This window comes from Nerophis ophidion, linkage group LG03, assembly GCF_033978795.1.
Source record: "Nerophis ophidion isolate RoL-2023_Sa linkage group LG03, RoL_Noph_v1.0, whole genome shotgun sequence".
Lineage (NCBI taxonomy): Eukaryota > Metazoa > Chordata > Actinopteri > Syngnathiformes > Syngnathidae > Nerophis > Nerophis ophidion.
In genome coordinates, this window is record NC_084613.1 from 46,938,720 (window position 1) to 47,082,898 (window position 144,179).

Genomic DNA, 144,179 nt, shown 5'->3' on the forward strand with positions numbered 1-144,179 from the left:
CTAATATTCATGTTGCCAATCTGGCTATCCTATCCTATATTAAGGGAAAATATATATTTTCTTCAATAATACAAAATGGCATTGTTGAGCGCTCCTTGTATTTTTTAAGTAATAAATGCAAAACTATTACAGTTACAACTACTTAAATAGGGGGTTTATCAATTTACCCAAGGTAGCTTGCAATAATCACAATTAGAGACTGCCCTCTATCGGTCAAAAGCACATATTAAACGTTCACTCTAATAATGTAATCTTTGCAACACTTACCAGCAAATGGTCACATTTGCCAACTGTTTTCCATGCATTCATTAACACAGTGGTTCTCAACCTTTGTTCAGTGATGTACCCCCTGTGAACATTTTTTTAATTCAATTACCCCCTAATCAGACCAAAGGATTTATGGTAAAAAAAAAAAAAAAAAAAAGAGAGAGAGAGAGAGAGATAAAGAAGTAAAATACAGCACTATGTCATCAGTTTCTGATTTATTAAATTGTATAACAGTGCAAAATATTGCTCATGTGTAGTGGTCTTTCTTGAACTATTTGGAAAAAAAGATAAAAATAACTAAAAACTTGTTGAAAAATAAACAAGTGATTCAATTATAAATAAAGATTTCTACACATAGAAGTAATCATCAACTTAAAGTGCCCTCTTTGGGGATTGTAATCGAGATCCATCTGGATTCATGAACTTAATTGTAAAAAGGTCTTCACAAAAGAAGTAATCTTTAACATCAATATTTATGGAACATGTTCACAAAAAATCTAGCTGTCAACATTATACATTGCAGTTTAGTTTTTTTTCACAGTTTATGAATTTGTATTCATATTTTGTTGAAGTATTATTCAATAAATATATTTATAAAGGATTTTTGAATTTTTGCTTTTTTTAGAATATTTTTAAAAAAAATCTCACGTACCCCTTGGCATACCTTCATGTACCCCCCAGGGGTACACGTGCCCCCATTTAAGAACCACTGCATTAACACGTCACAAGTCACCTTTGTATGTTCACGACTTCACGCTCATCCAAATTATAGAAAAGTGGGAAAAAAAACACTGATCATTTTACTTGTTTTTAATGGGTGGACTGCCAAATTATTTTTGCATCAAGTTTAGAAAGGACATTTTGATATGATAATAGTTATCTGTAAAAATGTGGTGTCTTCATGTATTTCTGCCTTTTTTGTAATTTCGTCTTTTTTTTCCCCATTTATTAATATCCATCCATCCATTTCCTACCGCTTATTCCCTTTTGTGGTCGCGGGGGGTGCTGGCGCCTATCTCAGCTACAATCAGGCGGAAGGCGGCGTACACCCTGGACAAGTCGCCACCTCATCGCAGGGCCAACACAGATAGACGGACAACATTCACACTCACATTCAAACACAAGGGCCAATTTAGTGTTGCCAATCAACCTATCCCTAGGTGCATGTCTTTGTATTAATATATTTCAGGCAAAGACAAAGAAAAGTACAAGGTAGACAACATTTGATATTATTGAGTCATGTAGTGCATAAAAGGAATGTACAGTATGTAAACATATTGATTCAGTTCCGCCTGAAAGGGAGTGGGTAGAAGATCCTTTATTTAATCGCACCCCTAACTTCCCATTTAGTGATTATTACATTGAAATTCACTGTTACTTTGTTCAAGGATTATTACACAAATGTAATATCGTGGTGGCGTTACCATAGGTAACAAATCATTTTTACATCGTAACACCAATTTATACCAACAATGTAAGAATACCAAAGATGGTTGTCACAACTTGGCTTGGACATGGATTGTTTCTTCGATGCAGATGAGGATCAGCACGAGCGCGGCGTGGACGTGAGTACATGATATTTATTTAATAAACCAACAAACAAAAAGCGCTCACAATGGAGGTACAAAACTTGGCTACACAGTACAAACGTGAAACAAAAACACCTGCTCGATGGCATGAAATGATGGACATATACTAAAGGACTTTACACAAAAACAATTGGCTATGAACTATAAACAAAGACTTACTCGGACAAAATGAACAGCGTAGCAAGGCATGAAGCAGATAAACGAGGGCGTGAAGGAGGTGCAGCATGGGTAGCGTGTGTGCGAGTGTGAAGATCCCAGAAAGCAGACAAGAAAAAGAGTGACTTAAGTAGCTGTGATGATTAGTGAAAACAGGTGAGGCTGAGAACAGGGACGTGACAGGTGAAAACTAATGAGTTGGCATGGAAACAAACAAAACCAGGAAGTGCAAAACGTGACTGAATGTCCAAAATCAAAACATAACATGACAAAACAAAACATGATCCATAGGTGTGACAATGGTAATGAATAAAATAAGGAAACATGCTAACACTATGAGACAGAGGTACAACAGCAATTCAAATTAAAGACCCTAAATTCTATATTTTAGCCAGACTAGATGTTTATACAACAGTTTATCTGTGAATAGTTTGGCATTGTTTGTGCTGTAAATACTGTTTGTTCCAGAGTTTTACCCCGCATACAGACACACAAAAATGTCTCCAAGTGGTTTGAGGTGTCGCCAATGAAAAATATCCAAAACCTCTGAAGTGATGAGCTTGCACTGGCATTATTTAAAAACATGTAGTTTAGGCGGTAATAATGTGTTAAATGCTTTATAGAAGATTATTGATGTATAATTGTGACAGTTGCTTGTTGTCGTCGCTCGGGTTCAGTGGACCACCCAGAAAGGACATGCTTTTGAGCAGGTTTGACTCTTTTATTTTTTCAAATAAAGCTTGTCTTTAGTGTAGGTCGGATCGCTTTGCAGCTGCTCCTTTCCAATGATCGCTCATGGCATGGTCCACTCTTTCAGCCGCCGTCGTCGTCGTCCTCCTCTCTGGCTCGCTCTCTGTCGCTCTTTGAACGCTCTTCATCTGCTTCTGCAGGCTCTCCAACTCCTTCCCCGATTTTTCCTCCTTCTCCCCTTTTAAACAGCAAGAGGAGATGAATTAATTGTGTGCCGGTGTGTGTGCCACGCACCTGATTTAGATTGTGGAAATAATATTTCACAAGATCATCAAGTTTTAGTAACTTTGATCGCATAAAGATATTAATGGTATGTTCTTAAAATAACAACCTCATAAATGATTCGCACTGCTCTTTTCTTTGATATGATCAGAGGATTAATTGTGTTGTCGTCAGTATTCCCCCACACTTCAACACAATATATAGTGTATGGGAGTAGCAAGGTGCAGTACAAAGTAGAGAGTGCATTTTCATCAAGGTATAGTTTTACTTGGTTTATAATCGAGAGGCTTTTAGAGATTTTTGTTTTAATGTGTCTGACATGAGGTTTCCATGATAGTTTACTATCAATTATTACTCCCAAAAATGTATTCTCATTTAGGATTTCAATGTGGGTACCATCAATACTTATTTTCCGTTTCTTTCTTTTTTTTCCTTTTGTCAATGATCATTTATTTTTGTGTCAACCCACTTTTTTGTTATGTTTAGTTCCTTCCATCCATCCATCCATCCATTTTCTACCGCTGGAAAAGTCGCCACCTCATCGCAGGGCATGTTTAGTTCCTTGTTTACCATATTTACGAGCTCATTGAAAGAGTAAATGAAACCAAATTTCTTGGTATAATGATTGATGATAAATTGAACTGGATATCTTATGTAAAAAATATACAACATAAAGTAGCAAGAAACACATCAATAATGAATAAAGCAAAACATGTTCAGACCAAAAATCACTTCATATTCTCTACTGCTCGCAAGTGTTACCATATATGAGTTACTGTGTAGAAATATGGGGAAATAAATACAAAAGTACACTTGATTCGCTAACAGTGTTACAAAAAAAGATCAGTTAGAATAATACATAATGTTGGATATAGAGAACATACAAATCCTTTTTTTATTGAATCAAAAATACTGAAATTCCACGACATAGTGAATTTGTAAACAGCTAAAATTGTACACAAAGCAAACTATAACCTGCTACCCAAGAATGTACAACAATTTTTGTACAAAAAAGAGGAGAAATATAATCTTAGAGAAAAATGTAATTTAAAACATTTGTACGCACGTACAACACTTAAGACTTTCAGTATATCAGTATGTGGAATTGAATAATGGAATGGATTAAGCAAAGCAATCAAACAATGTAAAAATATTATCCACTTCAAGAAACTCTTCAAACTTAAAGTGTTTAAAAAGTACAAAGAAGAAGAACCATGATAAACATTCTGAATTCTGAATTTCACCCATTCATGTATTCTCAAAATAATCTTACTTATCTCATCATATGAAATAAAACTTACTTTACCAATTAATATTTATTAATTTATTTTTAATGTGATTACTTATGGAGTATATTGTGAATAAATTGAGAACAGGAAGTGAACAAAAAAGTTTTAGCAACTGTTATGTAAGAGAAAAGGGGTAGGATTAAATAAGCGGTGCTTCTTCCTACTCCTTTTCGAACATGTTGAAAAGAGAAACTGGAAATTGTGATGTATCATGTTGTATGCTTGCATGTTCCAAATAAACTCAAACTCAACTCATTATAGTCATCACTACTGTGGAATATATTTATGTCGTCTGCAAATTGTATGAATTTTTAGTACTTTGGATGTTTTAAAAATATATTAAGTTTTGACCCTAACACTGCCAAGCAATGCCAAGAGTATCTGATAAATATTGAATCATTTTTACAGACTGTACCCTTCCTGTTAAATAGCTTTTAACCAATCTCCAGCCAGCCCCATAAATTCATACTTCTCAATCTTTATCTAGTAGAATTGAATAATTTTTGGTATCAAAGGCTTTTTTTAGATCAATAAAGATGCCAGCTGCTTACTTTATATGCTTCAGTGCATTAGTAATTTCTTCAATAGCTTTGGTTATTGCCATTGAGGTTGTTCTTTTCAGACCTAAAACCATACTCATTGATTATATGATGTTACTCAAGAAAAATTTCAAGGCGAGGAATTAAATTGATGGGATTAATGAAATTAATGACATTTTTGAGAACTGAGGCAATAGAGAAGTTGTTCTGTAATATGTTGAAGCATGTTTGCTATCACTTTTGTAGAGTGGAATTACCTTAGCAGCCTGTCTGGAATGACAGGTTAAATATATGTTAAGAGTTTTAAGATATTCAGTATAACTTTTTTAACCAATGTCATGTTGATATTGTCAGTGGAGGACTTCGTTGTACACTTTCGCAGAATGTTTGTCACTTCCTGCTTATTTAAGAATTAATAATCAATAGTTGATTTTGACACTCTATTGTCTGGGATATCAACAGCCAACTTATGGCTAACATTTACAGAAAAGCTGTTGAACTTATTGAAAATATTACTTCTATTATAATCTTCACCATTATTTGGAAAAAAGGTATTCAGGATATGTCCAATTTGAAGTTCCTTGTTTGATTAGGCTATTTAGAACATCCCAAGTTTCTTTTATATAGTTTTTATTTGTATATATATACATATATATATATATATATATATATATATATATATATATATATATATATATATATATATACATATATGTATATATATATATATATATATATATATATATATATATATATATATATAAATGTATGTATGTATATACATATATATATATATATATATAAACCCTATTTCCATATGAGTTGGGAAATTATGTTGGATATAAATATAAATGGAATACAATGATTTGCAAATCCTTTTCAACCCATATTCAATTGAATGCACTACAAACACAAGATATTTGATGTTCAAACTCATAAACTTGATTTTTTTTTGCAAATAATAATTAACGTAGAATTTCATGGCTGCAACACATGCCAAAGTAGTTGGGAAAGGGCATGTTCACCACTGTGTTGCATCACTTTTTCTTTTAACAACACTCAATAAACGTTTGGGAACTGAGGAAATTAATTGTTGAAGCTTTGAAAGTGCAATTCTTTAAAATTTTTGCTTGATGTACAGTTTAAGTTTTTCAACAGTCCGGGGTCTCCGCTGTCGTATTTTACGCTTCATAATGCGCCACACATTTTCGATGGGAGACAAGTCTGGACTGCAGGCGGGGCAGGAAAGTACCCGCACTCTTTTTTTATGAAGCCACGCTGAATGTGGCCTGGCATTGTCTTGCTGAAATAAGCAGGGGTGTCCATGAAAAAGACGGCGCTTAGATGGCAGCATATGTTGTTCCAAAACCTTTCAGCATTAATGGTGCCTTCACAGATGTGTAAGTTACCCATGCCTTGGGCACTAATACACCCCCATACCATCACAGATGCTGGCTTTTGAACCTTGCGTTGAGAACAGTCTGGATGGTTCGCTTCCCCTTCGGTCCGGATGAGACGATGTGGAATATTTCTATAAATAATGTGAAATGTGGTATTGTCAGACCACAGAACACTTTTCCACTTTGCATCAGTCCATCTTAGATGATCTCGGGCCCAAGCCGGCGGCGTTTCTAGATGTTGTTGATAAATGGCTTTCGCTTTGCATAGTAGAGCTTTAACTTGCACTTACAGATGTAGCAACCAACTGTATTTAGTGACAGTGGTTTTCTGAAGTGTTCCTGAGCCCATGTGGTGATATCCTTTAGAGATTGATGTCGGTTTTTGATACAGTGCCGTCTGAGGGATCGAAGGTCACGGTCATTCAATGTTGGTTTCCGGCCATGCCGCTTATGTGGAGTAATATCTCCAGATTCTCTGAACCGTAGATGTTGAAATCCCTAAATTTCTTGCAATTGCACTTTGAGAAACCCATCCATCCATCCATCATCTTCCGCTTATCCGAGGTCGGGTCGCGGGGGCAGCAGCCTAAGCAGGGAAGCCCAGACTTCCCTATCTCCAGCCACTTCGTCTAGCTCTTCCCGGGGGATCCCGAGGCGTTCCCAGGCCAGCCGGGAGACATAGTCTTCCCAACGTGTCCTGGGTCTTCCCCGTGGCCTCCTACCAGCTGGACGTGCCCTAAAAACCTCCCTAGGGAGGCGTTCGGGTGGCATCCTGACCAGATGCCCGAACCACTTCATCTGGCTCCTCTCGATGTGGAGGAGCAGCGGCTTTACGTTGAGCTCCTCCCGGATGGCAGAGCTTCTCACCCTATCTCTAAGGGAGAGCCCCGCCACCCGGCGGAAGAAACTCATTTCGGCCGCTTGTACCCATGATCTTATCCTTTCGGTCATGACCCAAAGCTCATGACCATAGGTGAGGATGGGAACGTAGATCGACCGGTAAATTGAGAGCTTTGCCTTCCGGCTCAGCTCCTTCTTCACCACAACGGATCGATACAACGTCCGCATTACTGAAGACACCGCACCGATCCGCCTGTCGATCTCACGATCCACTCTTCCCCCACTCGTGAACAAGACTCCTAGGTACTTGAACTCCTCCACTTGGGGCAGGGTCTCCTCCCCAACCCGGAGATGGCACTCCACACTTTTCCGGGCGAGAACCATGGACTCGGACTTGAAGGTGCTGATTCTCATTCCGGTCGCTTCACACTCGGCTGCGAACCGATCCAGTGAGAGCTGAAGATCCCGGCCAGATGAAGCCATCAGGACTACATCATCTGCAAAAAGCAGAGACCTGATCCCGTGGCCACCAAACCGGAACCCCTCAACGCCTTGGCTGTGCCTAGAAATTCTGTCCATAAAAGTTATGAACTTTGAGAAACGTTGTTCTTAAACTGTTTGACTCTTTGCTCACGCAGTTGTGGACAAAGGGGTGTACCTCGCCCCATTTTTTTTTTGTGAAAGACTGAGCATTTTTTGGGAAGCAGTTTTCATACCCAATCATGGCACCCACCTGTTCCGAAGTAGCCTGCACACCCGTGGGATGTTCCAAATAAGTGTTTGATGAGCATCCCTCAACTTTATCAATATTTATTGCCACCTTTCCCAACTTGTTTGTCACGTGTTGCTGGCATCAAATTCTAAGGTTAATGATTATTTGCCCCAAAAAAATTGTTTATCAGTTTGAACATCAAATATGTTGTCTTTGTAGCATATTCAACTGAATATGGGTTGAAAATGATTTGCAAATCATTGTATTCCGTTCATATTTACATCTAACACAATTTCCCAACTCATATGGAAACGGGGTTTGTATATATGAAGAGTTCATATGCAAAAGCAGATAAATCCATTTTGACCGATTCTGTATATTAACGATTTTCTGCCTGCTGGTGTTGCCGGTACATATACAAGCATACAATGGTTTATTTAATATCAACATAAGCAAGTCATGAAAGCCTAAACTTTTAAGAAATGCTGATGTAATGAATGGCTTTCAAATAAGAGTGTTTGATGTGGTTTTACGTCAAAAGCAGATATATCCAAATTATGATATGTTGCAAAAACAGATATCTCCAAAATCGTTTTCTTTGCGGTCGTTATTTCGCATAATATTCAAGATAAAGATAGAGAGAAAAACAGAACGTGAAATGTATCGAAAGCCACATTTCAAGGTAACAACTGTTCACATTTATTTACTTCATTATTTAACAGTTTGGATCCCTCGGTACGTATAAATCTAGCTGTCCCCGCGAACATTGTTTTTTCGTACTTGCTAACCGGACATGCTTTTTTGGAACTGTGACCTCACATATTTACCTTGTGCTTTTCAGCACAAAATGAAAAAACAAAAAAACAGTGTTGCAATGAAGACAATGTTTTATTAATAAAAACAAGCACAAATGCTCAACCTGGTTTGCCTATCAAAAACACTCCTGTGCAGATAACAGCTCACTCATCATCGCTATCGACATTAGCTCCATGCTCGACAACATCGTTTAACGCAGCGGTGTAAAACTCACGGACACGCGTGCTAGCGCCAACATCAAATAACTTCAACACGTCAGTTTTTTTCGCTGTCTTAACAGTGTTCACAGGAGAAGCTTCCAAATTATTCATGCGCGGATAACAACACTGAGTGAGTCCGAGCGCGCTGCCATTTTGTTTGTCACGTGATCCCGTACTGCAGCGCTGGTTGGGCAAACGGATATATCGGCTTTTGTGATAAATGATCCATGGCGCTTATCGGCCTTTGCAATAAATCGCTGAACTAAATGACGTTAAAAGCGGCATTTGTCTGCATTTGCAAACAAATTGATTTTGGTATACCACAATAGAAGTGGTGGACTATATATTACCGAGGCTGGGCTAAACTTGATCAAAATGGCGTTTATCGGTTTTTGCGTATGAACTCTTCATATATAAACACACATACACATTATATATATATATATATAAATACACTCCTTGTGCACTAATTGATTGAAAGAGCGCACACTTGCGGCGTGCTCGCCTGACACTGCGACGCGAGCACAACGTTGTCACCTTATTGATGTTTAGATGCATTTTAAGACAATATGATTTGCCTGAGCGGCGAGGAGACACCGAGAGTAACAAACAGTGGAAAATGGATTAGAAAGGACAGAAAAATAACAATAATGCAGCTGAGATAGGCTACAGCACCACCCATGACCACGATTGGGACAAGCGGTAGAAAATTGACTGATGGATAATTGATAAAAAGAAAAGACAATTTTATTTTATTATTATTTTATCTTTTTAATCTTTTGGACTTCCTTCGGGCCATATGGGCTGTAGTTTGGGGACCCCTGCCCTAACTTTTATGTACACTACTGTAATTATATGAAGTGGCAGAAAAATCTCTGTTACATTGTGTTAAAAGTTTGATCCCCTTTTGTTTGGTCTGCACGTCCATTATGGAGAAGTTGTTGACCTTGGATAGTATAATCCTTTATCTTGTAAAAAAAAAATAATAATAATAACTATGTATTGTACTTGACCTAGGATGAGATAAGGTATACTTTATTCATACCACGATGGGGAAATTCTGTGGCTGCAGTGCAGATTTTACATACAGTAACAGAAGTAAAAAGTTATGAAATTGACATTTGCTGACATATTGCCACCAATTGACATATCTCTGTTGAAGGTCAGCATCAACAAGTGCCAGCTCGCTCACGTACTGAACGCCACTGCCCCCTCACGGTGAACCACAACACCGCGCCCCCTGCCATATAACATTTCCCTGCACAATATTGTCCGAATAGCACAACTATTAATGTTACATTTCCACCATAGACGTTACACGAGCTGTAGAGACTTATGATGTGCAACGCAACGATTCTGCAAACATTTTGTTATTGGCGATATCAGGGACATCCCTAGACCTAATACTGTACTGGGGCACACCTGGGGCACAAATAATTCATGTGAGCGTGCAAAGCGCGCAAGCAAAAACATTTTTAGCACTTATTTATCATAGAAAATACATAAATAGTGCTTTAAACTATGAAATCATATCAGGTTATGTTGTATGGATCTTTGATTAACCACCTGAAATTAACTAATGCATTTGACCTACTTGTGCACTTTTTTACTCCAGACTTCTAAACTGCTACTGGTAAAAGCAAAACGGAAGAGCAATGAATCTTTTTGAAATATATATTGCAGTAATCATCTGCAAATTTAACATCTACAAAAGTAAAACAAAAAATAAACCCCCCTTACATCTCTGGGTTCTTTTATATTATTTAATTTCCATTTATGGCAATGTGGCTAATCCTATTTTGGATACACAAAACTATAAAATATACACAAAACAATAAAGCCACAGTAGTAGAATAAATGAACAACTGTTGTGTGTCTGTTCAGGGAATCATTTTCTGAGAAGTAAACTGTAATGTCTCGTTTTCATTTTTGCAAAGTGGTCAATCACTCTGGACAGACATGGAAATATTACAGTAACTGTTATACAGTTGACCAGTGGTTCCCAACTGGTGGGTCGTGACATAAAAGTGGATTGTGTGTCATTTTCAGTGAGTCGCAGTCAGATGTGTGCATGAAAAAAAAAAAGTTTAGGGAGAAAAAAATCAAATTGTGGCAACAAAACCAGATATTTTTAGCCATTTTTCTAGTGACTATAAGTCAGTATTTTAGCAAAAGGCCAACCGACTAACAAGTTGGAGGAGGACTCAGGACAGACATGGAAATATATATTTTTTAAATCTAAATGGGGCAACAAAACCCGATATTTTCAGCCATCTTTCGGAAAACAAATACAGAAATGTTACTATTTTTTCTGGAAACAAAACCAGATGCTTTAGCTGTAGCCATTTTTCTGGCGACAAAACAAGATTATTTTAGTCAAAGTCACACCGATTAACAAGACGAGTCTACTGTGCTATTTTTCTGTGAAATAAACTTGAATGATTTAAAAATTTGGCTCAAGACTTGATGGTATGGAAAAATGTTTTTCTTCAACGTAAACCATTTGAGAAGCACTCAACTCACACATGCTTACTCCAAATCTTCATTGATGCAGAACCAGCAGACAATAACCAACATTATGTTTCATGTTCATTGTAAATTCTCCCGACAGCTCGTACAGCAAATGAATATGTTTGTCTGATACAATAAATAACGTTAGCTAACTTAGCATCAACTTAAGACAATGATGTTGCATAGCTAGCTAGGACTTCACTTGCATCTCTCATTCCTGTTGCTTCTTCTCTGCTGCGGGCGAATAACTTTCTTAAATTCATCTAGGAGTTACTGTTTGAGTCAAATCAAAATCAAAATAATATTAATTAACAAATTGTTGTTGGCTAACGTTACCTACCTCACGCAGTGATTCTGATCCTCTCTCTCTCTCTCTCTCAACCGAAGTCTCGATCCACACGTGAATAAATTACCATATTAGTTAGCCATGTGCTCATTGTTTCGTGAAGTGAATACAGAAGCAATCAATTACCATACTAAGTAGTATGTGCGCTGTTGTCTATGTTATGTAGACTTAAAACTCTGAAGCGTTTTTTTTTAATTGGTGAAATTTTTACTGGGGCACTGCAGATCAACAGTGGGGCACGTGCCCCACTGAAATATGTCTGGCGATGCCCCTGGGCGATATGCTGACAAACAGAACCAAGCAGTTTATTCTGTAGGATTGCGCAATCGGAGGTAGGATTGCGCAATGAGTGGTAGGATTGCGCAATCAGAGGTACGATTGCGCAATCAGAGGTAGGCTCAGGTAGCATAGCCTCAACCAGTTTTTGGCCCGGTTTTGATCAGGAAATATGCAAATTCGCCGATGTTCACCTAACTAAACTAAGCTATGTGCATCATATAAAAAGAATAAAATACACCAACAGTCATACTTGCCAACATTTCGGGAGGGGGGGCGTGGTCGGGGGTTAGGCGAGGGGCGTTGTTGGGGGCGTGGTTAAGAGGGGAGGAGTGTATTTACAGTTATCCATCCATTTCCTACCGCTTATTCCCTTTGGGATCGCGGGGGGAACTGGTGCCTATCTCAGCTACAATCGGGCGGTACACCCTGGACAAGTTGTTACCTCATCGCAGTATGTGTAGAAATCTTTATTTATAATTGAATCACTTGTTTATTTTACAACAAGTTATTAGTTATTTTTATATCTTTTTTTCCAAATAGTTCAAGAAAGACAACTACAAATGAGTAATATTTTGCACTGTTATACAATTTAATGACTCAGAAACTGATGAAATAGTGCTGTATTTTACTTCTTTATCTTTTTTTCAACCAAATATTGTTTATTGTTTTGCCGTTTACATGTTCTTTTTATGTTTGGTTCTGGACTCGACCGATTCCTTATGTTTGAGCACTTCCTCGTTTATTTTAGTCAACATGGCAACGTACTGTACTCCTCCTCACGGGCTCCTGTCACACACCTGTTTCTGATTATTATTTGTGTATTCAAGCCCACCTGATTCCTTAGTTCGTGCTCGGCTCATTGTTTGCTTTTCGCAACACGTCACGGTTTGTATCTGGTATCATAGATTATTTTGTGCTAAGTTCCGCCTTAGCTTCACGTGCGTTCGGCACGTCGTTTAGTTTTACTTCTGTTTCCTGCTAAGTTTTAGCATTAGTTTCCCGTGCGTTGGCACGCGCTTTGTTTTTCCCTTTTTGCACAAGTGTTCTTTTGTTTTATTTTATTATCCATTCTTACCTGCAATCCTGCTGACTGGTCGTGTGTGTATCCTCGAAGTGGCAACTCCGCACAGCATGTGGGCCGCAACGCGTGACAGTACTTGAGTTAAAAAAATGTTCACAGGGGGTACATCTCTGAAAAAAGGCTGAGAACCACTGCTCTAAAAGCCGTAGATGTTATTGTCACATACTGTATGCATGCACAGTAGATGGCAGTATTTTCCTGTTTAAGAGTGTCACAACATTGCTGTTTACGGCAGACAAACTGCTTTACGGTAGACGAAAACGGGACTGCTGTTGTTGTGTGTTGGGAGCACGTTAATGAGACGGCCTAACAATAAACCCACATAAGAAACCAAAAACTCTCCCTTTAACATTCTACAGTCATAACGTCATTGGTCAGGCACTCTGTTTATATTGTGGGAAAGCGGACGTGAAAACAAGCTGTCGACACGTCACTCGGGTCCGCATGGAGCTGGAGGGGGCATGGCCTCCAGCTCCGCCTGAAATTCGGGAGATTTTCGGGAGAAAAATTGTCCCTGGAGGTTTTCGGGAGAGGTGCTGAATTTCGTGAGTCTCCTGGAAATTCCGGGAGGGTTGGCAAGTATGCCAACAGTCGAACTTTGCCACACCACGCTTCTAGTATTGCGGCTTCACCACATAAATAACATATAATAATACATAAAATAATAAATAAAGAAAAAACATCAATTCGAGGAGACTAAGCCAATCACAGCGCGCCGTTCAGTATCGAAGTTACTGATTGGCTGCGCCTCAAGCAGCATTACTATATTGGATTAAAAGAGTGTAAAAGTGTTATTTCATGTCTGCAGGGCTCTCATAACACTGAAAAACCTGTTTAAAAGACCATAAATTGTTTTTAAAGCTACAGCCGTAAATATATTTGATTTATAATCAACTATTCCCACTTCGTGGAAATTCATTCACTGCGGTCATTATTGAAACCAATTGTACAACATAGTTCAATGGCCAAATATTTGTATGTATTTTATGTTGTCATTGTTGGTTTACTTTTATGACAATCCTGACCGCAGGTCACTGACACAATTGATATAATAGTTGCAGCTAATACTGTGTGCCCACTCAGTTTTAACTCAGTTTTAACTGCACTGTCAAAGATCTATTAATTTAATGCTGCATTGATGGTACTATTTAGCATATTTCTTAGTACAATTGTACTTTGCAGTGCAGGAGGCAAAATATATTTCAGAATGTTGAAGTACACTGTTCTAGAAACTCTAAATTCAGCTTTAATAAAATTGAAAAATACTATTACTAATAATCCTGATCATACTACATTTCTCAAGATTGTTATTACTGCATTCAAAACAAATGGGAAACAGCAAGTGACATGTTTTGCCACCAGAGGGCGACATTTCATTTAAAACGGTCAAGAACAGCCAGATGTTCTGCAAAAATGAATATCGTAGACTTAGATTTAGACTTCGACTTCCTTTTATTGTCATTCAAATTTGAACATTACAGTGCAAATATGAACGAAATTTCGTTGCATTATCTCGTTGTAGTGCAGAATAAAAGAGCAATTAGGGACATATATAAATAAATAGATTACTGTATAAATAAATATATTGCACTTTTGCATATGCATCCACGTTTATGTATATCTATATATTATATTGTCTTTATATTCCAGTGAGTTAATCCGTATTTGGGGTGAATTGAAGGGATTATTATGATGTGTTCAAGAGCTTTATGGCTTGAGGGAAGAAGCTGTTACAGAACCCCCCTTATTCAGTTTTAAATTAAATGCTATATTTCCGGCCGACTAAAGACTGTGGTAGGTGGAAATGAGTCATTCATATCAATGAAAATATCCAGATGAACCCTTTCTGGAAGTTATTTGGCTGATGATGACTGAGCTATGACAGCGCCTTCCTATTTTACTCACTGTGAAATATGCAAACAATGATATGACTCACTGACAATTGATGTTACATTTCCTCTATTAAACTTAGTCATGCACAGGAATGCCCTTTTAAGTAAAAAAAAAAAAAAAAAAAAAAATATGGTTACTGCTGTGTATCATATAGAGTGGAAATCGTAAAAAAAAAAACGGTGACAGGAAGTCTTGACCTAAGAAGTTGAAAACGTATTACAGTGTGTGCGTGCCTGCACGTAATTATGCTATGAAACGTGAATAAACACACATTGCCGTGTAAATATTGTTGAATTTGTTTTCTAGATGGGGTTTATTCAATATTAATGTCAAGAAAATAATAAAATGCATAGCCAAAGTGGGTAACTTTTGTGAATAAAGTTGTTTGCTGAGAAAAGTGAGCGAGAATTCTGCACAGACGTAAGACTGTATGCATGGAGAGTGACATGTTTATTCATCCATGACTTATTCATCCTTTAAATGAGCAGCCTTTGCCAAAGTAGCATAATTACTGCCATATACCTCTCATTTGTGTTTCCCCCCAAAAAAGGCCTTTCATGCCGAGCACAGCAGGCTTCTATGGCATACCTGTGTGTGTGTGTGTGTGTGTGTGTGTGTGTGTGCGTGTGTGTGTGCGTGCGTGTGTGCGTGTGTGCGTGTGTGCGTGTGTGCGTGTGTGTGTGTGTGTGCATGTGTGTGTGTATGTGTGTGTGTGCGTGCGTGCGTGCGTACGTGCGTGCGTATGCTAAAACAACCAGCTCTGTTGAAATGAGCACACTGATATGATATGTCAAATATTTAGGGGCTACAAACTTGAAACGACCCTGCAGGGATTTCTTCACAAAGCCGCAACGTTTTTTATGTGCTAATCTGATTAATGCACTTAAAAGTCTGTAAAGATCCTCACGCGAAATATAAATCATTTAACGTGTCTTTTTACAACTTCTCTGAAAAGCTGTAAAAAAAAAAAAAAAAGTTTTCTGGGAAAGAAAAAATAGATGCAGCAGACATTTGGGAGGAATGCATAAAAGGAAGCTCTGGTCTTGAGACCACTGGGAACATTGTAATAAGTATGTCAATGCCAATCATTTCAAAATTAGATGGATGACAAATGTTCAACTTTGACGCCATGTTGTAAAACTGACAGATGGGCCCGACTGATTACAAAGCCAAACATGCGTAAATGTGTTTCCTTCAGTGGATAGGATGGGAGAAAAAACTTTTAAATTGTCCTCAGCCTCAAACTACATGCAACGGTGGCTTGGATTTGCACCAGCGTGCCTCTAACATTTGTAGAAATGCCACCAAAAGCATCCTTGCTGGATTGCATGCCATGGCTAACCAACAATTATTCTGTTCTTTTAGGGTTTGTTGGTGTAGTTTTTAGCGAGGCAGTTTAAACACTACTTTATCTTCCTAATCACAGCCAAAGTGTGAATTACTTCAGTTTTTATGAGAGGCGTATTTAGGGTGCAAGAAAAGAGACGTTGAATTTGAATGTATTTTATGAATACCAGTCTGGACCAAGTCCTGCCCGGTAAAATCTAAATTTCTGACCTCAAGCGACCTATAAAGCCTTGAGGTCTTGTTCCTGGAACCTTGCATGTCTGCAGGAGATTAGTCAAATATAAATCTGCAAAGGGGCCGCACGGTGGTTGAGTGGTTAGCCTTCAAAATCAAGAAGTTGAGTGTTTACATCTATGTTTGGGCATTTCTGTGTGGAATTTGCATGTTTTCTGTGTACTCCACATTCCAAAATTATGCATGTCAGGTTAATTGGAGGCCTTAAATTGTCCATAGGTCTCCCGTCCAAAGGCAAAACCCAGTAACTCAATGTTGGTCAAAACTTAGCTGATAATAATTTTGGAGTTCCTAGGTGATATGCTTTACATTAGTGTATGCCATATTGTAATTTGTTCCATAAGTAAGCTGTTACGCGCATGGCAGGACCTAGCAACTACCACATAACCGCGTAGATACAACAGAAAAACTGAGTATCTCAAGGGACCAATCGGAGCTTCTTTGTCAGTCGCCTTATTGTCTTTAATGAGACATTTGCACGAATGGGGGCCCACGGTCAACCTGATTATGTGATATTATGGCACGAGGGGATATTTGGAAGATTGGCCCAGGACGTTGCAAGCTTCATTAAATGTATTGTTCTTGATTCTTCCTCTTGCATACTCTTTTGGGCAGATAAATGTGGAGGTCAAGATAAAAACTGGACGCTGTACACGGCTCTTGCCCAATGTGCAAACGCAGAATGGGCCCACCCGAGATTGTGGTAAAATATCTTGGGAAAGGGCACACGTTCATGAGAGCAGATTGAATCCATGGCTCAATCGGCAGGAATTAGAAAGCTCAAGAAAACATCTATACGTTTGATGACTTTGTAGATCTTTGTAAGACAGCATCAAGATAGATTGGTTTTCCTTTGTTTTCTCCAAATCAGCTAGAAGTGAGTTACTAGGTTTTGCCTTTGGACGGGAGAGGTGTAAAAGGTTTGTCTATCAGTGGCATGTGATTGGCTGAAAACCAATTAAGGGTGTAAGACCCCTTTCGTCTAAATTCAGCTGGGATAGGCTCCAGCTCACCCGTGACGCTAATTCGGACAAGCGGTATAGGAAATGCATGGATGGATGCAAACACACTAGAATATCTAAAGCCGAGCACCCCCAAGAATGTATAATGCACCTTACAGTTGCTCACCACCTGATTTTTAGTAGTTCGTCAAAGGGTCCAATAATAGTTGGTCAAACTCGTAGAGCCTGATCTACTAAGATCCAAATAACATGAGCTGACCAGCAAGTGGGCATTTTGCAGGTGATCTACAATTGAAGTGCAAAAGTGTTGCAGACGTGTCTACCAACTGCCACCATAGAGATACTCATTTCCATCCACATTTATAGCATCAAGTGTTCCAAACTGTGGCGTTGTTGACATCCATCCATCCATCCATTTTCAGCCGCTTATTCCCGTTCGGGGTCGCGGGGGGCGCTGGCGCCTATCTCAGCTACATGCCGCACACGATTATCAAATGTATAGTGGAACTTCAATTTACGAACTCCTCGACTGGTGACCTGTTTGGTTTGCAAACCTTTACATCGCGCCAAATAGACCTCTGTGTGCCAACCTGGCCTTGGTGCACGAATGCTGCATACATTCATTCATTTTGCATGCCGCTTGAAGTCATCAGGGGCTGCTATTTTGATCAAATTACTTGCTATAAATGCGGGCACGAACATTTTGAAGAGGCCCCCTACATCCTGTTAACATCTTGCACACATTTTGAAGCGCTTTGACGGCAAGGAGCACTTCTGACTTGTTTTTTCCAAAATTCTCATACCTCATGCGAGTCAGAGCTGTCAGCCTGTCTTAGAGATCACTTTGTGTGAGTAAAAATGCTTTGAATGTGATCAAACTCTCAGAGTATTGCTGTATATAATCCAGTGGCGGGCCGTGCGTTTCCCACATAGGCCTTCAGTGATCTCCGACTTCAATGATTACCTCTCAAAAAACCATCATTGATGTCACTGCATGAACATTGCTGGAGACATATTATACAGGAACACATGTATGTCCTACTGGCCATTGAATCACCTCAACAGTGTACAAAACAAGTTATTTTCTGGCGCATTTAAAGGCCTACTGAAACCCACTACTACCCACAATGCAGTCTGATAGTTTAAATATCATTGATGAAATATTAACATTGCAACACATGCCAATACGGCCTTTTTAGTTTACTAAATTGCAATTTTAAATTTTCCGGGAGTGTCTTGTTGAAAACGTCGCGGAATGATGACGTGTACGCGTGACGTCACGGACTGTTAGAAAATATGAGCGCTGTGCACACACACAGCTAAAAGTCGTCTGCTTTAACCGCATAATTACACAGTATTTTGGACATCTGTGTTGCTGAATCTTTTGCAATTTGTTCAATTAATAATGGAGAAGTAAAAGTAGAAAGATGGAGTTGGGAAGCTTTAGCCTTTAGCCACACAAACACACGGTGATTCCTTGTTTACAATTCCCGGAGGTGAAGCTTTACTATGGATCAGAGCGCAGTCAAGAGAACATGGATCCCGACCAAATGTCAAACAGCAGTTTTCGGTGAGAAAATTGTGGTACACTTACCGGAGATCAGCTGAGCTTGTGCCGTCCATGCAGCTGCCGTCCACTTCCATCAGACACTGGCCTCAAGACACCCGTGGATACACCCTTCCGACTATCAGGTACTATTAAACTCACTGAAACACTAGCAACACAATAGAAAGATAAGTGATTTCCCACAATTATCCAAGTAAATGTGTCTAAAAACATTTGAATCTGTCCAAATGCAATCGTGTCACTTTTATTTATAACTCTTTTTTTTTTTTTTTTCTTTTTCTAGTCCGACGCTATCACTATCCTCAAACACAAATCTTTCATCCTCGCTCAAATTAAGGGGGAAATTGTCGTTTTCTTGGATATGAATAGCTCTTTTTGTTGGAGGCTCCCATTAAAACAATGTGAGGATGTGAGGAGCCATCAACGGGTGATGTCATCGTCTGCGACTTCCGGTAAAGGCAGGGCTTTTCTGTTAGCGACTAAAAGTTGCAAACTTTATCGTGGATGTTCTCTACTAAATCCTTTCAGCAAAAATATGGCAATATCGCGAAATTATCAAGTATGACACATAGAAGTGACCTGCTATCCCCGTTTAAATAAGAAAATCTCATTTCAGTAGGCTTTTAAAAATCAATTAAAATGCATCAGCAATTAAAAGATATGCCGTAAATTTCTCTGCTTTGCTTATGCAACTTCCGGTCAATAAAGTTTGATTCAAAGTACACACTTCTCAATTATATATTAACTGCTCTCACCACATGATGGCAACAAATACACATGTAGCAATTTTAATTAAATGACAAGCAGGCCACACTTTAACAACAAGAGTTTACAACTTTGAGTTGTTACTGAACATCTACTGTCAACAACTTGTGATCTGATTGGATAACGCAACTGTCTCTAAAATCTATGTGTTGTCAAATTCATCTGCTAACGGTCCGATGAGTATCCAATCACAGGACTCATAAATGTCACGTTCAATGTGAGGACAGCTAGAAGGCTTTACTGACTACAACTGGTGATCTGATTGGCTATGGCAACTGTCTATCACCTGTATGTCCCCGTTCACTTACAGTGCACGGATGCCAGCGTTGATGATTCTGAGGGCGTTGGGCAGATTTGGTACAGTATGGCACCATAAGCTTGCTGAATTCTGATTGGATACAAACTACATTTAAAAACAACAGCACTGACATGAAGAGAATATGAATACTTTTTAGATATTTAGGTAAAACAAATTAAAAAAATAATTTTACCTTTAATTATGATCATGATTTCTGTTAGGCCAGCAGAGAAGGCACACCACTGATATTATCTGGTTACTAGGCAACTATATCTGACTCACTGTTTTAAAAAAGACAGACATTTGTATGGTTGCTGATTTTTGCCATAGGGGTTAAATATATTTGCAAAGACAGAGAGAAAGTGCAAGAGCAAGGCTGCGAGCTCTGAAAAAGCTACGGCGGAGGACTTTATCAAGCATTGACTTAATTGATGTTATCGGTGAAGGGGGCTTTGTTCCGCAGCACATCTTTAAATGTGATTAGGCTGAAAAATATGTCACAGCAGACCTTTATTACAGAGAAGGAGAAGGCACTATAGAGACACAAGTCAATGAAGGATTGCCTCACTCTGCTAGTTTGTGACTGTAAGGTGAGAGCATTTCTCCAAAACTCCCAGTGTTAAAGAATGCCACAAATATTCACAGACACAAGGTAAAAATATTTCCTTTTTTAAGTTTTCATTGTAGCACCATGATGATTACTTTTTTGGAGCGCACCAAGGAGACTGTTTCTGTGTGTGTGTGTGTGCATGTTGCCTTTCAAACTGGCTGTAATGTTGTTGTGAACAAGCGGCGTTGCTGTGAGCCTTTCCTCACTGTTAGACAGCTTGTACTGAAAACACATTTCGTTCTACTTTTAAGTGCAATGACAATAATGTTCCAGCCCATTCTGGTCAGAAAATAGAGGAGACCCACACCCACTCTGTGCAAAGCTGCTACTGTTTCAGTCTTGTTTGAGATGTAAATGTTTAATCACTGTCACACTTCAAATAAAACAAACCCATCGTTCATGTCAATGAACCAGTCAATAGGTTTACTTTGTTTTTTAACCTTGTAGTCTTTTGATCAAATTTGATACGCTAACTTTGAACAATGTATAACACATAACAATACAACTAAACTAAGAAACAACAGAATACAAGTATTTTGCAATTCTAATCAGAATTTGCATTTTTTAACTCACACATCTTTTCTTGAAGTTTATGGATTGCAATGCCTTGAAGTTGATAGTTCTATTTGCTAACAATATAATATAAAAAACACCTTTTTTGTAGGTGTCTATTGAAAAAAATCAACACATGACATTGTTCTGACATGATACGTAAAATGTTCTTTTCACCATGCAAAGCTTACATCTTTATCGATATGTGAACGCATATGAGTAATAAAAAAACAAAGTTGTTTTATCACATTATCACAATTTAACAAGAATAAATCACATATTAATTCATATTTGCTATGACCGCACGTAAACCCAGAAGTCGACGCCTATTGTGCAAAGATGAGTGATGATAGGTAGCCAATTTCACTTCTAAACACACTCCGATAGAACTTTAGATTAAATTTAGATTATCCGTTAGCATTGCACTCACGGACTGCAAATCCATCCATCCATCCATTTCCTACCGCTTGTCCCTCTTGGGGTCGCGGGGGGCGCTGGAGCCTATCTATCCATCCATCATTGCTCGTCCATGCCGGGGATTGGAGAAATACGGTGAAACTCCAAGATGATTGGTTGGCATACGTTTGAGAAACTCCATGATCATTGGCTGTTTTACGTTTGAAGAGTCACATTTGGCTAAGGTTTGGGCAAATCAGAGGCAAGACGGCGTGGCGCAGTGGGAGAGTGGCCGCGCGCAACCCGAGGGACGCTGGTTCAATCCCCACCTAGTACCAACCTCGTCACGTCCGTTGTGTTCTGAGCAAGACACTTCACCCTTGCTCCTGATGGGTGCTGGTTAGCGCCTTGCCTGGCAGCTCCCTCCATCAGTGTGTGAATGTGTGTGTGAATGGGTAAATGTGGAAGTAGTGTCAAAGCGCTTTGAGTACCTTGAAGGTTGAAAAGCGCTATACAAGTAAAACCCATTTATTATTTATTTTTTTAAGACAGGGCAGGCCATGACTCTTTAAAACCAGAAAGCAAAATCAAAATATCGCCTGCAGCAATGGTCGAAACCACACAAGGCGAGGGTAATTATGTTTTTTCCGGGGTGCATCAATAAGCCATTTACTTATATTTAATTTACATTATTTTTAACATTTTATAAACCTTCTGTTTTGTTCTGGCTAACTTGACAGTGTGTGAGCAAGCCACTCAGGAAGGAGGGAGACGATGGGAAAGGGCCGATAACGATTACCCAATTCAATCTATAAAAATTCAGTGTTTTAGAATTCAGTGTAAACATTTTGTGTAATAAAATTCAATAATGAAAAGTACAGTGTCAAAAAATTCACTGCTTCAAAAAGCAAAATGATCCTGTCTCAGAACCAGCCAATGAGGTGTCAAGTGTGAAGTCACATGATACGGGTCTTGCAAAACAGCATATACACGCAGTTAACTGGACTATCTTGGCATAATACAACGTAATTAACATTTCAATGTGCTGTATATTTTCAAACTATGGAAATAATTCCAATAGATAGAATCTGCACTTTTGAGTGACATACGACGCTCATAGTGGGACAGAGTGGGTGGGGCTTGTTCATGGAGCAGCGAGTGTCAGACACAGGCAGATTTCTACAGCCAAGTTCTTGCAGAACAGTGATGTTACATCGAATATGTGGATGTCTTTTTTTCCCTTTGTGTTTGTGTTTGTTGCATCTTAGGAGACGGCGTGGTGCAGTTGGTAGAGTGGCTGTGCCAGCAACCTGAGGGTTCCTGGTTCAATCCCCACTTTCTACCATATAGTCACGTCCGTTGTGTCCTTGAGAAGACACTTCACCCTTGCTCCGGATGGGACCTGGTTAGCGCCTTGCATGGCAGCTCAGTGTGTGAATGTGTGTGTGAATGTGGAAATAGTGTCGAAGCGCATTTAAAAAAAAAAAAAAGGTAGAAAAGCGCAATACAAGTACCGTATTTTTCGGATTATAAGTCGCTTCGGAGTATACGTCGAAACGGCCGAAAATGCACAATAAAGAAGGAAAAAAACATATATATGTCGCATTTTTGGGGGAAATTTATTTGATAAAATCTAACACCAAGAATAGACATTTGAAAGGCAATTTAAAATAAATGAAGAATATTGAACAACAGGCTGAATAAATGTACGTTATATGACACATAAATAACCAACTGAGAAGGTGCCTGGTATGTTAACGTAACATTTTATGGTAAGAGTCATTCAAATAACTATAACATATAGAACATGCTATACGTTTACCAAACAATCTGTCACTCCTAATCGATAAATCCGATGAAATCTTCTTCCTTGATGTCGCTTCCAAACAACTCTGCCAACTCCAAAGGAATGCACCGCTTCCTCTTGTCGTTTTCTACTGCATATTTCACTACATCCAGCTTGTAATCTGCAGTACATGATTTCCTTTTCAGTGCCATTTTTGTTCAGCTCTTCTCAGTTTTTTTAAGTTACCGCCAACGATGAAATGATCCATTTTAATAGCTACGGCAGTAGCATATAGCAGTTAGCATCCCATGACCCACAATGCACTTCTGCCATGACCCTCCCCCGCCGAATTCTTATCGGTTGACGTGTGTGACGATTGCTGACGTGTGTGTGACAATTGCTGACATTTTCTTCGTCTCTTCCGCGAATGAGATAAATAATAGTATTTAATATTTTACGGTAATGTGTTAATAATTTCACACATAAATCGCTCCGGAGTACATGTCCCACCCCAGACCAACCTATTAAAAAAACCGTGACTTATAATCCCCAAAATACGGTATAACCCATTTACCATCTTTGATGTACTTGTTCGATTATAAAAAATGTCGATCGAGGAGGTGGTCCACAGTAGAGGAGCAACGTTCATATATTCTCAATATTCAGTGTTTTATTGGTCATAGTTATTATTTTAAGTCCTGCATTCTGTATTTTGCTGTCATACAATTCAGTAGAAAGACTAAAGTTCATTCCGTTTTTGAGATGGTCTGTTTCGTTTTTTTATTGAAAAAGACACTCAGTATGTATATGAAAATACAGAATGTTGTATTTACAATGTTAACTGTGAACAATAAAAAACTGAATATATGAATGTTGCTCCTCTACTTCCAAGACCATTTCTTTGATCAACATATTTTATTGTTGAGCAAGAACAACAAAGATGCAGAAAACAGCAATAAATAAAAGCAAAAGGATAAAAAAACAAACAAAAAAACCTTATTCGATTAGGCTTGTTGCTGACCTGCCCACTTTGCCCCGTGCCTTGTCTGCATGAAGCAGCGCTTCCTATGGTTATTGTTAGTAATAACCTGATGTATGTCACTCAAAAGTGCAGATTCTAACCATTGGAATAATTTCTACAGTTTGAAAATATACAATGGGCCGCCTTGAAATGTCAATTGTGTTCTATTACGCTGAGGTAGCCTGGTAAACTACACTTTTAATGCTGTTATGCAAGACCTGTGTCACATGACTTCAAACTTGACACCTCATTGGCTGGTTCTGAGACAGGATCCATCGCTTCAGACTTAATTTACCGGAAGTGAGTCTTGTTCTTTAAAGACAATAGTTTTTTGACATTGAATTTTTCAGCACATCATATTTTTACACTGACTTTTTTTTTTAAACACTGAATTTTTATATATTGGATTTTTTTCAATAAAATTTGATGCTAAAAAAATTTATTTCACACAATTCAAATGCAAAAAATTCAGTTACATAAATTCAGTGTCAATTAAAAGCTTTCTTGTTAGACACAAATTCACCGCTAGAGTTTGTTAAAGGTACCACATGTAATAATTTAATGTCAAATCATCATAAAATGGCCCTAATATGTCAAAAGGCATTAATAAATCATGTTCTTTTTGAAGACCTTTATAAGTTATAAAGGCGCATGTTTTTGGCAGTGAGAGGAAGCCAGGAGTACCCGGAGGGAACCCATGCAGTCATGGGGAGAACATGCAAACTCCACACAGAAAGATCCCGAGCCTGAGATTGAACTCAGGACTACTCAGAACCTTTGTATTGTGAAGCACATGCACTAACCCCTTTTCCACCGTGTAGATATAATTATCTTGTTAATATTCATATTGTAATCATGTCCATGGGCTTCATTCACTGCAAAGGATTTTCATTCAGGTGTTAAAATTATGGTGTTTTGGGCACACTCAGTGCATTGCTGTACCTGCAGCTTTAATTCCTAAATGATACATGTGTGTCACAGCTCTTAAATTAAAGCAACAACTCAACATTTCAATTGCATGCTTATTTATTGATTAATTTCTTACTAATCATTTGCAGTTGTGTATGGTCTACTAGGCAAACTAAAAGACGTACAGCCTGATTTACAAAAGGTTTACAAGTATTAAAACGCATGCAAAGTTGAGAGTACGAACAAAGCTGATCAACTAAACTACTAAACAGAGAATTGCGCCTCTTAGGTGAGCAAAATAAGGAGTACAACCAATAAGATTATCAGAACACAATAAAAAAAAATTAATAAAATACTAATATATTTAGCACAAGCAGTGTGATTTATTTATTTACAAACCCCGTTTCCATATGAGTTGGCGAAATTGTGTTAGATGTAAATATAAACGGAATACAATGATTTGCAAATCATTTTCAACCCATATTCATTTGAATATGCTACAAAGACAACATATTTGATGTTCAATCTGATAAACATTTTTTTTTTGTGCAAATAATCATTAACTTTAGAATTTGATGCCAGCAACACGTGACAAACAATTTGGGAAAGGTGGCAATAAATACTGATAAAGTTGAGGAATGCTCTTCAAACACTTATTTGGAACATCCCACAGGTGTGCAGGCTAATTGGGAACAGTTGGGTGCCATGATTGGGTATAAAAGCAGCTTCCATGAAATTCTAAGTAATTCACAAACAAGGATTGGGTGAGGATCACCACTTTGTAAGCAAATTGTCGAACAGTTTGGAACATTTCTCAACGAGCTATTGCAAGGAATTTAGGGATTTTACCATCTACGGTCCGTAAAATCATCAAAAAGTTCAGAGAATCTGGAGAAATCACTGCACGTAAGCGATGATATTACGGACTTTTGATCCCTCAGGCGGTACTGCATCAAAAACCGACATCAGTGTGTTAAAAATATCACCACATGGGCTCAGGAACACTTCATAAAACCACTGTCAGTAACTACAGTTGGTCGCTACATCTGTAAGTGCAAGTTAAAACTCTACTATGCAAATCCAAACCCATTTATCAACAATGTCCTGAAACGCCACTGGCTTGGCTGGGCCCGAGCTCACCTAAGATGGACTGATGATGTGGAAAGGTGTTCTGTGGTCTGACGAGTCCACATTTCAAATTATATTTGGAAACCGAGGACGTGGTGTCCTCCAGAACAAAGAGGAAAATAACCATCCGAATTGTTATAGGCGCAAAGTTCAAAAGCCAGCGTCTGTGATGGTATGGGTGTGTATTAGTGCCTAAGGCATGGGTAACTTACACATCTGTGAAGGCACCATTAATGCTGAAAGGTCAATACAGGTTTTGGAGCAACATATGTTGTCATCCAAGCAACGTTATCATGGACGCCCCTGCTTATTTCAGCAAGACAAGTGTTACAACAGCGTGGCTTCGTAAAAACAAAAAAAAGCGAGTACTTTCCTGGCCCGCTTGCAGTCCAGACCTGTCTCCCATCGAAAATGTGTGGCGCATTATGAAGCGTAAAATACAACAACGGAGACCCCGGACTGTTGAACGACTGAAACTCTACATAAAACAAGAATGTGAAAGAATTCCACTTTCAAAGCTTCAACAATTAGTTTGCAAATCATTGTATTCCGTTTTTATTTACATTTAACACAATTTCCCAACTTATATGGAAACGGGGTTTGTATTTATAACACCTCCAGGCAGCTACAACGATAGCCTATTCCCCTCCCCCCACCATATCACACTATTCCACCTCTCCGGATTGTAAATAATCAAATGTATATACTTGTTCTTGTGCTTTCTGAGCTCACTATGTTCACCGCTCGCTGTACTTACAGTATCCTACGAAGTCAGACCTACACTGTTTCAATGTCCATTAATATTTTTGGGTGTCTGGAATAGATTCTTTGGATTTGCATAAAGTCTAATGAGAAACACGTATTCAGTTTTTGTACGATTCAGTCTTCATCGACAAAAACCTAAGTTCTACATTTTTTTCTGCCAGGGTCAAGCCAGCATGATTCTCCTGCACACGCCCTCTATGTCTCCATGATTTTTTTTTTTTTATTAACCCTCCAAATGATTTATTTCCTAGTAACTTTGCTCATGAAAGTGATGTGGCGCAAGGCCTTTGGAGCGTCTGGATTCCCTGCTGGCTGCAGTAAAATCAGGCTGAGAGGTCCTGGCGTGGGGCAGCGCTTGCGTGACTGTAGAGGGCTTTTGGAGGGAGTTGGGGGGGCGAAGCAGTAAGTTTCAGCAGTGGGGCACCTGTGAGGAGTACGTATCCTCGCACAGGACCATGTGAGCCCGGACTTAAAGTGCCAAGCGTGATGGAGTTAAAGTGCAGATTTATGATGCAGCATTTTAGGCAAGCGTTGCTGCTTTTGCAGGAGCACCAAATGGAAGTATGTGTTTAAAAAAAAGCTGCTTTCAGGTTTCTCACAGGGACTTGTGGAGCCAAACAATACAACACCTTGTTCTCATTTGAGATCCAGATGGCTGCAGATATGTGGTCCTAAACTAAAGATCGCATCGACATCTTTCATCAGGTGGGGAGATGATGAACGGGAGGGGGTCACAGAGGGGGACTGGAGCAGAGGGGAGATAGAGGTGACAGAGGTTGTGACCTTTCTAGAAGATTCACAAGGAAAAGGTGACCTTTGAAATGTCAATCTTTTCCTCCCTGCAGTTTCCTGTCTGCTTTTTGCACGTTATGTGCGCCAGCAGGAAGGATCATTCCATCTGATGTCACGTTACAGGCTCCTCTTTAGCGCCCCCTCATCACTCACTTCCCGCCGCGTGGAGCCCAGGGTACGATAAAAGCGGTTTAGGTAGGGATCCTTAAATTCTGATGCAGCCATGACTGTCACGTCCGTCGTTCTGGCATGCAAATTTTGCCAAGAAGAAAAGATACATACATTGAAAAAAGATGACACTATTTATGGTTTCCTGTCTTAAAAACTCTTGATTCAATAAAGGCATAAGAAAAACCACTGACTTGTTCTTTTTAGAAGCTGCTTGAAAGCTCAAGCTAAGAACAATAAACAGTTTGTTCATCCTTTGTTTACACTCTCCTTACTGTTTTAAATTTAAAGGAACTAATGTGATTGCAACATCTCAGCAGTGGGGACATACATTTGTTTTCTACTGTGTTTTCTACAAGGCCCTCTCTGCTGGCCTAACAGAAATCATGATCATAATTAGTCAAATCAAGTCAGCTTTATTTGTCAATTTCTTTACATGTAAAGACATACAAAGGAATCTAAATTTTGTTTCGCACTCTCCCATGCGGAAACAAAAAGAAAAGAAAACACAACAGTAAAGTGCAATGTGAATATGTCTACCTACTAAAGTGACAATATATATAGTTCCTGTTGTTTTTAAATAGCATATGGCTGTAAACAATGAAAAATAATTAAAGATCATCCATCCATCCATCATCTTCCGCTAATCCGAGGTCGGGTCGCGGGGGCAACAGCCTAAGCAGGGAAACCCAGACTTCCCTCTCCCCAGCCACTTCGTCTAGCTCTTCCCGGGGGATCCCGAGGCGTTCCCAGGGCAGCCGGGAGACATAGTTTTCCCAACGTGTCCTGGGTCTTCCCCGTGGCCTCCTACCGGTTGGACGTGCCCTAAACACCTCCCTAGGGAGGCGTTCGGGTGGCATCCTGACCAGATGCCCGAACCACCTCATCTGGCTCCTCTCGATGTGAAGGAGCAGCGGCTTTACTTTGAGTTCCTCCCGGATGACAGAGCTTCTCACCCTATCTCTAAGGGAGAGCCCCGCCACACGGCGGAGGAAACTCATTTCGGCCGCTTGTACCCGTGATCTTATCCTTTCGGTCATGACCCAAAGCTCATGACCATAGGTGAGGATGGGAACGTAGATCGACCGGTAAATTGAGAGCTTTGCCTTCCGGCTCAGCTCCTTCTTCACCACAACGGATCGGTACAACGGCCGCATTACTGAAGACGCCGCACCGATCCGCCTGTCGATCTCACGATCCACTCTTCCCTCACTCGTGAACAAGACTCCTAGGTACTTGAACTCCTCCACTTGGGGCAGGGTCTCCTCCCCAACCCGGAGATGGCACTCCACCCTTTTCCGGGCGAGAACCATGGACTCGGACTTGGAGGTGCTGATTCTCATTCCGGTCGCTTCACACTCGGCTGCGAACCGATCCAGCGAGAGCTGAAGATCCCGGTCAGATGAAGCCATCAGGACCACATCATCTGCAAAAAGCAGAGACCTAATCCTGCGGTTACCAAACCGGAACCCCTCAACGCCTTGACTGCGCCTAGAAATTCTGTCCATAAAAGTTATGAACAGAATCGGTGACAAAGGACAGCCTTGGCGGAGTCCAACCCTCACTGGAAATGTGTTCGACTTACTGCCGGCAATGCGGACCAAGCTCTGGCACTGATCGTACAGGGAACGGACCGCCACAATAAGTCAGTCCGATACCCCATACTCTCTGAGCACTCCCCACAGGACTTCCCGAGGGACACGGTCGAAGGCCTTCTCCAAGTCCACAAAGCACATGTAGACTGGTTGGGCAAACTCCCATGCCCCCTCGAGAACCCTGCCGAGAGTATAGAGCTGGTCCACAGTTCCACGACCAGGACGAAAACCACACTGTTCCTCCTGAATCCGAGGTTCGACTATCCGACGTAGCCTCCTCTCCAGTACAGCTGAATAAACCTTACCGGGAAGGCTGAGGAGTGTGATCCCACGATAGTTGGAACACACCCTCCGGTCCCCCTTCTTAAAGAGAGGAACCACCACCCCGGTCTAATTAAAGATCAAAGTAATATTTTATTTACTTTCCCTAAATATCTAAATTGTATTAATTTTCTCTTCATGTCATATTATGCACGTTTCAGTGCTGTTGTTTTTAGTTTCAGTTTGTATCCCATACTGTACAAAATCTGCCCAACGCCCTCAGAATCATCAATGCTTGCGTCCGTGCACTGTAAGTGAACGGGGACTTACAGGTGATGGACAGTTGCCATAGCCAATCAGATCACGAGTTGATTTCAGTAAGGCTTTCTAGTTGAACGTGACGTTCACGCGTCATGTGATTGGATACTCTTCGGGACCGTTAGCGGATGAATTTGAGAACACATAGATTTAAGACACAGTTGTGATAGCCAATCAGATCGCAATTTGTTGACAGTAGATGTTCTGTTACAACTAAAATGTTACAACTAAACGACGTCCCACTGGGTGTGAGTTTTTCTTGCCCTTATGTGGGCCAACCGAAGATGTCGTAGTGGTTTGTGTTGTGGTTTGTGCAGCCCTTTGAGACACTATTGATTTAGGGCTATATAAGTAAACATTGATTGATTGATTGATTGATTGATTAAAATGGGGACGGCGTGGCGCAGTTGGGAGTGGTCGTGCCAGCAATCTGAGGGTTACTGGTTCAATCCTCACCTTTTACCATCCAAGTTCCGTCCGTTGTGTCCTTGAGTAAGACACTTCACCCTTGCTCCTGATGGGTCCTAATTAGCGTCTTGCATGGCAGCTCCCGCCATCAGTGTGTGAATGTGTGTGTGAATGGGTGAATGTGGAAATTGTGTCAAAGGGCTTTGAGTTCCTTAAAAAGGTAGAAAACGCTATACCGGTACAACCCATTTACCATTTAAAAGTTGTACACTGTTGTTGTAAAAGTGTGTCATGCTTGTCAATTAATTAACATTGTTACATGTGTATTTGACGCAATCATGTGGTCAGGGCAGTTAATAGTGTGTACTTTGAAACAAACTTCATTGACCGGAAGTTCCATAAGCCAAGCAGATAAATTTACGGTCTGTGTTTAAATTGCTGATACGTTTTAATTGATTTTTAAATTTGCCAAAAAAAACAAGTTTCGTACACTGTTGATGTGATTCAATTGACAGTAGGGTGTAAATGTGTTCCTGTAACGTATTTCTCCAGCAATAATCATTCGGTGACATCAATTATGGTACTGACCCCGAAAGGGAAAAGTTGTAGATAATGGATGGATGGAAAGTTAATAATTAAAGTTGGAAATCACTGAAGGCCTAGGTGGGAAACACACGGCCCGCAACTGGATGTCTAGTACAGTGGTTATCAAATTGGGGTTCACGTACCCCTGGAGGTACTTGAAGGTATGCCAAGGGGTATGTGAGATTTTTTTTAAATATTCTAAAAATAGCAAAAATTATTTGTAAATATATCTATTGAATAATGCTTCAACAAAATATGAATATAAGTTCATAAACGGTGAAAAAAATACAACAATGCAATATTCAGTGTTGACAGACAATTTTTTTGTGGACATGTTCCATAAATATTGATGTTAAAGATTTATTTTTTTGAGAAGAAATGTTTAGAATGAAGTTCATGAATCCAGATGGATCTCTATTACAATCCCCAAAGAGGGCACTTTAAGTTAATGATTACTTCAATGTGTAGAAATCTTTATTTATGAGTGTGAATGTTGTCTGTCTATCTGTGTTGGCCCTGCGATGAGGTGGCGACTTGTCCAGGGTGTACGCCGCCTTCCGCCCGATTGTAGCTGAGATAGGCGCCAGCGCCCCCCGCGACCCCAAAAGGGAATAAGAGGTAGAAAATGGATGGATGGATAAATCACTTGTTTATTTTTCAACAAGTTTTTAGTTGTTTTTATATCTTTTTTTCCAAAAAGTTCAAGAAAGACCACTACAAATGAGCAATATTTTGTACTATTATACAATTTAATAAATCAGAAACTGATGACATAGTGCTGTATTTTATTTTTTTATCTCGTTTTTTCAACCAAAAATGCTTTGCTCTGATTAGGGGGTACTCTAATTAAAAAAATGTTCACAGGGGGTACATCACTGAAAAAAGGTTGAGAACCACTAGTCTAGTAGATGGAGGTGAACACAGTTGGATATTTCACAGGCTCTTTTCACCAATTTTGCTGCTAAATGGGTGAAAAAAATCAAATTATTGGTTCAAATTGTTTCCGAGCTCCAGAAGTTGACCATAAAAGAATAACACGTAGAAAAAGATAGCTGGATTGATGGATGACCTCCCTACAATCATAAACAAACGTGAATGAGCCACAAGGGAAATTGTTCAAAATGGCTACGGCTATGGCTAGACCCTAACATTACTGGGGTCCAAATCCAGAGGACAGAGGCAGGGAAGTCCGATGTCCAAAAGGGTTTGTGGGGCAGGAGAGAGCATACAAGGTCCAAGCAAAGTGTCAATATCAGGAGGGCAATCCGGGTCCAGGGGAAAAGTAAGTTAACACTTAAGCGCGAGACTGGGGAGCAGAAGGAAGACGAAGATGAACAAACCAGGACACAAGGAAACAAGCTACAGGAAATAATATTGGCGGGAAATCAGAGACGTGAAGCTTACTGCGAACATGGTGACGTTCCGACGTCGATTAGTCAGCGGCGAGGCTCTTTATCCTGTTGTCTGTTATCTCCATCAGTTGTGCTGATTGAAGATTGCCGCCGGCTGCAGCAGCGTGTGGGCGCGGTCCGCGCAGCGTGTGTGTGGGCGTGTCCAGAAGTGCTCACAGTGGAGCCACTGAAGGCTCCTGCAGAAGAGGGAAATGCGGACTGCGCATGTGCTGCAACAGAAATATTTATTTATAAATGAAACACTTTTCACTTTTTTAACAAGTTTTTTGTAATTTTTCTATCTTTTTTTCCAAGTAGTTCAAGAAAGACCACTACAAATGAGCAATATTTTGCACTGTTATACAATTTAATAAATCAGAAACTGATGACATAGAGCTGTATTTTACTTCTTTATCTCTTTTTTTCAACCAAAAATGATCTTCTCTGATAAGGGGGTACTTGTCAGGGTTAGTTTGTGACGAACCCCAAGATGCAGAGAAGGAGGCAGGCATTGAGTGAGAAAACATGATTTAATCTTTAACATGAAAACAAAACCAAACAAAGGGTACAAACAAAACGTGCCATGAGGCGGATAAAAAACTTGGCTATGAACAAACAAACTTGGAAGCAGGGAACAAAAGACAGTAAGCTACAAACCGCGACCAAATATAGCTTACCGCAACGCTTCATTGACACGACATAACACGACAGGTAGCAACGACAATACAATACAATAATCCAGCCCAGACTGGAGGAGAAAACAGGTCTAAATAGGAGCGGGCTGATTGACACCAGGTGTGGCCAGGTGCCAATCAGCTGCAGCTAAGGGTACACAGCACTCAGGGAGACAAACAGGAAACTGAACCAAAATAAGAGTGCTGACAGAAACTAAAGACAGGAAATACTACACACACACAGAGGAAAAACTAAAACACAAACAAACTGTCAGGGGCAAGCCTGACAGTACATGAATTAAAAAAATGAAAAAAGGTTAAGGACCACTGGTTTAGAACATAGCAACGTTGCCATTGTGTTCTGTGAAATTAGAGCGCCCCGGAAAGAAGTTATAGTAATGCTTAAAATGACCAAAATACGGTAACTATTACATGTTATGATGAATGTGCCTGTTACTGCATTACATACACACTTACAGTATGTATTTAAAACTGAATTGGAGGTTTTTTAGAGAATTCGATAAGAGGAATAGATCATATATCCCCATTACCTGCAGTGTTAGCTACCTCTTCCAAGCAGTTTTTTTTTTTTACTTTTTAAGCATACACAGAAAGGAGAAAGACAAGAGACAAGCGGTAGAAAATGGATCTATGGATGTGTGTTTCTGTTTGACATAAAGATTGCTAATAGGTAACATTCTAGGAAAAGTGCAGTTCCCTTTTGTCATAGGCCTACATCGATGACTGTAATATTACGACCTAATTCGCATAAAATTGTTTTGTTTCCTTGAAAAAAATACTGATTTATTGTAGTAATACTGTAACATTAGGACAGATTCTGCATTCTGTACTGCAATCTTCACTGGTGTCACGATCGTGCATGGTTGATCTTGTCGTGACCCCAGGATGCAGAGATAGATTTTAAATTAAAGGTAACATAGATTAATTAAACTGGGAAAAATAAAAAAGTAGCAAACAGCAGGCTAATGCAGTGAGAGCAAGGCATGCAAAACAATGGCAAACAGTGACAAAATACAGAAACCAACACGAAAACCAGGGGGATCCTAAATAAGCCTATTCCATTTTAATTTTAATCACTCACTTTACTGTCAGGTGATAATTCAGAGTACTTGTTGTTAAAGGCATCAAGGAACTACAGCAGGGGTCACCAACGCGGTGCCCGCGGGCACCAGGTTGCCCGTAAGGACCAGATGAGTAGCCCGCTGGCCTGTTCTAAAAATTGCAGCACTTACCAGTGAGCTGCTTCTATTTTTTGAATTGTATTTATTTACTAGCAAGCTGGTCTCGCTTTGCTCGACATTTTTAATTCTAAGAGAGCCAAAACTCAAATAGCATTTGAAAATCCAAGAAAATATTTTAAAGACTTGGTCTTCACTTGTTTAAATTAATTCATTTTTTTTTTTTTTACTTTGCTTCTTATAACTTTCAGAAAGACAATTTTAGAGAAAAAATACAACCTTAAAATGATTCTAGGATTTTTAAACACATATACCTTTTTACCTTTTAAATTCCTTCCTCTTCTTTCCTGACAATTTAAATTAATGTTCAAGTATTTTATTTTTTATTGTAAAGAATAATAAATACATTTTAATTTAATTCTTCATTTTAGCTTCTGTTTTTTTGACGAAGAATATTTGTGAAAAATTTCTTCAAACTTATTATGATTAAAATTAAAAAATATATATTCTGGCAAATCCAGAAAATCTGAAGAATCAAATTTGAATCTTATTTCAAAGTCTTTTGAATTCCTTTTAAAATGTTTGTTCTGGAAAATCTAGAAGAAATAATGATTTGTCTTTGTTAGAAATATAGCTTGGTCCAATTTGTTATATATTCTAACAAAGTGCAGATTGGATTTTAACATATTTAAAACATGTCATCAAAATTCGAAAATTAATCTTAATCAGGAAAAATTACTAATGATGTTCCATAAAAAAATGTTTTAAATGTTTTCAAAAAGATTAGAATTAGCTAGTTTTACAATTATTTTTTGTTCGGTTGAATTTTGAATTTAAAAGAGTCAAAATTGAAGATAAACTATGTTCCAAAATTTATTTTTCATTTTTTTCGTGTTTTCTCCTCTTTTAGACCGTTCAATTTAGTGTTATTTTCATCATTTATTCTCTACAAAAAACTTTCCGTGAAAGGAAAAAAAATGTACGACGGAATGACAGACAGAAATACCCATTTTTTATATATATATATATATATAATTATGAAAGGTAAATTTAGCAAATTGTCTTTTTCTAGCAATTTTTTTAAGTGTGTATCAAACTGGTAGCCCTTCGCATTAATCAGTACCCAAGAAGTAGCTCTTGGTTTCTAAAAGGTTGGGGACACCTGAACTAGAGAAATACTGAAGATGACATCATCTCTACACATAAAAGACAACTCATAAAGACTTGTTGGATCTGAAGCCAACAACTACAACAATCAAACATATAACAGATAACACAATATTAAGTAATGCACAACATGCAATAATTATCATCTATAAATCATCACATTTTCTTTTTTTCCCCAAAACCTTCCCTTCTTTCAAACAGGAAGTGTACTTAATGCAAACATGTAAAAGTTATGGTGTGAATGTCAGTAAAAATCTTCTTATACTCTTCCTACTTCTTTGAAATGTGCAAATGTAACCACATGGTATTTAATGTAACTTGTTAAACATGCCTGAAACAAATAAATCATAGCCATAACCATTTTAGATAACATAATGTAACAAGGTCCTACATCAGTACAATAAATTAGAAACGGATTTTAGGAGCTTTGCAACATTTGTTTCTCCTGAAAGTGGATTTTCCTGCATATGACTTACAAACGTATACTGCTGCCAAATTTGAATCAGATCTGGATTATAGCGTGTGTATACATGGCAAACTTTGTTCAAATCAGATATGATCATTTGAACATTTTACCCCTTATAAAAGACTTGCAATTCAGAAATATTCATAACTCCATGCCATCAATGTGTCTTAGAATAGAACTGAATGGGAGCAAAGAAAACAATTTTGTAATGAAAAACAGTTGACAGGACGATGCACAAAAACAAAGCGATAAAATGAAATACTAACTTTAGTAAATGTTTTCTCTTTATCTGGGTCCATCCATTTTCTATACTGCTAGTCCTTACTGGAGTCCCGGATGGGATTGAGCATATCCCAGCTGATTTTGGACGAGAGGCGAGCCACGTCCTGGATTTATCACCAGCCAATTGCAGGCTAAGTATGAATACTTTGGTTTTACGACAACAGCTGTTAACATATTTTTACACTATTGTAGGAGTAGTCAGGAATAGGTTCTAGGATTACAGTTGAACCTCGATTTACGAACACGTATTTGCGACCTTTTTGGTTTACGGAGATTTACATCCCGCCAAGTAAGCCTCTATGTGCGAAACATGTCTCGGGGTAAAAACACTAAATTAATTCATTTTGCATGCCGTTTGAAGCCATAAGAGGCTGCCATTTTGATCACATCTATTCCTGCACACCCTAGCATCGCCCTTTTGAAAAGGCGGGGCCCCCTATGCCACACCTGGTTTGCATTCTGTACACACGGACGAGGCCATTTTGAAGAGTTTCGACAGCGATGTCTGACTATTTCCACAATTTTTGTACCTTGTGTAGGTCAGAGCTGTGTCAGCCTGTTTTAGAGATCACTTTGTGTGATCAGAAACACTTCGAATCTCTCCAAACTCTTACAGTCTGGCTGTATAGCTTCGGGTTGCACGACAACCGCTTTGAGCTAGCGTTTTAGCTATTTAGCCCGCGGCTTGCGGCACCTTCAGTTCGAGGATTTCATTAGTGAAGGGGATTTTGTTACACAGCAAGTCTTTGATTGTGATGAAACGAAAAATATGCAACAGCAGATCTTTATTATAGCGAATGAGAAGGCACTAGCAAAACACAAGCCGATGAAGGATCGCCTCACACTGCTAGTGTGGGCTAACGCTAGCGGTGACTATTTGAAGCCATTGCTGTTTATTCACTCCGAAATTCCCATAGTGTTAACAATGCCACAAATATTAGCCAACACAAAGTAAAATGATTTCCCTTTTTTGTATTGTATCAACATACGTTCTGGAGTGTACCAACAAGACTTGTATGTCTGTGCGTGTTGACACTTGCTGTGTTGTTTGGATGAATACGGGATTGTTGGCCCATTATATATATATATATATATATATATATATATATATATATATATATATATATATATATATATATATATGTATATATATATATATATATATATATATATATATATATATACATATACATATATATATATATATATATATATATATATATATACATATATATATATGTATACATATATATATATATATGTATATATATATATATATATATATACATATATATATATATATATATATATGTATATATATATATATATATATATGTATATATATATATATATATATATAAAGTCAATGTGTGTATATATACGTTATAGATTCTTCAAAATGTGCATTTTTTTGACTAAAATAGAAGAACCAATTATTTATGTTGATTGATATGATTTCGGTTTACGAACCATGTTCAAGAACCAATTAAGTTTGTAAATCGAGGCTCCACTGTAGTTTTAAACTAGTATCAAATTAACTATGTTAGTCAGAAAATACCAAAATCAGTGAGGCCCAGCATTCGTCCACCGTGCTGCCTGTCCATGTTCTGTCCTGTTCCATGCAGCAAAATTGTATTCATTTGGTATGAATTAAACTAAAACATATTCTCTGCTGCTCAGCTGCATTAAGTTTCCCTTGTGTTACACATCTCTCGGGAGCCCTTCATCACCATGTTGTCTTTCCTTCGACACATCGAAGAGTGACAAACTATTATTGCGTGTAAACAAATGGACTTATAGAAGACTCCACGCTGGTGCCAGTCCTAATCAAATGGTGTTTGTATCTGTTTATTTGGGTTTGGATTAGTGGCAATGTTACGTGGGGGGACCACCAGGATGTTGGTTTCCTGGAACAGCAGGCAACGCTTGTGTTTTTTGATCGTCTCCATGGCTCAATTTTAATGTTTTGTTTGTCATTTAAGGCCGTGTCAGCACGTAAGGATGTGGCTGCGCTTATTTATGCTTCGTCCAAATACGGGGTCTCTGCAGGACATATGCAAACCGCACATTATGGGTTTGTTGAGCTCCCATTTGGGAGCTAATGAATCGTAATGATTCAATGGATGAATCTGGCTTTACAACATAGTGAGGGTTTAAACAAAGCATTTGATCCCAAAAAGACAAGTGTCCATATTTATAGTGTAAGTGGTTTCTTCCCAGCTGAGGTGTTGACCGAAGCAGGAGCACAGGTTAATCCAGAACATACTCAGACTGTGTCGGACACTCTTTTCCTGCTGTCCCAACAGCACGCTTGATTTAAGAACTGCTATTCAAGAAGTCCTGTTTTGGATTTAAAAGATTAATGGATCAGCTTGGCTTCTCCAGGAGTCGACATCAAGGTTGTGTTACTGCGTGTGTTAGTACTGCGATGATATGTAATATTATTCCCAAAAGCTTTGCTAGTAGGAGGTCTATTTTGTTGTTGTGTTGAGTCTATTGATTATACACTAAACACTGTGGCCAGTTTGATCAACACAGCCAGTTAAAGTCCCCTAGCAGTTAATGAAGAGCACATGTGCACATGCAATCACTGCACATCTTTGGCACAAAAATAATGTTTGAATGTGTTTTTTGTGAGTTTTTCATCTTTCAGTTTGTGGTTTGTTAGTAGTTATTCATGTCAGGTCTACCATAGACATATTCAACACATTACAACACAATATTACATCTGTCTGGTGCAGTGGAACATCGTATATCACTAAAGAACTATCCATCCATCCATTTTCTTCCGCTTGTCCTGTTCTGGGTCGCAGGGAGTGCTGGAGCCTATCTCAGCTGCTTTGGGCGGAAGGGGGGCTACACCCTGGACAAGTCGCCACCTCATCGCAGGGCCAACACAGATAGACAGACAAGATTCCCTCACGCATTCACACACTCAAGCCAATTTAGTTTTGCCAATCAACCTATCCCCGGGTGCATGTCTTTGGAGGTGAGAGGAAGCCGGAGTACCCACGCAGTCACGGGGTGAACATGCAAACTCCACACAGAAAGATTGAACCCAGGATTGAACCCAGGACATTTGTATTGTGAGGGGGACACACTAACCCTTGTAAGAACTATAACTGCAATAATAAACAAATACCACTGACAGTGACATCCCAAATTGAGCGTTTGTGTATTTGCAGAGAAAATTATTACACATTTATTTATGGAATGATCTAATTGGATTGTGCAAATGTACCTCATGTAGTAGTTGGTTAGTGCATGGTTTTGTTGGCCAGAGTATCCAATTGTTTAAGTTTTTTTTTTTAAACTGGTAATGATGGCTCAGAATGCTTAATCTTTGCTTGTCTTAGTTTTCCATTTTAAAATAGGAAATTAGTCAGTAAAACAAAGTTGTAAGTGAGATATTCCCCCAAACCAGCGCTATATGCATCACCAGGAAATATAAGGTTTAAATTAACTGTAAAATATTGATCTGATTGACAAGGCTGAAGTTGGTTTCCAATTCGCCAGCCTTTGATTCGAACAGTGGTTACTGATAGTTGATACCAGACAGATACATTTTACTCCAAATGTCAATTTAGTTTTTAAAGAGTCATCATAGTTTATACATGAACTTTCAGGGGTTGAAATTCTACTGATTTTGCATTGAATCAGGTTGTTTTAGCTAATAATCATGCTGCAGGATCTAGCATGTTTCATTCAATGTTTATTCCCCTTAATTTCCCATTATTTCCCGTTAATTCCCATATATTACCGTTAATTCCCATGGAAAGTTTCCAACTTTGAATATTCCAAGAATTTTGCAACCCTAGGTGTATACATGCGTGATCAAATGGTTGTGGACAGGCGTACCCCTGCAGTCCCAAACGGTTCATACCCACATAGGTTGGGGCCCGGAACGGTCGATTTAACGCGTTTATATGTGCAGTGCAAAACCTTTTCCCGAAGGAAAACTGAACAGCAGGGGATCAAAAACATTTGAAAATGGTGCATGTAACCAGGCTACTGTTGATACTGTTGATTGCAATGGGCTATTCATAGGCTGAGTTTTCATGACTCAACGACTCAATCATCATGTGACTGTGCAGCCATTCAAACACAAACCTTGGAGCACACATCAATGAAGTATCCAGTCGTTGACATGATTTCCCATGTGATGTCATGTCAGTAGTTAATCAAATGCTACTGTGGGAGTGACCTCAGTTCAGTGCTTGATATAAATGCTAGATCAATCCTAGATCGCCAACATATGCTCTGTGTTTTGACGGATTCAACATGAATACCTTCACATTCTTGAGAATGTGAAGGTATAGAATGAGAGATATAGTAGATTAGTCTTGCTTAATAAGTGGCTGGCTAGCTTCTGTAGACAATAGGGACTAACGTTTATTGATAATTGGCCCTCCTTCTGGGGCAAACCTGGCTTGCTGATGAGAGACGGCCTTCACTCTAACCGGGAAGGCGCTATCATCTTGTCTAGGAACATAGATTTCTCGTTGAGTCACATTTGACTAACTGCACTAGAGCACGCCCGGTCACAGGCAGTTACAGAGCCTGCTAGTCTGGGTGAGGAGTCAGTTAAATTAGAACTAGCCAGCGCCAGGCTGGATAATCCCTGCACACATGGCAATTTTCTTAGAATAATACACAACTCACATAATGTTTTTTCTGCTTTGACTGTGCCAGAGTTGGACATGCGCTCTATTGAGGTGGCAAATGATGATGTGTTCAGTTTATCGCAGCACCAAGCAAACAATCTGAAAATACCCGTCATATCAATTCCTAGATATGGTCGTAATTATTTTAAGTCCACTGCGCATAATAAACGCAACATTATTAATATTGATACAACGGATAATTTGATCAAAAACTCCTTGAAACAGCCCACTACCTAAAATATGGGCTTTTTAAACATAAGATCATTGTCTCCCAAAACGTTATTAGTTAATGAGGTCATTAGAGACAACAATCTTAACGTCATCAATCTCAGTGAAACCTGGCTTAAACCAGACGACTTTTTTGCCCTAAAAAAGGCTTCGCCTCCTAACTATCCGAATGCGAATATTTCCAGTCCCCTTAAAAGGGTTTGAGCGGTCGCACGAATATACAACAAAAACTTTAATCTTAGTCCTAACCTAAATAATGAATATAAATTGTTTGAGGTGCTCACTATGAGGTCTGTCACACCGCTACCTCTATACCTGGCTGTTATCTACCGCCCCCCAGGGCCCTATTCAGACTTTATCATTGAATTCTCAGAGTTCGTTGCTGATTTAGTGACGCACGCCGATAATATAATTATATTGGGGGACTTTAATATCCATATTAATACCCCATCGGACCCACCGTGCATGGCGCTCCAGACTATAATTAATAGCTGTGGTCTTATACAAATAATAAATTAACCCACGCATCACAACGGTAATACGATAGACCTAGTGCTTGTCAGAGGTATCACCTTTTCCAAAGTTATGATACTCCCGTATACTAAAGTAATGTCTGATCATTACTTTATGAAATTCGAAGTTCAGACTCATGTTCGGCAAGCTAATAATAATAATAACTGCTATAGCAGCCGCAACATTAATGCTGTCACAACGACGACTCTTGCCGGCCTATTGCCCTTGGTAATGGCACCATTCCCAAAGTATGTGGGCTCTATTGATAACCTACCTAACAATTTTAACTATGCCCAGTGAGAAACCATTGATAGTATAGCACAGCTAAAGTTAAAAAAGGCTCCAAAAAGGTGTACCCCATGGTTTACAGAAGAAACTGGAGCTCAGAAATTATTATTTACAGAGCTGGAACGCAAATGGCGCACGACTAAATTTAAGGTGCAACATCAAGCATGGAGTGATAGTTTAATAACTTATAAACGCATGTTTACCTTAGCTAAAGTTAAATATTACTCAAATCTCATCCGCCTTAATAAAAACGATCTTAAATGTTTGTTTAGTACAGTAGCATCGCTAACCCAACAAGGGACTCCTTCCAGTAGCTCCACCCACTCGGCAGATGACTATATGAATTTCTTTAATAAGAAAATTGAACTCATTAGAAAGAAGATTAAAGACAATGTGTCCCAGCTACAACTGGGTTCTATTAACACAGATACGACTGTATATACGGCGGATAGTGCCCTCCAAAATAGCTTCTCTTGTTTTGATGAAATAACATTAGAAAAATTGATACAACGTGTAAATGGAATAAAACAAACAACATGCTTACTTGACCCACTTCCTGGGAAACTTATCATGGAGCTCTTTGTATTATTGGGTCCATCAGTGCTAAATATTATGAACTTATCACTTTCCTCTGGCACTGTTCCCCTAGCATTCAAAAAAGCGGTTATTCATCCTCTCCTTAAAAGACCTAACCTCGATCCTGACCTTCCCTTTATTTCGAAACTCCTCGCAAAAATTGTTGCAGAGCAGTTAAATGAACACTTAGCGTCTAAAAATCTATGTGAAACCTTTCAATCCGGTTTCAGGGCAAATCACTCTACGGAGACAGCCCTCACAAAAATGACTAATGATCTATTGCTAACGATGGATTCTGATGCATCATCTATGTTGCTGGTCCTCGATCTTAGCGCTGCTTTTGATACCGTCGATCATAATATTTTAATAGAGCATATCAAAACACGAGTTGGTATGTCAGACTTAGTCCTGTCTTGGTTTAACTCTTATCTTACTGACAGGGTGCATTGCGTCTCCCATAACAGTGTGACCTCAGACTATGTTTAGGTAACGTGTGGAGTTCCCCAGGGTTCAGTCCTTGGCCCTGCACTCTTCAGCATCTACATGCTGCCGCTGGGTGACGTCATACGCAAATACGGTGTTAGCTTTCACTGTTATGCTGATGACACCCAACTCTACATGCCCCTAAAGCTGACCAACACACCAGATTGTAGTCAGCTGGAGGCATGTCTTAATGAAATTAAACACTGGATGTCCGCCAACTTTTTGCAACTCAACGCCAAAAAAACAGAAATGCTGATTATCGGTCCTGCTAGACACCGACCTCTATTTAATAATACAACTTTAACATTTGACAACCAAACAATTAAACAAGGCAACTCTGTAAAGAATCTGGGTAATATTTTCGACCCAGCTCTCTCGTTTGGGTCACACATTAAAAGCGTTACTAAAATGGCCTTCTTTCATCTCCGTAATATCGCTAAAATTCGCTCCATTTTGTCCACTAACGACGCTGAGATCATTATCCATGCGTTTGTAACGTCTCGTCTCGATTACTGTAACGTATTATTTTCAGGTCTCCCCATGTCTAGCATTAAAAGACTACAGTTGATACAAAATGCGGCTGCTAGACTTTTGACAAGAAAAAGAAAGTTTGATCATATTACGTCTATGCTGGCTCACCTGCACTGGCTTCCTGTGCACTTAAGATGTGACTTTAAGGTTTTACTACTTACGTATAAAATACTTCACGGTCTAGCTCCAGCCTATCTTGCCGATTGTGTTGTACCATTTGTCCCGGCAAGAAATCTGCGTTCAAAGGACTCCGGCTTATTAGTGATACCCAGAGCCCAAAAAAAGTCTGCGGGCTATAGAGCGTTTTCTGTTCGGGCTCCAGTACTCTGGAATGCCCTCCCAGTAACAGTTCGAGATGCTACCTCAGTAGAAGCATTTAAGTCTCATCTTAAAACTTAATTGTATATTCTAGCCTTTAAATAGACCCCCTTTTTAGACCAGTTGATCTGCCGCTTCTTTTCTTTCTCTCCTATGTCCCCCCCTCCCTTGTGGAGGGGGTCCGGTCCGGTAGCCATGGATAAAGTGCTGGCTGTCCAGAGTCGGGACCCAGGATGGACCGCTCGTCCACAGTCGGGACCCAAGATGAACCGCTCACCTATGCATCGGTTGGGGACATCTCTGCGCTGCTGAGCCGCCTCTGCTTGGGATGGTTCCCTGCTGGCTCCACTTTGGATGGGACTCTCACTACTATATTGGATCCACTATGGCCTTGATTCTCACGGTTATGTTGGATCCACTATGGATTGGACTTTCACAATATTATGTTAGATCCGCTTGACATCCATTGCTTTCGGTCCCCTGGGGGAGGGGTTGGGGGTGTTGGGGGTTGCCCACATATGTGGTCCTCTCCAAGGTTTCTCATAGTCATCATGGTCAACGTCCCACTGGGGTGAGTTTTTCCTTGCCCTTATGTGGGCCCTACCGAGGATGTTGTTGTGGTTTGTGCAGCCCTTTGAGGCACTGGTGATTTAGGGCTATATAAATAAACATTGATTGATTGATTGACTGATTCTACAGAAGGTTGCCAAGACCTGCTGTTGTTGCAGTAATTCCGGAAGATCCAGAGGAATCGGAAGCCTGGGGCCTATCTGACGGCGATGATGAGATCACTGACCAAGACTAGAGCGCCAGCCAGAATGAACTTTCTCTGGATGAGCTAACTAGCTCTCCAGCACCTCCTGCTAAAAGTAGGAGAGGAAAGAATACCCTCATTCCAGTTGACGAGGAGCTGGCTGGCCTAAGGTCATCTTCCACTAGCGACGCTGAGATCATTATTCATGTGTTTGTTACGTCCCGTCTCGATTACTGTAACATATTATTTTCTGGTCTCCCTATGTCTAGCATTAAACGATTACAGTTAGTACAAAATGCGCCTGCTAGACTTTTGACAAGAAAAAGAAAGTTTGATCATATTACACCTATACTGGCTCACCTGCACTGGCTTCCTGTGCACTTAAGATGTGACTTTAAGGTTTTACTACTTACGTATAAAATACTACACGGTCTAGCTCCAGCCTATCTTGCCGATTGTATTGTACCACATGTCCCAGCAAGAAATCTGCGTTCAAAGAACTCCGGCTTATTAGTGATTCCCAGAGCCCAAAAAAAGTCTGCTGGCTATAAAGCGTTTTCTATTCGGGCTCCAGTACTCTGGAATGCCCTCCCGGTAACAGTTAGAGATGCTACCTCAGTAGAAGCATTTAAGTCCCATCTTAAAACTCATTTGTATACGCTAGCCTTTAAAGGCCTATTGAAACCCACTACTACCCACCACGCAGTCTGATAGTTTATATATCAATGATGAAATATTAACATTGCAACACATGCCAATACGGCCTTTTTAATTTACTAAATTGCAATTTTAAATTTCCCGCGGAGTTTCTTGTTGAAAACGTTGCGGAATGATGATGCGTATGATGACGTGTGTTTGTGACGTCTCGGGTTGGAGGGGACATATTAGCCCAACATTACTTGCGACTAAAAGTCGTCTCTTTTCATCGCATAATTACACAGTAATTTGGACATCTGTGTTGCTGAATCTTTTGCAATTTGTTCAATTAATAATGGAGACGTCAAATTAGAATGCTGTTGGTGGAAAGCGGTGGATTGTAGCTGCCTTTAGCAACCGAGACACAGCCGGTGTTTCTTTGTTTGTTGTGAAGCTTTAACCCAGAGCGGTCAAGCGAACATGTTTGTCTACGTCAACCAGCAAGTTTTTGGATGGGAAAATTGTGATATTAAGTCGACTCTTACCGGAGACATCAATGGAGTATGCGTCCTCCTGCAGCAGCTGTAAAAAAGGCAGCTGTGAGCTTGGCTCCTCGGCTTCTCTCTGAGAGACACTGGCATTCACCGGAGCCACCCGACTTTGAGGTATGACTTTACACTCTCACTAAAACACTATTAAAACATTAAGCAGATAAGGGATCTTCCAATATTATCCTAGTAAATGTGTCTATTTACACCTGAAACGCTCACACTGCCGCCGCCCGGAGCAGTCGCTTTTTTCTTTTTTTTTTTGTGCTTCAGTCTAACGTTCCTCATCCACAAATCTTTCATCCTCGCTCAAATTAATGGGGGAATCGTCGCTTTCTCGTTCCGAATAGCTCTCGCTGCTGGAGTCTCACATTATAAACAATGGGAGGATGTGAGGAGCCCTCACACTGGTGACGTCACGCGCACATCGTCTGCTAATTCCGGTAAAGGCAAGGCTTTTTTATTAGCGACCAAAAGTTGTGAACTTTATCGTCGATGTTCTCTACTAAATCCTTTCAGCAAAAATATGGCAATATCGCGAAATGATCAAGTATGACACATAGAATGGACCTGCTATCCCAATTTAAATAAGAAAATCTCATTTCAGTAGGCCTTTAAATAGACCCCTTTTTTAGACCAGTTGATCTGCCATTTCTTTTCTTTTCTCCTCTGCCCCCCTCTCCCTTGTGGAGAAGGGGTGGGGGTAGGGGGCGCGGGGGGGGGGGGGACACACAGGTCCGTTGGCCATGGATGAAGTGCTGGCTGTCCAGAGTAGGGACCCGGGGTGAACTGCTAGCCTGCGCTGCTGACCCCTCTCCGCTTGGGATGGTCTCCTGCTGGCCCCACTATGGACTGGAGTCTCACTATTATGTTAGATCCACTATGGACTGGACTTTCACAATATCATGTTAGACCCACTCTACGTCCATTGCTTTCGGTCTCCCCTAGACGGGGGGATTTCCCACATATGCGGTCCTCTCCAAGGTTTCTCATAGTCATTCACGTCCCACTGGGGTGAGTTTTTCCATGCCCTTATGTGGGCTCTGTACCGTGGATGTCGTTGTGCCTTGTGCAGCCCTTTAAGACACTTTTGATTTAGGGCTATATAAATAAACATTGAGGTGTTGCTCAACCGCAACACCTCCTTCGAAGAGAAGGAGAGGAGCTACAGGCCAGTCTGAAATCGAGCATGATGAGATCACTGACCCAGACCGGACACTAGCCAGAATGAACTTTCTCTGGATGAGCTAGCTAGCTCTCCGGCACCTCCCACTAAAGACAGTAGGAGAGGAAAATAAATAATTTCAGTTGATGAGGAGCTGGCTGGCCCGAGCTCATCTTCCACACCTCCTGCCAGAGGAGAGGCAAAGGGAGAGGGAGAAGATGCTCAACCGCAACACCTCCTTTGAAGGGAAGGAGGGGAGCTACAGTACAAGCCAGCGTGTAATCGAGCCAAGGGTCTGGGAATAGACTGACATTGAGCCATTCGAAGTCTCAGCAGAAATATTTGACCTTCCTAAAGAAGTGAAAACACCTTTGACCTACTTCAAAGAGATTTTCACAGATGAGATGGTGAAACACATAGTCTACCACACCAATTTCTATTCTGCCCAAGCAGTGGGAGCACCAATCAAGACAAATGTCGCAGAGATGGAGCAGTCCCTGACTTTGCTGTTATATATGGGGATCTGTAAGTTTCCTTTCCTTGACGACTACTGGGCCATGGGACTACGTTTGCCATTCGTGGCAGATGTCAGGTCACAAAATCGTTTTCGGCTGCTGCAGCGTTACATCCACTTCAATGACAACCAAGAAGTGGCAGGGAACCCAGATCATTTCTACAAGATCTGCCCACTGTTTGACATCTTGCGTAAGCAGTACGTCAAAATCCCATCTTCTTTTAAGTTTTCAGTGAATGAAGTGATGGTTTCGTACAAGAGCACTTCATTCGGAACAAACCTCATCGGTTTGGCTTCAAGAGCTACAGTCAGGCCAGTAGCTGTGGGTTCATCCATGACTCTACCAAGGAGCCTCCACATTCTAAAATGTTGCTCTTAGTGAGGAAGAACAGGGCCTATTGCTGGGAGGTAAAGTGGTTGGGAGCCTCTGCAAGACCCTCCCTCAGCCAAGGCTGTCTGTTGTCTACTGTGACAACTTTTTCGCCAGTTACAGCCTGCTCCAGGATTTGGAATCAAGTCTTGGCTTGCGATGCACCGGCACAGTTCATGAAAACCGCAACGGTGGAGCACCGTTGATGGACGACAAGTTGCTGACGAAGAAAGGTTGAAGTGCATTTGACTACAGCTCTTCAGAGGAATGGAACGACAATAAGCGCGTGACCCTTCTTAGCTGCGCAGTGGGAGTTCAACCAACAACCACTGTGAAGCGATGGAAAAAGGAGGCCAAAGTGCAGCTGGACATGCCATGTCCAGCTGTGATTTCAAGTACATGGCTGGTGTTGACCATTCAGACATGTTCGTACACCTCTACAAGACCCCTGCCAAGTCAAAAAGGTGGTAATGGCCACTCTTTGGCTAAATCCTTAACCTGTCTATCTCAAACGCCTGGCTGGTGTACAAAAGAGACTGTAGCTTGCTGAAAGATAAGCCAGCTAAACTGAAGAATTTCCGTAACCAGGTTGCGCATTTTTTGCTCCTGGTTGGACGACCTTCCCTTTCCCCAGCACCACTGACAAGAAAAAGTCTTAATGCTGTTGTTCGCCCACAGATGGATGTTCATTATGACAACATAGGCCATCTCCCACACCACTCTGAGGCAAGGGGTCAGTGCGATTACTGTGAAAAAGATCAGAGCAGGTGGAAGTGTAAGAAATGCAAGGCCCCCCCTTTGCATGACGGCCAACAAGCTCTGCTTTGAAGCGTACCATGAGAGGACCTGATGTTACACACCGGGGGGATGAAGAAATTATGGACACACACTGGCGCGCCAGCCCGGATGACTTTGTCTGGACAAGGATAGCTGTCCAGCACCTTCTAGTAAAGGAGGGGAAAGAACACCCTCATTTTAGTTGAGGAGCCGGGAATCTATGACACAGTGTTTGGATATTTAATGACACATTTATTGTCCTCATTATTGTGGCTGATCATGCTTAATGTGAAACACAGTTTGCCTAAGTCTTGCCAGTGATGCCGTTTGGCACAGTGTTTTAAAATCTACATTTTAGGGTATTTTTTAAAATAAATTTATTTTTTTCTTTTTTGTGTCCCTACTAACCAAGAAAGGCTAAACAAAAAAAATATTCGATAAGAATTCTTGGTGCGGCAGTAAAAGTAGTACTAATACTAATAATCTAGTAGTAATCTGCACTATGCGCCTAAAAAGGGTTAAATGTGTCTTTATAGCGTTTCACAACACACACTTTTTTATAATGACTCTTTAAACATGGTTAGATATAAACAAATTATCCCTTAATTTAAAGAAAACAAAAGTTATGTTATTCGGCTATTCCAATCCAGGACCAGCAACAAATATAGATGGTGTGATTCTAGAAACGGTGTCAGAAATTAAATTCTTAGGAGTCACTATTGATAATGAATTAAGCTGGAAACCACACATAAGACATATACAAAGCAAAATCTCCAAAACCATCTCTATTATCAATAAATCCAAATTCTTCTTAAATTACCCAGCTCTGCATTTATTATATTGTTCATTGGTCTTGCCATATCTAAATTACTGCATAGAAATCTGGGGCAACAACTACAAAACTTCACTACATCCCCTGGTTACACTCCAAAAACGTGCAATAAGAATTCTACACAAGGTGGGATATTGTGACCACACAAATATTTTATTTTTACAATCTAAATTATTAAAACTGCCTGATCTAGTGGATTTTAATACAGCTCAATAACTATTTAAAGCAAACAAAAGGTTCTACCTGCCAATATTCAAAAACATTTCAAACACAGAGAAGGAGTTCATAATCTAAGGGGGTGTATTATATTTACTATTCCAACAGTAAGAACTACGAGGAAAAGTTTGTGTGTGTCTGTGCGTGGAGTGAAACTTTGGAACGGATTGGATGTGGGGTTCAAGCAATGTTCAAATATCCATCAGTTCAAAACAAGATACAAAAAAATGGTATGGGCAATGTATATGAATGTGAACATGGATGCCTAAGTGTTAAACTCCATCACTGGCTAATAATGATTATTATTATTATTATTATTATTATTGTTGTTATTATCATCGTCATCATCATCTTCATTATTTTATATGTATTATTGTCATCATTTATTGTCATTGCTATTGCTATTGTTCATATTGTTATCATTATTGTTATCATTATCGTTATTATTATTGTTTAGTCATTGTTGATATTATCATTATTATTATTACTACTTCTATGACATCACCCAACTAGTTAAACTATATGAATTAGTATCAATAGGAGGAATACATTGAATTGTGTGTGTGTGTGTGTGTGTGTCTGTGTGTGTGTGTTTGTGTGTGTGTGTGTGTGTGTGTGTGTGTGTGTGTGTGTGTGTGTGTGTGTGTGTGTGTGTGTGTGGTGTGTACAAATAAATGATAAATAAATAAATGGGTTGTACTTGTATAGCGCTTTTCTACCTTCAAGGTACTCAAAGCGCTTTGACACTACTTCCACATTTACCCATTCACACACACATTCACACACTGATGGAGGGAACTGCCATGCAAGGCGCCAACCAGCACCCATCAGGAGCAAGGGTGAAGTGTCTTGCTCAGGACACAACGGACGTGACGAGGTTGGTTCTAGGTGGGATTTGAACCAGTGACCCTCGGGTTGCGCACGGCCACTCTCCCACTGCGCCACGCCAAACAATCCTATATGCAGTTTGAGTAATATTAATATTCTGCAAATGTATAAACAAATATGAATTCTGACTAAAGAATTGGTGCCGATGGAAACTAAGAAAAGGGATTTGGGTACACTATCTGGAGTACAAGGCAGGCGAGTGGGGGATCTTATGTTCGAGGATAACTCCTCTGGCAGGGGGCTCCCCTCGTCTCTTTTAATGCACAGCATAGGACACATAGCAAGAGTGGTCCTCAGGTCCTGTTGATCAGGGGCAGTAGCTCCACAGTCCTAGATCCACTTTCAACCACTAATATCACAGTCAAAATGAAAGCTTGTTCCCATAGGCACCATAAACTGTTAATAATGTTTAGACAAAAGTGTATATTATACTGTATATACTAATATATATATAGTATTTATATAGGTGTGTGTGTGTGTGTGTGTGTGTGTGTGTGTGTGTGTGTGTGTGTGTGTGTGTGTGTGTGTGTGTGTGTGTGTGTGTGTGTGTGTGTGTGTGTGTGTGTGATGGACATATGTGTATTTTGGGTATATGCATTTGTGTATGTATGTGATTATGTGTGTATGTATGTATGTGTGTATATATGTATATATATATATATATATATATATATATATATATATATGTATATGTATGTATATATATGTGTGTATATATATATATGTATAAATTGTATGTATATGTGTGTATATATGTGTGTGTACATATGTATATATGTAAGTGTGTGAATTTAAATGTATTATATATAAATAATATATAGCATCTACGCAGCAACCACTGAACTGAATTATATTATATATATTATTGTATTATATATTGTAAATATATATTGTATATGTATAGGGGGGGGGACCTACTAAGTTTACTTCTTCCCACTCCCTTTTGAGCCAATCTTGACATCTACAAAAGGTTAGTCACGTGTAATGTTTTCAATGTAGGTGTAAAAATAATGTATTTATATATTTATTTTGTATTTTATGTCATTCTCTTGTTTTGTTTGCATGGCTCAAAATAAACCATTCATTCATTCATTCAAACAACGTTTATTTACACACATTTATTTGGTTGTTTGTTTTGTCATTATCTTGCAGTCGTGACAAAAATATTCAACGGTGGTGACATTTGAAGTAAAAAGTATCAGTCTGGTATCGGCTATCAGAATTGCCCATTTCAATCAGGGATTGAAATCGCAAGCCAACTTCAGCTTCCTATCTGATTGCATTTTCTTTTTAAACTATGAATGCATAGAATGTTCTTCCACCAAAAATACTTTTATCACTGAAATAAAACTGCCAAAAAAGCATTTATTCTATGGAGTGAAGGAAACATGCCTGCGGTGTGGATGAATTTAGGGCTGTCACGCCAAATTTCTTCCCCCCTACAAAAAGCTCCCCCCCCCCCGATTTAGTTCCGGGGTCATGATTAATACAGACGTTTTGTTAACGCTATATTAAAAAAATATAACGCTATATTATAAAAATACAGACGTTTTGTTAACGCTATATTATTAAAAAAAAATTAAAAACAATTTACAAACACAAGCTATGGGATGACGCATTTACTTCCGGGGTCACGTTTCCTCTTATGTCATCCCATAGCTCAGGGGTCGGGAACCTTTTTGGCTGAGAGAGCCATACAAGCCAAATATTTTAAAAAGTATTTCCGTGAGAGCCATATAATATTTTTTTAAAGACTGAATACAACTAAATGCGTGCATTTTTAAGTAAGACCAACATTTTTAGAGTGTAGTAAGTCTCTTATTCTTTTTAATAACATTGTTATTCTGAAGCTAACCAACAATAAATAAAATACTTCTTACCATTAATGCGACTTCTTGAACAGGTGCGGTAGAAACCGGATAGATGGATTAAAATGCATGAGAATGTTTTATATTTTGAACATTATTTTTGACACTATTCATTACTTATTGTGTTAAGCAATGTCAGCTAAGATTTATCTGAGAACCAGGTGCAGTCATCAAAAGAGCCACATCTGGCTCTAGAGCCATAGGTTCCCTACCCATGCCATAGCTTGTGTTTGTAAATTGTTTTTTACATTTTTTTATAATATAGCGTTAACAAAATGTCTGTATTTTTATAATATAGCGTTAACAAAACGTCTGTATTAATCATGACCCCGGAAGTAAATTGGGGGGGAGGGGTTTGTAAGGAGAAGAAATTTGGCCCTATGATTTCCACGTTAGTAGAAACGTGGACATAATCCCGGAATTGGCCAATAATAATGGAGTCCACTTTTATTATCTGCTATTGTGCCGAAATTGACGTACTTTAATGTGCATTAAGTTTTTGTTTACAAAGACCCGTGCACTTCCTTCACAAACTGCTGCCTCCATATGTGAACTTTTGACTTCTCTCCATGGGACGCACCAGCACTTTAGCCAGCCACCCTGCACCCTTCTTAGATGAACTCTCTGCATGACTATGGGACACACTCAGATTCTGAAGTGGCACATTGGCTCAAACACAGCTTTACAAAAAAATTACAAAACTAATTTCTTATTCCAAAGAGCCCGAACAGTTGCCAAAGACTTGTATGTGTCATGTGATGACAAAAAAGGCAAAATCATCACCAGCAGACAAAGAAAGAACTACAGTAATAATGAACACAAATGCATGTGGAAAAAAAATGTAAGCAATGCTAAAAAAATAACAATATTGAAAAAGACCCCACAGAAGAAAATTAAAAAAAATGCCCAAAAATCGGTTATAATCTGTTTCATCGGGTCATTCTTTACTTATGAGCGATTTTTTGGTGTGTTTGTCTTCACTTCATGCTTTGCGCTCTTATTTTGGTTCCACTTTCCGTTTTGTCCGTATTCTATTTGCTGTAGCTTTACTCTTTGTCTGAGCGCTTCCCTCCTCACCTGTGGCTTGTTTGTTTGGATAATCTCCCCTGGTGTTAGAGGGCTATTTAAATCAGTCTTCTTTCATTGTAAGTTGTGGGATCATTGTAAAAGTTTGGTGCTAGTTTGGCGGAGGAACTGTCACAGTTAGTAACATTTTTGACTTCATGTTTCTGCATTTCTCTGTGGTTGGCTCTCTTTACCTATTTTTCATGCACCATTCCCCTGTGCTTGTTCTGTGCATATCCCTTGTACACTTTACCTTGAAGTTTGGTTCTTTCGGACATTAAACACTCCTAAACCTGCAAGCTCCCTGCTGTCTTCTGACTTTTTGAGGTCAAGACCTCTACTAAGGAGAGTGCTACTGACAAACGTTCCTAAACCATTCACCGAAAACAACAAAATAACACGAGATCATTATGATTTTTTAATACCCACAGCAAATATCACTCCAAGAATGTACGGCACCTCCAAAATTCACAAAGAAGACACCCCACTACACCAAATAGAAATTATACATTCAGTTACAAATGATTTATCAAAAGGTCTCGTTGAAATAATTAAATACCTCCTTGGCCTAACTGCAAAAATTCAAAACAACTCGCCAGGGATCTTAACACAATAAAATTGGAACCAGATGATATTTTATTTCACGTGTCATTTCAATGTTTACCAAAACCACAATAGATGTCACCCTGCACATAAACAATGAACGCATCACAAAAGACAAAACTGTAAAAGGAAGAACAAACCTCACACCAGAAGACATACATGGATTATTCAATTTTATTGCGAATTCCACATACTTCTAATAAACAGAACAAAATATAAACATGAATTTAAACATCTAAAACTTTAACTATATACACAAAAGACCTACTCCTCTCAAATATTGTTTACAAATCTGTCTAAATCTGCGTTAGTGAGCATTTATTCTTTGCCAAGATAATCCATCCCACCTCACAGGTGTGACATATCAAAATCCTGATTAAACAGCAAGATTATTGCACAGGGGTGCCTTAGGGTGCCCACAATAAAAGGCCACTCTGAAATGTGCAGTTTTGCTTTATTGAGGTCTGCGGGGGTCAGATATCTGGTACAACCACTATTTGCCTAACGCAATGCAACACATCTCCTTCGCATAAAGTTGATTAGGTTGTTGATCGTGGCTTCTGGAATGTTGGTCCACTCCTCATGCTTAATGGGTGATATGTCCAGTGAGTATGCTGACCAAGCAAGAACTGGGATGTTTTCAGCTTCCAGAAATTGTGCAAAGATCCTTGCAACATTGTGATGCATGGCCCCATGAGGTGGTGGTCTCTGGTGAATGGCACAACAATGGACCTCAGGATCTTGTCACGGTATCTCTTTGCATTCAAAATGCCATCAATAAAACGCACATGCGTTCATTGTCCGTGACATACGCCTGCCTATACCATAACCCCACTTCCACCATGAGCCACTCGGTTCACTTTGACATCTGCGAACCACTCTATCACACAACGCCACACATGCTGTCTGCCATCTGTCCTGAACAGTGAAAACCGGGATTCATACTTGAAGAGAAGACATTTCCAACGTGCCATACGCCATCAAAAGTGAGAATTTGTCCACTCAAGTCAGTTTAGACGATGAATTGCAGTCAGGTCGAGACCCCGATTAGGACGACGAGCATAGATGAGTTTCCCTGGGACAATTTCTCCCAGTTTGTACAAAAATGATTTGGTTATTTAAACGAATTATTGCAGCGTCTGTCTGTGTGGCTGGTCTCAGACGATCATGAAGGTGGACCTGCTGGATGTGGCGGTCCGCTGTCACTTCTATCATTTGCGTTTTTTGTGGCTTAAAGTTGTGTTGCAGCTTTGTATTGTTGTGTTATGGCGTTTGTATTTGTTGTAAATTCTCTCTTTTATCGTAGCTGTTTGTCAAAATGTGAGTAGTAGCAGGTCAAATCACTCCTCATTTAACATGAAAATATTTGGTTGTACCAAATGGTATTATTTCTACTGTATCTCAAACAACAACAACAGTAAAAGTAGCAGGTAAATCTAATGTTAATTCAACCTGAAGAGATGTTGGTTGCACTTTATTTGGGAAGTTATTGTTGTATTATATTGTTGTAATTATGTTAAAAAACAAAAGCAGAAGTAGCAGGTAAATATACAGTTAAAATGTTGGCTACTGTAATTTTTTATTGAACATTTCTTGAAAATTATAAATGAGGGCAGACATTTTTTTCTCTTGTTAATTCAACCTATAGTGACTTTAGTCAAATAAAACATGAATGCATTAGCCAGTAACTGTTGTTTACTTGCTTGTTTGTATCCATAATTCATTAATGCCTAATTCACCTACAAGAAATAACATGAATATATGAAACTCCACCTGCAGTCCCCAGTATCCACTAATTATTTCAAAGTCACACTGGTTGATTTATTTGAATGTTTTTGTCTGCTAAAAAGTTACTGAATCAATTTCAACTCACTGAAACGTTTTGGATCGTATCGTTTTAAAAAAATAACATAATTCCTTAATTGTATCGGCAATCACAAAAGAATCAAACCGAATTGTTGTTAAAACGAATCATCACACCCCTACATATAACTGCTTGTATTTAATCTGAAATTAATTCAGTTGTTATCAAAGTGTCACATCTGTATTACGGCTGCTGGACAGACGGCACATCACTGTTCTGAACCAAATTTTCAGATTTGTCTTTCTTCAGAACATAATAGAGGACATTTGGCAGGAGACATGGATGTTAGCGTGAGCGTTTTGTGGATTACATCAGTGGGAACAAGCGAAAGTTCCTCGCAATGACCATCATGTTCCCTTTTTTTTCCGGAACAAGCTGGACAGTAAACTCTGAGTGACCTGCCTGTGCATGTCGCTCGTCAAAAGTAGCTGGAGCGAGCCGTGTTTCCTTTTGACCAGACACGGAGGTCACACGCTCAAATACGCTGCCACGCACTTAAGCATTTTCAGACGCACACACACGGCTACCTCCGATCACGCCTCCGCCATGGCTCCACTTTATGATGACCCCTCTGTGAGCATTGTCACAGAATCTGCCTTTCACACGGGCAGGCGGCCAAAGCAAATAAACCAGCGACGTGCCAGCTAACGAGGGCACCAACAGGGTCGGAGGGGGGTCCTGCCAGGAGGTGCCAGGAGTGACAGAGCTGAGGGACATGGTCACGCAAAGAAAACAAGCCCAGCAAGAGTGAGTCGGCCTTCTCACGCAGGGGCCCAGACATGTGTTTTGTCATGCAGCGGCGGCCCAATCTCGACAAATTAGGGCGGACGGAGGTGTATAAAGCACGGGAGAAGACGGGAAGACGAGCAGTGGCCTCAAAGTGAGCAGCAATGCTCAGCTTTTAACAAAAAACAACTGTGCTCAACTCCAGTGGCAGAATGAAGAGCAAAACCATTTTATTCACGTAAATCTTCAACTAACTTTAAAATTTATAACACAGTGAGAGCGAGCAACACGCATATTTAACTGTACAGAAGTCAATTATTAAGCATATAATAACATACTCCCATAAAAAACTTTCCAACGTCAGCATGTAAATATCAAAAGATATCAATAAGTCAAAAGATAACTATGAGTCCATTATCTATGTATGACTCCATTTTTACTGATAATAGTCTCCCAGCCAAAAAAAAGGCAGCTATCATAGGTGGTCCGGACCACATGTTAAGTATAGAGTTCCCCTGAGAGAAAGCATATGGGATACATTGTGCATGAACAACTCCTCTTCTGTTTTTTAGCTTTAAAGACACTTTACTCCAATCATATTATTTAGAAAATGTATCACCTTGAGAGGAGGGTGTGACAAGAGGGGTTAGTAGACCAGTGTGTCGAGGGGTCAAACAGTGGGGGTGTCCCGATTCAATATTAATATTGGATATCGGTCCGATATCAACCAAAAAGCAAGTATCGGTTTGCATCTTACATTTCAGGACAAGCAGTCCTGTAGCGTGTTTAAGTATGCAAAGTTGGACAGCCAGTTAACATCTATGTCCTCCAATTAACGCATAAGGTTGGTCTGTCCTTGTATTTTAGTCAAGTGATGTAAACACTGTAGGTTCCTAAGAGCTAGCAACTACACAACAGCTAAGCACACAATAGCACCCAAGCTACACATGTGCAATGAGTGTCCCCTAATTCAGTGGTTCTCAAATGGGGGTACGCGTAGCCCTGGGGGTACTTGAAGGTATGCCAAGGGGTACGTGAGATTTTTTAAAATATTCTAAAAATAGCAACAATTCAAAAATAATTTATGAATATATTTATTAAATAATACTTCAACAAAATATGAATGTAAGTTCATAAACTGTGAAAAGAAATGCAGCAATGCAATAATCAGTGTTAATGTTGTAAGCACAATACCAATGGCCGCAATCTGCAAAATGCGCAACCGCATTTTGCAAATTTAATGTCAAATCAAAGTCAAATCTAATGAAATCAAATGTTTATTGGATTCATCACTATACAGTGTACATCCACGACTAAACTACTGACTAAACTCCTACCACAACTTGGTTTACTATTTATAAAATATAATAATGTAGGGTTACCTGGAACTTGAAATAGGCCACCCGGCCTGAATCCACACTTCCCTCGCCAGACACCTTCGTTTCCCAACCCTCACGCTTGGATAAATAGGCCTTGATTCCATCAACGCAGTGTTGGGAGACTGTTTTGCTGTTAGATTGTGTCCAAATTTGCAAAAAGCACGAGATTGGTGAAATGCTTAAAACATTGACAGCCAGATTTTTTTGTGGACATGTTCCATAAATAATGATGTTAAATATTTCTTTTTTTTGTGAAGAAATGTTTAGAATTAAGTTAATGAATCCAGATTTTTACGGCCTCTAGGTATTGCCAAAAAACAAATTAACACTCCACTTCAATCTAAAGACAGCATAAATCCAATCCAGATGTGTCATGATCCCACATGACAAGTTGGATTTTGTTCTTTATTTTCCTGTGTGTGGTAAAAATCCCTGTCCTGGTGCTCTTATTTTAATAGTACTTTGTGTCGGACTCTTTGTTTTCTTTTTTGCTTAGTTTCCTGCCAGTTTTTTGTTTTCTATTGGTTAATAAAGTCTATTTAGTTTCACCTGTTGCGCCTTGCCGGCGCTGCTGCTAATGTTGCTGCTGCTACGTGTCCCACACTAGCCCTGTGTTATTGCCGTTTTTACCCTCTAAGTCAGGGTTCGGGAACCTTTTTGGCAGAGAGAGCCATTGGAGCCAAATATTTTAAAACGTATTTCTGTGAAAACCATACCATGTTTTTTAACACTGCCCAATAAATGCATTTTTTAAGTAAAACCAAAATTTTTAGAGTATAATATGTCTCTAAATATTTTTTAATAACATTGTTATTTCTTGAACAGGTGCGGTAGAAAACAGTTGGATGGATTACCTCCCGGTAACAGTTCGAGATGCCACCTCAGTGGAAGCATTTAAGTCTCACCTTAAAACTCATTTATATACTCTAGCCTTTAAATAAACTCCCTTTCTAGACCAGTTGATCTGCCGTTTCTTTTCTTTTTCTCCTATGTCCCACTATCCCTTGTGGAGGGGGTCCGGTCCGATCCGGTGGCCATGTACTGCTTGCCTGTGTATCGGCTGGGGACATCTCTGCGCTGCTGATCCGCCTCCGCTTGGGATGTTTTCCTGCTGGCTCCGCTGTGAACGGGACTCTCGCTGCTGTGTTGGATCCGCTTTGGACTGGACTCTTGCGACTGTGTTGGATCCATTATGGATTGAACTTTCACAGTATCATGTTAGACCCGCTCGACATCCATTGCGTTTGTCCTCTCCAAAGTTCTTAGTCATCATTGTCACCGACGTCCCACTGGGTCATCATTGTCACCTACGTCCCACTGGGTGTGAGTTTTCCTTGCCCTTATGTGGGCCTACCGAGGATGTCGTAGTGGTTTGTGTTGTGGTTTGTGCAGCCCTTTGAGACACTAGTGATTTAGGGCTATATAAGTAAACATTGATTGATTGATTGATTGATTAAAATACATGAGAATGTTTTATATTTTGAACGCTATTTTCAACATCGTGATTACCAGCAGAATTATTCATTACTTATCGTGTTAAGCAATGTCAGCTAAGATTTATCTGAGAGCCAGATGCAGTCATCAAAAGAGCCACATCTGGCTCTAGAGCCATAGGTTCCCTACCCCTGCTCTAAGTAAAGAAATACATTCTTTGACCTGCACGCTGCCTCCTGCCTCTGTATTTTGGGGTCACCACAAGCTCAACCATGCGCAGTTAATAACAGTAAATCATCATCATCGGCGGTCTCTCGAAACGCTTCTAACATCCTCCTGGTAGGGGTGTATCCCTTTATGGAGGATGCCTGTGCGTGACTTTGTTTAACATGAGGAGACTGGTGCACAGACCGTCACCACACGATCCTTGACAGAAACGAGTCAGGGTCTAGTGGCATGGAGTCCAAGACGACTGGGGACCCTTTTCTGCTGCAGCCTTCCTCCGCCATCGCAGCCGTTGTGGTCTTAACCGTATCCCTGGCTAGGGGGGAGTCAGGTCCAAGGCCTTTGCCAAGGGCCACCTGGGGTAACAGTAGTAAATGGGTTAACCTCCTAGTGCCCCAAGACCCCGTAGAGGAGCCTCCACTGCCAGATGCACTTTAGCGTCATGCCCAGGACACAGTAAACAGTAAATTACAAAAACACAGTGTGTAGACAGAAAATGGGGAAAGGACGCATTTTGGCTTCAAAAATGACAATAAAGGTGAAGTTATAACACTGAAACTAACATCCACTGTAATGATAGTAACGAGAGGAGCGTATCTTTTCGATACTACTATGATTACGTCAATATTTTTTGCCATCACATCTTTTTTCATTTTTTTTTTTTTTTTTTTTTTTAGTATGTTTATAAACTCAGGAAATATGTCCCTGAACACATGAGGACTTTAAAAATGACCAATGTATGATCCTGTAATGACTGGGTATCGGATTGATACCCAAATTTGTGGTGTTATCCAAAACCAATTTAAAGCATCCAAACAACAGAAGAATAAATGGTTATTACATTTTAACAGAAGTGTAGATACAACATGTTTAAATAGAAATCAAGCAGACATTAACAGTAAATGAACAAGTAAAATAATAATTCATTTTCTACAACTTGTCTTTTATAATTTCGACAAAAACATAGAATGGAGAATGACACAATAAGTTACTACAAATGTCAACAGACTATTTGGGAGCCTTTGTTTGCTTACTTACTACTAAAAGACAAGTTGTCTTGTGTGTTCACTATTTTATTTAAAGGGGAACATTATCACCAAACCTATGCAAGCGTCAATATATATCTTGATGTTGCAGAAAAAAGACCATGTATTTTTTCAACTGATTTCCAAAATCTAAATGGGTAAATTTGGGCAAATTAAACGCCTTTCTGTTTATCGGTCTTTTAGCGATGACGTCAGAACGTGACGTCACCGAGGTAACACACCCGCCATATTCATTTTCACATTACAAACACTGGGTCTCAGCTCTGTTATTTTCCGTTTTTTTGACTATTTTTTGGAACCTTGGAGACATCATGCCTCGTCGGTGTGTTGTCGGAGGGTGTAACAAGACTAACAAGGGGGATTCAAGTTGCACCACTGGCAAAAAATCTGCCGCCAGATCCCCATTGAATGTACCAAAGTGTCTTCACATTTGACCGGCGATACTAAGACAGACATGTCACAGAGATGTATGGATAATCTGCAGATGCATTTGCAACGATTAAGTCAACGAAATCACAAAGGTGAGTTTTGTTGATGTTGTTGACTTATTTGCTAATCAGACATATTTGGTCACGGCATGACTGCCAGCTAATCGATGCTAACATGCTACGCTAATTGATGCTAACATGCTATTTACGCTAGCTGTATGTACATTTGAAACTAGATACCCACATTTAATACGAAACAAACACTTACCAATTGACGGATTTAAGTTGCTCCAGTGTCACAAGATGCGAAAGTCCTGATCGTTTGGTCTGCACATTTTACCGGCGATGCTAATAAGGCAGCCATGCTATGGGCCACTTCATTAGGTACACCCACACGATGGCCGAATAGCGTCAATAGCTATTCGCTCAATAGCTTCAATTTCTTCTTCAATTTTGTTTTCGCTATCCGCCTTCATACTCCGACCCTCTGTTTCAATACATGCGTAATCTGTTGAATCGCTTAAGCTGCTGAAATCCGAGTCTGAATCCGAGCTAATGTCGCTATATCTTGCTGTGGTAACCGCCATGTTGTTTGTATTGGCAGCACTGTATGACGTCACAGGGAAATGGATAGTGGTTTCGAATATAGCGAAAATAAGGCACTTTAAAGCTTTATTTACGGATATTCCGGGACTTGTAAAATTTTGAAAAAAACTTCAAAAAATACAATAAGCCACTGGGAACTGATTTTTATTGTTTTTAACCCTTTTGAAATTGTGATAATGTTCCCCTTTAAGGACAAACTTGCAATAATAAACATATGGTTCATGTACTGTAATATGTTTTGTTAAAATAAAGCCAATAATGTCATTTTTTTTGGTGCGCTTTATTTAGAAAAGTATCAAAAAGTACCGAAAAGTATCTAAATAATTTTGGTACCGGTACCAAAATTTGGTTATCGGGACAACACTAATTCCTACTGATATCTTATCAGATCAATATCGGTATCGGCAAATAAGGCTCCAACATTGGTGTCGTATTGATGTGAAAAAGTTGTATTGGGACATCCCAATCAAACAGTTTTGTGTTGGGATCTGCCACAATGGGCTGGGTAACATAACTATGTAGGGCAATGGCACTGGCGCCAACAAAATGGTAGTAACTGGACTAAAAAAAAAGAGGATAAGTGGATATTGGTGCCTATAAATTCAGTTGGACTGAAATTCTGCAAAAATTACGTATAGTGACCAACTGCTTGATGAAAAATTTTCAACTGCACAGACAACCGTGAGCATCTAGCTAAAACGCTTGAAAGTTTAATTGAACTTTACGCTAACAAAAATGCAGACTTAGCAATTTGCAAAAAGTGCTTGAAGGTGATATTGTGAATGTGAGTGTGAATGTTGTCTGTCTATCTGTGTTGGCCCTGCGATGAGGTGGCGTCTTGTCCAGGGTGTACACCGCCTTCCGCCCGATTGTAGCTAAGATAGGTGCCAGCCCCCCCTGCAACCCCAAAAGGGAATAAGCGGTTGGAAATGGATGGATGGATGGGTGATATTGTGCAAGTAACATTGTAGCTGCTGAGTCCTGACAGAAGCAACATGTATATTTGTTATATAATTTCATAGAATAAATAAATACAATTCGAAATATACGTTCATATTGTACACATATTGTGATTTAAAAGTTATTTCCTTGGGTTAATTCATGCAAGTTTATGTTAACTTTATTTTTGTTACAAACCCACGTAAATTGGAGCGGAATATATGTTTTGTTCCGGTTTGGTTACATTGTTAGGGAGACAATTAATATGTGACGGAATTAAGAAAACAGAATGAGACAACAAGAATTTGATGGAGAAGACGTTAATGGAGTCTCGGATTGAAAATAAACGTTATTCCCTTGGAGTTTATGAGGCCAAAGAGGTATAATTCTTTCTGATATGTTTGTGGAATCAATGTGTTTTCTTTTATTGGATGTCAGACTAATTATAAGTTCTGTTCGCTTATTTTATTAGTTCTGACGGCTTTATATTTGGCATCTTTGGTAACTTGAAGACGTGGCTGAAATGAATGTCAGTGAGCAAAACGAACGACTTGAGCCTTGATTAAGACCTCGGAGGAAGTAAAAAACATATTGTACTGGAAGTAACAATGTTGCTAGATGGGAAATGACAAATCATACTAGAAGCTTAAATGTTCAGAATTTGAGAATAAGTTTTATAAATGGCCTAAATCGACTTTGCTCAAGACCATCTTCTACAACAAAACATGACAGACCTTCACAGATTGTATAACTTGTACTGCAGGTTTACCTTTAATTGAGCTGAGATAGGCTACTGCACCCCCGCGACCCCGACAGGGACAAGCGGAAGATAATGGATGGCTGGATGAACTAATCACTGTTGAAAGAACGCTGCAACTGGCAGAATAGCGCCCTCACCTGGGTGCACCGACGCACTTGCAACAATGCAGGACATCAGGAGCAGTGCACATGTATCTTGTTTGTTTGCTTGAAATGTTTGGGTGCAGCAGAGACATGATTGTATGGCTTTTTGAAAGGAGCTGGATCTCCAGGAGCCGTCTTCTCAAAGTGCCATTCAAAAACTAGGTTGTTATATTTCTTCATTTTTTGAGATTAACCTGTTTTTATCCAATAAACAATCACTGGTATGATTGGCAACACTAAATTGGCCCTTGTGTGTGAATGTTGGCTGTCTGTCTGTGTTGGCCCTACGATGAGGAGGCGACTTGTCCTTGGTGTACCCCGCCTTGCAGCTGAGATAGGCTCCAGCACCCCCACAAACCCATACGGGACAAGCGTTAGAAATAAGATGGATGGATGGTAGCATTCATAAAATAAGATTTGGATCAGAATAATTCCAATTAATACATTCTTTTGATATACGTTCTATTTGGTGGGAATGATTCACAAATATTGATTCTAATTTTATTTGGATTGTGTTTTCAGAATCAGAAATACTGTATTAATCCCCAAGGGGAAATTAAGATGTTCAGCACAATCCCATTCAGGATTAGACAAACAAAAAAAGTGAGAAACAGGTAAACGCTGAAGAGGCGGGGGGAGGTGAGAAAAAAAATCGGTTTAAGCCTGGGCCAAAGAAGAAGAAAAAAACTCATAGCCATAGCACACATAAACATGTTCGCAAGAGGGAACCAACAAAGGACATTAAAGACAATAAAAGAGCAGAGCTGATGCAACCAGCTGCCACTCCAGCAGTGCCACTTCTACACACAGCCACAAAAGAAAATCAACAACAAAAACACAAAAATAATCAACCAATAATATACATTGCACGCACACGATGGCACCATGCATAGACAAGCAACCAAACAAAAACATAATTTCAACACCCACACACATGCTGGTGTTTTCATAATAAACATTCCATAAGGAGGTATTACATCCCCATGCTTTTAGACAAGGATATCACTATTTAGAAATTTTCCTCAACAAAAAAACGGCCAAATAAAAATGACAAAGGCTACAAATAACCTACATAAAAAAAAAACTTTCTTGTAAAATTACCACTAAAGAGCATTTTAATGATGCAAAAAAAATTGCAGCCAACAAAAAACAAAATAAGAATGTAATGTATAAATTTAAATAACTTAAAAAAAATTCTATGATATAAACGCAACTTAAGAATTGTACTCCCCCAACTGATGTGCGTACACCTGAACTACTTTACAAATCCACATCAGAACAAAAAAGATTTGGATGAAGAAAACACAGCAGCTTCAGGCTCATTTTGCTGAAGTTTTTTTTTCAATCATGTCTCCAGTCCGGTGGGCTGGCGGCAGTGTGGGCAATTTGCACATGAAAACATCCCGCAAACGACGGGCTCCCTAGTGATTGTTTACTTAAAGGGGTCATGTTATGGTTGTATTTTCTACATTTACATTACATTGATGGGCAAGAACCAAATGAGTAGCACGGTGGTAAGGGGGTTTGTGTATGTGCCTCACAATACGAAGGTCCTGAGTAGTCCTGGGTTCAATCCTTGGCTCGGGATCTTTCTGTGTGGAGTTTGCATGTTCTCACCATGACTGTGTGGATTCCCTCCGGGTACTCCGGCTTCCTCCCAACTCTGAAAAACATGCACCTGGGAATAGGTTGATTGGCAAAACTAAAAAAAAAAATTGGCCCTAGTCTGTGAATGTGAGTGTGAATGTTGTCTGTCTATCTGTTGGCCCTGTGATGAGGTGGCGACTTGTCCAGGGCGTACCCCGCCTTCCGCCCGAATGCAGCTGAGATAGCCTCCAGCAACCCCCGCAACCCTGAACGGGACAAGCGGTAGAAAATGGATGGATGAATGGACATTACATTGACAATGGTGATTCTTTGGTCACAATGTTGCATACATGTAAATTTTGTTTTACAGAACGTCTTCAAGCCACTTTCTGACCGTCTCTTTAGGATGCGCTCTTTTGTGGGTCTTATTTACGTGCATCCACTTATACTAAGTATTCTCTCTGTCAGCCATGTTCTAGTTTTTAGTGCTTCCATATGGAGTCTACTGACAGATACAAGTTCAAACTACACGCTACTTTGTACTAGAAATGGCAACAGCGGATCCCAGCAGGCACGCAATATTGATGCAACGTTGATTATACACACATGCCCTTTTAAACAATGTTGCAAAATAGTTGTATTTGTAAATTGAGACAACATTGATGTCCAATGTTGGATCTAGGGCTGGGCAATATTGCCTTTTTTTAATATCTCAATGCTTTTAGGCCATATCGCGATATACGATATATACAGGGATGGGAATGAAGATTTACAAAATCAGCAGAATTTTTTTTAATCCTAAAACACCACTTTGTGGAAGGCCGCACAGCAGTCGCACCCGAGTGCACATATTGCACTCGCCTGCTAGGGGGGTCTGGGGGCATGCCCCCCCATAAAAATTTGGAAATCTAGGTTAGCTTAGGATGCATTTCCTGCTATTTTGAGTCAAAATCCAACAATATTCTTCTGACCCAAATTTCACATTTATTAGCAAATATTTTCATAAAAATGTATCATGTGATGAAATGTATGTATACAAGTTTACACATATATCAAATTCTTGCACACTTTTGGATTATAGACAAAAATAGGCCTACAATTTGATTAACCAGAATTCAAAATATAAAAATGTTGAAATACATAAGATATTGTATTGTACCTCTGAATGGACTCGTCTGTCGCAGATTGGTGTGAGAAGAGCCGAGTCGGAGGTGGGGGGCTTCAATAGTTGATTTGAGGCTGCATTTGTGATGATGTTTGACTTCAGCTTGAAGGCAGATCCCAGTGAAAAATTACTTTTCCGTAAACTCACTTTACTTAGATGCCTTGCCCATTTTGCGTGGTCAAAGAGTGCCACATTTCCCCGAGATCCATAGTTCACAATGTCCTTGCAATATAAGCACTGAGCACGTCTCGTTTCATCGCACTTTGCAATGAAATCGCTGATCAGTTCGTCTACTTCTACGATATTGTTGTTAATCTTCACCTTCAGTTTGATAGATATATCGAGCCATGCCCAGTTCCACTTGTTTCTCACACCCTTATCGATATCTTTCGCTAATGAAGCATTCCTATTTTGAATAAGCTTAACCAGGTCTGAAACTGTTTTGTCAGTAAAGAAACGTGTTAATTTAGAGCTACCGTGTTTTCTTTCCAGATTAGTCGCCGATAAACACAACCAATACAAACAGAATACGTGTTCAGAAACGCTCACAATAATTGAGGATCAGGGACTAGATATTGTCGGCAAACGACGCGCGCAGACGTCTATAACGGGCTATGTCATTGGTGCAGACGCCTATAAGAGGCAATGTCATTGGTTGTTGTCGTCAGCTGATAGTAGAGCTAGCCAATCTGGTGCCTTCACACATTGGCAATATATTATATAAATGACCCTGGCGGCGCCAAAATCGGCGGAATTCCGCGTATCCGCGGAAAATTCCCATCCCTGTATATATCTCAATATTTTGCCTTGGCCTTGAATGAACACTTGATACATATAATCACACCAGTATGATGATTCTATGTGTCTACATTAAAACATTCTTGTTCATACTGCGATTCTGATGAGTATATCCTACTTTTAAACTTTCATGCAGAGAAGGAAATCACAATTAAGTCAATTGACCAAAAGTGTATTTATTAAACAGTTATTAAGCAGTGGCCCAAACGTTTGTCATTTCCAAAACAGAAAGTGCAAGATTTTCAGAGACATTTTAAGTCTCAAATAAAAATGAGCTCCATGATAGGAAATCAAATAGTATTAGTCCTTCGCTATGTGGTGGGTTACTATGGACGTTAGGAAATTCTCTTCATTCTCTAGCAGGTGACTTTTCAAATGATGCTACATATTAGCCGTGATGCTACTTTTTATAGCAACGCTTGTGCCGCATGCTTGATTTATTACGGTTGTCTGTTCCACATATTCCCACTTGAAGCCAAACCACCGCCAGACGATGGACCCCCTGCTGTTTTTCTTGGGAATTAATTCTTCCTTCATTTGCACTTTATTTCTCTCGTATTACCACTCGCACGGCTCTGCTAGCATCACAGCTAACGTTACCCACGCTGCTACCTCTCTGCTTCGTGAGGGCGTATACGTATGTGACGTATGACGTGACAGTATGTGACGTGTGTAAGAAGGTGCGCCTGCTTGTCTGTGAGAAGGAGAGACAGGAAAGAGTGGGAAGAGCCTGTAGTGTAATGCCCGCAGCTAAAAGCAACTGCGAGAGAACGTATACTCGAATATCAAGATACAGTCATTTTCTATATCGCACAGAGACAAACCCGGGATATATCGTGTATATCGATATCTCACCGAGCCCCAGTTGGATCCATGTTGTTGGTTGGGAAATGACCATATTTCAATGGTCAAATCAACGTCACAACCTGACATTGAATGAACATCGTCAAAGAGCATGTTGTTTCAACAGTGTATTTATGTTGTAGAATATTGGTTGGGAATCGACATCAGGACATGACATTGATTAAACTTTGTCAAAAAGCATATTGTTTCAACCTTATGTTTGAGTTGCTCATTGTCAGGGCCTAATTCAACAAGTTCTCAACGATGTTTTAATGTCTTGTGCCTGCTGGGATGCATGTCTATGTACGAGACAGTCTGCCCCACAACAATAGGATAGAGAAAAAGAAGGAACTTATTGACTGCAGTATCAGACTACAATGGCGGACTGACGCAAAGCTCTTAAGGTAATTATCTACCGCAGTGGTTCTCAACCTTTTTTCATTCGAACATTATTTTAATTCAAGTACCCCCTAACCAGAGTAAAGCATTTTTGGTTGAAAAAAATAGAGAAAGATGTAAAATACAGCACTATGTCATCAGTTTCTGATTTATTAAATTTTATAACAGTGCAAAATATTGCTCATTTGTAGTGGTCTTTCTTTATCTATTTGGAAAAAAAGATATAAAAATAACTAAAAACTTGTTGAAAAATAAACAAGTGATTGTCATGATCAACGACTTGGATCATGTCATGTTCTGTTTTTGTTCTGTTTGTATATCACATCCTGTTATTTGACGTCCTTAGTTCCTGGTGGCACTTCCTGTTTTGTTCCGTTGTCAAAGTTACCCATTCAGTGTCACCTGCCATTTGTCACACGCACCTGATTTGTGATTATTCCCTTATTTAAGACTACCTTTGTTTGCCATTCGCTCTCGGACTCTTATTTGCTTCCATTTAACAGGTGTCATCGCTCTTCCCGCATTGTGGTAATTACTTTTGTGTACTTTATCTTCCACGCTATTCTGTTGTTTGTCCGTAGCTCATGCTAGCACTTTCTGTTGGTTTTGTTTGTAGTGCCTTCGTGCAAGTGTTTTTGTTCCTAGTCTGGTTTTGTAGTTATAGATAAATCATTGTTCCCACCTTTACACTGTGTTCCATCTCCGCTGCACCCACGAGAGAACGCAACCACACCACGATGCCAGCAAACCGTCACAGTGATTCAATTATAATTAAAGATTTCTACACCTATAAGTAATCATCAACTTAAAGTGCCCTCTTTGGGGATTGTAATAGAGATCCATCTGGATTCATGAATTTAATTGTAAACATTTCTTCACAAAAAAAGAAATCTTTAACATCAATATTTATGGAACATGTCCACAAGAAATCTATCTGTCAACACTGAATATTGCATTGTTGTATTTTTTTTCACAGTTTATGAACTTACATTCATATTTTGTTGAAGTATTATTTAATAAATATATTTATAAAGGATTTTTGAATTGTTGTTATTCTTAGAATATTTTTAAAAAAATCTCACGTACCCCTTGGCATACCTTCAAGTACCCCAGGGGTACGCGTACCCCCATTTGAGAACCACTGCTCTATCGTATATGGAGATATCTGCTGACGTCACAACTGGGATAAACGACACAAATTGGGCAAATTCCAAATGGCTCATTTGGAGGAAGGCAATCTTGTTTTATAAACATCTTTGCAAGGCTTCCATACTTTGATTTAAAATGGTTGGTACTTATGCAGATCTCAAAAAAACAGTCCCCTTTAAAAGAGATGTTTAAAATACCATTCTCATTTGAGAACTTCACATTGCTATCATACAGCAATGAGCCATCCATTCATTTATAACGAGAGTCGCGAGTAAACTGGAGCCTATCCTAGTTAACTTGGGGCAAGAGGTGGGATGCACCCAAGAATGGTCGCCATATGGACAAACAACCATTCACTCACATTCATACCTTTCAATCAATTTAGAGGCTTCATATAACTTAACATGCATATTTTTGCAATCTAGGAGGAAGATGCAGTATTGACAGAAAATCCACACACGCATGTGGAGAACATGCAAACTCCACAGAGAGATGTCCACACGCAGATTTGAACCCAGATTTCCCCAACCTCCTGATTTTGTAGACAACATGCTAACCACTAGTCCACTTTGCTGACGCCTGGCAACGCAGGTAAGTACCTGAATTTTGTTCAATTAATACATGATTCTTACATGTGGAGTTAACCAACAAACACGGTTATAACATTGTTACACTTTTGTGTAAGCGATCAGTTTCTGCTCAAATTGTACCTTTTGTAAAACAGCAGAACGTATGCAATAGAGTACTGTAAAGTCGTGGACCTTTTTATGCACAGAGCTTGCTTGTTGTTTTGCCCTGATAATTACAACTAGTTTAGAATTTTGATGTCATACTGGTAAATGTATTGCTTAGTCATAATTGTAATTATAGTATTGAAGTATTCAATATATCTTTCTGTTCACTGTATATCACAAAATTCTGTAAAAAAAAAAAAAAAGTTTTTGGACAAAATATGTTTGTTTTTCCTTTTATTAATGACAGATTTGTGCACCGATTAGGGATCGGCACCGTTTTATTTCGCACCGGTATTGGATCAAATGTAAACGATACCCAATCCTTGGTGGGACTCATGGTTCAGATAATTTCTTTGATGACCTTGTATTGATGTACCGTACTGACGTATGCTCTCCCAATGCTAAAAACATATGGAAGGATGGAAAAGGGGAAATTTGTCTTTTGGTCTTGACAGTAGAATGATCCGTATGAGTACCACATGGAGACCATTTGGAGCTCTGGTAAAATAAACTTTTTACTAATACTTAAGGATAAGAAAATAATTGGCACATAGGGATGGGTAGAAAATGCAGTACTTTTATAGGAACTGACCGAATTCGGTCTGTACTACCAGGTACCATATTTCGATACCTTTATTACACATGGATCAAACACTTGGCAGGGAAACAAGCACTTAAGTAGCACTCAGCTGGACTGCCTCCAGGTAATGTTGCAATTTTCCATGCCAACAAAGCAAGTACCGTATTCCCTTGAATTGCCGCTAGGGCGCTAATTAATTTAAAACCTCTTCTCACTCCTGCGCTTACCAAAGGCATGCAGTAAAAGTAAGCATGCACTAATTATTTTAAAACTTCTTCTCACTCCGGCACTTACCAAAGGCATGCAGTAAAAATCTGAGTGCGATGTAAGCTTGTACCTTAAATCCTACTGAATAGCTCTTAATCTTGTTCCCTTTATGCGATTTCAAATTACCTGTATTGAAATCAACCTCCTCCATTTTGAATATGATGACAGGGGAAGTGTCACTCGTGACGTCACGAGTTTGACCAGGCGGTAATACTAAGCATGCACTAATTATTTTGCGAAGCGAGTTTGACCCGGCAGTAATTCAAGGCAGGCGCATATCATATGCCCTGCGGCAATTCAAGGAAATACGGTATGCCTGATAGAAGACACTCAAACATAAAGTAAGGCTCCACTTTTCAAAATGCGCTAGCTCAATGGTAATTTACATTGGCTGTGTCATTAACATACTATTGATTAGTATTAGCGATTTCACATGGCGATTTCAACACGTTCAAATTTGGTATCGAAAACTACAACTAAGATAAACGTTTCAATTAAACAGCTGGTGTGTAATAAGTACAATACTTACTGTGTAAACACGTTTTAGGATGCAGCAAAATACTAAATTCAGCTTCATGGTGAAGACTACTTCCTGCCTAAGCAATACATTGTGTTCTATACACTAATGCTATCTCATGTCCGCTATATAATACTTTCAAATGAGACTCAGAAGTGTAAAAATTAAGATATAACAACTGGACAGCACAGTTATCCTAATCAGCTCACTCTTAAGTGTTACTTTGAAAATCATATTTTATTAGTAAGCAAATCAATGTTTATTGACAAATGAACACACACGCATCAAACATTTTGTCAGGCTTGTCCCTGACAGTTTGGTTAAGTTTTAGTTTTTCCTCTGTGTTTATTTTATTTCCTGTCAGCACTCTTTTTTTGGTTCAGTTTCCTGTTTGTTTCTCTGAGTGCTGTGTCCCCTCTGCTGTGGCTGATTGGCACCTGGCCACACCTCCTGTCAATCAGCCAGCTGCTATTTGAACCTGCCTTCCTATCCAGTATGTGCTGGAGTATTGTCGCTAAGACTTGTCGATGTCAGTTTAGCTGTATGCGGTAGCGGTAAGCTGTATTCTGTAGCTTGCTGTCTTTTTGTTCCTCGTCTTCTAGTTCCTGTTTTCCAGGCATCCTGTTCCTGTCTCAGAGTTCCTGGTTTGTTTTTTTGCCTTAATTTTTGAACATTAAATTATGTTTTCCTGCTTAATGCCTGCCGTCATCTCTGCATCTTGGGTTCATCACCTACACAATGTGACACATTTTACAGTTGAGTATCTGCATCGATTCCCAGTCAGCAGGAATAAATACAATTGGTTCAAATATGAAAGGTATCCATCCCAATTGGCACACCTAGACACCTAAGAAGGACTTAAAAGTCTCCTGCTATCCAAAATAAGTGTTTAATGTTGATGGTTTTATAATAATGTGAAACTATCGGTTGGGTCTTCAAACTTTTTTTTTTAAATATTTTTTTAAATCTGTCCTTTCTAATCCATTCCCTACCGCGTGTTACTCTTGGTGTCTCTTAGTCGCTCAGGCAAATCCTATGGGCTGAAAATGCATTTTTAACTGATAACATGACATCAAGGGTGCACTCTTTCAGTCAATAAATGCGTGAGGAATATATATATATATATATATATATATATATATATATATATATATATATATATATATATATTTATTTATTTATATACAATATATATATGTATGTATATATATATGTATATATATATATATAAATATATATGTGTGTGTATGTATGTGTATATGTATAAATACATATATATATGCATGTATGTTTGTATATATATATATATATATATATATATATATATATATATATATATATATATATTAGTCGAGGTTTGTAGGGATGATATAGCCTATGTATTTTCTGACATAATGTGTGTATATATAAATATATATTGTATATATATATATAATGTGTGTGTGTGTGTATATATATATATATATATATATATATATATATATATATAGACACAGTCCGACCCCCGGCCAAATTGTTTTAACCCAATGCGGCCCCCGAGTCAAAAAGTTTAGGGGACCCCTGTACTAAAGCTTTTCCCTCACTGGTTTGCTCCCCTTTTGAGAGAAGAGGCGCTCAAATGCTAATTTTGTTGTTGTGAACTAAATGGACATAATACCGCCTCTGAGCTGCCCCTCACTGTGTTTTTATATTTGCAGGTTTCACTACACATTTTAAAATAAGTCTTGGAACTCTGGCAACTATGCTTCAGTGGGAGTGGGGGCTCATTTTTTTTTACTTTTTTTTTTTTTTTTTAGGAAATAGACTAACCTAGAATGACAGGACTCATAGGATAGTCTTGTTAATGTTTGTGTCCTCCTCTCCTTAATGTTATGTTCTGTTATTCTATGTGATGTATGGCTGCAATTACATTAGATAAGTACAGAGTTTACAGCCTGTATGTGTTTTTTGGAGGCATACACACTGTCAGGCGTGCACAAACACAGCTCATTAGCTCATTTGCGACTGGTATTGCATAATGAGAGCGTTTATGATACGTGCAACAAAGCAGGCCAGCGCTCTTAGTAAAATAACCTAATGCGATTGTTTTATTGGTGCTGGACTGCAGATATAATCTATGTGGCTGCTTAATAGCCGAGGATAGTATGAGAAAGAAGAAAACTTTCCTTCAGACTACAATTAAGGAATGCATAATGTTTTGGCGGCAGCACAACCTATTCATTGCAATAGATTTATATTTACAATCCCTACAATGTGTGGTTAGAGTGGTATCTCCTGTGCTTAAAGAGAGCACAAGGCTGCCTCCAAATGTATTTTTCCTCCCTCTCTCCAATTCTTGGCTGAACACAGTGACTCTGACTATGTGTGAAACGGAAAGTATGAACTTCAGTCATGCAAGGAGACGTAAAGTTAGACAAATATTATGTGTGCGTGTGGCTTATGGTTCGAGAGCATCTTCATGCCAGTGGTCAAACATGCACCAAGGAAATTTAAAACACTTGTGGTGGTGATAATGCTACATCGTACACATGACAGCTTTTGTTGGATCATATTACTAGTTCTTTGGACCAAAAAGATTGACACGCTCTTCTCTGAGCTGCCACCTTATCGTGGTAGAGGAGTTTGCGTGTCCTAGGAGCTATGTTGTGCGTTGGCTTTCATGCCCCCTGGTAGGGTCTCCCAAGACAAACAGGTCCTAGGTGAAGGATCAGACAAAGAGCAGCTCGAAGACTTCTATGGATATACAGCAAAGTGGACTCAGATTTCCCTCACCTGGACGCGGGCCATGGGGCCTCCACTCTGGAGCCAGGCCCGGAGTTGGGGCACGATGGCGAGCATGTTGTGGCCGGGCCTGTCCCCATGGGGCCCGGCCGGGCACAGCCCGAAGAGGCAACGTGGGACATCCCTCCAATGGGCTCACTACTCATAGGAGGGTCCTGACTGTTTTTTGTGCTTACGCACCAAACAGCAGTTCAGAGTACCCACCCTTTTTGGATACACTCGAGGGAGTACTGGAAAGTGCTCCCCCGGGTGATTCCCTTGTCCTACTGGGGAACTTCAACGCTCACGTTGGCAACGACAGTGAAACCTGGAGAGGCGTAATTGGGAAGAATGGCCGCCCGGATCTGAACCCGAGTGGTGTTTTGTTATTGGACTTCTGTGCTCGTCACAGTTTGTCCATGACAAACACCATGTTAAACATGAAGAAGGAGTCCTATCGGGTTCTTTTGGCTCATAGGACTCCAGAAGCAGTGGATGGGTACTGACAGGCCAAGCGGTGTGCAGCTTCAGCAGTCGTGGAGGCAAAAACTCGGACATGGGAGGAGTTCGGGGAAGCCATGGAAAACGACTTCCGGACGGCTTCGAAGCGATTCTGGACCACCATACGCCGCCTCAGGAAGGGGAAGCAGTGCACTGTCAACACCGTGTATGGTGTGGATGGTGCTCTGCTGACCTCGACTGCGGATGTTGTGGATAGGTGGAGGGAATACTTTGAGGACCTCCTCAATCCCACCAACATGTCTTCCTATGAGGAAGCAGTGCCTGGGGAATCTGTGGTGGGCTCTCCTATTTCTGGGGCTGAGGTTGCTGAGGTAGTTGAAAAGCTCCTCGGTGGCAAGGCCCCAGGGGTGGATGAAATCCGCCCGGAGTTCCTTAAGGCTCTGGATGCTGTGGAGCTGTCTTAGTTAACAAGACTCTGCATCATCGCGTGGACATCGGGGGCGGTACCTCTGGATTGGCAGACCGGGGTGGTGATCCCTCTCTTTAAGAAGGGGGACCGGGGGGTGTGTTCCAACTATCGTGGGATCACATTCCTCAGCCTTCCCGGTAAGGTTTATTCAGGTGTACTGGAGAGGAGGCTACGCCGGATAGTCGAACCTCGGATTCAGGGGGAACAGTGTGGTTTTCGTCCTGGTCGTGGAACTGTGGACCAGCTCTATACTCTCGGCAGGGTTCTTGAGGGTGCATGGGAGTTTGCCCAACCAGTCTACATGTGCTTCGTGGACTTGGAGAAGGTAATCGACCGTGTCCCTCGGGAAGTCCTGTAGGGAGTGCTCAGAGAGTATGGGGTATCGGACTGTCTGATTGTGGCGGTTCGCTCCCTGTACAATTAGTGTCAGAGCTTGGTACGCATTGCCGGCAGTAAGTCGGACACGTTTCCAGTAAGGGTTGGACTCCGGTAAAGCTGTCCTTTGTCACCGATTCTGTTCATAACTTTTATGGACAGAATTTCTAGGCGCAGTCAAGGCGTTGAGGGGTTCTTGTTTGGTGGCCGCGGGATTAGGTCTCTGGTTTTTGCAGACGATGTGGTCCTGATGGCTTCATCTGGCCGGGATCTTCAGCTCTCACTGGATTGGTTCGCAGCCGACTGTGAAGCAACCGGAATGAAAATCAGCACCTCCAAGTCCGAGTCCATGGTTCTCGCCCGGAAAAGGGTGGACTGCCATCTCCGGGTTGGGGAGGAGACCCTGCCCCAAGTGGAGGAGTTAAAAAATCTATGAGTCTTGTTTATGAGTGGAGGAAGAGTGGATCGTGAGATCGACAGGCGGATTGGTGCGGCATCTTCAGTAATGCGGACGTTGAATCGATCCGTTGTGGTGAAGAAGGAGCTGAGCCGGAAGGCAAAGCTCTCAATTTACAGGTCGATCTACGTTCCCCCCCTCACCTATGGTCATGACCGAAAGGACAAGATCACGGGTACAAGCGGTCGAAATGAGTTTCCTCCGCCGGGTGGCGGGGCTCTCCTTTTGAGATAGGGTGAGAAGCTCTGCCATCCGAGAGGTGCTCAAAGTAAAGCCGCTGCTCCTCCACATCGAGAGAAGCCAGATGAGGTGGTTTGGGCATCTGGTCAGGATGCCACCCGAACGCCTCCCCAGGGAGGTGTTTAGGGCACGTCCAACCGGTAGGAGGCCACGGGAAAGACCAAGGACACGTTGGGAAGACTATGTCTCCCGGCTGGCCTGGGAACGCCTCGGGATCCCACAGGAAGAGCTGGACGAAGTGGCTGGGGAGAGGGAAGTCTGCACTTCCCTGCTTAGGCTGCTGCCCCCGCGACCTGACCTCAGATAAGCGGAAGAAGATGGATGGATTGATGGATGGAGATTGACACGCTTAAAAATATTAACATTAATCTTTGGTCAAAGTCTAGGGAGCATCCTGCCAAACAGTGGTCTCTTAAAGCATTGGGCTGCTAACCTTTTTGACCTTGGGGCCCAACTTTTCCACTGCAAATAAGACCTGGTGCCCACTCATATTAACACTGAATAGTCATTTTACTTTTGGTATTAATCATATTCACTAATTGTATCTGTCTAACCTACTTACAGATTAACAGGATATACATTGTCAAATGATATGAAACCATGTGTTAGTCACAAAAATCTTTATCACGGCTTAGGTCAGGCTGATTACAAAAATAAATAATAATCAAAACTACTGCAGAAGAAGGGGCTCAAAAAACTGATGAAAAATACAATTATTTAAATGTATATACAATTACTGCAAAAAAATCTAACTAAATTAAAATTAATTAATGATAATGTATGTTTCTAAAATAAACTGTCATTAAAACTAAAGTGCAAATGAAAATACAGCTTCATAATGTTTGCGCTTAAGAAACTTCCCTGTGACTTTAGCTCCAGACATCTTGGTAAGTGGGTTATACTTGTTTAGCACTTTTCTACCCTCAAGGCAGTCAAAGCGCTTTGACACTATTTACACATTCACCCATTCACACACACATTAACACACTGATGGCGGGAGCTGCCATACAAGGAGCTAACCACGAACCATCAGGAGCAAGGGTGAAGTGTCTTGCTCTAGGACACAACAGACGTGACTATGTCGGTAGAAGCTGGGGTTCGAAGCAGGAACAACTGTGCCACGCCATCTTCTGTTTGTTTGCGATTTCTGTTACTGCCACAAGTGGTGAAAAAGTGTATTACAACTGAGTACTATACAGACCACAGCAGCAAAACACATATGTTTTGGTAGCTCTCTAGGGGGCGCTTGCGGCCAAACAATGGGCCCCAGCCCTAAGGTTAAGAAACACTGCCTTAAAGCAGACAAAAATATGAGACACTGAGGACAAAATCAGTGATCTAGGAGGATAAAAAAAAGTATTTGGCTAGCGGAGGTCATGGCAAGCAATAGTGCCAAGAAGAATCTGGAGCTCCGTCATCAAGCTCCGGTTTTCAAACACTTTGTAAATGGACAAATATTAAAAATGGATTAAATTATGAAGGATTCTTTTCGGTGACGCAAAGGGTGTTTCACTGGGAACCCAGTATTCATTCATTCACCTTTCATACATTGCCGGAAGCTCGATTCTTGCCAGAAATGTGGATGGCCGCTCGATCATGTAAGTCATGCCGCCCTGATTATGCTAGTAGATTTGACGGAATCAATGTGTCGGCATTTATCAGTAGATATCGGGAACGAGCTGGATCTACTAACGCTGCACTGCAGGCAATAAGGAACTTTAAAAATACTCATAGGATAATAACATCGCTGGGTGTGACGTGCTACATGTTTGAGTAATTTAGGGTAGTTAACGTAAACACGCACTGTGTGACATCAAGACCAATATGTGGTGTTGCTTATGAGCACTGACATGTACACAGCCCAAAGACTGTATGAAGCGTGAATCAAAAACACATGCCGAATGGCCAAGAATGGCTTTCTTAGGTTAGCTTAGCACCTGAAGTCCAGGTTGTTTCAATAGTGAGAGCGTTTTGTGCTCATTGACCACAGTGTTGGTAGAAAAGGTGGGCTTCAGCAAAGTACACTTGCTCACGCACAAACACAACCATCACCCACTGTATAATTAATGTAATCATTGCTTCTGCCAGTTATACGTAATAACTGTCACCTTGTTCAATAATAGGAAGTAAAACAGCACTCGGAGAGCACAGACCTTAGGTAGGCCCTATACTGTGCCCCAATAGTAAAGAATCCTAAAAAAAATCCTGAATCCAGAAAGTGGTTTGGATCACCCCCAAAATCAGACCACCTGTGTCTTATTCCATTTCTAAGATTGCTTGAAATTGAAATCAAAATCTGCTCATAATGTTTTCAGCTATGTTGATAACTAACATGCAGGTAAACAAACAAAGAAGCCCCCAGCAGTTTTGCTCGTTAGTTACTTCCAGACTGCAAAATAATTCACTCGTTGTATCTGTCCCAGCAGCTGGCCGTGTTAGTTCTATAGTGGAATGAAATAAAAAGAGTGAATCGTCTTGTTAGTCAATCACTCTCTTTGTCTCTGTGGGTGGAGGTGGGGTTGATAGCATACACATAGAGAAAGCATACATACACACAGAGAAGTTCAGCCTCAAAATTATCTAACCAACCCCAACTTTAACAAAGGCCTAATCACTTGTTCCTTATCCCTTTTTCGGACATTCCCTGAAGGTTTCATCAGAATCAAAACAAACACACAAACAAGCAAACAAACAGGCAAACACTTGCAAATCCGCCATATCTTTGTGTAGATGATAACCTGAATAAACAACAGGCTGAGGCAAGACAATAATGGCATGCAAAAACCAATCGAAGTAAGATTACTGGTACTATTTTAAATCAAAGCACAGGATACATTTTTTTTCTATGTTAGACTATTTACTTTTATTGGGAAAACTGTTATGAAAAGATTGCTTAAAAGTCAAGAATAAGCATTTTTTTTAAAGTGCAGATGTCAGTTGTTACAGTGTGGCGATGCAGTGTTGGATCATGAAGTGATGGTGCATATAAACATGTTAAAACATGGTATGATATGGCCACAATTTGGGTGTAAAATGCTTGTTATAGGGTATTTTTTTTTAATACTGTACATACAGTATGTAGGCAAAAGCATACAATAACTAGAAAATAAGTCAGAAAATGCAGACATTTGGCAGGCCGTAGCTCTTGCTAGGGGAATATTTTCGACCTTAGAGCAGAGTAGAATTTTAAGGGAGTCTTTCTCTGTTCACTTCCTCTGTTCAAGGACAAAACACAAAAAGTACACACATTGTTTTTATCTTTGCAAATATGTTATCTCATTTGGTTTCAATGGTGAGAAGAGGTTCCAGGAACAAGACAAAGTCTGAGTGGACAAATGCGTGTCTATCCAAAAGACACGCTTAGGTTAACATTTGGTTACATTGGACAAAACCCAAACAACTTAGCCAAGGAGGGGCAGCAAGGAGCAGTGGAACAATTTAGAGAAAATGCACCTGACTTAGTAGGGCACAGTCTTTTCTCCAGCTTTTGCATTGCTTCTGTTTATTCTACAAATGGAGTAAGTACAAATTGTTAATCTTCAATTCCAGTCCCCTCGCCTTATTCAGACAAGCCATCAGAACAAAAGTACCTGGGAGTGCTAAAAAGAGCGATCTGAACACTACCAATACTAAAAAAAAAACCCAAAAAGTATTAAATTGAAATGGTGACTTTCAGAGCTTTTTAAAGCAGAATGAAAGAAATTGAGTGAACCCACTTGTCAGTTATCAATTCTCTTTGTCTCTGTGGGTGGAGGCAGGATCACGAGCATGCACACATATATACACATACATGCACATGGACACACGCAGAAATTTAACTTTGTAACTTTACATTAAGAAACAAAGAAAACATTATCCAGATCAGCCCTAAAATGAAACCAGTTGTTCCTCATCCCATTTCGGACATTTCCTAAATCTTTCATCAACATCCGCTAATAATATTTTGATTTATGTTGCTAACTAACAGACTAACAAACAAACAAACCCCAGCAATTGCGTAACCTCCTGGTGCAAGTAATAACATCATCATGGGATTTATGCTGTGCTGTGTCTTTGCAGCCTGAAACTGGTAACGAGGCCTGAAAGCTTCAAACGCTCTTAAGGCCCCTCATCAGTCAACTAGAAGCAAACATGACACCTTTCACTGGTGAAGTGACCAGAGGAAAAGAGGCAGTTGGAGATGTATCATTATGAGGGGCCGTTAGGGACATTATTCAGAATGACCTCTTACATACACAACTGAAATGCTCTCACATAAACAACTGAAATGTTTTTCTCTCACACACACCACTGAAACACTCTTATACACACTACTGAAATGCTCTTACATAAACAACTGAAATGTTTTTCTCTCACACACAAAATACTGAAACACTCTTATACACACTACTGAAATGCTCCTACATAAACAACTGAAATGTTTTTCTCTCACACACACCACTGAAACACTCTTATACACACTACTGAAATGCTCTTACATTCGCTACTGAAATGCTCTCACATACACTACTGAAATGCTCTTACATAATCAACTAAAATGCTCTCAAATAAACAACTAAAATGCTCTCACATAAACAAGTAAAATGCTCTCACATAAACAACTAAAATGCTCTCACATAAACAAGTAAAATGCTCTCACATAAACAACTAAACTGCTCTCACATAAACAAGTAAAATGCTCTCACATAAACAGGTACAATGCTCTCACATAAACAACTAAAATGTTTTACTCTCGCACACACACACACCACTTGCGTGTGAGAGACAACAATTTTAGTAGTATGTGTGCAAGGATTTCAGTTATATGTATAAGAGCATCTTACTAGTGTGTGTGAAAGCATCTTACCTGTGTATGTGAGAGGATTTCACTAGAGTGTATGAGCGACACTGCATTCCGGTTCCGGTCACCTATAATGCCCGCCCATTTTCAATTTTTTTTTTTTTTTTTTTTTTAAGCGGAGTTGTTTGTGAAAAAAATGTCTGCCGAACTACCAACAAGTAGCTTCACAGAGGCACCACCCGCAGCATTATCGAGCGCCTCTTCTACCACACGGACATCGGGTCAAGAGGAGGAAAAGGTAATTAGACATTATTTATTTCTAAATGATTGTTGAATCCCACGGAATGTAAGGCAACATAGCATTGTAGCCATTAAGCAGTTAGCCTTGTGTGCCTCCACTACAAACAAGTTAGCAACTAATGTTTCTGCGGCTCCTAAGAGTCTCACATCTATTGCAAACTTGCAGTTTGTCTCGGAGGAAACAAAAAAAGTACACTGTCAAATCAGCTAATAATGTTTGCAGAGTTGTTGCTATGGTAATATGTCGAAATGTGAGTCACGTTGTGGTATATCAGTAGCTGATCGAATAGTAATAATAATAGATCACATTTATTTAGTGCTTTTCTGTGGACTCGATAAGGGGTCCCTAAACTACGGCCCGCGGGCCGGTTACGGCCCGCCAATGTCCAAAATCCGGCCCGCTGAAATTATTATTTTTTGTATTATTATTTTAAATCTGTCTTTTCTAATCCATTTTTTGATGTCCCCTAGCCGATCGAGCAAATTATATTGCCTAAAAAGGCATTTTCCCGTATGACTTATATTTTCTTAGCTTTTTTCATGTGATCTGATTGTTACATTCTTATTTCAGAGTCACCACGCATGACCATTTCAACAAGGACGGAATACACAACCTCTGGGTTCATGGAAGTTGGCTTCCAAACAACTTCTCTGCATCTCAACGGAAGGAGGCAGACACCATTTCAGATGTGGCATTCAGGTGTCATTATTAATGCACGAATCCATCCAGCTATAAGAAGCATTTTGATGCTGACAACTACTTTGACATTGATGAAGAAGGTCCACTACCTGAACTCCAGACAAATAATATTGTAATTCCAAACATAGATTTAAACATTAGTGAGACGATAATGAACATTTTTCAACAAGTGAACCCACTTGAAAATGATGGGAATTGTGGAATAGACATTTTCACTTAAATTCTGCACTTTATTCAGTGAACAACATGGGAATTATATGGTTTGTTAAAATGTTTTTTTCACTTGTGCAGTGTATTCTGCGAATTAAGGTTTTGTTTAAACATTTTGTAAAAAATTAATAAAAAACAACCTGTTACACAGACCTGTATGAAGTTGCCCACTTCCATCCATCCATTTCCTACCGCTTATTCCCTTGCAAATATCAAAATAACTCTGCAATATGTTTGTGCTGTAAATACTTGTTTCTACCATTGAGGTTTTTAAGTTATTTTAAAATACATGTTCTGACTAGTGATGTCATCCAGCCAGCCACACACACTGTCAAAATCTCTCAATTTTTTGTCTTATGATTATTAAGTTAGGGGCTAGCTGTAAATATTAACACATTAACTTAAACTATAATTTTAGACGAACGATGTCTACTGTCTGCCTACAAGAAACATTGAAAAGTATATGAATAATAAGTCACAAGGAAAATTTTTTGAGCAAAAAAAAAAGATGTCAAATGTATTTATGTAAAATGTATTGAATATTCCCAACAATATATTTGTGTGCAAAGAAGTTCCATGAATCCAGAGGTTGTGTATTCCGTCCTTGTTGAAATGGTCATGCGTGGTGACTCTGAAATAAGAATAACAATCAAATCACATGAAAACAGCTAAGAAAATATAAGTCATACGGGGAAATGCATTTTTAGACAATATGATTTGCTCGATCGGCTAGGGGACATAAAAAATGGATTAGAAAAGACAGATTTAAAATAATTATCTAAAAAATTAATAATTTCAGCGGGCCGGATGTTGGACGTTGGCGGGCCGTAACCGGCCCGCGGGCCGTAGTTTAGGGACCCCTTATCTAGTCCAAAGAAAAGCTCTAAATAAATGTAATCTATTATTATTACTATTCGATCAGCTACTGATATACCACGACGTGACTCACATTTCGACATGTTACCATAGCAACAACTCTGCAAACATTATTAGCTGATTTGACAGTGTACTTTTTTTGTTTCCTCCGAGACAAACTGCAAGTTTGCAATAGATGTGAGACTCTTAGGAGCCGCAGAAACATTAGTTGCTAACTTGTTTGTAGTGGAGGCACACAAGGTTAACTGCTTAATGGCTACAATGCTATGTTGCCTTACATTCCGTGGGATTCAACAATCATTTAGAAATAAATAATGTCTAATTACCTTTTCCTCCTCTTGACCCGATGTCCATGTGGTAGGAGATGCACTCGATAATGCTGCGGGTGATGCCTCAGCTGTGAAGCTACTTGTTGGTAGTTCGGCAGACATTTTTTTCACAAACAACTCGGCTTTAAAAAAAAAAAAAAAAAACTGAAAAGGGGCGGGCATTATAGGTGACCGGAACCGGAATGCAGTGTCGCTCATACACTCAAGTGAAATCCTCTCACATACACTGGTAAGATGCTTTCACACACACTAGTAAGATGCTCTTATACATATTACTGAAATCTTTGCACACATACTACTAAAATTGTTGTCTCTCACACGCAAGTGGTGTGTGTGTGCGTGAGAGTAAAACATTTTAGTTGTTTATGTGAGAGCATTTTAGTTGTTTATGTGAGAGCGTTTTGTTGTTTATGTGAGAGCATTTTACTTGTTTATCTGAGAGCATTTTAGTTGTTTATGTGAGAGCATTTTACTTGTTTGTGTGAGAGCATTTCACTTGTTTATGTGAGAGCATTTTAGTTGTTTATGTGAGAGCATTTTACTTGTTTATGTGAGAGCATTTTACTTGTTTATGTGAAAGCATTTTACTTGTTTATGTGAGAGCATTTTACTTGTTTATGTAAGAGCATTTTACTTGTTTGTGTGATAGCATTTCAGTAGTGTATGTGAGAGTATTTCAGTAGTGTATGTGAGAGCATTTCAGTAGTGTATGTGAGAGCATTTCAGTAGTGTATGTGAGAGCATTTCAGTAGTGTATGTAAGAGCATTTCAGTAGTGTGTATAAGAGTTTTTCTGTATTGTGTGTGAGAGAAAAACATTTCAGTTGTTTATGTGAAAGCATTTCAGTAGTGTGTATAAGAGTGTTTCAGTAGTGTGTATAAGAGTGTTTCAGTGGTGTGTGTGAGAGAAAAACATTTCAGTTGTTTATGTGAGAGCATTTCTGTAGTGTATGTAAGAGGTAATTCTGAATAATGTCCCTAACGGCCCCTCATATATCATCACCAAGCATCACACTGTTTTTACTCATCAGCCTGCTGCGATACTCTTCTGTCTTCAGCTCTATCCGTAAAGACCGCAGCAGCCTGTTTCAGACTTATCTAACAGTAGAAATATAAGTACTAGACTGAACTTCAACTATTAACTGAGTTGATTAAAGGCCAACATCTTTATGAAAAGTTTTCTTTACTGAATTTATACCAGTTGAAAATGAGCAAATACTAGCAGATGGTTACAGTGGAATTGTTTGCATTTTGAACATTTCGAATCATTAAATCATCTATTTGGAACATGGCAGTAACTCAAAAGAGTCTTAACATGCATACGGTATTCATGAAACAGTGCCTGCACATTGTGCACATTCAGCACTCACAACTGTGCATGCTAAGTGCTTGTCTGCTGTAAGGATGACTTATTCTCACCATCATTAATCCCATTCTCATTAAGCAGCCGCACACCCCTTTTCTTTTTCCTCCTTTGTCTTGGCGCTTGGCCAAACACAACAAACAGATGATTTAGTATTCCTGCCTACTGAGGGTTCTTCTAAGAAAGGAAGGTGCAAGCTACAGTATGCCTGCAAACACTTAGAATTAGTCCTCATTATATTAGATTTGGATTCAAACCCCTGCCTGTGTTTCTTCTTTTGCATTATTCGCCAGTGACTGAGGAAGCTAACAAGCTCAATGCATAGGAACACAACCCAGGTTTAAGACCTAAATATTCTTCACACAGGTATTAAATGCATGTCAAATCATGAAATGTATAGGTACTGTACTCACCACTAATAAATGATAATGAAAGATGAATCAGACCGGTGATTCTGAAACTGTCGCACGTGCACCACTGGTGGTACACAGACTCAATCTAGTGGTACGCCAAAGAATCACTTAAATAGATATTCAAACACAGCGTAAATGTTTAAACCAGGGCTGTTACGTCAAAGCCCCCAAGGAATTAATTATCTATGGCCCCCTGGGATGATAATTGATTAGTATTAGAACCGGCCCGCAAGCCGCAGCCACTTGCTGCTGTTTTGCATGCACCAATACTCCATCAGTGTTGGCGCAAGGAATTCTCAAAATGGGACCCTATCAAGTCGTAAAAATGGGGTCCCACAGTACATTTTTTGGGTTCCCACTTTTTTGTAACCGTTTTGAAAAAAATTTATAAATGTATACATTATCCTGTTATATCTCTCATTCTATATTTTTAGTGTTTTGGAAAAAGGTTGTCATAAAAGTTAAAAAAAAATAATACAAAAGAAAAAAATTTTTTATGCATATGTAAATCTTTTCAGTTATAAACATTCATTCACTTTCTTTTTTCCTTCTTGGATCTAAACTTTACCGTTGCCGGTGTTTTTTTACTATATTTTTATTGTACTATTTTCAGAATGTGTTTGTTCTTTTTTTGTCTAAAATAACACAAACCAAAAATTATCTGAAGTTGTCTTTATTTTTTTTGTTTTAATGCCATGATTTTAATAGTCCAGCCCGCATGTGTACAGATGTTCCTCCATGTGGCCCCTGAGCTAAAATTTGTTTGACATTCCTGGTTTAAACTGTGTGTAAAGCAACAGTGGCCAAAAATATTAAATATACGATGTATATAGTATAACCTCTGCCTTGTTTCAAATGTCTATATAGGCCTATTATGGTATTGTATTTTAATGTTGGTCATTATAGTGATACTTGGAGAGCCAAGTAATCTATGAGGTGGTACTTGGTGAACAAAGTTTTAGAACCACTGGTCGAGACTTTAGCGTGGTTGTCAGGCTGGGCTGAGACAATGCTATCCACAGTATATCTGTCTGAGAAGGTGTTTCTTCAAGCCATGTTTACCTCATCCACCTTGCTTCTCTTTTGCAATTCCAGTAATGACTCACGATAATATATTAACTTGTGTATTGTGTATTAATTTGTGTTCAACTTGCAAATATTGAGGTCAGATTTTAAGAAAGTTGAGCGTAGTAGTCACTATCTTGCACTGGAGACATCATACAGTCCAAGAAAACAATTTATTTTATTATCACAAATGTATGAATGAATACACATTTAAAATCATAACACAAAAAATTTGCAAAATGTGCAACGTCTCGAATGTTGATATAAGAATATGTGAGGATCTACTACAATACTGTATTACACTCTGATTAGTGGACAAAGTGTACATAGTACATTAGTGCAGTGGTTCTCAAATGGGAGTACGCGTACCCCTGGGGGTACTTGAAGGTATGCCAAGGGGTACGTGACATTTTTTAAAATATTCCAAAAATAGTAACAATTCAAAAATCCTTTATAAATATATTTATTGAATAATACTTCAACAAAATGTGAAAGTAAGTTCATAAACTGTGAAAAGAAATGCAACAATGCAATATTCAGTGTTGACAGCTAGATTTTTTGTGGACATGGTCCATAAATATTGATGTTAAAGATTTCCTTTTTGAAGAATGTTTAGAATTAAGTTCATGAATCCAGGTGGATATCTAATACAATCCCCAAAGTGGGCATTTTAAGTTCATGATTACTTCTATGTGTAGAAATCTTTATTTATAATTGAATCACTTGTGTATTTTTCAACAAATTTTGAGTTATTTTTATATATTTTTTCCAAATAGTTCAAGAAAGACCACTACAAATGAGCAATATTTTGCACTGTACAATGTAATAAATCGGAAACTAATGACATAGTGCTGTATTTTACTTCTTTATCTCTTTTTTTCAACCAAAAATGCTTTGCTCTGATTAGGGGGTACTTGAATGAACAAAGGAGTACATCACTGAAAAAAGGTTGAGAACCACTGCATTAGTGTACTGGGGGGGGGGGGTTGCCCACTTATGCGGTCCTCTCCAAGGTTTCTCATAGTCATCATTGTCACTATCACCGACATCCCACTGGGTCTGAGTTTTTCCTTGCCCTTATGTGGGCTCTGTACCAAGGATGTCGTTGTGGTTTGTGCAGCCCTTTGAGACACTTGTGATTTAGGGTTATATAAATAAACATTGATTGATTGATTGTCCAGGGTGTACCCCGCCTTCCGCCCGATTGTAGCTGAGATAGGCGCCAGCGCCCCCCGCGACCCCAAAAGGGAATAAACGGTAGAAAATGGATGGATGGATGATTGATTGATAGAAGCATGGATTGATAGAAGCATGAACACAACACAATCTGGCAGGCAATGGTTGACAAAACGTATCCTTCTACAAGCCATTTTAAAGATGAATTAGCAATAAGTAATGTTGCAAAATGTTTTTTTCACCAATACCGGCAAAAACATTGAGTGGTACGGCAAAAGTTGCAGACGGCATCATTGCTCTGAAGCACTAAGGGGCATGAATGAACGTTCCATTCAGTGAACTGCCCCACTCTTGTTCCAATACCATCCACTCATCTGCAGAATTGGAGCAGTGGGGGTGAGGGTTGACGTGTGTGTGTGTGGGGGGGGGGGGGGGGGGGGGGGGGTAACGTGACCGCACACTGACCCGGCTTCGTTTTCAGGATACTAAAATGCACCGAGCTGCTCATGCAGAACACATGGAGGTGCTAAAGAGAGGGAATCACGGAACTTCATCCGCCCAATTACACAATGAGGAGAGCAACCTGCTGCTAGTATCCATACTGCACGGAACACTCAGTGAGCCTGAGACTGAGCCGCTGGCCTCAGCCTCCCCACCTGCAGGGCCTTGCACAGACAGAGACAAAGGAACTCATCAAATATGCCAATCAGTAAAGAAAAAGCGAATCCAAAAAACCCCAGCAATGTCCTGTTTCATAACAAAGACGATGATCTAGTTCATCACAACAAACCGCAGCAACACAAACAAATAGGAGCAAAACAACATTAGCGTGCACGGTTTAAAAAACAGTCTAGTCAACTCATTAGGTGCATTGTCACAGTTTGCATGTTGCATGAAAACACTGTCTGGTTCAAACTGTGTTGATTAATTCAGCCCATTCAGAGCAAGTGAAATGTGTGTAAAACATTCAAATATGGTCACATAAAAGAAATGACCCAAAATGTCCTTTGGAAACATGCCTGAATATGACCTCATCGAACTATCAGTATCCTGCTGGGATTAGTGTTATTCTAATTTTAATATTTATGATTTCATCATTTACTCAGGAATGTTTAAAACAAGTATTTTTGACACACACTGTAAAAACAGCTCTAGCACAATTAGAAGAAAAGTGTTAAACATACTCACGCTACTTATAGAAAAGACAAGTGTATAGGACACAACCCCAGGCAGGGAGCTGATTGGCTGACACAGAATCGGTGGGGCGCAGCAAAGAGACACAAAACACTTTTAAAACAAAACAATTTAACCTGCAAAAAGAAAGAGAAAAAAAAGACCAAACACACACAGTGTTCCTTATTGCTTCCTCAAAAATCCCTGAAGAAAACTGGTAAGAATTTTAAGCCAAGCAACAGAACTGTCATCTACAAAGACAAGATAACATGGTTTCCCTTTACTGTGTATTCTAAATAGTGGAAAAACTGCTAGTAAGAGGCAGCTAACAAGGCAAATAATGGGGATATGATCTATTCCGCCTATAAAGCCCTCTAAAAACTACCTAAAAACCTCCAACACTGATTTATATGCATGCTGTAAGTATACATGTAATATAGTAGCAGGCACATTCATGATCCTTTGTAATATTTACCTTATTTCAGTCATTACAAGCATTACTGAAACATCTTCCTTAGCAGCATTAATTTCCTAGAACACACAGCAACAAACGCTAATATTGCCATGCACTAAACGTTTCAAATAAGAACATAAAACAGTGACTTTCAATGTCTTTTCGCACTAGGATGCCAACTGATGGAATCGTTGTATCTTTCAGCACTTGTGCTCTCCTTGAGCTGGTACATTCTCTCTAATACCCACTCTTCAGATAAAACATGTTAACTTGCGAGGTTGCTGTGCTGGTTTTACATTGCGTTCCATTTGTTGAGAGCCATATAGTATCAAGTTTGTGGATTTTCAAAGTCGACCATCTTGGGTTGGTGCCACAACCTTCTGCTGTACCTGATGGATAAAAAAGCATCAACTCTAACTAACTTAAAGGGGAACATTATCACCAGACCAATGTAAGCGTTAATATATACCTTGATGGTGCAGAAAAAAGATCATATATTTTTTTTACCGATTTCCGAACTCTAAATGGGTGAATTTTGGCGAATTAAACGCCTTTCTGTTTATCGCTCATGTGGCGATGACGTCAGAACGTGACGTCTCCGAGGTAATACAGCCGTCATTTTAATTTTCAACAAACACCTTGTCTCAGCTCTGTTATTTTCCGTTTTTTCGACTATTTTTTGGAACCTGGGAGACATCATGCCTCGTCGGTGTGTTGTCGGAAGGTGTAACAACATTAACAGGGAGGGATTCAAGTTGCACCACTGGCCCGAAGATGCGAAAGTGTCTGCCGCCAGACCCCCATTGAATGTGCCAAAGTGTTTCCACATTTTACCAGCGATGACAGACATGGCACAGAGATGTATGGATAACCTGCAGATGCATTTGCAACGATAAAGTCAACGAAATCACAAAGGTGAGTTTTGTTGATGTTGACTTATGTGCTAATCAGACATATTTGGTCGCGCCGTGACTGCCAGCTAATCGATGCTAACATGCTATTTACCGGCGGTGCTAAAGCAGACATGGCACAGAGATGTATGGATAACCTGCAGATGCGTTTGCAACTATATTACGTTTCCTTCCACCCACATTTAATGCAAAAAAAACACTTACCAATCGACGGATTTAAGTTGCTCCAGTGTCAAGAGATGCGAAAGTCCTGATTGTTTGGTCCGCACATTTTATCGGCGATGCTAACGCAGCTATTCGGCCATGCTATGGCTATGAATAGCGTCAATAGCTATTCGCTCAATGGTTTCAGTTTCTTCTTCAATACTTTCATACTCCTACCATCCGTTTCAATACATGCGGAATCTGTTGAATCGCTTAAACCGCTGAAATCCGAGTCTGAATCCGAGCTAATGTCGCTATATCTTGCTGTGGTATCTGCCATTGTTTGTTTACATTGGCAGCACTGTATGACGTCATAGGGAAATGGATAGTCGCATCGCAAATAGCGAAAATCAAGCACTTTAAAGCTTTTTTTAGGGATATTCCGGGACCGGTAAAATAAAAAATAAAAAATTCAAAAAATACAACAAGCCACTGGGAACTGATTTTTATTGTTTTTAACCCTTTTGAAATTGTGATAATGTTCCCCTTTAAAGGCAATACAGCAGCAGCAGAGGCAGCTTATTTTTTTCTATCTTATTGCGGGTCATAACATTTTTAGCAGCTCAAGCTACCTCCTGGCTTGTAGCAGGCTACTAGCTCGTGGTCTGAGGAACAGTGTGAGCAAAGCTATAGTATACTACACTAGAAAATAATGTTGTTATGGTTTGGTTATTATTCAGGTAAGGGTAAGTTTTGGGAGTTTTTGGATGTTTGTTTTAGAGCGCTTTATAGTCATAGTGGATGAATTTTGTGCTGTTAGCCGCCTTGTGCAATCATTTTTTCACTATTTAGAATGCACAGAAAAGGGGAAAAAAGGTGTGTCCTTGTCTCACAGAGGGATCGTGAGTGAAAAAAGTGCAGTTCCCCTTCAAAGCAAAAGCTATTGCATTTGAAGAAAATAGTCTTCAACATACTTGTCATGACACCATCTTTTTAAATTCAAACACCTCATTAACACTTACCATCATTTGTAATTTTGTGATAGCGATCAATCCTGTTTTTGGTTATATTATTGACTTTCCCTCGGCTCCCCATTGCTTATTGCCATGGTGACATTTCATTTGTGTTTTTCCACGGTGAGATCCTTAACCAAGTGTCCCGCAAAATTCGGGGTCATCTGGAAGCCATTTCTCCCTGCACTCTCTCCCTTGTCTCATTTTAATCTCTCTGTGCAGCTCCACACCCCCTCCTCCGCCCTAGCCCCCACCGCCCCACTCCCCGCTCCCCTGGGTAGCCGGAGTTCAGTGGCCGAGGTCCGTGCACGCCAGGCCGGTGTGGCACGCAAGCTCATCCCCGCTCGGCTCCCCAAGCACGCAAAAACTCAAGGGGATTAGAAAGAAATATCTGTACACTGTACATAATACATGGCTGCTGTGCAGGGTGCCACGCAGTGAACTTCCATCACGCAGCCTGCACACAGTGGAAAGTGTCCAAACAGCAGGAGAAGATTGGAATTCAATTATTGCATTTAACTACTTAACAATAAAACCAGAACGTGCTGTGTTTCTGGGGAGTCTATTACTGTAGTGTACGATGAAGCATTGTTCTTTTTTTGTTTATGCAAGGATGAAAAAAATGTGACCTTTAATAATCTCCATCTACCTATCTTCATTACACAAGTTTAAAGTGAAGTAGTTATGCGGTCAGTGCACCTCTTAAGAGTGCTCAGTTCAGCGAGCTTTGATTGAAATGTTTTCTTTGCTTTTCTGTGGATTTTTGTTACGCTTTGGCAAAATACATTCTCATTTTTTCTAATCAGACGAGATTTCGGTATAATAGATCTTTTATACCAAAATCTTGTCTGAATAGAAGAAACTGGTATATTTAACCATAATTAATGTACTGAACATGAATATCATGTACTTTTTCAAAATGGATTCAAATGAACAGACTTGTTCTGAAGGACGTTTGAATACAATTGGAATTCAATAATTGCATGTATCTACCTAAAAAAAAAAAACAGAACTGTCCCGGGAAGTCTGCCGCCAATGAATTTGCTTCTTTGAAAATTAACGTATATTTCAGTCGGTTTAAAACTGTAAACCTGATAATACAAGTTCAAATAGGTTGTCACCCTTTTCAGACAACTTTATTTAATTCTTCATAAGGTTCCTAAGCCACAGTTGAATCATACTATTACCAGGATTGAAGTACGCACATTACGGTACAGTAGTACCTCAACTTAGGAGCGTAATTGGCTCTATAACTGAGCTTGTAACTCAAAACACTTGTATCTTAAATCAACTTCTCCCATTATTAATAATTGAAATCAATTTAATCTGTGCTCCCCCAACCCCAAAACTGCAAGATTTTAATTTTAAGAGTCTTCAAGATTTTAATAAGAAATGCATGAAAAACAATGCAATAAAATCAATGTATTACAAACAACTAAAGTAGTTTTATGAAGTAATGTATACCATAGAACAGGGATTCTTAATCTTTTCGACATTGGGCCCTAATGTTTGTCACTATAAAGGAAGCCTGGGGCCAACTCACATTACCACTGAATTAGTCATCTAATTCTTAATTTTATTCGTATTTAATAATTACCGATATCTCTAACCTACTTACAGTTTAACTGGACAAACCTTGTCAAATGTTATCAAACCATGTGTTGAACACAAAGTTTGTTTAATTAACAGTCAAAAAAATTAAAGTGCAAATGAAAATGCAGCTTCACCACTTTAGTCATATTTTTTGTGTTTAACAAACTTCTCTATGACTGTTGCTCCAGACTTTTTCTGTTTGTTTGATGGTGATATTGTTGTCACAAGTGGTGGAAAAGTGTATTACAACTGAGTACCGCTGCGACCCAAAGTGACAATAGCTGACAAACAAATATTTTTTGGCGGCCGTTTAGGGGGTGCATGCATTAGGAAACCCTGCTATATAACATTGTGTCAACAGAAAAATATTGTATTTGCTATTTATTTATTTATTAGCTCATTCAAAGCAGGAAGACTCCACTTTGCACCATACACTTGATATTAAAATATGTTGTCCTTGCCTTGTACTCTAAAGAGTGAAAAACTTCTTCTTACACTTGCTTCACACATTTAAGAATGGGTAAACAGTGAGATTTGTTTCTGCAACACCTTTACTATCTCTTCTTCATGTCTTTGTTATATGTTATCAATTTTAAAACTGACTGTTTTATTTCCTAATAATAATAACGTTTAGCTGAAAAAAGTTGAAATAGTTTGCCTGTAAAAATCAGGCTTTTTTAGAGCCCCAGAATTGTAAAAACAAAATGATTGTTGTCAAAATCAAATATGTGTCAATAGTGCATTTAGTAATATTCTGCGGTACCTTGCAAAAACTGTCTTGTTTATTGTACAGCCAATCGTCGCGCCTCACAAACTAATCATTTTTCCTGAGTATCATTCAGCAGAATAAGAGAATCTCACATATTGGTGTCTCAGTTTTGTTGCAATATCAATACATACTTGCCAACCTTGAGACCTCTGATTTCAGGGGGGTGGGGTGGGGGGGCGTGGGCGTGGGGGGAATGGGGCGGGGGCGTGGTTGGGGGTGTGGTTAAGAGGGGAGGAGTATATTTACAGCTAGAATTCACCAATTCAAGTTTTTCATATATATATGTATATATATATATATATATATATATATATGTATATATATATATAAATAAATAAATGGGTTGTACTTGTATAGCGCTTTTCTACCTTCAAGGTACTCAAAGCGCTTTGACATTACTTCCACATTTACCCATTCACACACACATACTGATGGAGGGAGCTGCCATGCAAGGCGCCAACCAGCACCCATCAGGAGCAAGGGTGAAGTGTCTTGCTCAGGACACAACGGATGTGACGAGGTTGGTACTAGGTGGGATTTGAACCAGGGACCCTCGGGTTGCGCACGGCCACTCTTCCACTGCGCCACGCCGTCCCTATATATATATAAGAAATACTTGTCTTGCAGTGAATTCTAGCTATATATATATATATATATATATATATATATATATAATAAGTGAAATACTTGAATTTACACACACAAAACACTCATCTAGTCATTGTTGAGTTAAGGGTTGAATTGTCTATCCTTGTTCTATTCTCTGTCACTATTTTTGTAACCATGCTGAACACCCTCTCTGATGATGCTTTGCTGTGTGGCACGCACAAAAGTGCTTTCATCAAATGCACTAGAGTCTGGAATCTTCCATCTTTCCCTAGCATGGCCCAAAACCGGTCAATCTTTGCTCCCTGAGGAAGATCTTCACTGCCAAGCACTTGGTAGTCCACTACTTCTTCCCGGAGGCTATCCAGGTCCAATCGCAGCTGCGGCTTGGAACTTACAAGCGTATTTCTTCATCTTACTCGTCGTCGGCGTTGCCATGGCTGTATCTTCCTCGTTCTTCTGCTTCGTCTCCTTGATGTGTGCGCAGTTGTGCATTGCACTCTCTAAAAGCCGTAGATGTTATTCTCACACATGCATGTACAGTAGATGGCAGTATTTTCCTGTTTAAGGGTGTCACAACATTGCTGTTGATGGCAGACAAACTACTTTACGGTAGACGAAAACGTGACTGCTGTTGTTGTGTGTTGTTACCGCGCTGGAAGGACATTAATGAAAGTGCCTAACATGAAACCCACATAAGAAACCAAGAATTCGCCCTCGATCATTCTACAGTTATAACGTCATTGGGCAGGCACGCTGTTTATATTGTGGGAAAGCAGACGTGAAAACAGGCTGTCGACACGTCACTCAGGTCCGCATGGAGCTGGAGGGGGCGTGGCATCCAGCTCCGCCTGAATTTCGGGAGATTTTCGGGAGAAAATTTGTCCCGGAAGGTTTCGGGAGAGGCGCTGAATTTCGGGAGTCTCCCGGAAAATCCGGGAGGGTTAGCAAGTATGTATCAATACACTGTGTGAGCCTAACTGTGTACAAAGCATGTCTTGGCGCTAAAAAGAACGTTGCAAGTGCCAGCACTTTGATAATGAAGGTGAAAAGCGCTGTTGAATTCCAGAAATAAGTCAAAATAAGAAAAAAGGCAGTGTCCGTTTCCTTTGCCCTTGTACTGAGCTGCTCATCACCGTATTTGCCAAAAAAGTGTTTTCAATAAAAGTGTCAATAAATGTTTATTTATATATTTTGTGCATTATGCGTTTGGATTTTGCATCAATTTCTGCATGTAAAACTAATTATTCTGTCAATTAATTAGATTGACATCATTTCCTATTGGAGAAGTTTATGAAATGTGCCAAATTGAGGTAATATAAATGTTATCTTTTGGGTGCAAAACTTCCTCCAGGGTCTTTTTTATGTGTTAAACCCAAATGTGGCATTGTGGTGTGTTTCTCATGATGTAGACTCGGGCATAAGTGGGGGTTACGCCATGTAATCATAGCCTGCTATGTACATATTTTACTATGCTATATTTAGCTACAAAACATCATCAAATACACTTTTGGAAGCACTCTGCAGCTCTTGAAGAATTCCTAAAAATGTCCAAAATGCTCACTCTCTTAGTCACGGTTGATTTTTTTTTCTCATGATGTGACACAAGTGAAAGAAATATTTCACAATAACCAGATTCACTTTTTATTGTATTTGTTCCAAATGAACACAGGGCCCAGAGGCCTCTATGACGTTCTAATTGAGCCAATCTTATATCAGGTTGCATGTACGGCTGCACGCGAACGATCTCGGGTTCTTTGTCAAATTACTCCAGTTGGCAACAAACCATGGTGCTCCTACTTCAAATTATGAATTTTATTTCAAGCACTGCAGCCGAGGAAAATAAATGGAAAATAACATTCCTACAGTCGTAAAGTACACATTGACATTTTTAGAGCGAAAATATCAGACATTTGCAGCATGTCACAAAATACTTCTTACTTGTACCATTTTGAAACACTTGAAATGTTGTTTTTTTTCACACAAACAATCGCAGGACAGGACAATGTTGTCCGGTTTAATGTTCCCTCAGAGCATTGTGGTCTGGCATAAGAAGGCATGTTCGAGCACAAATGCCCAGCGGTTACCTCCTGGTTGTTTGAGGTGGCGTTTGTCCGCAGGATGTTTTTGTTGGTGCCCTTACTGTCTCTGTTGATTTTTGAATGCTGCTTTTTCTCAGTGCCCCCACCTAAAAAAAAGCCCCTCTGTTCAGTCTACGCTTCTTTTTCCTTAGTCCCGCCAGCTCTCCAACTGCCTGTTGGCCCCCTGGTTTTGCTCTCACTGCTGCAAACCCCCCAACGCGATCCAAAAGCCGACCCTCTTTCCCTCTTGCTTCCTCCCCGTCGGTGCTGTGCGTGACAGTAGCTCACTGAGAAGTGGAAATGAGACTAGTAAACAATGATTAGCTCCAGAGCCAGAGCAGCCCGGTATGCCATTGGTCCTGCCCCCACCCACTAGCACATGCAGTGTATATAATAACCCCCCTTTACACACACACACACACACTGCTCTCAGCTAGAGTCAAAGCCAGGTCAGGGGCAGCCTCTCACTGCCAGGTTACAAGAGGTAATCACAGGCAAACACAGCAGCCACACGCAAAATGCACACATGACACTTCCCCCTCCCATGGACTCCCCAACACCCTACCACCCTCTTCCCCAGCCACAAACCTGGCTCTAATTAGCGTGATGGGGATGCAAGTGGCCACATGTGTGCAAGGAGCAGACTCAGGCAACGAGAGAGGATGAGGAGGAGGAAGAGGAGGGGCGGGTTTCCCCCCTCATAGGAATATAGACGAAGCAGTCATTCCCCACTGCAGGGTATTCAAAGACATTGCTATGGCTCTGGTTAACTCAGGAATCATTGTGGAGGATTTGGGTCTTAGCCACGCCACATTTCAAAAGACAAATGCCTTCCGGGCTCGGAAATAGCAGAATTCGATATCTGTAAATACCTTTTTATAGGACAATTAACATGAAAGAATGACACATTTCCTGTTTGTTTACATCATTTAGGCATGATGTATACAACACAGTTAATTAAAAGCAAAGGTTCTACAGAAGTCGTATTTATGTGTACATCCAAAGAGTTGGTAAAAGTGGGCCAACTAAACTTCTCTGTGCTATGATGTGATCTCCTCTCTCATGCAAAACTGCAGAATGTATGTGCAGCATAAAATATGATGTTGCCGCAAAGTCAGATATTAATATTTTATGTCTTGTCTGCCCCGAATTATGGTGCCTGTTTATTGTACCAGCCCTAAATGATTGTGCGGGATATTTTAAACATATTGCTGTGCTTATATCCAGCATGTTTCATTTGTTTTCTATTATTTACAAATGATTTACTTAAGTGGAATTATGGTTTTGTTGGCATCACAACTGATGATTAAAAGTGCGTTGATAGAAATGCACTTTTAGCTCAGTTATTGAAAGTACTGAATATTTTAAAGATTATTGTCTTGTTGAATTATACTAACCCCCCTTTAGAGCCCATTATTAGGCAGCTGCATTCATTTAATCCAAGCAACTTTTGGATATCCACTCGCTCAAGTCCACTCAGAGCCAAACAAATTATCATTGCATTAAATCAATCGTCTACAAAGCACAAATAAACTACAACTGGAAACTCTACCAAGAGTTACACCAACCGTTTTAACTTATTTTTTCTGGCGCCTAATGAGTCTTCCACAGGAGAAAAGTAGAAAAAAAGTTGCACATGGAGAAATGAAAGCGCCGCCAGTCCTCCAATTAGTAAGACAAATTGGCTCGACACGTTTCCTTCTGCATCGGTCACCAGTTGCTGTGTCTCTGACACAGACATTGCTGACTCTCCTCTCCAGCGGCGCTCGTTCCTGCTGCCTGCGCGCTCCCGTTGAGTCTGCCGGCGGACGCGCGCCTCCCCCTCCAAGAGCGCTAGGCGGCAGGGAGATAATGTAGTGGGGGTCTGCAGGACTTCCACAATGGGAGGAGTATGAAATTTATCCTGAGCCCTGCCCACTAAAAGCAAAACATATAAAAAGGTGGTGGAAGCTCAAGGCAGACACTCAAACCTTAAATCATCTGCAAAAAAACTTCAACCAAACTCTTTTTATTGATTTTTTTTCTCTCTCTCTGGGTCCTCATTGTAATAAATTCCCAGACTTGGTAAAGTTTTCTGACATTTTCATCCTACCCGATATGGGGAAAACAGATTTATTTTTACTCTCTGACCCTAAAAACTAAAATTTGAGCACATTTTGGGCCCATAATTTTAAGTTGTTTTTTTTTCTTTTTGGAAGAATATTTGTCCTGATGGCAGTGGAGACTGACTTTGGCATGAAGAGCAGCAGCATCATGCGAGAATGGAGCGGACAGGTCCAGCCTGCTCTGGTTGCATCTTTTATCTTCTTCTTCTGCTTGGAAGCCTGCCTGTGGTTCAGGAACCTGAGGCTCAAAAGAAGGCTGCCGGGACCTTTCGCCTGGCCTGTAGTGGGCAACGCCATGCAGCTGGGTCAGATGCCTCACATCACCTTCGCCAGACTAGCCAAGAAATATGGTAACGTGTACCAGATACGGCTAGGTTGCAGTGACATTGTGGTGCTGAACGGAGACAGGGCGATACGTCAGGCTCTCATACAGCACAGCAAGGAGTTTGCAGGCAGGCCAAACTTTCTTTCCTTCCAGATGATCTCTGGAGGCAGGAGCCTAACATTTACCAATTACAGCAAACAGTGGAGGGCACACAGGAAAATTGCCCAGTCCAGCCTGAGAGCCTTTTCCTCCGCAAACAGTCAGACCAGAAAAGCCTTTGAGCAGCACGTTATGGCCGAGGCTTTGGAACTGGTGCGGGCCTTCTTGCATCACAGCGCGGATGGACGGTATTTTGACCCTTCTCATGAGTTCACAGTAGCCGCCGCTAACGTCCTCTGCGCGCTTTGCTTCGGGAGGCGATACGGCCACGACGACCTGGAGTTCAGGACAATGTTGACAAGGTTGGACAAATTTGGTGAGACCGTCGGCGCAGGCAGCTTGGTAGATGTCATGCCCTGGCTGCAGTCCTTCCCCAACCCGGTCCGCAGCATCTACGAAAACTTTAAAAGTCTCAACGAGGAGTTTTTTGCATATGTGACAGATAAAGTGATAGAGCACAGAGAGTCCTTCAGTCCAGATGTGACCCGAGACATGAGTGACGCCATCATCAATGTGATCGAGCATGGAAAAGAAAGCGGACTGACAAAAGACTTTGTAGAAGCGACGGTGACAGATCTAATCGGGGCAGGCCAAGACACAATATCCACCATCATGCAGTGGATCATCCTGGTCCTGGTCAAATATCCAGAGGAGCAAGCTAAGCTACATGACCTCATAGACAAAGTGGTGGGTCCAGACAGACTTCCCTCAACAGACGATCGCATCCGCTTGGCATACCTGGATGCGTTCATCTACGAGACCATGCGTTTTACCAGCTTTGTCCCGCTCACCATCCCCCATTCCACTACCTCCGATGTCACCATCGAGGGTCTCAACATCCCCAAAGACACAGTGGTCTTCATCAACCAGTGGTCCGTCAACCATGACCCTCTGAAATGGAAGGATCCGCATATATTTGAGCCCTCGCGCTTCCTGGGTGAAAACGGGGCCCTGGATAAAGACATCACCAACAGTGTTATGATTTTCTCAACAGGTAAACGGCGCTGTATTGGTGACCAGATCGCCAAAGTGGAAGTGTTTTTATTCACGGCGGTTTTGCTGCACCAGTGTAGCTTAGAGAGCGACCCCTCCCAGCCCGTCACTCAGGACTGCTCCTACGGACTCTCACTCAAGCCCCTAAGGTACTGTGTCAGCGCCAAGCTCAGAGGAAAGTTACTTGACTTGGTTTCCCCAGCGTGAGCGGTATGCACTAAAACTGGGACTTAAAACCAGCAAAGACTTCCCCACACTACCCCACCAGTGACATTTAACAGTGAATATCAGCAAACCTGCACAGAGTTCTGTTGTAAAATGTTACTATTTAATATATTTAAACATGCATTGCTGTTGAGAGTACAGTGTGGAAACTGTAATGTTTGGTGAGTAGGAATTCAGGTTAATAGTTTTAATGCAAGAAGTTCTCCATTTTTTACATGTTTATTAAGATGTAAATGCTAGTTTTGCATCAGCATGTATGTGTAAGATGTGCACAGGAGCCTAGCCACATCCCATTAATGTCCATTTGAACTAACATTATAATGTAAGCAAATGTTAGTCACTTGTTCTCAATCTTTGACTATATTTAACCTTTGTCACGTCATGCTTTTTCACTGATTTTTTTTACAAGTTTTGAGCATGACAATACATAACAAGTATAAATAAAGTGTAAAGTATAAATGTTATCTATTACACAATCTACTGTAATAAAAAGTATGTGAACGCATGAAATAAAGAGTGAGGATGGAAGGGGAAAAAAATTGGAAAGTGAAGAGGAAGTCTTTCATCAAGGAGCATCCATCAGAAAAAATATGCAGACTTTTTTTTTTTTTGTGCGCCAAGTGTTTCCCCGAGCGCTGCACGCCAAACCTCGTTCCCAACAGTACACACATTGCAGATGTTTTTTTTCTTCCAAGAGGCATTATGATCACCATGTTTGTTTACAAGGTTTTCAAAGCTACACGGATGTTCCTGCGCCCTCTTTATTCCTGCACGCTCAGTGCATGTTTTTTTTTTTTAATTTTGCAACCGACTCCTCAGCTGGGCTTCGTGTGTTGTCATTATATGATGAAATAAGCTATATCTGAAAAAAGTATTAACAATAAAAACCGTCAACAATGTGTTGTTTTCTGAGTCTGGATTTGATTTTATGTTTTTCTTTGTGATTAGATTAAGGCCCACAAAAAGGAACGCATCTCTGACTTCCACATCAAGTGAGGTTTTATGTGGGCCATACTATCACACATGTGGCAGCAATATGAAGCCACCATTGTTTGTCATTACTTGTTGTTTTTGGGTGAAACAAACCTTGATTTGAGGCTGCATATCACCAAACCACAAGCTAATGAGTTTTTAAGTTGCACAAGCGCTCACATCCACACATGCTTGAGTCCTCTGTTCTCAAATCAGTTTAATCTATACAGACAGAATTGAAACAGATGCATCACTTGGGAAAAGTTTGTTGTTTATTCTAGCATACAGTAATATATTATCATATATTGTACCTTTATATATCCTGCATAATTGATTAATAAAGGGTAATAAACATGATCATTAATGATGCATATTATCAAACCTTGAATAAGTCAATATACATTTACAGGACATTGTTTAAAAAAACACCTTCTATTTTACATGTTTATCTTGCACACAGACCATAAATATCTAGATCTTGGCAACATGGCCTATGAAGTATCTCCTCTGCTACGTATTCTACAAGGGATGCTTGTGGAAGGAGGCCTAAGTAGGACTAAGGTCTGCAAACTGTGGTCAAAATGGGTGGGGAGAAACCATATTGAAAAAAACCTGAGTTGCGGACCCCTCCCACCGTAGAGACGCATATAAGGGAAGTTTGAATCTGCTTTTTTCTAAAGTGGTCATCTGAAGACGAGCTAAACCACAGCTACCAGCTCAGCCTAATCGAGATATCGTCATTAGCCTGCTTTGGAGGGGCTGCCAAACTAGGAGTTCTGCTTGGAGTCCCTTATTTTTATCAGTCGTGATAAATGACCAAATACCAGAAAGGCCTTGGATGGGACTATATTACCTCAAGTTGAACTTCTCGGAATTATTTGAAGCTTTGAATTGATCCAATTGAGGAAATAACACTATGGCTCAAGTTGAACCTGAGTTTGCTGTGAAGAGCAGCGGCATTACCAGAGAATGGAGTGGCCAGCTCCAGCCTGCTCTGGTTGCATCTTTTATTTTTCTTATGTGTCTGGAGGCCAGTCTTTGGATGAGGAACCTCCGGCGCAAGAAAAAGCTGCCGGGACCCTTCGCATGGCCCGTTGTGGGGAATGCTATGCAGCTGGGTCAGATGCCTCACATCACCTTCGCCAAACTAGCCAAGAAATATGGTAACGTATACCAGATACGGCTAGGTTGCAGTGACATTGTTGTGCTGAACGGAGACAGGGCGATACGTCAGGCCCTGATACAGCACAGCAAGGAGTTTGCCGGCAGACCGGACTTTGTGTCTTTTCAGTGCGTGTCAGGAGGGAAAAGCATGACTTTTACTAATTACAGCAAAGAGTGGAAGTTGCACAGAAAAATTGCTCAGTCAACGATCAGAGCTTTCTCATCTGCCAACAGCAAAACCAAAAAAGCATTTGAGCAGCAAATTGAGGCCGAAGCTAAGGAACTTGTTGAGATTTTCTTCAAACTCGGCTCTCAGGCCCACTATTTCAACCCCACTCATGAGCTGACAGTAGCTGCAGCAAATGTGATTTGTGCCTTGTGCTTCGGAAAACGTTACGGACACGATGATGCTGAGTTCCGAGCCTTGTTGCAGAGGGTACATAAGTTTGGAGAGACTGTTGGAGCTGGCAGCTTGGTGGATGTGATGCCATGGCTTCAGTCTTTCCCCAATCCTGTCCGCAGTGTTTTCAAGAACTTCAAAAATATTAACAAGGATTTTTTTGGGTTTGTCCAGAATAAAGTGGAAGAGCACAGAAATACGTTTGATCCAAAGGTAACCCGGGATATGAGTGATGCCATCATCAGTGTTATTGACAAGACTGAGAGTGAGAACGGTCTCACTAAAGGCTATACTGAAGGGACAGTGTCCGATCTCATCGGTGCAGGTCTGGATACTGTTTCCACTGCTCTAGAATGGATACTGCTACTCCTGGTGAAACACCCTAAAATTCAAACAGAGCTTCATCAGCTCATTGACACGGTGGTGGGGCCAAACAGGCTGCCCTCTGTGGATGACAGAGGTCCCCTGGCGTACCTGGATGCCTTCATCTATGAAACAATGCGCTTCACCAGTTTCGTGCCGCTTACAATCCCCCACTCAACAACCTCAGACGTCACCATTGAGGGTCACCGCATTCCAAAAGACACGGTGGTCTTCATCAATCAATGGTCCATCAATCATGACCCCCTGAAGTGGGAGGACCCGCACATCTTTGACCCCTCACGCTTCATTGATGAAAATGGCTCCCTAGACAAGGATCTCACTAACAATGTTATGATCTTCTCTGCGGGGAAGAGAAGATGCATTGGAGACCAAATTGCCAAGGTGGAGATATTCTTGTTCTCTGCGATCCTTCTTCAACAATGTCACTTTGAAAAATGCCCTGATAAAGACGTTTCCCTCAATTGTTCTTACGGTTTAACACTGAAGCCTATAGATTTTAACATAACTGCCAAACGCAGGAGAGAGACACTTTTTGTTCAATAAAACAGAACTATCATAAGTACTATTTGTACTATTATTTTATTATTTGTCCCAAAGCCGATTTGTGTGCATGTATGTATTATTTTACTTTTATATTAGAATGCTCTTCAACATTTGAAAAATCAGAGCAAATAAACATTATGTTATGTAATATATACACGAGCTATGTGAATGTACATGTACATGTATGTACTTGCGGGTCTTTATATATCTTGATACGTACAGAGTTTTTGAAGTAATCTGCGCCTGGCAAATCATATAAAATAATTTTGTTTTAAAACAGCATGCAGTGTGTGGTGCATTACATTCTACAATCATATAAATAAACATGTTCAAGTAATATCTATAAAGGTGTGAGTATGTTTGTAAAAAAAAAACAAAAAGAAGGAATCTCATTGAATTGTGAAGGTGTATTCATATTCATATTATGGACCTGCGATGAGGTGGCGACTTGTCCAGGGTGTACCCTGACTTCCGCCCGATTGTAGCTGAGATAGGCGCCAGCGCCCCCCGCGACCCCGTAAGGGACAAGCGGTAGAAAATGGATGGATTATGGTCTGAACTATTTCAGACATGTTAGTTAAAGTAATCACTCAATATCACTAAGAATACCACATTACCTAAGAGAGCTGGAGTTGCCATTTATAAACCCTATTTTTTTATAATAAACTTCACAAATATGTACTGTGGTGTGGGACTAAAACCTCACAGGTAAAATCAAGAATTACACAAACTTACAGGTGAACGTGTGGTGTGTCAGCGGGAGCGGCAAGTATAAAAAAAGGCCAGTGAGGTCAAAGAGCTATTAATAGCCTTCAAAGTCTGGTCTCAGTGCTGCTGTAAAAGATTAATATGGGCTACTGGCCCGTGTCGCTCTTGCCCTGAACCCTTACCAAGCAGGCCGTGACTCACTACATCAGCCACTCATTAATGTTTAACGCAGGTCTTTGTGTACTTTCAACAGTAATGATTGTTTTGGGTTTAGTAAATAATCAAACAAATTGACATCCAACGTCAGACCTCATTTAATGAATAAGTGAATGTTTTATCCTTGGCAATAACTAGTTGAAATATTGCAAAGATTGCTGAATAAATAAATAACACAATTACAATAGTGGTCCAGTCCCAAAATGTTTCAAATCCACTAGATCATCTGAAGTTGTGTGACAAATTGCTACTCCATCCTTTATTGGCTTCTTGAAGTTATCCCAACTAATGATTACAATCATTTGATAAAAATGTACGATTACTCTTAGCTGACATTTGAAGCTGTGGTGCTGCAACCATAATTTGTTGTTGTTGGAGAGTGTAATCTAAACTGACAGTCATCTTATTAAATTGTGCATGTTTACCTAATGTTGCTACATTCATGTCCATGGATGTTATCATTATTCCATTGTAATATATTCTCAGGACATTGAATCGGTCGCAACTAGACTGTTGAGGCTGTCTGATGAATAGTCGAAAATTGGACTCGCAGGACTCTGATTCAACTATCAACCGCACAGATGAATCCATGGGAAAGAGGCGAGTCGAGTACAAGCTGAGACCCATACAGTGGCTGTGTTGGGAGAGAGAATCAACTGCAATCGTCATGTCTTCTTTAAAATGTGTAAAGAAAAAAGTCTAGTGTGTAGATAAAAACAGACACACATTGTTACTCTACATGCAGGAAGTGGTTTATTGGATGAGGCAAATAAAATTCATATGTTCTTCTGACAGTATCTTTATATTAAAAAGATTTGATTCTGAACCTATTGTAGCTGAGATAGGCTCCAGCGCCCCCAAGACCCCGAAGGGAATAAAAGGTAGGAAATGGATGGATGGATGGATTACCTGAACATTATAATTGTATAACGCTAGGATACATGCCCCCACATTGATAAGAATACATAACTTTCTTTTTTTTTACTTAGAAAATGTCTGAAAAAGATGGTGTGAACGGATTCTTGCCGCCATCGTGCGGGATGCATGGACCATTGATGGAGGACATCGCTGAGCAGGTTGGACTCTCGTTTATTATTTCAATAAACCGTTTTGTGTCCCAGTCGGTCGCGGCGATTTCCAGCGCTTCCTCCTCTGCTGCTCGTCTCGGCTGGTCTTTCGGTCGCCGGTGACTCCGTCTTCCTCGGGGGCTCATCGTTCATCTGATCGTTCGTCTGGACGTTCGTCTGGCTGTCTTCACTCCGACTCTCTCCTACTCCTTCTGCCCCGGTTGCTCCTCCTTCTCCCCTTTTATACAGCAGGAGGAAATGCACAGATTGAGAGCAGGTGTGTGTGTTATGCACCTGGTTCTGATCGCTGCAGCGTCGCTCCAGGCGCGCCTCGCCTCTCCTTCTGCTGCATACTCTGCCTCCTGGCCGCCTTCTTGAGTAGGACCACGGTTTGCCCTACCCCGCTGTCGGGCCGTCGGTTCCGTCTCTCCACAGATGGGTTGTCTTATGCAAGGGGTGTCCCAAGCTCGGCGTAGTGAAATATGCAGCAGAAAACGACAATCAATCAATCAATGTTTATTTATATAGCCCCAAATCACAAATGTCTCAAAGGACTGCACAAATCATTACGACTACAACATCCTCGGAAGAACCCACAAAAGTGCAAGGAAAACTCACACCCAGTGGGCAGGGAGAATTCACATCCAGTGGGACGCCAGTGACAATGCTGACTATGAGAAACCTTGGAGAGGACCTCAGATGTGGGCAACCCCCCCCCTCTAGGGGACCGAAAGCAATGGATGTCGAGCGGGTCTAACATGATGCTGCGAAAGTTCAATCCATAGTGGCTCCAACACAGCCGCGAGAGTTCAGTCCAAAGCGGATCCAAGACAAGACAAGAGGAAGCGGCGCATACCTTTGGAGTTGACAGAGTTGTTTAGAAGCGACATCGAGGAGGAAAATTTATTCAGATTTATCGATTAGGAGTGACAGATTGTTTGGTAAACGTATAGCATGTTCTATATGTTATAGTTATTTGAATGACTCTTACCATAATATGCTACGTTAACATAGCAGGCACCTTCTCCGTTACTTATTAATGCCTCATATAACGTAAATTTATTCAGCCTGTTGTTCACTATTCTTTATTTATTTTAAATTGCCTTTCAAATGTCTATTCTTGGTGTTGGATTTTATCAAATAAATTTCCCCGGAAAATGCGACTTATACTCCAGTGCGACGTATATATGTTTTTTTACTTCTTCATTATGCATTTTCGGCCGGTGCGACGTATACTCCGGAGCAATTTATAATCCGAAAAATATGGTACTGTCGAGCAGCTAAGAAATGTGGTATTCTTTTTATATGGCAGTCCACAGGTTTTCATTTTACTGACATGATTTGAAAAAGATAGTGAAAAATCATTTATGTCTCTAATTTTGTCTTAAAAGATTGTGTCAGTGCCATGTTTATTGTAGTCTTTTTTTAGCTCTAATATTCCACAAACTGACCATGGATTTCTTGGTAACTTTAGATTGAGGTACTTCAAAATGAAAATGAGTGATGACTCATAATTGCAACATGTAACAGCAAATGTTACACTTGCCCAAACGTTTTGTCAGATTTCCTATAACATTTCAACATTGTAGTCATGCAAGTCAGCGAAATAGTTTTCTCTTGATTGACTGAGGAGCTAATAGCTTCCATCCCATTTTTTTTTAGTCTAAGAAACCTCAAAGCATCAACTACTCCAAATTTGTCCTGATTTCAAGTTTAATAGATCAATATTAGTCCAAATGTGGGACTGTGGTTTATCATCCTCATCATAACTTGGGCTCTTTTATCTCCACATGGAGGGTTGTTTTGACTGGGTTCCTACACACTAAGCTGGCTGAAGACATTCTGGGCACTCCATCACTGTCTCTCTCTTTGCTTTGACACCACTAGGACCTCAGAGGGAGGAACGGGCAAGCCAACCTCCCCCGGTTCCAACTTCTCCAAACATCCATGAAACCTGTCCGGCTGAAAGACTCTCTTTCACTTTCTGAGTTTTGCTCCACACACTCCCCCGGAGCTTTTGACCTGCTGAATGTGAGAAAAACAAAATATGTACAGGCTGAAAGTTTTAATCACGGGGGTTATTCACATGCTGCACGTACACACAAAGCCACAGAGAAAAATCCCACACGCTTTCGTCCGCTGACACCAATGCCATAGCTCTGCCAGTTTTTGTTTTTTTAACCATGCAAGCTGGAGACATTTCTAGATGACACACAGTGGGGTAGAGTTATTTCTTCTTCTTCTACTGGAACACATGCGGAAAATTGCGTCTGCGCATTGGCTGGTGTCAGTCTTTCCAACAAGGCTGCCCTCAACACCAACTTACTCACCGCAACTTTACTTTTTATCCAAATTGTTGCAGACAAAAAAATACCGCTGTCATTCTGTGTGTTTCAACCCACAAAAGCATAAACATCAAAACAGAATGAATCACTTTTTTTTTGCAAAGAAAAAAAGGCTTCTGTAAATATTTTCCTTAGAATAACAGGAATAAACAGTCTCACAATTTAAAAAGTAAAAATGAAGTCATGCAATCATCAACTGATCGCACTGTAATATTGCAATAATTGTCCAAATGCTCCTTCCTCAATTTCGTCATGTCCCTGGGGTTTTACTCCTATTATTCTAATATACACTAACTAGGGGTGTAAAAAATAATCAGTATAAACCAATAAACAGGGGTCTCAAACTCAATTTACCTGGGGGCCACTGGACACAGAAACTGGGTGAGGCTGGGCCGCAAGAAAAGATTTCTTAAAAAATCTAACATGCACTTTTTAATGAATTCCTCTTCTATGAATGGCGTTCCCGCCCTAGCAACATACTTGCCAATTCTCACGATTTTTCCCGGAGACTCCTGAATTTCAGTGCACCTCCCGACAATCTACCGGTGCAACCATTCTCCCGAATTTTTCCAAATTTTCACCTGGCCGACATTATTAACGGCTGCCGTGACTGCACTGCCTTTAACGTCCTCTACAACAGTGGTTCTCAACCTTTTTTCAGTGATGTACCCCCTATGAACATTTTTATAATTCAAGTACCCCCTAATCAGAGCAAAGCATTTTTGGTTGAAAAAAAGAGATAAAGAAGTAAAATACAGCGCTATGTCATCAGTTTCTGATTTATTAAATTGTATAACAGTGCAAAATATTGCTAATTTGTAGTGGTCTTTCTTGAACTATTTTAAAAAGAGATATAAAAATAACTAAAAAACTTGTTGAAAAATAAACAAGTGATTCAATTATAAATAAAGATTTCTACACATAGAAGTAATCATCAACTTAAAGTGCCCTCTTTGGGGATTGTAATAGAGATCCATCTGGATTCATGAACTTAATTCTAAACATTTCTTCACAAAAAAAGAAATCCTTAACATCAATATTTATGGAACATGTCCACAAAAAGTCTAGCTGTCAACACTGAATGTTAGATTGTTGTATTATTTTTCCACATTTTATGAACTTACATTCATACTTCATTGAAGTATTGTTCAATAAACATTTGTATAAAGGATTTATGAATTGCTACCGTTTTATAAAATGTTTTAATTAAATCTCATTCGACCCCTGGCATACCTTCAAGTACCTCCAGGGGCACGCGCATTTATATCACACAACCAATGCGCCGGCCCTACAACATGTTGTGTGAGACTTGTGCAGAACAACGTCAGTGGCTGAAAGACGTACTTGGTCAACAGCCACACAGGTCACACTGAGGGTGCCGTATAAACAACTTTAACACTGTTACAAATATGCGCCACACTGTGAACCCACACCAAAAAAGAATGACAAACCCTTTTTGGGAGAATTTCTGCACCCTAACACAACTTAAACACAAGAGAAAAAATACTCAGAACACCTTGAATATCTACAATATACAACACCTCAACCGAGGGTGGGGGGTTGTTGGTAGCAGTGGGGTGTATATTTTAGCTGGAAGAGTTAGGTCTGCGTGGGATTCTGGGTAATTGTTCTGTTGTGTTTATGTTGTATTACAGTGCGGATGTTCTCCCGAAATGTGTTTGTCATTCTTGTTTTGTGTGGGTTAACAGTCTGGCACATATTTGTAACAGTGTTAAAAAAAAATGTACGGCCGCCCTTAGTGTGACGTGTGTAGCTGTTGATTAAGTACATCTTACAACATTATAGTGTGTCTCACATGGCTTGATACAACTTACAACTCTGCTTGCATGCAGTCAGTTCAGAACGTAGGGGGTGTTAAAGTGCCATTATGGCACTCCCTGACAATTGTTAAACTGGTGAAAATAAACGAGGGCTTCGAAAGAATTGGTACCTTAAAATCCAGGGGTCTCCCGGGGCAATCGGGGACATCTGCAAGCATGACCTATCAAGCGGCGTTCATATTATAGCGCGAGCCGCATAATAACGTCTCGCGGGCCGCAATTGGCCCGCGGGCCGCATGTTTGGGAGCCCTGTTTTAGAGGTATGAATTATTCGTGAGGCGAGCCTCTGGATCGATCTATAGATATATATATTATGGATCTGTCGATGTCGGGTTGGAATGTCATTAATCAAAATATGGCCGCTCAAATCTGGCGAGACTTCTGTGATGACGTAATAAGAAAGTACCGTTCTCGTTTGCGACTGACGACAGCACCAAATGAGTTTACAAACAATGCACTCCCGAATATTACATCTAATGTGTGGTTATCGTTTGGTTTATTAAAAAATTAAAATAAATAAATAACGTTTGTTTGGAAAAGTATATCCATTTATTTGGAAAGCAGTGATAAAGAAGGGGCAGCACGACTAATCGGAGCACTCACCTGTTGTGACACTCAAGCCGGCAATGAGTAGGGTTGGGTATCAAGTATCCATTGGAACCGGGACTAACTTTCCGATTCTCCCGGTATCGTTAAAAAGTTTAAATTCCGATTCCTAGTTTCGATACCCAGTCCGCCGACCGGAAAAAAAAAATGTCCGCCGACCCGGAAGAAGAAGCTGTTGAACACCAACGAACACCAACTATGTAGCCGAGCGAGTCAGTCAAGCATGGATAGCGGTCGTCAGCAGTCGAAAGTGTGGCTTTATTTTACTAATAAAAACGAAATATCGGCCAAATGTAACAAGTGCGACAGGACTGTTTCGTGCTTAGGAGGGTGCACGTCGAACATGATGAAGCACCTCCGAGTTCATGGAGTACAAATAAATGCATGTCCCGTCTTCGACGCTTGCGCCGACCGTCCTCCTCTGCCTCTTCCTCTGGCTCCGGCTCCGACGCCCAGCCTGGCACATTGTTTTACTTACCAAATCCGGTAAGTAAAACAATATATATACAATAAATAATGTGTTTTGCGCAAACGTTGAGGCAGCTAACAAATTATCCCGCATATTTTTTCATAGACAATTTACAACCTGCTAGCCAGGTTCCAAGATGTGCTCAGCGTACTCCGTTCACCGTAGCGGCAATGGGGAAGATGTCGGTGCCACAGACGGAAGAGTTTTTTTTGACCCTGCCTTTTTATTTTATTCTTTTTATTTATTTATTTTTTTATTTTTTTTTAAAGAAAGAATCGGAATCGAGAATAGTTAGGAATCGGAATCGAAACAAAGAATCGGAATCGGAATTGTTCGAATTCAAACGATACCCAACCCTAGCGATGAGGGAGCAAAGGATGCTAATTGCTAGCAGACCGACCAACAGGCAAGACAAGAGGACACTGATTTGAAAGACTTCCAGCTCCAACTCAGCCACAACTCTGCGATATAATCACAGCATCTACGACAAAGTTCATTGTGCTGAAGACCTAGCTTAGAGCTACCAAGCCTGAGAGTCACGCAATTTAACCTTTTCTCACGCCACACTTGACATTTCTCACGCTTCTATTTCCCCCTTTATTTGTTTTTTTTTATGATAATAAACGTGTTTCCTCGCGGCTTGCTGTAGTTTTAGTAATTCTGATTGACTTACCAGAAAAAACGATCACAGACCAATCCAGAAATTATTGTACATAAACCTCGCCAAGCACGGAAGGCACCCTGCAGTGTAAACCAATCAGAAGCAAAGTAAGGCGGGTCTTGGCGTATTTATTTTTCATACACACACACTTCATCACAGTGGCGACTTTGTCACTAAATCTAGAATCTTTCCTACTCATCTTACTGACTTTCTTTTTCAAAAGCGACTAGTGACAAACGGAGCATTTTTAGGGGATGTTTGGCGACATAAAAGCAGGTGACACTCTAATGTCCTTAATGTACAAGCGGCGCTGCTGTGAGCATTTCCTCACAGGCGGTCAACTGAATGTCTGCTGTTAGACAGTTTGTACTGAAAACATATTTCGTTGTACATTTAAGTGCAATGACAATAAAGTTCCATCCCATTCTGGTCAGAGAAGAGAGGAGACCCACACCCACTCTGCAAAGTTGCCGCTGTTTCTGCCTTGTTTGAGCTCTAAATGTTTCATCACGGTCACACTTCAAATGAAACAAACCCATCGTTCATGTCAATGAGCCAGTCAATAGGTTTAGTTAGTTTTTGAGTCTTTTGTTTACATTTAATACCCTAACATTGCACAAAGTTTAACAAAAAAAAATACAAGTAAACTATGAATCAACAGCAGAAAATTAATTATCAGTTCTAATCATAATTTGCATTTTTTAACTCACACATATTTTCTTGTTTATGGATTGCAATTCCTTGAAGTTGATACTACCATTTGCTAATAATACAGGAACCAGCTGTTTGTGGTTCCTGTATTTTTGAACATGACGTTGTTCTGACATGATACATGTTATGTTCAATTTTATTTTTACCATGTAAAGCTTACATCTCCATCGAATCGTAATGTTTTAAAAAAGCATTGTTAGTGAATCGTATTGTAACCCATGTATTGAGATGCATATGGGGTCGCCATTTAAGGTAGAAATGCACACCCCTAATCCTTACTCTTCTCAAAATGCCATGTTCTAACAAGACAGTTTCGGAATGTATCGTTATTTTCCTGTGTTTTGCGTTTGTTTGGCTCCTTCCCCCACTTCATGCTGGAGTGCGGATTCGACACACCGTTCCTGGTTGCCAATCAAAATGCTTTACATGCCAGCCCTGTCCGCAGGATGATTTTTGCATTGCTTTACCTCAGCTGATTATTGCTTTGGCATGTATTGCTTTTCTTCTCCTGCCAACTGCAAAACGTTTGTATTTTTTAGCCTGTGGAGGACTGCTCTTCATTTTATGGTACCTAATTAAATCACTTTCTGATCTGCACGTTTGTCTACCGTCTCTGCAGCCTGAGGTCACGCCAACAACCACAATGTACCAAAGTGACACAACAAAGAGGTATATTCCCCTGGTCACATGGTCCACAGGGAGTTCCATCATTCAGATCGTTATTCATACATACATACAGAGGTACTTACACTCCCACATACATACACAAGAACGCCAAATATAAGTTCCCTAATTAATTTTTCGGATTTTTCTGCAATGTGGCTCTATTTCATGTACAGTATTTCATAATTCTGCACTAAAAATGATCCCTCGTTACTTTCAGTCCTGTTTCACAAATGAGTGACCTTTGGAATTAGAAACCATGTTCAAAAATAAAATAAGGTAGCGTGAGATGGGTCAGTCCACATTTTAAGTAGGTTGACGTATTTACAATGCATTCATTATTTATTTATTTTTTAACATATTTTATTATTATTATTGTTTATTATTATGTGGGTTTTTTTCTTGTATTTTTTTTTGTGTGTTTTGTTTTTTGTTTTTTTCCCCTCCCTCAGGAGGGGACTTCGACAGGGCAGTTGCTGGTTGTTCCATCTCCATCGTTGGGGTCCCTGCGCTGGGTGGTCCTGTGGCGGCCGACTTGGGTGTGGTGGCCTGGTGTGGACCGTGCCGCGCTCTCCGGGGGTGGGGGTGGGCTCATGGGGGCCCGGGTGCTGGTGGGGCGGGGGTGGTCAATCTTGTAGGGTTGCGGGGAGTCTCTGGGCCCCCTGGGCGGTGCCTACCACCTTTATGCCCGTGTGGGGGGTGGTTTCTCACTGGCTTGGGGTCTGGCCGTCCGCTGCTTCTCTCGTGCCCTGTCCTCTGCCGGGCGCGTTTGTCTGCGGCCTGCTGCTTGCCCATCTTCCGGGCGGCACGGTTGGGCGGTTCTGGCCGGCCTGGCTGCGTGGGGTTGGTGGTCCCTGGTTCCCTGGGCGCCACATCTGCTGTTTTGATTGAGCTCTCGGGGCAGCTGGGGCCGTACTCTGGCTCCCAAGCACACTGGGAGTCATATATATTGTACATACAAATACACATATACACACACACACACACACACACCGTTATTCATACATACATACATAAGTACTTACGCTCCCACATACATACACAAATACAGTACATACCTACATACTCCAAGTTCGTACATCTACACGCACATTCACGGTACAAACATACATAAACACATACTGTATATATACATTTACTGTACAAACATTCATATACACATTCTGTACATATACAATTACACATACATACATACACTCATGCACATAATCACGTTTCATCAAACATATATTAACGTTGTAGCCCTAGGGGAAACTGGGTAACACATAGCACACTGACAAAGCTTAACCCATTGTTACTATAACAATCTAAAAGATTAATATAGGTTGCCTCTCTCTCTTCCCCTCCATCTTTTGGTATTCCTTTTTTTTTTAATCTCTAGTTATCATTAGGTATATTTATTGTTGCATTTGAACAACTGTATTGTTGATAATAAAGGTAAATAATTGGTACTGTTCATTTTCAAAAGTGCTTTTTCTATCAGTATTTGTATTGCTCCAGTTGTAGTGTAAAAATGCTCATTGTCATTTCTATATTATTATTTATTTCGCTGACTGCTTCTTTGCTATCACTTTTACCATCATATTTGTACATATCGCATGTGCTGGTGTTGTTCTATTGTTGTTGTTGTTTTTGTTGTTATTGTTGTGTTTGTTGTTGTTTTTGTCTGTCTGTCTAAACCCCCTCTTATCCCCACAATTCCCCCCTCTGTCTTCCTTTTTTTTTCTCTTTCTATCCCCTCCTGCTCCGGCCCGGCTGCACCAAATGATAATATTAATGCATTTATTAAAGTAAAATTCAAATAAGGCAACAAGAGAAGTATCCTACAGTTCTCTTTTGTAAAGTAAATCTGAACAGCCGATATGGGCATCTGCATCAACTATATGATTTGCCTGAGAGCTGCACAGAACAAAAAAAACAACGACAAAAAAACAGTGCATTCATTACATATTTAGTACATACATCATATTGCGACCTTATTCCAAAATAAAAAAAAATACATGTTTGTCCTCAGAATTCTACACACAATATCCCATAATGGCAATGTGAAGTTGTTTTTAGAAATATTTGGAAATGTATTAAAAATGAAAAACAAATAAATCACCTGTACATATGTATTTCCAGTCTTTGCTAAATATTTAGTTAGCAGCAATTACAGACTCAATATGATGATCTGTCACTTCACTTCTGTTTGTTTCCTTGTTTGGTGTTTGTTTCCTGTTGGCGCTCTTAATTTTGTTCCATTTCCTGTGTGTCTCCCTGAGCGCCACGGTAGTTTTCATTGTACAAAGCAATGAAAAAATCCTCCTGACTGGCAGCCCGGCACACCTGGTTGCAGTTGCCAATCAGGCTGCTATGTATGCCTGCCTTGCCTGTTCCTCAAGGTTGGAGGATTGTCATTATGTTGAGAACCTTTACATGTATGATATCTTCCTACAATTTTGAGAGTATTAAAGACTCTTACCTGTAGATTGATCTCCTGGTTCCTTCATCTTGTGTCCGTGCCATCAACAGTAAGTTCCGGCCAAATTAAATATAAGGACCTGACGGCACGTTTTTTTTTTCCTTAGCCCCGCTCCTAGTGACTTTTTTGTTGGGTTTTTCATTATGTCTTTTTCTTTTTTTGACTCCACCCGGGAACATTTTGCTTATCCTGATAGCCTATCTTGGAGGGGAATGTTTAGTGGTGAGATCGGGAAGTAAGAATTTAGCCGCCGCCTGGACACCCTCCTTATACCCTCAGTGACTGTTCCTCAGTCTACAGGAAGCATCTGGCATCTGCTGTCAGAGGGGGGTGGGTTTGATGGTACTGACGGCTGTGCTGGTGGGGTCGCACAGCTGCGGCCAGCAAGACCACTACCGACGGTCTTTCGGTTTGCCTGGCAGCACCCACCAACCAGACTACCAGCACCTGCTCCGACCCAACACCTACTCCAAGGCTAGCCCCGGAGTCAGTACCAGCACCCAGGCTGGACCCCGTGTCAGCACCAGCACCCAGGCTGGACCCCGTGTCAGTACCAGCACCCAGGCTGGCCCCCGTGTCAGCACCAGCACCCAGGCTGGCCCCCGCATCACCACCAGTTCCCAGGCTGGCCCTCGCATCAGCACCAGCTCCTCGGCCAGCAGCGCCGGCTTCAACACCTCAGCCAGCAGAGCTGGCTTCAGCCCCTCGGCCAGGTTCTCAACCTGTCTTCCAAGTCTCCGGCTCCAATGACATCGTCCTCCACATCTACGGCTCCAACAACATTGTCCTCCACGTCTCCGGCTCCGACGACATTGTCCTCCACGTCTCCGGCTCCGACGACATTGACCTCCACGTCTCCGGCTCCGACGACATCGTCCTCCACGTCTCCAGCTTTGATGACATCGTCCTCCTCGTCTCTGGCAGACATCTCCACAGCGCTGCCAGCCTCCTCATCTCTTGCATTGTCGCCCCCGCGACTTATGGCTGGCTGGCCGCACGCGCTGCCCTCTGTGGCCAGAGCATGGACGCTTTCTGTGGCAACAGCAGCGACGCCCAGGACGAGGATGTGGATCTTGTTGGCTGCCGTGGGTCTGGCACCATTCGCATCCGCTTTACCGACGGCCAGGGAAGAGGTCGTTCCTTGGCCGCCGGCCGCAGCGGCGGTCTACTCGCGTCCGCCACCAGACTCATCCTTGATGGTTTCAGGGACACTTGGGCCGGCGACCCACCACCAGTTCTCCCCTCCGCCTTCCACTGGCTCTTAATCTCGTTGTTCTGCTTTCAGTCCTAGGACATCTGGAATCTGTTCATAAGGAGGGGGGTACTGTCACGGCACAGGCTCGAACCCGCTTTTCCCCAGCAGCTGGGTCTACCAGCACCTTCGCTGACAGCGCACGAGACACACCCCTGCTCGCGCTGACCGTATCACGCCCACATGCCGGCAAGGCTGTGGGAGAGCAGCAATCAACACACCTGGTACTGATGAGGGCGAGTGGTATTTAAACTAGTGGACCCAAGGATCCTCGTCGGAACTTTGTCTTCTGTACCGTAAGCCGATAACCCAGCTTTATGCTCGCTCTCTCTCTCTCTCTCTCTCTCTCTCTCTCTCTCTCTCTCTCTCTCTCTCTCTCTCTCTCTCTCTCTCTCCCTCTCTCTCTCTCTTTCTCTCTCTCTCTCTCTCTCTTTCTCTCTCTCTCTCTCTGCGTTTTCCCCTCCGTGTTTCATTGTTCTTCCTTGTCGTTCTCCCCAGCAATCTGCCTTCGTCCCCGTGTGATCCAGCTGTGTGCTTTGACTGCCCTTTTGGACTTTGGGATGCCACCCTCTAGCCATGACTCCTCGCATAGACACGGACTCTGACGCCTCTCTCTTGCCCTGGATCATCTGCCTGCCCCATGGACTGCCTTCCTGCCTTGTTCCTCCTCTCGCCCAACACATCACGGTGATACACAACAATTAATTACACGCATACAACACTCATGGATTAGTCACACTCCATTCTCTTGTTTAGTTTATATTTTTATTGTTTGATTACTATATATCTATATATATATATATATATATATATATATATATATATATATATATATATATATATATATATATACATGTATATATATATATATGTATATATATATATATATATATATATATAGATATATAGATATATATATATCTATATATCTATATATATATATATATATATATACATATATATACATATTGTTTATATATATAAATAATAAATCATAGAGCTATACCGCCCGCATGAAGACATCTGTGTGCCTTTTCAAATCATATCCAACCAACTGAATTTAATACAGGTAGACTCCAACTAAAATGTAGGAACATCTCAAGGATGATCAGTTGAAACAGCATGCACCTAATCTCACTTTTGAGCTTCAGATTAATGACACTTATGTACATCTGATTTCTTATTTTAATACATTTGCAAAATTGTCTAGAAAAAACGTTTTTACATTGTCATTATGGTGTATTGTGTGTAGTATTTTGAGGACAAATATTGATGTATTCCATTTTGGAATAAGGCTTTAACATAACAAAATGTGGGAAAAGTGGAGCAATGTGAACAACAAGCAAATGTAAATATGTGTATAACTAACTTATTAATTATACTTCTTAATTGTCCCACATATGAGCCGTACTGTAAATAATCCTATATTTACACTTTAGGTTAGATGCTCTTTGCACAGTGACAATAAAGTGGACTCCAATCGCCCTTAATCTCTATTGGGGCTTATTGTTACTGTTTTGCTACAGTCCCATAACTACATGAGGAAAACAAAACATTTCCCTCACTATGCAATGCATTCTGCAACCACTATAATAAATATGAAAACTTAAACATACAATTAATTAGTAGTTTCACGGTTCAAAATTGGACAATGAAAAGACGATCATTCTGCTCTCATAAAATTGTTACACAAACAAAACCATTATTTGCAATGTGACTAAACTATATTATATTCCATTGTTTTTGTGAGCTGTTCCATTGTTTACTCTCCAAAACAGCATTTCCTCTGTTTCCCTCTGAGGGATTATGTCATAGACACAAACACTGAGTGAAAATCTTTCATATTGTTCCAGTTAACATCATAATCACTTTGCGCCACCAATGTCTGCCTTAATTTGTAGTCTGGCCCTGGTCAAACCAGCAATAAGCCGTCAAATAGTTCCAGTTTTGGAGGACAACCAGTGATAAAGATGTGAAGTGACCCATTTCAATAAACGGTCAGCCAGCTTTTGGGGCGTCAGACAATCACACATTGGGCGGTTCGTTCTTCCATTTCCATACACCAAAATATTGTTTTCAAGAGGCGTGGAAGGAAGTGGTCCATGTTGGACATTGTGGTCGAATGCTAAAATGTGCTCTGCACATTAGTGGTGCTTTTTGTTTGGGATTGGAAACTGAAAAAAAAACTGAATGTCGGCATCAAGTTCTTGGTAGCAAGTTATTTGACTGTGAAAACAGAAGTGTGATGCTCATCGAATGCTGGGAAATAAATATTTGGAGAGATCCATGACCTGCCAACTTTGAGACCTCCAATTTCGGGGGGTGGGGTGTGGTTGGGGTCCGTGGTTAAGAGGGGAGGAGTATATTTACAGCTTTTTTGGGGGGCAGTTGTGCACTGCACTCTCTAAAAGCCTTAGATGTTATTTTCACATATGCATGATTGATTGATTGATTGAAACTGTTATTAGTAGATTGCACAGTACAGTACATATTCCATACAATTGACCACTAAATGGTAAAACACCCGAATACGTTTTTCAACTTGTTTAAGTCGGGGTCCACGTTAATCAATTCATGGTACAAATATGTACTATCAGCATAATACAGTCATCACACAAGTTAATCATCAAAGTATTAACATTGAATTATTTACATTATTTACAATCCGGGGGGTGGGATGAGGAGCTTTGGTTTATATCAGTACTTCAGTCATCAACAATTGCATCAACAGAGAAATGGACATTGAAACAGTGTAGGTCTTACTTAGTAGGATATGTATAGCGAGCAGAGAACATAGTGAGTTCAGATAGCATAAGAACAAGTATATACATTAGAAATACATTTGATTATTTACATTAGGTTATTTACAATCCCGGGAGATGGGATGTGAATGGATGAGGGTATTAGTAAAGGGTTGAAGTTGCCTGGAGGTTTTGTGGTGCATGTACAGTAGATGACAGTATTGTCCTGTCACAACATTGCTGTTTACGGCAGACAAACTGCTTTACGGTAGACGAAAACGTGACTGCTGTTGTTGTGTGTTGTTACTGCGCTGGGAGGACGTTAATGAAACTGCCTAACAATAAACCCAAATAAGAAACCAAGAACTCGCCCTCGATCATTCTACAGTTGTAACGTCTTCGGGCAGACACGCCGTTTATATTGTGGGAAAGCGGACGTGAAAACAGGCTGTCCTCACTCAGGTCCGCCAGAATTTCGGGAGATTTTCGGGAGAAAATTTGTCCCGGGAGATTTTTGGGAGAGGCGCTGAATTTCGGAGTCTCCCGGAAAATCCGGGAGGGTTGGCAAGTATGCCATGAAGTATTCATAGAAATAAGAAAAAAAAAAAAATGTCCACACAAACACAAGACTTAAAAATGCATATTTTTGTGATCGTTTAAAAACCCTGACCAGAGTGGAGACTTTCAAAAACGCTTACTTTTCTTGTGGTTTTTTGTTCGTGTCATAAGAAATGTGTGACATTATCTAATTTTTAAAACCACATTAAACAACCTCAAGTTATTTACTTACAAGTGTTGTTTCACTTCATTGAGCGGCAGACCGCCTGTACCTGTTATAATGGGCCTGCATGCACAATTTCAAATAAAAACAGTCATCATGTTTCCTGGGCCTTTGTTAGTGTTCAAGAAAAGTGGACGGTGAAAATTGGACTGAATAATTAGCATTTATTTTCCCTCCAACAAGCACAAGACCCAAAGGCTTAATATGCCGGGAGACTATTGCTGTTGTGAAAATTTCCAATTTAAAACGGCATTATGAAACAAAGTACAGAAACTTTAAAGAGATATTTACTCAACATTCATAGATGAGAATATCAAAATTAATTGCAATGAAATCGGAATGTGAAGCTGCAAGTAGGAACCTTGCCACATCGATAACACATCAACAAAAGGCCAAAGAGGGCTCACTGAGAAAAGCATGGCTTTTTGGCAAGCACGAGAAACCATTCTCAAATGCAGGCATGATAAAAGAATGCATGATTGAAGTGATGGACACAATGTTTGAAGGCAAACAAAGATGGGAATTGACCACTAAAATGTATCAAATCTCTCTCTTGGATTACACAGCAACCACAGGGAAGTTCTGATCATTATATAATTAGTGCTTGTAACCTAAATTTACATCACTGAAAAAATTATTTGTGCACCATATTAAAAAATCTATTTTTGGGCGTCCAAGATTTGGTTACCCGTGGCCTAATGCCCTGAGAAAAATATAATACATTGCGACCAATAAATCAACGATAACTAGAGATGTCCGATAATGGCTTTTTTACCGATATTCGATATTCTGATATTGTTCTTTTCTTAATTACCGATACCGATATCAACCGATACCGATATATTCAGTCGTGGAATTAACACATTATTATGCCTAATTTTGTTGTGATAACAAGCGGTAGGAAATGGATGGATGGAACCGCTGGATGCATTGAACAATGTAACAAGGTTTTCCAAAATAAATCAACTCAAGTTATGGAAAAAAGATGCCAACATGGCACTGCCATATTTCTTATTGAAGTCACAAAGTACATTTTTTTTTTTTAACATGCCTCAAAACAGCAGCTTGTAATTTGGGACATGCTCTCCCTGAGAGACCATGAGGAACGAGGTTGAGGTGGGCGGGGTTGAGGTGGGGTAGGGCGACAGGGGGTAGCAGAGGTGTATATTGTAGCGTCCCAGAAGAGGGAGTACTGCAAGGGATTCTGGGTATTTGTTCTGTTGTTTTTATGTTATGTTACAGTGCAGATTTTCTCTCAAAATGTGTTTTTCACTCTTGTTTAGTATGGGTTCACAGTTGTAACAGTGTTGAAGTTGTTTATACGGCCACCCACAGTGTGACCTGTATGGCTGTTGAACAAGTATGCTTATCATTATCATATGTGCGAGAGAAATTGTAAATATCATGTGACTGGCCCAGTACGCAAAGGAAGTGCTTTTGAGGATTGCTGGCGCTCTGTACCTTTCCCTACATCCGTGTGCTCAGCGGTGTTTTAAAAAGTCATACATTTTACTTTTTGAAACCATCCCATCCATCCATTTTCTACCGCTTAATCCCTTTTGGATCGCGGGGGGCGCTGGTGCCTATCTCAGCTTCAATCGTGCGGTAGGCGGAGTACACCCTGGACAAGTCGCCACCTCATCGCAGGGCCAACACAGATAGACAGACAACATTCACACTCACATTCACACACTAGGGCCAATTTAGTGTTGCCAATCAACCTATCCCCAGGTGCGTGTCTTTGGAGGTGGGAGGAAGCCGGAGTACCCAGAGGGAAACCACGCAGTCACGGGGAGAACATGCAAACTCCACACCGAAAGATCCCGAGCCTGGGATAGAACCCCGAACTACTCAGGACCTTCGTTATGTGAGGCAGACGCACTAACACCTCTGCCACCGTGCTGCCCACTTTTTGAAACCGATAACGATAATTTCCGATATTAAATTTAAAAGCATTTATCGGCCGATAATATCGGCAGTCCAATATTATCAGACATTCCTAACAATAACGCAAAGATTTGTCCTCAAATTTATGTATAATGTTTTAATTAGCCTTTTTTCTTTGAAAACATTTATGAACCCCCCACCCCTAAGTCATTAGACTGCACTAAAATAAATTCTGGTCCTTGGACAAATTTAATTGACAACCCCCGATGGAGAGGGCTTTGATTACTTGCTAAATTGGTAACACTAATGTTCCCTCATGCTCCTTCTTATTCTCTGGAAGGCCATATGTGTCATAATGTGTTTATGAGCGAGGGCAAACAAGCAGAGCCAAATCTATTTGTGGCAGTCCACTACTTTATCCGCACCAGGCAACCACAAATACATGAAGGTATGGGAAATGCTTTGTTTATTGCCATGTTATCTATACATCCATCCATCCATCCATTTGAGCAGTGGTTCTCAACCTTTTTTCAGTGATGTACCCCCTGTGAACTTTTTTTGAATTCAAGTACCCCCTAATCAGAGCATAACATTTTTGGTTGAAAAAGACAGATAACTAAGTAAAATACAGCACTATGTCATCAGTTTCTGATTTATTCAATTGTAAAACAGTGCAAAATATTGCTCAATTGTAGTGGTCTTTCTTGAACTATTTGAAAAAAAGATATAAAAATAACTAAAAACTTGTTGAAAAATAAACAAGTGATTCAATTCTAAATAAAGATTTCTACACATAAAAGTAATCATCAACTTAAAGTGCCCTCTTTGGGGATTGTAATAGAGATCCATCTGGATTCATGAACTTAATTTTAAACATTTCTTCACAAAAAAAGAAATCTTTAACATCAATATTAATGGAACATATCCACAAAAAATCTAGCTGTCAACACTGAATATTGCATTGTTGTATTTCTTTTTACAGTTTATGAACTTATATTCATATTTTGTTGAAGTAATATTCAATAAATATATTTATGAAGGATTTTTGAATTGTTGCTATTTTTAGAATTTTCTTAAAAAATCTCACGTACCCCTTGGCATACCTTCAAGTACCCCCAGGGGTACGTGTACCCCCATTTGAGAACCACTGCATTAGAGAGTGCCAGTGAAACATACATGTACATGTACATGAATAAATTAGAACGAAGCGTTAGTTTTGGCTCTGCTTATGTTGTACAAGTGTTATAATTACAAGTGTGAACAAGTAATTGAATATTATATTTTGAATATTTATCAATTCATGAACTAAAATGTAAATACTACAAAATGGACATTCTGAGGTCAGAGAGTGAGTAAATCTTCTCGCCCACTCACAAGTAACTGACTTTTTTGCTTATCCATGGAATAAATCAGCCTTTCTTGTGGCGTTTTAAAGTGTGAGTACCTGGTGGTCCAGCTATTTCTACTGGCAGTCAATCTTGTGCTGTGTCAGAGATGGAAGGAGTCCACGCAGACGATGACGAATTGCTGGAAACTCGCTGCGGATTCCGTGCATGAAACACAGCAGGTATCTTTTTCCAAGACAAAACTTTGGATGAAATTAGATTTGTAGCTTTCAAGCTTGACTCTCTTTTGACACCGTCAATGCCCAATCACAAAAATAAACACATTCGTCTTTGAAAAAAACTTTGGAGTGTGATTAACTTAACGTGTATGTTGATGCGGATTGTTTTGTTTTTCTTTGATACTTTTTCCACATTTCTGCTTTACTTTTTAACTAAAACTGTTGACACATGTCAAACCAGGATAGTGAAAGTTAGAAAAGTAAAGTTGTTTGTCTAATTAATCTTGTCCATACAGTGTGTGTACATGTGACTAAATACTAGAGTTTATAAAAGGAAAGTGGTTAAATATTGATATATTTATAGGTGTCAATACCTCTTCACAGATTTGTTACACTAACATTAGAAACAATTTTACTATTTTTCAACTATTTTAAAAAGTCTCGGAGATGTCACGATAGTGTAATAAAATGTGTGGTATATTACACTTCAGCAGCTTTTTACATAGACAGAATACTGTAACTCTGCATTTGTCAAATGTCATGAATTCCATATTCCTACTTCGACTGAGGAGCTTTAATTGTTCTGAGACTTAGCTCTTAACTCAAAACACTTGTATCTCAAATCAACGTCTCCTTTTGAAATTAATTGAAATCAATTTAATTGGTGCATGGTGCCCCTAAAACAGCACAGTTTTAGCATGCAACATGCCTTTTAAAAAGAAACACAAATTTAGATAAGAAATATTTGATAAAAACAGAATTTACTTCCATATTGGAGTGGACTTTTACAGTATCTACTTTGAGCGGCTTCTCCGTCAAACACACAATCTGCAGCTTCTTCATGTTTTCATTGATAAATGTTTGATGTTCAAAATCATTTCAACATTCTTGGCTGGCATTAGACTTTTTCGCCTTCAATATGGTGCGGACAAGCTGTGATACGATTCAACTGCTTCACTAATTTGGTTACACTCTCCATCATGTTAGTGATGATTTATTTATTTAATTTAATGAATTGTGTGTGTTCACTTCTTCTTAGCGCTGACCTTAACACTCACTTTCTTCCTTCCCTTTGTTGAAAAACTATTTCATGTCAAGCTCTAGTTATAGTCTAATGCTCGCGAGTAACATCAGATGTTTTCGGGCGGATCTGACAGGTTTCACCTTTGCTACGCCAACTAATGGCATGCTTGTAACTTAGATTTTTGTTTGCAACTTCAAACATAACAATTAGCTGAGAGACAGCACTTATCTCAAAACACTCTTAAGTTGGGGCCCTCTTACGTTGAGGTACTACTGTATCACATAAAACGTAACATTAAGGAGTGTGTGTTGGTACAAATGTTAGCAACACTAGCATACCTATGCAAGTTACAGTGCTAACAGTAAAGGCTTTATATTAAGATTTGTAGTGAAGCCTGCTTTTTTTCTTCATCAGTCAAATAGTGGGCATATATAGGACACACGGCGGGCTCATCTATGTAGTGGTGGGTCTAAGGCGGGGGTCCCCAAACTTTTTGACCCGGGAGCCGCATTGGGTTAAAGGCCTACTGAAACCCACTACTACCGACCAAGCAGTCTGATAGTTTATATATCAATGATGGAATATTAACATTGCAACACATGCCGATACGGCCGGTTTAGTTTACTAAATTACAATTTTAAATTTCACGCGGAGTTTCTTGTAGAAAACGTCACGGAATGTTGACGCGTGACGTCACGGACTGTAGAGGACATATTAGCGCAGCACCATTTGCGGCTAAAAGTCGTCTCTTTTCATCACGCAATAAACAGTATTCTGGACATCTGTGTTGCTGAATCTTTTGCAATTTGTTCAATTAATAATGGGAAAGTCGGAGTAGAAAGGTGAAGGTGGGAAGCTTTAGCCTTTAGCCACACAAACACACGGTGATTCCTTGTTTAAAATTCCCGGAGGTGAAGCTTTACTATGGATCAGAGCGGTCAAGCGAACATGGTTCCCGACCACTTGTCAACCGGCAGGTTTCGGTGAGAAAATTGTGGTAAAAAGTTGCCTCATACCCGAGATCAGCTGAGCTTGCGCCGTCCATGCAGCTGCCGTCGACTTACCTCAGACACTGGCGTCAAGACACCCGTGGACAGAACCCTCCAACTATCAGGTACTATTTAATCTCACTAAAACACTAGCAACACAATAGAAAGATAAGGGATTTCCCAGAATTATCCTAGTAAATGTGTCTAAAAACATCTGAATCCGTCCCAATGCAATCGCCTTTTTTTTTTTTTACTTAATTTTTTTTTTTTTTTCTAGTCCTTCGCTATCAATATCATCATCCACGAATCTTTCATCCTCGCTCAAATTAATGGGGAAACTGTCGTTTTCTCGGCCCGAATAGCTCTTGCTGCTGGAGGCTCCCATTATAAACAATGTGAGGACGTGAAGAGCCCTCACCCTTGTGACGTCATCGTCTGCGACTTCCGGTAAAGGCAGGGCTTTTTTATTAGCAACCAAAAGTTGCAAACTTTATCGTCGATGTTCTCTACTAAAGCCTTTCAGCAAAAATATGGCAATATCGCGAAATGATCAAGTATGACACATGGAATGGACCTGCTATCCCCGTTTCAATAAGAAAATCTCATTTCAGTATTTAAAATCATTTGGAACAGCTGTTAATATATATATATATATATATATATATATATATATATATATATGATATCACGTCATCGATTGGAAAATGTATTTTAGACAATGTGATTTGCCTGAGCGGCTAGGAGACTCTGAGAGTAAGAAGCAACAAGCGGGAGAAAATGGATTAGAGAGGACAGATTTAAAAAAAATATATATATATATATTTTACTTTGGACTTTCCTTGGGCCGTAGTTTGGGGACCACTGTTCTAAGGTAATATCACGCCCAGCGTCTGTTCGCTCTAAAAAATGAAGGGAGATGATATTAGTGACACATTTTGCATGATATAAACAACATTTATTTTGCATAACAGGAAACCTTTCATGAAAAATTTGACACAGTAATGTCAGTGTTGTTTTGTTGTGCTTTGCTAGAAATTATGCTTTCATTCAGTACTTTTTGATAGATGTATTGATAAGTCATCAATTGATCAATTGTCTGTAATTGCGTAATTATAACTGTAACTGTATGGCGATGATATTATTGTCGAAATATTGCAATAGTATTGCACAGAAAGTTACTCAACAGCTGTCACCACTTGTGGATAACAAAATAAATATATCTACTCGATCAGTGCAGTTGGAATCCATGCTGCAGTCTTTTTTATGGCAGAGGAAAACATCTCAGTACAGTAATTCATTTCCACGAGCAGGAAAGAGAGCAACGCAATATGATGAATGTGTCATGTCATCACAATCAACATATGCTTCAGTTTCATGGTGTTCTCACACATGTACAGCAAATAGTCACACACTTCCTCATCAAACAAGCTGGCCATAATTTATGTCTGCTGCTTTCTCCCGTCTTTCACTTTCACGCAACCTTTCTTCAAGCTACTTCTCTCAGCAGTGCAGCTTGCCAGACCAAAACAATTTAGCAATAAGCTATTCGCATCTGTGGGGTTTTGTTTTCGGTTGTTTTTTTGCATTCTCCTTTTGTAGTGGGCTCTGATCGCCTGACAGAATATCCGTCGCTTGCTGAGGGAATACCGACTGACCACTCTGCTGAAAATATGTCGCTCTGTTAAGGCTCCGAAACATGCAGGCATTTTGTCGACAGTGTGAGTGGTTTTGTTTGTAAATGACAATGTCATACAGCCACACATTGCCTATTTTGATGGATATAATGTTACATTTGTACAGGGGAAGACGGCACAGACAACAGGGAAAGTTGTTTTAGCTCCAGGTTTATTTAGACATGTAAACAATATATATAACTACCAAACGATGTGTGTAATTGATCCAAATTGCGCGTGCGTGCGTGCGTGCGTGTGTGTGTGTGTGTGTGTGACTATATGTTGGAATTAATTGCTGAGTGTTACCGGGAGTGTTGAGCGAGAGGCGTAAGTCCATCAAGTGGGCCAAGACATGCTCGGAGGTCCAGAGAACAGGCAGGAAGTCGGGGGCAATAGAGAGGCGTCGAAGGTCCGTGTCCAAGCGGGAGTTCGAGATCCAAGAAGCAGCCAGATAACCAGAGGGAATACGGGGAGATGAGACACACAGCACATGATGCAGAAATGGAGGAATGCGGGCGTGGGAGAATACACAGAGAGAGCATAGAGCTACAGTTGATACAATTCGCTCACTGTACGTGAACAAGTGTTTACGTTCTGGCCCAGAATAGCAGGTTGCGCTGGCTTAAGAAGCAACTCTTCTCATAAAGGAACAGGTGTGTTGATTGCTGATGATTGAATGCATCTGCTTGCTGCAGCCGGCGTGACGCGCTCCTGGAGGTGCGCCCGGACCGTTACACATAAGTTGTAAAATTATATACATTCAAATAAAAAAAAAGTATATATACATTCTAATAAAAAAATGTACAATGCTACGCCCAGAAGTCATTCTCTTCCAGCTCTGTCTCCCCTCTATGACAGGGGTTATTGACCTTTTTGATCTTGGAGCCCAACTTTTGTACTACAGATTGGCCCAAGGGCCACTCAAATGTTAACACTGAATTAGTAATCTTACTTTTGATTTATTAATTATACAACTCTAACATTTGACAACCAAACAATTAAACAAGGCAACACAGTAAAGAATCTGGGTATTATCTTTGACCCAACTCTCTCCTTTGAGTCACACATTAAAAGCGTTACTAAAACGGCCTTCTTTCATCTCCGTAATATCGCTAAAATTCGCTCCATTCTGTCCACTAAAGACGCTGAGATCATTATCCATGCGTTTGTTACGTCTCGTCTCGATTACTGTAACGTATTATTTTCGGGTCTCCCCATGTCTAGCATTAAAAGATTACAGCTGGTACAAAATGCGGCTGCTAGACTTTTGACAAGAACAAGAAAGTTTGATCACATTACGTCTGTACTGGCTCACCTGCTCTGGCTTCCTGTGCACTTAAGATGTGACTTTAAGGTTTTACTACTTACGTATAAAATACTACACGGTCTAGCTCCATCCTATCTTGCCGATTGTATTGTACCATATGTCCCGGCAAGAAATCTGCGTTCAAAGGACTCCAGCTTATTAGTGATTCCCAAAGCCCAAAAAAAGTCTGTGGGCTATAGAGCGTTTTCATTTCGGGCTCCAGTACTCTGGAATGCTCTCCCGGTAAAAGTTCGAGTTGCCACCTCAGTAGAAGCATTTAAGTCTCACCTTAAAACTCATTTGTATACTCTAGCCTTTAAATAGACTCCCTTTTTCGACCAGTTGATCCGCCGTTTCTTTTCTTTTTCTCCTATGTCCCACTCCGGTCCGATCCGGTGGCCATGTACTGCTTGCCTGTGTATCGGCTGGGGACATCTCTGCGCTGGTGATCCGCCTCCGCTTGGGATGTTTTCCTGCTGGCTCCGCTGTTAACGGGACTCTCACTGCTGTGTTGGATCCGCTTTGGACTGGACTCTTGCGACTGTGTTGGATCCATTATGGATTGAACTTTCACAGTATCATGTTAGACCCGCTCGACATCCATTGCTTTCCTCCTCTCCAAGGTTCTCATAGTCATCATTGTCACCAATGTCCCACTGGGTGTGAGTTTTCCTTGCCCTTATGTGGGCCTACCGAGGATGTCGTAGTGGTTTGTGCAGCCCTTTGAGACACTAGTGATTTAGGGCTATATAAGTAAACATTGATTGATTGATTGATTTTAATTGTGTCTGTCTGTCTGTGTTGGCCCTGTGATGAGGTGATGACTTGTCTAGGGTGTACCCTGCCTTCCACCTGTGTACAGCTGAGATAGGCACCAGCACGCCCCGCGACCCCACAAGGGACAAGCAGTAGAAAATGGATGGATGGGATGTATTCAACAAATATAACTGACCCACTTACAGTTCAACAGGATAAACCCTGTCAAGTGTTATGAAAGCATGTGTTGATCACAAAGATCATCATTATCAAGGCTTAGGTCAGGCTAATTACAAATGAAAATAATAATCAAATATAATGCAAAAGAAGGGACACATAAAAACAAAAAAAGATGACATACAAATGATTAATGCTAAAATAAATCAATATTAACTAAATTGATAAAGAAGAAGAATAGTAATAATATAAATGTTTCTTAACTAAACTGTCAATAAAATTAAAGTTCAAATGAAAATAGTTTCACCACTTTAGTCATAATTTTTGCACCTAAGAAACTTATCTATCACTTTTGCTTCAGACTTCTTCTATTTTTTTATATTGCCATTACTGCCTCCAGTGGTGGTAAAATGTATTACAACTAAATGTGCCGCTGCAGCCAATACAAACCACAGCTGAGAAACTGATATTTGTTGGCGGCCTATTAGGGGGCAGGTTGCTGCCTAACAATGAGCCCCCAATGGTTAAGAAACACTGCTCGACAACATCACTCATTGACTCCTCCTGTGTTTGTTTGCTAACAAATACTGTTCCTTTGTTTGCTTTCAATACGATACCGATACTAATCTAATATGATATAAGCACAAATATAGTACATACTTTTATGTATGAGTGGAATGTTAGAAAAGGTTTGATAAAGTGAAATTATGTCTGCCCCGCAGGATGAATTTTGATGATCAGTCATAGACAATTTAGAGTGAAAAGCAATTTTTATATTCACTCGCAAAAAAAAAACGTTCTAACTTGTGTTGTTTCCCTGGATTCGAGACTCCCCTGAAGGACACTGCGGCAATGAAACAACAAACTCCCTTCTTGTTTCTCATGGACACACACCTGTTGTTGTTGACTTTGGACTGACTATTGATTGCACGACACCAAGGCCGCAGAACAGAGACATGCGGCAGGGTTACACACACACACATGCATCCACAAAAAATATACGGCAAAATCACATACCTCATGCCCCATCCAACGCCCTTGATGCGAATCCCTTATGGGTGATGGACGGATGGGCAGCGCCTGAAGAGCTGCAGCCTGCCACCGTGGGCCCCACTCCCTCCCCTCTGTTGCTAGTCTCGAGATGTACGTTGTAATATGTACATGTGCTTTGCTATGGAGGGGTTTTCTCACTCCACACTGGGTACCCTTCGGAGCCCTATCTACATTGTATTTTTTTTATCCATCCTTCCCCAATGTTGACCCATTTCCCATCTTTTGCGGGGTCCCTTGTGGTGACCTATCAGCGTTCCTGTTCTGTAACCCTGTACACTGTTTTTGTGTCTAATTTTGAATGGGTATGTGTTGAAAACAAAGTTTCGTTGTACATGTGCAATGACAATAAATACAATAAATTACTCAGTTATCAAGGGTAGGTATGAAAGGCACTAACCCTTATGACAGAGTTAAGCTCAATTGGAATACCCCTCTTCCGCTGTCGTTGCCTCCCTCCTTGATTTTGGTGTTCACGTCAATAGGCGTCCGAATTATTCGCCATGTAGGGAGGAAGGGCGAAGTAGCTCCCTCGAAGTGAAGTGAGCTTGCAGACCTCCCAACACTATCAAGTGCGAGAAGAAACATGGCGGACCAGAAACCCAAAGAACTGTTTAAATGTAAGTAATAAACTCAATTAATGATATTTATTTAGTCAGATTTCAAACCTTTGCTACTGCAAGTAAATAGTGTCTTCAAACACAAATACACAATGAAACACATTTTACATACCTCAAGCTGATGGACCAGCACTTGCATATTTCGCCAAAAACGTCTTCTAAACAGTCTTCTGGCAGGCAGAAGAAAATAAGAATAGCATAAGCAAAGTTGAACATCCTGTGTGACGGCATCTTGAAGTAAACAAACATGCGTAGCTTTTCTTTATTGAGTACGACTGCAAAATAAACCATGTGGGACAAACAACGTTACAATGCCAGCACTTTGATAAAGAAGGTGAGAAACTTTTTGAATTCAAGAAATAACTCATAGCAGTGATTTTTAAACTGCGGTACGTGTACCACTAATGGAACGCCGGCTACATCTAGTGGTACGCCTTAAATATTCAAACACAGTGTTACTGTTGAAACTGTGTTTAAGGTTACAGTGGCCAAAATGTTATATATACTTGTTAAATACCACCTCTGCCTTTTTCTTTATTGAATATTTAGGCTTACCGCGCTACTGAATTTTAATGCTGGTCACTATGGCAGTACTTGGAGAGTCAAGTGTTTTCTAACGTGTTACTTGGTGAAAAAAGTTTGAGAACCACTGACTTATAGCAACGTATAGAGCAGTGTTAATTTTGACAGCAAAATTTTATTTAGTTTTAGTCATAGTCTTTTGACTAAAATGTAATTTAGTTTTAGTCACAATTTAGTTATTTAAATTGTTTTAATTTTAGTCTAGTTTTAGTTGACGAAATATCATAAGTTTATAGTTGACGAAAACTACAGTAGATTTAGTCGACTAAAGGGTAATATGTAAACTTTCCCTTCAATTTCTGAAAGTCAAAGCAAAACAGAGGAAAAATCACCGATACAAGTCGTATTTTGATGAAAATCATGTCTCAAATTTAGTATTTCACGAGTAAGCCGTGTAATAAATGGGATAACGTCGAGTGAGTTGTATGTTGTGGGAAATGCTTACCTGTGTGTGGATTTCGGGGTGATTCGACTGTAAATGTCGCTTCAAGTTTGTTGTGTTTTTCCCCGTAATCCTCGCGCTGCATTTCTTACACTGCGTCTTGTTATGTTTGACGTCAAATATAAAATGTTCCCGTATTGCCTCTTTCCTCTTCCTTCCCGGCGTTGACATGTTGTCTTCTGCAGCGCATTCCCGGGTCAGTCTCAAACGCAAACTATGTTTACGTAACTTCCTTACCACGTCGCTCTGATTGGTTCTCTTCCCAATTCCTCCAGCCTTTTCCTAACGAAATGAGTTCTGATTGGATCTCGTCTCTGGCAGACATTTTCGTCTCGTTTTTATTCGTTGACGAATATGTCAATACACCTCGTCATCGTCTTAGTCCACGTAAATTATTTTTTACTTAGTTATTGTCTCGTTTTAGTCAGAAAAAAAAAGGCGTTGACGATAACTATGACGAAAATTTTTCGTCAACTAAATTAACACTGGTATAGAGGTACCTTTCCTGTTCTTTTTCTTCGCTTATTGACATCTTCGGTGTTCAATAGTTTTGAATAAAAGTAAAAGCCATGCTCGTGTTAATATTCTTGCTGTCTTGAATGGATTTGCATCAGATGTCCACATGGACAAAGTGTATTTATTCTGATCATAATTCGGATGAGAATGTTCCCGTGTACATGGACCCTGAATGACATTTTTAGATCATGACGTGAATTTTCATGCATCACACCTTAAATCGGAATACTTTGCATTGACATGCGCAGCACATACAGTGATAGGAGAAGTGTGTTACTGTTTGTGTCTTTTGGACGAGTTCACTCACTGCAAAGACTTCCACTGGTTCTTTTAAAGGGGAACATTATCCCAATTTCAGAAGGGTTAAAACCAATAAAAAACGGTTCTCTGGCTTATTTTATTTTTTGAAGTTTTTAAAAAATTTTACCCATCATGGAATATCCCGAAAAAAGGTGCCTGATTTTCGCTATCTGTGAAGCTACCGTCCATTTTCCTATGACGTCATCCAGTGATGCCAATACCTACAACATGGCGGATAGCACAGCAAGATATAGCGACATTAGCTCGGATTCAGACTCGGATTTCAGCGGCTTAAGCGATTCAACAGATTAAGCATGTATTGAAACGGATGGTTGGAGTATAAAGGCAGATAGCGAAAACGAAATTGAAGAAGAAACTGAAGCTATTGAGTGAATAGCTATTGACGGTATTCGGCGATCGCCTTCTAACCAACGATTGGGTGTCGCAGGATATCCATAAATCTCTGTGCCAGGTCTGCCTTAGCATCGCCGGTAAAATTTGCAGACCAAACGATCAGGACTTTCGCATCTTGTGACACTGGAGCAACTTAAATTCGTCAATTGGTAAGTGTTTGTTTGGCATTAAATGTGGGTGGAGGGAAAGGCTGGATGCAAATATGGCTACAAATGTACATACAGCTAGCCTAAATAGCATGTTAGCATCGATTAGCATGCCGTGCTAATCGATGCACAGTCCACGTAAGTCAACTTGAATCCGTCCCTGATCGTGTTGTTACACACTCCGACAACACACCGACGAGGCATGATGTCTCTAAGGTACGGAAAACAGTCGAAAAAACGGAAAATAACAAAGCTGATTTGACTTGGTGTTTGTAATGTGTTTGAGAAAATGGCGGATGACTACCTATGTGACGTCACGTTGTCACGTCATCGCTCCGAGTGCGAATAATAGAAAGGCGTTTAATTCGCCAAAATTCACCCATTTAGAGTTCAACAAATCGGTTGAAAAAATATATGTTTTTTTATTCTGCAACATCAAGGTATATATTGACGCTTACATAGGTCTGGTGATAACGTTCCCCTTTAAATGTGTACACGTGCACATAGCTACTGTTTGGGTTTCTGCACGATTCCGTCCTCATCTGACCTTTTGACGCTATACTAACAAAACTCGAGGTACCACTGTATAAAGCCACATCACCTCATACCTACACAGCATAATTAGGCGATTGTATATTATTCCCACAAAGTCTCTGGCAAAGTCAACAGTAGCTTTTCCTGTTAAGGATTATGCCCCAATACCCATGTTACTTTGCAGCAAATATCAACAGACACCGCCTCTCCTCGTTTTTGATGCAATCCACCCAGCCAACTCCACATACACTATATTGCCCACAGTATTTGGCCACCTGCCTTTACTCACATATAAACTTGAAGTGCCATCCCATGGAATTGTCCAAAATGTTTTAGTATCCCAGAGCATTCAAAGTTCCTTTCACTGGAACTAAAGTGTCAAGCCCAAATACTGAAAAATAACACCACACCATAATTCCTCCTCCACCAAATTTCACACTCGACACAATGCAGTCCGAAATGTAGCGTTTTCCTGACAACCTCCAAACCCAGACTTGTCCATCAGATTGCCAGATGGAAAAGTGTGTGATTCATCAGTCCAGAGAAGGCGTCTCCACTGCTCTAGAGTCAGGTGGCGACGAGCTTTACACTACTGCATCCGACAATTTGCATTGGTCTTGGTGATGTATGGCTTTGATACCGCTGCTCGGCCATGGAAACCCATTCCATGAAGCTCTCTGCGTACTTTATGTGGGCTAATTGGAAGGTCACAATAAGTTTGGAGCACTGTAGCAACTGACTGTGCAGAAAGTCTTTGCAATATGCGCTTCAGCATCCACTGACCCCTCTGTCAGTTTACGTGGCCTACCACTTGGTGGCTGAGTTGCTGTTGTTCCCAAACTCTTCACTTTTCTTTTAATAAAGTTGACTCCTGATTATTTAGGAGCAAGGTAATTTCACGACTGGATTTGTTGCACAGGTAGGACCCGGGTAGAAATCACCAGGCCAAGCGATTAGGGCACCTGATCCTCATCATTTAGATGGGTGGCCAAATACCTTTGGCAATATAGTGTACTTTCTTCTCTCTAGAGTTGTACCTAAAGCACTGAACGTGCTGAGACATAATGTGCCCTGATGCTTTATTCGACACACTGTGATCTGCAATGATCTCAACTTAACAGACAAAATCTAATGACATCCAATACAAAAACTGTATTACAATTCTGTCAAATTTGTGAGTGTTTATGCGTGCACTCGGCTGACAGTCTGAAGGAACTTTGTGCTCCGCAAGCAGGCATGTGAGACGGAGCCAGGAGGGGGCCTTTCAGGACAGACAGAATGAATCGAGGAAGACTACTTGAGCTGGAGCGGAGGTGTGGATCATAAAGAATAACACCGTGAGGATGAAGAGTGCTTATAAGGATGAAGGTGCGTGGTAACGTGAGGTTTCAAAGACACCGCTTACTCGGCCTGCCAGTATTACAGGGCTTGGCTGGCCTCTCCTCTCCTCCAGCGTGAGGAGCCCAGATCTAATCCTGTGAGGGAAAAACTGAGAGGACACCGAGTCTGATCATGCTCAGACAATTTTGTGTCCACCAAGTAAACCAAAGGAAAAAATATGACATGTCAAAAACATCAGTTGCCAATAAGTGTCATATGCAAGAGGAGTAATTATATCATAGTTATTTATTGCAAGCAGAACGTCAATGTCAACCACTTGGCCACTTGGATTAAGCCGTTGAATAAACAGTAAAGCTATGAATGTCAAGGAATACACATTACAACATCCAACCTGTGGTGGGTGACTTCATTGTATTATGTAACGGAGCTGGGCCGGCGCCAAACCCTCAGACTGGAACACCGGGGAGACGTTTGGGTGCATGTTACACTGCACGCAGCCCTCTCCTTCACCTTCCATATTTGGAAACAATAGCTCGGACTGGTTCACCTTATTAACGGCCGCAAAAACCTGCTTTGTTATTGTTTACATAAAAACACAAAAGTGTTGATGTTGCTCTTCAGACACAACATGACATCAGAAAGAAGTCACAATGCACAAATCTTCTACCTTAACCTCCTGGGCAGCGTGGCTCAATTACTAGAGCAATTTGAAGGTTCCGGGTTCGATCCCCGCTTACACCAGCCGAGTAACTTCCATCGTGTCCTTGGGCAAGATACTTTACCCACACTGGTTTACATGGAGCTTAAAGGTGTATACAATGGGTTTCATTATGTAAAGCTCTTTGAGTCACTACATAAAAGCGCTGCATAAATATAATTCACTTAACTTCACTTACAACTACAACAGAATGTATCTTTTTAAACTGTACCATGCTAAAATAACTTAATTACTTGGTGGACAAGAATCTAAAAGGCCACGATATTAAACACTTGTTACAAAATGCAGTTTAGTATGTAGACCTGAACATAAGATTACCATACTTTGCCAACACCCGTCATGCTTGCTTCTGTTAAAAACATTTACTGCGCTAGTGCAGTTTGTCTGCTGAAGTGTGAACGCTATCTACTGAACTGTGGTGCACAGCAAACAGACCAAATATGAAGACTCCACAGACCAAAGACACTGACAACACAGATGGCGCACAGGCACATGGCATTGGTTTGCTATTTTACATGTATAAACCGCCAGACCCGAAAACTGCAAACAGAACTCTAGGGGTACGTTAATCCTATTCATAAAAACAACATTAAACACTGGAAGAACTTTATTGCACAATCTTTAAGTTGGAACTGTGCGTGCCTGTTTCTGTTTGTCAGCCTGTTACCAATATACAGTAGGGAGGGTATTTCTATGGCCCTATTCGTCACGGATTACCTGACACATGAAACGTGACAAACTGGGGCTTGCACTATCCACTTAATCCGCCAGACAGCAGTAAAGTGTTGAATATCCTAAAATTTGTTTTGTGGCACTATCCATCTTTTTTTTTTTTTTTTTTTTTTTTAACAAACTGCATTGCAAAATGATGAACCCCTCACCATTTTCTTACGTGAGATCTACCCAGGAATGGGGCCATGTGAATCCCTTTCCTACTGTAATGTGTGCAGAAACATGTATTATACATCATGACTTTCTACAGTCTGCTATATAAAATGTATTTAATGTTAATGTGTCATTATTTGTGGCAGACAGTAGGGCTGGGTGATAAACAATGTTGATAAAATAAAATAAAAATCCCGATAGTATTAATTTGTTCACATTATATAAGTTGTAAGAGTATCCCGCTAAAAACGAGTTCAGCAACATCAACACAAAGATAATATGTAGCCAAGGTGAAAAGGAGGTCTCACTCTGTCATGAGACTTGGCAAAGGGAAGTGTGTGATGTTGACAGCTTTTAAATAGTGGGGGTAGGACAAATTATTTCCAACAAAAGGTGTAAAATATTCATAATAAACTTAAAGACAGTCAGAAGTCAGAAATGAGATTAGGGTTTGTATAATTATGAATGTTGTCTTGTTTTTGACGTATGGAAGACAATGCTCCTTTTTAGGGGGAGAGGTAACGTCAGCTTTCTGTTACATGATCCATTTTATACCGCTTGTCCCTTTTGAGTTTGAGGTTGCGGGGGGAGGGGGGGGTGCTGGAGCCTATCTCAGCTGCATTCAGGCGGAAGGGGGGCTACACCCTGGACAAGTCGCCACTTAATCACAGGGCCAACACAGATAGACAGACAACATTCACACTCACATTCACACACTAGGGAGAATTTAGTGTTGCCAACCAACCTATCCCCAGGTACATGTTTTTGGAGGTGGGAGGAAGCCGGAGTACCCGGAGGGAACCCACACAGTCACGGGGAGAACATGCAAATGCCACACAGAAAGATCCCGAGCCCGGCGTGGTTGTAGGCGTAGTTAGGGGCGTGGTTAAGAGGGGAGGAGTATATTTACAGCTACAATTCACCAACTGGAGTATTTCATATATATATATATATTGTCCTGTTCCGGTTCCGGGTCAACGTGAATGACTGCTCGCTGACTGCTCTTGTTGCAAAAAAGCTAAGTATCGTTCTATCTGTGTGATTTTAACTGTTTTGCAGCTTTATTTACAACTTATCGAACATATTTAATAGTTCAATTTAACTTGCAAATCACCCGATCTCTGTCTCACCACTTCGCCCTCAGCTAGCTAGCTGCTAAGCTAACGAGGCTAGCGGAGAAAGGCAGCGCCGGTCTGAAGGAAGCTTCTCCCCCGCCACCGTGACCACCACTTCCCGAAGACAGCTGGCACTCCACTCGGCGACGGAAAGTTTCTGTGAGTATGGCTTCCTGCGCTTCGTGCACTTTACTCATGGATAGGTTGGCTTTGCTAGAGAGCCGTGTCCGCCAGTTAGAGCAGTGTAATTTCGTAACTTTAGATGTTGCGGACACATCTGCTAGCGTTAGCTGTAGCGAGCTAACTAGCCCAGCTTGTAGCAGCCCTAATCGGCCTACAAGCTACGGTGTACCGGTTGAGACGCATAATAGATTTAGCCCTTTAGCTAGTCCTACACCCCAGTCTACCGGGCACCACACTTTAGTTATAGGGGACTCCATCACCCGAAACATAAAGCTTAGCAAACCAGCCACAATTAAGTGTATTCCCGGGGGCAGAGCACCTGACATTGAAGCTAATCTTAGGGAGCTAACTCGCAACAGGTCTAGTAAGCACGTACGGCAGGCTAACCGCACCACTAGTTATGCGAATATAGTAATACACGTTGGCTCCAATGACGTTAGGATGAGACAATCAGAGATTACAAAGAGAAACATAGCCAGGGCTTGTAATCTCGCCAGAAAGATGTCCAGGAATCGAGTAATTGTCTCTGGCCCCCTGCCTGGGAGAGGCAATGATGAGAGATATAGCAGATTAGTCTCTCTTAACAGGTGGCTGGATAGCTTCTGCAGACAACAGGGATTTACGTTTATTGATAATTGGCCCTCTTTCTGGGGCAAACCTGGCTTGCTGAGGAGAGACGGCCTTCACCCTAACCAGGAAGGCGCTATCCTCTTGTCTCGGAACATAGACTTCGCATTGAGCCACATTTGACTAACTGCACTAGAGCAAGCCCGGTCACAGGCAATTACAGAGCCTGCTAGCCTGGGTATGGAGTCAGTTAAGTTAGAGCTAGCCAGCGCCAGGCTGGATGATCCCTGTACACATAGCAATTTTCGTAGAATAATACACAACTCACAAGATGTTTTTTCTACTGTGTCTATGACTTCGTCAGAGTTAGACATGCGTTCTACTGAGGTGGCAAATTATGATGCGTTCAGTTTATCGCAGCGCCAAGTAGACAATCTGAAAATTCCCGTCATATCAATTCCTAGATATGGTCGTAATTATTTTAAGTACACTGCGCATAATAAACGCAACATTATTAATATTGCTACTACGGATAATTTTATCAACAACTCCTTAAAACAGCCCACTACCTATAATATGGGCTTTCTAAATATCAGATCTTTGTCTCCCAAAACGTTATTAGTCAATGAGGTCATTAGAGACAACAACCTTAACGTCATCGGTCTTAGCGAAACCTGGCTTAAACCAGACGACTTTTTTGCGATAAATGAGGCATCGCCTCCTAACTATACGAATGCGCATATTGCCCGTCACCTCAAAAGGGGAGGGGGTGTCGCACTAATATACAACGAAAACTTTAACTTTAGTCCTAACTTAAATAATGAATATAAATCGTTTGAGGTGCTTTCTATGAAGTCTGCCACACCTCTGCCTCTGTGCCTGGCCGTTATCTACCGCCCCCCAGGGCCCTATTCGGACTTTATTAGTGAATTCTCAGAGTTTGTTGCTGATCTAGTGACGCACGCCGATAATATAATTATAATGGGGGACTTTAATATCCATATGAATACCCCATTGGACCCACCGTGCGTGGCGCTCCAGACTATAATTGATAGCTGTGGTCTTACACAAATAATAAATGAACCGACGCATCGCAGCGGTAATACGATAGACCTAGTGCTTGTCAGAGGTATCACCGTCTCCAAAGTTATGATACTCCCGTATACTAAAGTAATGTCCGATCATTACCTTATAAAATTCGAAGTTCAGACTCATGTTCGGCAAGCTAATAATAATAATAACTGCTATAGCAGCCGCAACATTAATGCTGCCACAACGACGACTCTTGCGGACCTACTGCCCTCGGTAATGGCACCGTTCCCAAAGTATGTGGGCTCTATTGATAACCTCACTAACAACTTTAACAACGCCCTGCGCGAAACCATTGATAGTATAGCACCGCTGAAGTTAAAAAAGGCTCCAAAAAGGCGTACGCCATGGTTTACTGAAGAAACTAGAGCTCAGAAATTATTATGTAGAAAGCTGGAACGCAAATGGCGCACGACTAAACTTGAGGTGCACCATCAAGCATGGAGTGATAGTTTAATAACTTATAAACGCATGCTTACCTTAGCTAAAACTAATTATTACTCAAATCTCATCCGCATTAATAAAAACGATCCAAAATTTTTGTTTAGTACAGTAGCATCGCTAACCCAACAAGGGACTCCTTCCAGTAGCTCCACCCATTCGGCAGATGACTTTATGAAGTTCTTTAATAAGAAAATTTAACTTATTAGAAAGGAGATTAAAGACAATGCGTCCCAGCTACAACGGGGTTATAGTAACACAGATACGATTGTATATACGGCGGATACTGCAAATATCCAAAATAGTTTCTCTCGTTTTGATGAAATAACATTAGAAGGATTGTTACAACGTGTAAATGGAATAAAACAAACAACATGTTTACTTGACCCACTTCCTGGGAAACTTATCAAGGAGCTTTTTGTATTATTAGGTCCATCAGTGCTAAATATTATAAACTTATCACTTTCCTCGGGCACTGTTCCCGTTGCATTCAAAAAAGCGGTTATTCATCCTCTCCTTAAAAGACCTAACCTCGATCCAGACCTCATGGTAAACTACCGACCGGTGTCTCACCTTCCCTTTATTTCGAAAATCCTCGAAAAAATTGTTGCAGAGCAGCTAAATGAGCACTTAGCGTTTAACAATCTATGTGAAACCTTTCAATCCGGTTTCAGGGCAAATCACTCGACTGAGACAGCCCTCGCAAAACTGACTAATGATCTATTGCTAACGATGGACTCTGATGCGTCATCTATGTTGCTGCTCCTCGATCTTAGCGCTGCTTTCGATACCGTCGATCATAATATTTTATTAGAGCGTATCAAAATACGAATTGGTATTTCAGACTCAGCCCTGTCATGGTTTAACTCTTATCTTACTGATAGGATGCAGTGCGTCTCCTATAACAGTGTGACCTCGGACTATGTTAAGGTAACGTGTGGAGTTCCCCAGGGTTCGGTCCTTGGCCCTGTACTCTTCAGCATCTACATGCTGCCGCTAGGTGACGTCATACGCAAATACGGTATTAGCTTTCACTGTTATGCTGATGACACCCAACTTTACATGCCCCTAAAGCTGACCAACACGCCGGACTGTAGTCAGTTGGAAGCGTGTCTTAATGAAATTAAACAATGGATGTCCGCTAACTTTTTGCAACTTAATGCCAAAAAAACGGAAATGCTGATTATCGGTCCTGCTAGACACCGACCTCTATTTAATAATACAACTTTAACATTTGACAACCAAATAATAAAACAAGGTGACTGTAAAAAATCTGGGTATTATCTTCGACCCAACTCTCTCCTTTGAGTCACACATTAAAAGCGTTACTAAAACGGCCTTCTTTCATCTCCGTAATATCGCTAAAATTCGCTCCATTTTGTCCACTAAAGACGCCGAGATCATTATCCATGCGTTTGTTACGTCTCGTCTCGACTACTGTAACGTATTATTTTCGGGTCTCCTAATGTCTAGCATTAAAAGATTACAGTTGGTACAAAATGCGGCTGCTAGACTTTTGACAAGAACAAGAAAGTTTGATCATATTACGCCTGTACTGGCTCACCTGCACTGGCTTCCTGTGCACTTAAGATGTGACTTTAAGGTTTTACTACTTACGTATAAAATACTACACGGTCTAGCTCCAGCCTATCTTGCCGATTGTATTGTGCCGTATGTCCCGGCAAGAAATCTGCGTTCAAAAGACTCCGGCTTATTAGTGATTCCTAGAGCTCAAAAAAAGTCTGCGGGCTATAGAGCGTTTTCCATTCGGGCTCCAGTACTCTGGAATGCCCTCCCGGTAACAGTTCGAGATGCTACCTCAGTAGAAGCATTTAAGTCTCATCTTAAAACTCATCTGTATACTCTAGCCTTTAAATAGACCTCCTTTTTAGACCAGTTGATCTGCCGCTTCTTTTCTTTCTCCTATGTCCCCCCCTCCCTTGTGGAGGGGGTCCGGTCCGATGACCATGGATGAAGTACTGACTGTCCAGAGTCGAGACCCAGGATGGACCGCTCGTCGGGACCCAGGATGGACCGCTCGCCTGTATCGGTTGGGGACATCTCTACGCTGCTGATCCGCTTGAGATGGTTTCCTGTGGACGGGACTCTCACTGCTGTCTTGGAGCCACTATGGATTGAACTTTCACAGTATCATGTTAGACCCGCTCGACATCCATTGCTTTCGGTCCCCTAGAGGGGGGGGGTTGCCCACATCTGAGGTCCTCTCCAAGGTTTCTCATAGTCAGCATTGTCGCTGGCGTCCCACTGAATGTGAATTCTCCCTGCCCACTGGGTGTGAGTTTTCCTTGCCCTTTTGTGGGTTCTTCCGAGGATGTTGTAGTCGTAATGATTTGTGCAGTCCTTTGAGACATTTGTGATTTGGGGCTATATAAATAAACATTGATTGATTGATTGATTGATATATATATATATATATATATATATATATATATAAAATACTTGAATTTCAGTGAATTCTAGCTATATATATATATTTATTTTATTATATATATATAAATAAAATAAATAAATGAAATTCAGACGGGAACTATGAAATACACAGTAATAAAAACACAGTTGTTCTACTAACTGTACTGTGCTTGCTGGTTACCAAAAAAAACAACAACAACACTTACCTTTCACTATTTGGGTAACCTTTGTTCTGCCATTTGCGTAATGGCGAGCGATCTCCGAATCCGGGAACATATCGTTCACGGATTTGTTGTAGACATCCGCAAAGGAGAACAGGATGTTGCTTCCAGCTATCAGCATAGCCATCTTTGTCTCAGCATAAGTTACACCATCAGGTCTCCATTTTGCGAGGTGGCCCATAATACTGGGTTGTGAACGATGCTGCGCTGCGGACACTTTGTGCTTCGTTGACCAATCATGACTGAGTAATTCCGTTCGGCCACCGTGTTCAATGGAGAAGTCTGTTCTACAAAATTTAGAGGCAACATACCCCTTACCCTTTGAACTCTACTGGATTAATTGAAATTCTTGTTTCCATTCATTTTGGAACTTGCAAGCATATTACTTCATTTTGCTCGTCGACGGCGTCGCCATGCCTGTAACTTTCTCGTTCTGCTGCTTCGTCTCCTTGTGTGTGCAGTTTTTTATTAAAATCCGTAGATGTTGTAACGTGATTGGGCAGGCAAGCTGTTTATATAGTGGGAAAGCGGACATGAAAACAGGTTGTCCCCACTCAGTTCCGCATGGAGCTGGAGGGGTCGTGGCCTCCAGCTACGGCTGACTTTCGGGAGAATTTTGGGAGCGAATTTCTTCCGTGAGGTTTTCGGGAGAGGCGCTGAATTTCGGGAGTCTCCCGGAAAATCCGTGAGGTTTGGCAAGTATGCGGTAAACTTCATTACTCAAGTATAGCGCT

General features: G+C 40.3%; 2 protein-coding genes and 2 long non-coding RNA genes across 5 annotated transcripts; 3 read left to right on the forward strand and 1 right to left on the reverse strand.

Moving 5' to 3' along the window:
* Positions 1-29,959: 29,959 nt before the first annotated feature.
* LOC133548773 (uncharacterized) lies at positions 29,960-98,471 on the reverse strand. 2 transcript variants are annotated; one of them, XR_009805950.1, is made up of 4 exons: positions 98,249-98,471; positions 65,541-65,776; positions 32,762-32,978; positions 29,960-32,663 (listed from the first exon to the last, which is right to left on the reverse strand). It is a non-coding gene; the product is annotated as an uncharacterized LOC133548773 (long non-coding RNA). The 2 variants fall into 2 exon arrangements; XR_009805951.1 differs by lacking the exon at positions 65,541-65,776 and having other exon boundaries at positions 98,249-98,467.
* LOC133548772 (uncharacterized) lies at positions 81,523-82,873 on the forward strand. Its single transcript, XR_009805949.1, has 2 exons — positions 81,523-81,803; positions 82,377-82,873. It is a non-coding gene; the product is annotated as an uncharacterized LOC133548772 (long non-coding RNA).
* A 184-nt stretch (positions 98,472-98,655) lies between the features above and the next one.
* LOC133549699 (cytochrome P450 1B1-like) lies at positions 98,656-101,386 on the forward strand. The gene has a single exon (XM_061895399.1). It carries the CDS (start codon positions 98,892-98,894, stop codon positions 100,467-100,469), a length of 1,578 nt encoding a protein of 525 aa, XP_061751383.1. The 5' UTR covers positions 98,656-98,891; the 3' UTR covers positions 100,470-101,386.
* A 765-nt stretch (positions 101,387-102,151) lies between these two features.
* Positions 102,152-104,287, forward strand: LOC133549700 (cytochrome P450 1B1-like). The gene has a single exon (XM_061895400.1). It carries the CDS (start codon positions 102,376-102,378, stop codon positions 103,948-103,950), a length of 1,575 nt encoding a protein of 524 aa, XP_061751384.1. The 5' UTR covers positions 102,152-102,375; the 3' UTR covers positions 103,951-104,287.
* The last annotated feature ends 39,892 nt before the right edge of the window (positions 104,288-144,179 follow it).

Excerpts from the sequence above, each read along its gene's own strand:
- LOC133549699 (XM_061895399.1), top strand. The coding sequence starts at position 98,892 with ATGGCAGTGGAGACTGACTTTGGCATGAAGAGCAGCAGCATCATGCGA.
- LOC133549700 (XM_061895400.1), top strand. The coding sequence starts at position 102,376 with ATGGCTCAAGTTGAACCTGAGTTTGCTGTGAAGAGCAGCGGCATTACC.